This window comes from Capra hircus, chromosome 23, assembly GCF_001704415.2.
Source record: "Capra hircus breed San Clemente chromosome 23, ASM170441v1, whole genome shotgun sequence".
Taxonomy (NCBI): Eukaryota; Metazoa; Chordata; class Mammalia; order Artiodactyla; family Bovidae; genus Capra; species Capra hircus.
Window position 1 is genome coordinate 34,410,574 of NC_030830.1, and position 143,560 is coordinate 34,554,133.

The 143,560-nt window shown below is 49.3% G+C and overlaps 1 protein-coding gene across 1 annotated transcript; it reads left to right on the top strand.

The window, feature by feature from the left end:
• On the top strand, positions 36,310-101,774 carry LRFN2 (leucine rich repeat and fibronectin type III domain containing 2). Its single transcript, XM_018039321.1, has 3 exons — positions 36,310-36,389; positions 57,547-58,971; positions 98,399-101,774. The coding sequence occupies exons 2-3, from the start codon at positions 57,572-57,574 to the stop codon at positions 99,360-99,362; spliced, it is 2,364 nt and encodes a 787-aa protein (XP_017894810.1). The 5' UTR covers positions 36,310-36,389; positions 57,547-57,571; the 3' UTR covers positions 99,363-101,774.

Consider the following 143,560-nt stretch of genomic DNA (forward strand, 5'->3'; position numbering starts at 1 on the left):
TTGGGGAGTGGTTCACTGTGCCCCTCAGATCCTCATTTGGGGGATTTTCTACTAGCCAAGACTACATCCCTGGTGGCTCAGATAGTAAAGAATCTGCCTGCAATGCGGGAGATCTGCGTCCAATCCCTGGGAAGAAACCTTGAAGAAGGAAGTGGCAACCCACTTCAGTATTCTTGCCTGGAGAATTCCATGGACAGAGGAACCTGGCTGCAGTCCATGGGGTCACAAAGAGTTGGACATGGCTGAGCTACTGACATACAAGCTGACATCTGGACTCTCGCTGTGTCTTCCTGGAGCTTTCTCATCTCTCCTGAACTCTGCCAGCATCTGTGGGAACAGACTGTGGGTGAGTGCGGACCACAGAGCCCTTCGGCGCAGCTCTCACCCGGCCGTGCTTGTTGGTGTGTGAGGTCTGGAGGCATCTAAGGACTGCATTCCTCCGTGGAAGGGACTAGGTGCTAAGTTTCGTGGCTTAGAGGTATTGCACTCCGTGGCTCAGAACTCACGGTCTTAGTCTGAAGATGCTCGTGGGCAGGCCTGTATGACTGGTAGGCAACAGCTGAGAGCAATTGTGTGATGTCTAGTTCCAAAGGAGGCATCCCAGAAGAAGGCCTTAGCGGGGGCTATATGAGGCTTTGGGGACCCCTAGACCCTTGGCTCTCAAAGGCCTTGTTCTTAGGATGCCATCCCAAGTCATCTCAGTTCCAGTTCAGTCGTGTCTGAGTCTTTGTGACCCCATGGACTGCAGCACACCAGGCTTCCCTGTCCTTTGTCAACTCCCAGAGTTTACTCAAACTCATGTCCATTGAGTCGGTGATGATCTCATCCTCTGAAGTCCCCTTCTCCTCCCACCTTCAATCTTTCCCAGCATCAGGGTCTTTTCAGATGAGTCAGTTCTTCACATCAGGTGGCCAAAGTATTGGAGTTTCAGCTTCAGCATCAGTCCTTCCAATGAATATTCAGGACTGATTTCCTTTAGGATGGACTGGTTGGATCTCCTTGAGTCATCTAGGCTGTCACTAACCCTGACTCCCAAATAATGTCCAGACAGCTAGAAATCTAGCATCTCAGGTCCCACCTGGATCTTCCAAATCAGGATCTGCTCTTTCCCGGAGTCCCAGGTGGTTACTGTGTGCGTTTGAGTGTGTGCAGCTCTGGCTCACTCTAGAGAGGCGGCTGGGAGAAACCGCTCTGGGACTCAGAAGGTGGGGGCAGGGTCCAGAGAGGGGGAACCCTCCCTCCCCAGTTTGAACCTGCAGTGGAGCAGGTGAGATTAAAAATGGCAAATAGCCAGGGGGCTGAGAAAACAAAAAACTGCTGAGCAGGAAGTGGGCAGAGGCCTCTGGAAATGAGAGCTCTCAGCCAGCCCTGCCCCTCGACCTCACCACACTGCGCCCCGACAGGGCCCGCTGTTCCTGTCTGCCTGCTACTAAACCCTTGCTCCTGGAATGAGATGGTTTCCTTGACAGTGGGGTGGCAGCTGGCGCAGCGTCACTGCTGAGGAAAGGTGGTGAGAGGTGAGTAACGGGACCTAGCCCTATGGAGCGGGCATGGGCCGGCAGGATGATGAAGGTTTTGCCAAAGGAGAATGAGAATTCTGCTGCCTGCAGGGACGGGCCTGTTCCTAGCAGGAAAGTTGCCAGAGATGGCCACGTACTCTGCGTTTGGCATGTGGACAGACTCTGGAGGCTGGTGGGTGAACTTGAACTTAAATCAAGGTTGCTTTCAGCGATTCAGAGTAGCTGAGATGTGATGGCAGGACCTGTGTCAAAGCCAACTGCGACCTGGCAAATGGAAGGGCAAGAAGACGCTGCTTGTCCCCTGAGGTGCCAGGTCCCCTCTTCCTCCTCCCCTCTTGTGTCCCACGCTGTAGAATCGCAGCTCCTTCCCTGCTTCCTGCCACTGCTTGTCTTCTCCAGGCATGAAGTGGGGATGGCGGTAGTTAAGTGCCACGGAGGGGCGGTGGGATGATTCCACGAGCTGCTTCGTGGAAAACTCCTCACATAGAATCTGGCACGTTGTAAGTGCTTGACAGAGGGTAACCATCACTGTCATTCTTGCGCTCTCGCTGGCTTCCCATCAGAGGTCAATGCTGTCCCTTCTGGACACCAAGCACCCCCTACCCCCACCTTCCCCAAGAAGTCCTATGACCTATGACCTCAGTGAAGAATCAATGACTCCAGGCTGGAAGCAATAAAGCCTGGGGAGGAAGGGGTGGAGAGCAGACAGAGCAAGGAGGACGCTGGCGAAGAGGGGAAAGCAAAGTGGCTTCATGGAGACAGAAGTCGACAGGGCAGTGCGGGTGGGGAGGAGGGATGGGAACAGTGGGGAGCACAGGGCAGTGCGGGCGGGGAGGAGGGGGGGAGAGTGTTGCTCTGGCGTCCGTTGTGTCTCTGATATTTGCACACACTTCCCATTTATGCCCCACAGCAACGCTTAAGGTCCGTCTCAGTCTCCCTTTGTGGGTGGAAAAGGTGAGGCTCTGAACGGTAAAATTCCTCAGCCAGGATCAAGCCAATCCATTTTCATAGAGTCTTTCTTCTCGACTACATGGGTCTTCTGGGCTATGGTGGAAGAATAGAGAGCCCACAGGACAGAGGAGAGGCCAGGGGGACAGATGGGACGGAGGCTGCTGCAGGGCCAGTGAGCTGGTGACGCAGCGGGCCTGGCCCCTTGGACAGCTCAGTCATGTCCGGGCGTCCCTGGCAGAGGTCCCTGCCACCTGGGAGCTCATTACTGTCGCTTACCCGCTTGTGTGCCTGGTTCTTCTGAAGTCCTCTCCACCCCAGCCTGAGCCGTCTCCCCCCTCCGCCCATGGCATCTGAACCAGGCTGGCCAGGAGGAACAGGAGGCTGGCACTGGGGACCTGCGAGGGCAGAGACGGCCGGGGGTGGGAGGGCAGGGTGCAGAAAGAGGGTGCAGGGCTGGGGGGGAAAGCTGCCAAGGCCACGGGAGCGAGCTGACGCCTGACTTCAGAGGAGCTGGCAGGTGTTGCCATGGCAACCACAGATGGGCGACATCTTTGAAAAAGAAGAAAGACCACAAGTTTGGAGATTTTATTGGCTGTCCTTGCATCCTTTGCAGGAGGAGGAGTGGGGAGCTTGGGGAATGCTGAGCAGGTGGGTGGGTGGGTGTCAGAGGTAAGATTCCTTCCGAAGAGAGGATGTGAGTCGCCCCCTATGGAAGCCTTCTCCTCCATGTGTGCCTTAGGACCCCAGGCCTTGGCATCCTCTCCTCTTGGCATGCTGGTCCAGTATACTCTGCCTCCCAGATTCTGTTTCAAGAACTGGAGACTCTGTGGGGCTTGTCACCCAGGTCTGGTGAAGGGACCCACAGAGAAAGCCTTTTCAGACTTGGGCCCACAGGAAGAGGGGATTCCAGAAACTAACATTTTCCCTGTCTTGCTCTCCCCACTCCTGCCTAAAAGTACCTCCTCCATCTGCACAGTGCTTGACATGCATCCAAGAGGCCCAGGGGACAAAAATTCAGACCCCAGAGTCACACTGCCTGGCTCCACAGCCCCAGTGTCCCTTCTAGCTGCTTGGGCTGGTTAGCTACGGTGCCTCAGTTTCCCCCCTGCGAAGCAGAGACAATAATCACATCTATCTCACTGGGTTGTTGGAAGGACTGCATGTGTAAGCTTAAGTAAAACACTTAGAGCAGTGTCATGGGTCTGGACTGGCGCTGCAGGGTTTCTGTAATCTTCAGCCTTGGGAGCTGAGGCTTTGATGGCTAGGCTGTGGCACTGAGCTCCTGGAGACCCCATCTCCTGTCCCCGGGCATAGAGACCTCTCAGACCTGGGCCCAGGGAGCCCCCAGCCATGTGGAAGCAGAGGAGGAGAGCCCCCTCCCCTCAGGCCAGCCTCTGCAGGCACCCTTGGGCCTGGCTGTGCACCCAGATTCCCTGGACCTCAGTTTCTCCAAGCTGCTTTCCATTTCTGCCGTTTCTCGAATTCTGAGCAAGAAAAATAAACAAACCTCAAACAAGCTGATTTCGATCCTCAGGGAGGACCTGTCGGCATTGATGACAGTCTGAATCAGACACTGCTTTTCAATAAGTAGTTTCTTTCCTTCCAGGCCCAAGCCCAAACAGACCCAGACGCTTGTCAGGGGCCTGCCAGCCATTGGTGACTCACTGAAATTAGCATGGCGTTTGCAAATAACATGTAAGTGCTCTAGAAAGGTTCTTGTGGATGTTTTCCCGTGAACATTTATTTAAACCTGCTCTCCACATGTATAGCTGATAGTATTTTAGGCTCCATCTCAGTTACTATGAAGTTCAGCATAATTAGGTTTTGCATTAAGCACCTTCAGCCATCTGATATTTTTATAAACCACAAATAATAGCACCTGCTAAGTGTTTATGTTCCACTAAGTCTCTTCTGAGACTTGATGATAGATTAATACATTATTGATAATTCCCCATCATAACTCTGCAGTCTTATCCTCATTTCAGAGGTGGTGGACTCATTCAAGGCCACACAGTGACCTGGTCAATGAGTCAGGCTTCAGACATAAGAACACTCAGCTCTAAGATGTTCAGGCCCTAAGACATGACCCCTGCTGGTGATTCGAGTCTGAACTCCCCACCAGGCAAGAGGGACTGAATTCCAGTTTTCCCAGTATCCAGCTATGTGGAGCCAGTTTTCAGGCCTCCATTTCCTCATCTGAAAAACAGAGATCATACTGCTAATCTGGTGCTGTTAAAAAATAAAAAAGTAACTTAATATATGCAGAGTCTTAGAACAAAGCTTGGAGCACAGTAAGTGCTAAATTTGTGTTTACTTTTATCATTTCTACTAGCCCTTGAGGCTTCCATATATGAACCTGGAAAATGGAAGTAAGTGTGAGTCTTTACCCAAACACTGATATTCAAGAGTCCTTGAGGTTTTCCTAGAAGCAAGCCTTAAAATCTCAGGTTTTATGCTCAAACTATTTTGCCAAACTAATGGACATAACTGAACACACACACACACACACACACACACACACACATACAGAGTTTCATAGCAGCACAGATTCCTCGGGTTGGCGGGGCCTCACCTAGAGGAGGAAGAAAGGAATATGGAGCCAGATGGACTTGATTTAGAGTTCAAGTTCTGCCCTTCATAAAAGGGAGACCCTGGCACATTCTTCACCCTCCCTGGTGCCCTAGAACTTTCTAGGGAGAGCCTGTGGTGAGGACAGTCCTTCCACTTGGCTGGGTTCCTGCTCTGGGTCTCAGCTTCCTCACCTGTGGATTGAGGACCTTGCTCCTGTGTTTTAGCAACACAGACTCAGATTGATGTCCCCCCAACTCAGAGTGCCCCTCAGAACCCCGGGTGACAGTACCAGATGTTCATAGCAGGAAGAAGAGAGGAGAGAGATCCTAGAAATTCCAGAAAGTGAGAGCTGGAAGGGATCTTTAAAAGTTACTTAGTACACTTCCCATTTTACAGATGAGAAAAGTGAGGCCCCATGGCAGGGGAAGTGCCTTGTGTGATGTCAGAGCTGGGACGAGGAAACACACATGTTCTGTCTCACAGGCCCAGGGACCTTGACACTGTAGCAGCTGTCAGCTCAGGAGTGTGAAACCTGACCCCCCCACCCCCCGCCCTCCCCGCAACCTCTGCGTTTTTATTCCTTGTTAGCTTAAGGAAAGTGAATCTTCTCAAGTGCTGAGGCACCAAGATGGAGCTAGACACGTGTGCTATTAATTGTAATGATGGTGATGATAGCCGTAATTTACTGAGTGCCGATGCCCGGCGTGGTTCTAAGTGCATCATATTCTTCTAATCTTGAGAGGTGGGAACCATCTTCATCTTCCTTTACAAGGAGAAGTTGAGGCACAGAGAAGATAAGCAGTTTGCCTGAGCTTTCCCATCCGGTACTTGTAGGAACTTGGTCTTTTTTAAAAATAATTCTATTTATTTTTTATTCTGGCTGTGCTGGGTCTTTGTTGCTGCTTGGGCTCGTCTCTATTGTGGCAAGTGGGGCTACTTTAGCTGCAGTGTGGGAGCTTCTCATTGCGGTGGCTTCTCTTGTTGCAGAGCAGAGCTCTAGGGCTTTTGCGCTGCAGTAGTTGGGGTACACAGGCTCACTAGCTGTGGTTCCTAGACTCTAGAGCACAGGCTCGATAGTTGTGGTGCATGTGGGATCTTCCTGGATCAGGGATTGAACCCGTTCGTGTCTCCTGTGTTGACAGGTTGATTCTTTATCACTGAACCACCAGGGAAGCCCCAGGAACTTGGTCTCGAGCTAAACAAAATTCTAAAGCCTGCCTTTCAACTGTTTGTCTATACTGACTCCTTGGAAGGTAATGTTTCTGCATCTCCAGTCTATAGATGTGCAGGGAACAGAATGGTGCTGGATTTGATGCAGTTCAATGTCATCAGTATGTTTGTTGAGACCTACTATATAATTGGGGCTTCCCAGGTGGTTCAGTGGTAAAGAATCCACCTGCCAACGCGGGAGATGCAAGAGACGCGGATTTGAACCCTCGGTTGAGAAGATCCCCTGGAGTAGGAAATGGAAACCCACTCCAGTATTCATGCTTGGAAGATTCCATGGACAGAGGAGCTGCTCGCAAGCTACAGTCCATGGGGTCACAAAATGTCAGACACAACTGAGTGACTAAATACACACACACACACACACACACACACACTCGTACACACACACAAAATACAATCAGCAGGATAGCCCCAAATAGTGACTGGTCCTTAAGTGTATCAGTATAAGATGAATTTCAGATCTAACCTTTCATATACTTCACAGGTGGATATGCACATGCACACACACACACAAATACACACACTTATCACACCTATACATACCCACTCATTAGAAAAGGCTGAGAGCTTGGTCAAGCAGAAAGTATGCTGAACTCAGAGACCCAGAGCTCCTAATCAAGTAACCCCACTGCTATCCAGCGGAGGGAAGCTTGGTGACTTAATTTGCCTGCCCTGTGAGAGGTGTAGCTGTGTCTATTTCATTTGCCCCTGAATTTCCAGTTGTTCTCATTCAACAAATGACTAGATTATTTCCTCACTTTTGCTTTCTAGCTGTGTGACCATTGTTAAGTTACTTAACCCCTCTGTTCCCCATTTCTACCTTCAGTAAAACAAGAATAATAATCATACTACTCATAGGACTGTTGTAAGAATTAAATAAATTGATATGTGGAAAAGACTCAGAGCTTAGCAGATAGTAAATATGCACAGATATTAACCATGATTGTGGGGATAATGGTGATAATATCATTTACTGCTTTTTGCCTATAAAACGAGCTAGTAATAGCATTTACCTCTTAGGGTTATTCTGAGGACCAAGCAAAAGTGTGAAGACCCAGAGTATGGATTCAGCCCCCTACTCATGTCTTGGATCAGGGACAGAAGTGGGTGCAGGATTCCAAACACCTTGTTCCCCTGCCCAGGAGGTAGGAGAGGGTAGCAGGGTAGGCCCTGGCCTGGAGCCTGGCCTGGCAGCAGACAGGATACCTGCTCCCCTTGTGCCAGCATGCATCCGCCTGTGGCTTCCCGCCCCGGCACTGCCACTTTGCATGTGTGACCCACGCTGTCTAATTATCACGCGAGGGAGAAGCTGCAAACAGGTTTTCGATATTCACGGTTTGCTGTGTCTGTAGTACATCCTGTGTGCGTGTAAACAGCTTCTTGTGGCATTGTCTGGAAATGAAACATCTCTTGGCTTGGAGAGGAGTGTTGGGTCCCCAAAGAGAGTGCAGGCGACTCATTGCCTGGGCCACTGCAGAGCTTCGCGTGGAGCTCATAGAGCGAGTGCTCAGGAGGGGATAGGAGGTGGAGTGTGCAGCTACAGCTTGGGGGTCTGTTTACTGACAGAGGACATGTGGGAGGACACGGCAGGATGTGGCCAGAGCTGTCCACGGAGAGGCCGAGGAGGTGTTACCCAGGGAGACAGAGGGGGAATGCCTTTACAGCCCCGGGTGCTGGGAAAAGACACGCTGCTCACCATCCCCAAGACTTGTCCATCTCACTTGTCCCCTAGTGAGAGTCCCTCTGCCCTGCCCGCCACTGAGTCATTGGTTGAAAAACCTATTATCCACTCAGTTCTGCCATCTGCCTAGCTGGGTGATCTTGTGAAAGACACTCAACGTCTCTGGGCCCAGAGACAACGGAGAAAACCATGTTAAAGGCAGGCAGCCGAATCACACCATCCAGGGGAAACTCTTCCCAGCCAGCCTTCCCCTTGGCTTAGGAAATGAGCCTAGAAATAGAACATCGTGAGAACAGAAGGGGACCCTCTTGACGAGAAAACTCGTTCAACCCCAGGCTGAATGCTCCTCACCCTCTGATAATTAGAATCACCTGAAGAGTCTTTTAAAAACACCAAAAATACTAATATGGGGGCGGGTGGGGTCCCCCTTCCCAGAGTTTCTGATGTAATTGATCTGCTCGGAGCCCAGGCGTGGGAATTTTATAAAAGCTTCACACATGTCTGACATGCAGCCAGGGCTGAGAGCCATAGATATGACCTAGATAATCCACTCCCTAGCGATCAAGAGTTGAAGGTGATTTTAATTAATGAAGAAGATGGGAAGAGATTTGGCGGAACCAGACGTCTAGGTCTTTTGGCATCTAGACCTGAGACATTCCTTGGGGTCCAGCCCAAAAGGCTGGAAATAGGATACTGCTCCTGACTCTGCTTCCCACTGAGCGTGGGCTGAGGCTGGGGCAGAAAACATCCATCAGGTCACTACTGACTCCTGAGGCCTGGGCTGAGCCCTGTTATTAAGGGAGCCCCAGTGCGCTGGGAAAACAGGCCTGTAAAGCATGGTGAGGGGACTGTATGATCTGTTCTCCAGTGGGGTGTGTGCTGGGAACTGTGGAGAGTAGGAAAGAGGAGAGATGGCTTCTCTCTGGGAAGGTAAAGGAGGGCTTCTGGAAGCTGGAGACTTGAGCTGGAGCTTTGAAGGGTGTATATAAGTTTGCCTGGTGGAAAGCAGGAGAGGTAGCAGCATTCCTAAGCAGGATACAGGAAACAGTGAGTACTTCTGCGTGTCTGGCCCAGGGGCCGTTCCTGCTCAGGGGGCCCCCTGTGTGCCCAGCACTGTACCAGGCTTTGCTGGTGTACCTGGGAAGTGGTGCCACAGGAGAGTCAGGGCTCACCCTTATACTTACAGTATAAGACACACAGTTCAAAGGGGATTTCAAGATGGTTCCATACAAAGGGAATTCCAAGTAGGGTCTCCTAATAGGCTTGTTAGTTATCTGGGAAGGCTGCTTGGAGGTGGTGAGTCTGCAGAAATGTACAGCACGCAGGAAGCGGGTGACATTTCAGGGGACTGCAGTAGCTATGGGCAGGGGAGAGCAGGAAGTCTGCATATTTGATGACCCAGGCCCTGACATGGTCTGGGGTATGGGTCGGGCAGGGAGGCCCCTGTGACTGAGGTCCAGGGAGGTGCCTGGGCAGAGCTGCACCAGATCAGGCTGGGGCAGGACGGTAAGTGTCCCTAGAAGACACACTGGGCTGAGTAGACCCATTCTCAAGTCTTTAAAGTTGAATAAAATATTTTAATGTTTAATCAGGCCTGGATTATATTCCTCTTTATACCAATGCAATCATAAAATACAATTTTTAACATTTTTTTTTTTTTGTGGCAGAAGGAGCCCAGCAAGGCAAACATGTCTAGAGCCCAGGAGAGTCACGATGTCACCCTGGGGTAGACAGCTCAGCTGGAGATTCTACATCCCTAGATCCTCTTCTGAGACTACCTTTGATTAACTGTGTGTTTGGGGGCAAATCACCAATCTTCTCTGAACCTCAGTTTTCCCTTCTGTGCATGCCCAGTTGCTTCAGTTGTGTCCAGCTCTTTGCAGCCCTATGGACTGTAGCCCACCAGGCTCCTCTGTCCACGGGCTTCTCCAGGCAAGAATACTGGAGTGGATTGCTATGCCCTCCTATATGGGATCTTCCCAACCCAGGGATCGAACGTCTCTTGGGTCTCCTGCATTGACAGGTGGGTTCTTTACAACTAGTGCCACCTGGGAAGCCCTTCCCTTATGAAACCAGAGGCAGGTGACCTAGCTCATAAGCAGTGCCCTCTGGGGGGGCGGTGCCACCAACCTGGGGTCCGTAGAGAAAGGTGCTCTGGAATGTGCAAAAGGATGGAAGGGGCCACGAGAGTGAGGACTCTGCAAAATAGGAGGCATGAAACCACTTTAAAAAAAAAAGGCAGCTCTGATGAGAGCCTTAGTCTTAGCGCTTGGTTAAGGCATCGAGGGCCTGTCTCTCAGCTTCAGTATCCCCATTCCCTACACATCCCATCAAGTCTTCTCACTGAAACAAAAAGACCCACTCAGTTTGAAGTGCTGATATTACCCTTTCTCTGCATAACCTACAGAGCTCTGTTTGCACGCTCCTTGACACCCCCCAGCCCCAAGGCCCAGGATCCGACTCTGTCTATTCCCACCCTGCACGCCCTGCACTCAGCTCTGTCTAATGCTGCAGCCAGCACTGGTGGGAGGCCAGCTGGGGCTTGTCTGTGATACTGAGCGGAATCCCAAATCCTTCTCTACTTTCCCTTCAGAGCCACTGCTGGGCTTATCCTGGTCTCTTCCCTGTGATGCTCCTTTGTCCCAGCTGCCTTCTCGAGCAGTACAGCTACAGTCAAATGCAGTCTCACAGTCTCAGCGGGGGCCCTGTCCACTGGCATACTCTGCAGACTCTGCCCCTCCTCCATGTGTGGGTACACATGGCAACCCCAGATTCCAGCAGTCATGAGAGTGGGTGCAGCCAGGGCCATCCCCACCAGCGGCCATCCAGCCCCGTTGGCTGATGTGGTGCAATCCTCCTCTTCCTTCAGAACCCAGAAGAGCACATGGTCTTCTAGCACCATCTTCTCTGTGTAAAGAGCATGAAGAATGTGTCATGGGATGAATCATGGCTCCAAAAGATAAGTGCACTCAGGACCTCAGAGATAATAAGGACCTTGAGATGAGATCATCCTGGATTAAGCTGGGCCCTAATCCCCAGGTGTATGTCCTCATAAGCAACAAAGAAAAGGCATCATCTCCCCACACCTCCTAAGATGCAGAGGGGCACTGGGAAGACCTCTGCATGAAAACGGAGGCAGATATTGGAGCAATGTGGCCATGAGCTAAGGAAGGCTGGGGATTTCAAGGAGTGCCTAGAAGCTGGCAGAGCCAAGGTGGAATTCCTCCCAAGAGCCTTCAGAGGTTGCACGGCATTGCCGATACCTTGATTTCAGACTTCTGGCTTCCAGAGCTGTGAGAGAAGCAATTTCTGTTTAAAGCCACAGAGTTTGTGGCAAGTTGTTAAGGTCAGGAAGCAACAGTTAGAACTGGACATGGAACAACAGACTGGTTCCAAATAGGAAAAGGAGTACCTCAAGGCTGTATATTGTCACCCTGCTTATTTAACTTCTATGCAGAGTACATCATGAGAAATGCTGGACTGGAAGAAACACAAGCTGGAATCAAGATTGCCAGGAGAAATATCAATAACCTCAGATATGCAGGTGACACCACCCTTATGGCAGAAAGTGAAGAGGAGCTAAAAAGCCTCTTGATGAAAATGAAAGAGGAGAGCGAAAAAGTTGGCTTAAAGCTCAACATTCAGAAAACGAAGATCATGGCATCTGGTCCCATCACTTCATGGGAAATAGATGGGGCAACAGTGGAAACAGTGTCAGAGTTTATTATTTTGGGCTCCAAAATCACTGCAGATGGTGACTGCAGCCATGAAATTAAAAGACGCTTACTCCTTGGAAGAAATTTATGACCAACCTAGATAGTATATTCAAAAGCAGAGACATTACTTTGCCAACTAAGTTCCGTCTAGTCAAGGCTATGGTTTTTCCAGTGGTCATGTATGGATGTGAAAGTTGAACTGTGAAGAAGGCTGAGCACCGAAGAATTGATGCTTTTGAACTGTGGTGTTGGAGAAGACTCTTGAGAGTCCCTTGGACTGCAAGGAGATCCAACCAGTCCATTCTGAAGGAGATCAACCCTGGGATTTCTTTGGAAGGATTGATGCTAAAGCTGAAACTCCAGTACTTTGGCCACCTCATGCGAAGAGTTGACTCATTGGAAAAGACTCTGATTCTGGGAGGGATTGGGGGCAGGAGGAGAAGGGGACAACCGAGGATGAGATGGCTGGATGGCATCACAGACTCGATGGACGTGAGTCTGAGTGAACTCCGGGACATGGTGATGGACAGGGAGGCCTGGCGTGCTGCGATTCATGGGGTCGCAAAGAGCCGGACACGACTGAGCGACTGGACTGAGCTGAGCTGAGCTGCTAAGGTCACCCCAGGAAACTGCTGCAGAAGAGTCACGAGGTGCCTGTCTGTGTCCTGTGCTCCCTGTTTCTTTTCTCTCTCCTTATTTTTTAAAAAATCTTTTGGCTGCTCCACCTGGCACATGGGATCTTAGTTCCTCAACCAGGGATGGAACCCATGGCCCCTTTGGTGGAAGCAAGAGTCTTAACCACTGGACGACCAGGGAAGTCCCTGCTCTCGCTTTTCCAGTCTCCCTTACTACACCAATCCCACCCCACTGGCCTGCCTGAAGACGCCATGTCTAGATTCAGTCAGTTCAGTTCAGTCACTCAGTCATGTCTGACTCTTTGCAACCCCATGGACTGCAGCAGGCCAGACTTCCCTGCCCATCACCAACTCCTGGAGCTTGCTCAAACTCATGTCCATTGAGTCAGTGATACCATCCAACCTCTCATCCTCTGTCATCCCCTTCTCCTGCCTTCAATCTTTTCCAGCATCAGGGTCTTTTTCAATGAGTCAGTTCTTCGCATCTGGTGGCCAAAGTATTGGAGTTTCAGTTTCAGCATCAGTCCTTCCAATGAATATTCAGGACTGATTTCCTTTAGGATTGACTGGTTGGATCTCTTGTAGTCCAAGGGACTCTCAAGAGTCTTCTCCAACACAACAGCTCAAAAGCATAAATTCTTTGGCGCTTAGCTTTCTTTATGGTCCAACACTCACATCCATACATGACTACTGGAAAAACCATAGCTTTGACTAGACAGAACTTTGTCAGTAAAGTAATATCTCTGCTTTTTAATATGCTGTCTAGGTTGGTCATAATTTTTCTTCCAAGGAGTAAGCATCTTTTAATTTCATGGCTGTAGTCACCATCTTGATTTTGGAGCCCTCCAAAATAAAGTCCATCACTATTTCCATTGTTTTCCCATCTATCTGCCATGAAGTGATGGGACCAGATGCCATGATTTTAGTTTTTTTGAATACTGAGTTTTAAGCCAGCTTTTTCACTCTCCTCTTTCACTTTAATCAAGAGGCTGTTTAGTTCCTTTTCACTTTCTGCCATGACGGTGGTGTCATCTGCATATCTGAGGTTATTGATATTTCTCCCGGCAATCTTGATTCCAGCTTGTGCTTCATCCAGTCCAGCATTTTGCATAATGTACTCTGCACATAAGTTGAATAAGCAGAGTAACAATATACAGCCTTGACGTACTCTTTTCCCAATTTGGAACCAGTCCATTTTTCCATGTCCAGTTCTTACTGTTGCTTCTTGACCTGCATACAGATTTCTCAGGAAAAGGTAAGGTGGTCTGGTATTTCCATCTCTTGAAGAATTTTCCAGTTTGTTGTGATCCATATAGTCAAAGGCTTTAGTATAGTCAATGAAGCAGAGGTAGATGTTTTTCTGGAATTTTCTTGCTTTTTCTATGATCCAATGGATGTTGGCAATTTGATTTCTGGTTCCTCTGCCTTACCTAAATCCAGCTTCAACATTGGGAGGTTTTCCATTCATGTACTATTGAAGCCTGGCTTGGAGAATTAGAAGCCTAGCATTACTTTGCTAGTGTGCGAGATGAGTGCAGTTGTGCAGTAGTTTGAACATTCTTTGGCGTTGCCTTTATTTGGGATTGGAATGAAAACAGACCTTTTCTAGTCCTGTAGCTACTGCTGAGTTTTCCAAATCTGCTGGTATATTGAGTGCCTAGATTACCAACAACCATAAGACCATCTTGCCTTTACCAAGTGCCTGCTGTGAGCCGGGGAACATCTGGATGTCTGCATCCTAACGGTGAGAAAGACATGTGTGAGAAGCTGTGTGTGATCCTGATTAAGGCCACAGTAGAGCTGAGGCCCACTTTCTAGTCATGTGTCCCTGGGAGGGTGATTTAACCACTTGGTGCCTCAGTTTCCTCATCAATGAAATGGAGGTGGGAACAGCAATGCCCACCTTCAGGGCTGTTGGGAGGATTACCTGAATCAGCTGCAAATGACACCTGGGGCATCTTGCTGGGACTCAGCGAGTCTCAGTCATTATCTATCACTTCCTCACAGCTGAGGAGAGGAAGGGGAGGCCCAGGCGGGTTATGTCACTCTCCTAACCCCAGCTAGCAGATGGCCTGGCTGGAGTTTACTCTAGGTTTTTCTGACTTTGAAGCAGAGGTGCTTTCTAGTCTGACACACTGTCTCCTTTTCAGGAGCTTCCTGGAGACTTGACATTTAAGCTGAGGGGAGGCGTGACGTTACCTGAGCTGTTTAACAGGGCTTCTTGTCAAGGGGTGGCAGCTGGGTGCTTGTCAGTTTAGAACCATCATTCCTGGCCACCACCTGGCAGAGAGCAGGGCCTCGGAGCTGGGCTGGAGCCCAGGAGGTCTCAAATTATGAGGAAAAAGAAGGTAGAGGCGGGGCCTGGATGCAGGGAAATGGGAAGATGAGGTGTGAGTGGTCATGGAGGATGGGGGGAGCCAGACGCAGAGGAGCAGGAATGGGCCAGGTGTGCGCTGCGTTCCTCTGATGGCACAAGGTGGCCCAGCATCTCAGCCAGTGAAACCCGTTCCCATAGCAACCTGAGAATCAGGTGTTTAAGGAGCTCCTGGAGGATGCAGCCCATAGTGAATGAAGGGTGTGAACACCAGGATGGAAAGACACAGGAAGTTCCAGGCCAAGGAGAATCACAGTCATGCAAAGTGGAGAGCCAAGGAAAATGAGATTTGGGGAATCAATGATGTGGTTCCTGCCTGTTGGCCCGCCAGGTTAGCCGAAGGTGGGGATGACAGCCCCGGGCAGAGCAGAGGCCGAGGGGGAGAATATGACATCGTTGTCTCCATTGATGCTCAGAGTCATGAGATGTATAGGGCTCCCCACAGGGCCTCCTTGGAACCACAGGATGCAGTTTCTTGAATGATTCGTACCAACATCAGCATCAGGAGGAGGGACGTGCCCTGGGCCTCTGGACTTCCCAAGGACCAAGGCTGTGGATTCATAGCAGGGTGATCTGGAGCTCTGTGGGGCCCGAGGGGGTACTCAGCAGACTGTTCCCCAAGGTCATTGGGCTGGACCCCTGGGAGTCCTTATTGGACTAAAAATGACCACAGTGGCCCCGCTGCTCCTCGTGCCCTCAAATTCTCCCCCTAACAGGTCGGGTCTTCAGATGCCAGCTCAGCTGGTGAACAAGTGAGTTCAGGCAGGCGGTGGCGGTTATTGTGAGAATAAGTCCTTGGATTTCAAGCTTTCACAAAGCCCTTCCCACTAGGTCCCTGAACTGGTGGAATCGACCAGTTGTTTTGACCTGGAAATACCTATTCCAGCTCTGGGAGAAGAGGAAACAAGAGAAACTGAAGGGGAAGCAGGGAACAGGGAGGAAGATGGGAAGCGTCGATGGGGAGGGGAGGGTAAGGGGGAGGTGGGGGAGAGTCCAGGTTTTGTAGAACCACCTTGTCTCTAACCTCTGCGCGCACATAAGGGAGGCTTATCAAGTCCCCTGTGTGGGGTGGAGCATGCATTCAGACGGGTTATTGTGTCCCTGAAACTGTACCCCAGCATGTGGGATGCTTGGGGACATAAAGTTTACTAAATAAGTGTGAGTGGTGGGCCTCACTGATTCTGGGCACTTGCACCCTCTCGCCAGCCTTGCCTGCAGACATGGCGTCCCCTGTTCACCTTCTTCCTATGGGCAAATCTGCTCTGGCTATGGGTGTAGACAAGTCACCTCACAGAGGGCATCTCTTGACATGATAGATACACAACGAAACAGTGGTCTTTCGAAGGGCATGCTGTCATTCTTACCCCCACTGTACAGCAGGGAGCTTCAGCCAGCTGCCCTTGTCCACGCTACTGTTAATAACATCGAGGGGATTTGAATTCAGGCCAGCTGCCTCCAGTCTATGCTCTGGACTCCATGGCATGCCACCTCTACAGGGCAGCTTCAGGGTATCAGGAAGAGATTTTATCCATCAGAGTAACACCCTTTACAGAGATCCACATGGCAACATCCCTGGATCCCACAGCCCAGTTGGAACACATCCAATGATGGGCTGCTTGTTACTTTTCTAGGAGGCTGAGCCCATCTTCCCGGAGTTCGGAGTTTCGGAAAAAAAATGTTTGGATGCTGAGCCCCAGACTTGCCTCCCTGTCACCTCCTGCCCTGGCTGAAATTCTAGAAGCACTGAGAAGTCTGTCCCTTCGGCCTGAGATCCCTCAGATATTTGCAGGCCAGCTTCCTACCTGCACCTGCAGACTCGGATAGGACAAGTAGGGTTCCCTGGCCCTTCAACCCTTCCTCTTTCTTGGCCATCAGCTCCCATGCTCCTCACTTGTCAGGCCTGGGCCTGCTGGACACGCTCAGTTTGGCCAGCATTCTTCTCGTCTGCTGTCCGCTGGCTTAGGGACTCTCTGGGTGTGAGCTGCCACTCCTGGTCCTTGGCCTCATCTGTAGGGACAGAGTTGGCTCAGGTGGCTCTGATGTCTTGTCCACCTCTGACACTGGAGCCCATACCCGCGTGCATCCTCCACCTCGTCCTGTCTCCTGCCTGTCATGTTCCACCCCCATCCAGGTGCTCCCTGAATTGGGCCCGGGCCTGGCGGTTGCATATGTCAGAGCTGAACAGTCAGAGCAACAGGAGGTGATGTGGGGGCCAGAGCAGGAGGAGGGTGCAGGTGCTGAGATCAGGGGAGATGGGGGCTGGGGGTCATCACAAGCTGCTCGACCTTCCAAATGTCTCTCTCTCCTCTCAGGGAGTTCTGATGAGAGCAGGCAGAAAGCAGCCGCTTCAATCATTGGCTAAGTTGGCATAAACAGTTGGCATAATTCCACTGTTGGTTTCTGTTGCATGAGAAGGGGCGCTGTGTTTCTTAGAGGCGGCCCCACCCTGCCTGTGGGCCCCAAGCCAGCATGCCCCAGGGGACCGAGCTGGCTGGGGCAGGGAAGTCCTGGGTGGGGTTCCACAGGGAAGCTGGGAATGTGTGGCAGGTGAAGACATGGAGGCCCGGGCACCTGCTTCAGGTGACAAGGGGCCCATTGTCACCGCACGTGATAGTTTCGAGAGAAAACTTCGAGTTTTGAGTGAGAATTCAAATGGAAGGGGCTGGCTCTGAGGTGAGAAGTCTGTCCCTCTGCCCCAGGCCAGTGGGCACTGCCTAGCAGGAACCCGGCTACAAGGATGACTGACTCCCAGCATTACCAGAGGGATGAGTGAGCAGATGGTTTGCAGAGGTGTGGGCAGGGCAGCAGGACCGGCCAGGGCGGGTGCACTCCCAGCACAAGGCAGGGGACAGTTACCATCCCTGGGGAGTACGGAGCAAGGAGAGGGGGCAGAGGTACCACTGAGAGCTGCGGCCGGGGAGAGGGGCTGTCCCGCAGGAGCTGCGGCCTCTGGACACAGCCATGGCCAGATGGCCCCGAAGCTGACGCCATGGCGGGGCGTGGGGAAGATGCCCTGCCTCACTCTCCAGGCTCCTGCCGGTGCCCCTGGAGACCAAACCCAAACTGAGTGTGTCCAGCAGGCCCAGGCCTGACAAGTGAGGAGCATGGGAGCTGATGGCCAAGAAAGAGGAAGGGTCGAAGGGCCAGGGAACCCTACTTGTCCTATCCGAGTCTGCAGGTGCAGGTAGGAAGCTGGCCTGCAAATATCTGAGGGATCTCAGGCCAAAGGGACAGACCAAACCCAAGAAAGCCAGAGCACAGGGGAGTCTGTGAAGTGCAGTTGGTGGGGACCAGATTGCAGGCATCTGAGTGGGAAAGCAAATGGATTGGAGAAGGGGTGGATCCATGGAGAATAGACAGTGTGAGCCAGTGATGAGAATTGTTTTCGTTTCCTCCACAAATTGGATGGCTTAAAACAACAGGAAGGTGTCCTGCGTTCTGGAGGCCACGAGTTTGAAATGAAGTCTCTGGTGCGGTGTCCCCTCCAGTGCTCCAGGGGATAATCCTTCCTCCCCCTTTTGACTTCCGGGGGCTCCAGGTTGTCCCTTGGTGGTGGCAGGAACATTCCGATTTCTGCCTCTGTCCTCAATGACCTTCTCCATTATGTCTTTGTATCGCCTCTTCTGTCCTTTAGAAGGACACTTGTCCTTGGAGTTTGGGTCCAGGATGACCTCATCACCTTCACTGAATTACATCTTCAAAGACCCCCTCTCCCAAATCAGGCAGTGTTCACAGGTTCCGGAAGTTAGGAGGTGGACCTATCTTTTCGGGGAGTGGACCATCCAACCCACTTTAATGGTCATCTCGGGCGAGCGCTATCCCGTCTCCATGTCCCCTACGTGCGTCACCTTGGTGCATTTCAGAACTGTCCAGAAAGGAAGGCAGGGCTGACTCTAGTTCCAGTTTACAGATGAAGCCAAAGAGGAGACGAGGTGTGCCCGAGAGGGTGGGAGTAAGAAGTAGAGGCGGGAGGGGGCCTGGGGGCGTTGCTTTTCCGTGTCACGTACCCCTCATCCCCACCCCAATCCAGCAGACATAGATCAGCCCACTCTCAGCTCCTCAGCGCTCTGTCCACTCGCCTCTTCACATCGTTCCCGCTCTGTGGTTTTTTCCTCTTTGGGTTTCAGGTACCCAGACGTGGTGGAGTCGCATGCCTCGCTGGTTTTCTATGAGCTGCTTTTATGTGGCTGTCTCTTTACTGTCTTTAGTAATGCAGGGCATGCAGTAACCCCCAGGAAACAGCTTGAACATAACCTACGTCGGCACTCACTCCCCCCATGCCACACCCCTGGTCCCCCCAGATGTGAATCCCTCCACTGCTCTGAATCCTGGCCATTGCCCTTAGCTTTTCTTTCTGTGCGGCTCTACTGCATGTCTTTCTCAGCACGTTTCTTCTTCTCTTAAATTATGAAAATTTCAAGCATCCAGAGAAGTGTAGAAAGTAGGGTATCGATAGCTGCCTCGCTGTGTATTAAATGCAGCCTGTCATTGTTGAGCACCAGCTTTGGGACTGAACCCCATGCTGGGAACAGGTCAGGGAGGCGGCAATCCCGACAGCCAGCGAGGTTAGAACATGTCAACAGGGCATTACGGGACCTCTCAATACGGCCCTGAGGTGACGCACGGCAGGGATATCGAGAAGGGACAAGAGCTTGCCTGAGATGGCCGTTAAAGTGGGTTGAATGGTCCACTCCCCAAAAGATAGGTCCACCACCTAACTTTCGGCACCTGTAAACGCTGCCTGACTTGGGAGAGGGGGTCTTTAAAGATGTAATTCAGTTAAGGTGACGAGGTCGTCCTCGACCCAAACTCCAAGTGCTTGGGGTAGGGAAGAAGGACAGTGCGGGGAGGACTTTGTTCATTTCCCTTTTTCTGACACTGGGTGGGAATTTCTGGAAGGTAGAGGCCAGATTCAAAGAGGTTCGTCTCTGAAGCCCCACTGCCTGGCTGAGAGCAGGGGCTCAGTGAGCAGAATTGACAGAATTAATGACGGAAGTGTTTCTGGAGTGGATGTTAAACCTCCTGTTGTAGGTCAGCAGAGCCCGCGGTCCACTCAGGAAAGTCATGAGCAAGGTTTGGGGTTGGGTGGGTGGAGGTGTTCGCAAGACAGCCCATTCCATATCTGATTCAGGGGAATCATTCCCAGATGAACCCATTCTATCCCTTTCCACATGGTCATGTTTGCACTGGCCTGCGACAGACGCTCTCTATGTATGCTCTAAATCCTCTCACTAGGAGATCCTTCAGGCCAGGGTTTGGGGATCTGAGGTCAGGTACTGCATCAGATTTGGACATTTCTGAAGCAAAGGCCGTCCATCTCTTTTAGATTGCGGCCACCTGCCACAGCCATGGGGTCTCTTCCTCCATGAGGGGAGATATCATAATTCAGGTCTGTCTCCCCTATCAGCTTGGGGCATCCTAAGGTGTCTTTCACCTGAGAGATTTTCCTGAAATTGGAGGTGGGAAGTTGACTGGGAGTCACCTGAAGACAGGGGCTGTATCTTTCCTTCAGACTGGACCATCTGTAAAGCTGGGGTGGCTTTCTTCTTTCCATCAGAGCTCCTGCAGTGAGCACTGTCTTCTTGCCGTTGTGTAAGAGAGAAGGTGCAGTTTTCCTTCATGCTTCCAGATAGCAGAGCTGGCCCTCTGCCTCCTGCCCCTGAGATGTCCTTGAGCAGTGCAGACCTCTCTGAGGCATCCTTGTTTTTCCTTCTTACCTACCAGCCTGGAGATAACTTACTTGAAAAAAAAAAAAATCCCTGTTGCATCTCACTGGACTTTGCCAAGAGTCACTTACCATCTTCCTCAGACACTGTGTCTCCAGCTCTGAGCTTCTGAGACGTGAGCCCGGCTGGATTGCAGGGGGATGCAGGCATAGGAGGGGATGCCATGTCCTGTAATCCAGGCCTTGGCTCCAGCCCAGAGCTTGCTGCAGTGTCTGCAGGCTGAGTGCAGAGTCTGTGAACATGGGCAGCTGGGCCTGCCCCCAAGATGGGATCTGACGGAAGCTCTTCCTCTCTGGCCACCAACTGATGTCAAAGAAAGGACACCAGGGACCTGGGAGGTGGGCAGAGGGGAAGGGGGAGGGCCTCATGTTTGGACCATACACACTATCATCATTGCCATCATCATCACCGTTGGCATCTCATTCAAATTTCCAGCTACTGAGATAAGTGAAACATATGTTGCCTTCATTTTACCAATGAGAAAGTTAAGGTGGAGACAGGAGTAGCTTGTCTGGGGTGATCTGAGTGGCAGAGGGCTTCCCAGGTGGTGCTAGAGCTCAAGAACCCACCTGCCAACGCAGGAGATCCCTGGGTTGAGACGACCCCCTGGAGGAGGGACTGGCAACTCACTCCAGTGTTCTTGCCTGGAGAATCCCACGGACAGAGGAGCCTGGCGGGCTACAGTCCATGGGGTTGAATACGACAGCACAGCGCACAGAGAAGCAGTAGGCGAGAGCATGCTCTCCCTGTAAATCTCATGCTGTGCCCAGCCCAAGACCCTGCGGCTTACCCTCTAGAAGGAGTGATCCTGGCAGGTGCTTGAGTGGGGTCCTCTCCTTTCTATTCACATCACGTCATAGTGAAGACACCCACTCTTCCAAGGCTTTGTTGGGTGTGTGGCCAATGGATGTCTTCCAGGTGGGTGTCCTGATCCCCCACCCCTGATTATATCAGGGATTCCTTAAAGATGGGGCTGGGTCTCTGTCCTCAACTGGGGGCTCTCCAGGCCACAGCTCTGCTTCTGCCTTCTGGCCCTTCCCCTAGAGCAGGGGTCCCCAACTTCTGGGATCTAATCCCTGATGATCTCAAGTGGAGCTGATGTAATAATAATAAAAATAGAGTGAACAATAAATGTACTGTGCTTGAATTGTCTGGAAACCATCCCCCACCCCACCACCATTGTCCATGGAAAAATTGTCTTCCATGAATCCAGTCCCTGGTGTCAAAAATGTTGGGGACTGCTGCCTCAGAGGAGATGGTGCTTGTACCAGGAAGACCTTTGCTTAGTGCATTTATAGGTTCTCCTGGTTTTCCCTCTCTTTGGCCATGCTGTCTGTTCCCTGGGGTGGTTTTAAGGTCATAAAAGCTCCAAACTCAGATTTGAATGGGTCTGCAAAGGTCATCCCATTTATTCTAGTCCCTGGATCCTTTGCAGAGAAATTCCACGCTCAAAAGTTGTGCTTTGTAGCTAGAGAGACAGTGTCCCGCTTACAGCTGGAATCTGACTTCTTCTGTGGCACCACTCTCTCCTGTCCATAAACTGGGCTTTTTAGGGCACTGCATGTCACCACCAACACCCTATTCTCCAGCTACTGTCCCTCCCCAACCTCTTCTTCTCCAGGCTCAAGCCTCTTATTTCCTACAGGCACCATTCTGAAGGAAGCAGGGGGTGACTGGGAAGTCACTGCCTTCCTTCTCTGGGTGGCCCTTCTGAGCCCCCTGCTGCTCCACCTGCCCTTCCTCCCCTCTGTTTCACCCCCTCCAGTCCACCTCTCCCTTTGAGCCCCTACTGGGCTTCCCCTCGCCCCTGGTCACTGCGGTATATCTCTTAGGTCTCCAAGTTCCCATAAATTTGATCATCCTGGGAACTTAATCCCCCCCAAATTTCCTGAAGTTATTGGGTATCAGACCTGGTTCAAATTCTGTGTCAGGAGAGCCCAGGCCTTATTGTTCAAGTAATACTCTAGTTATTCCAATTAACTTATGCCTTAAATAGATTATGTGGGGATGAACTCAGGAAGCATTAGTAGAGAAATGGGGACATGAGATCAGGAAAGGCAGGGAGCCAATGTGAGGTGTGTTAATGAGCAAATTACTGGTTTGAACAACTGGAACTCAGTCCCACTGAGGAGCTCTAGCAGCTCCTGTAGCTGCTGTAACAAATACCATAGACTTAGTGGCTTAAAAGGACAAATGTATTACCTTATAGTTCTATAGTGCAGAACTCCACACTTGTTCACACGGGGCTGAAATCAAGGTTTTGGCAATGCTGCCTTTCTGAAGGCTCATGGGCAGAATCCTCTTCTTGGCCCTTTCCAGATTCTAGAGGCTGCCCACATTCATTGGCTCATGGCCTCATCCTTCAGAGGTGGCCACAGAGTTTTTCACACTGCACCACTCTGACCTCCTCTTCTGCCTCCCTCTTCCACATTTAAGGACCCTTTTGATTGCATTGGACCTACCAAGATATTCCATGATTACCTCTATTTTAAGGTCAGCTGATTAGCAACCTTAATTACATCTGCAATCTTAATTCCCCTTTGCCACATAGCCTAACATATACACAGGGTTAGGATGTGGACCTCTTTCAGGAGCCCACCAAAGGAATTTTTATAGATCACACCTCAGAGTTGTTCCACACAAGGAGTGAGAAAGTGAGAGTATTTATCCACCCCCATCCAAGATTGGTTACAGGGGAAAGTAATTTCTCAGCATTTCTGGCCTGTCTGTCCTAGCTGAGGGAACTCCTGTGGCCAGAGAAAGCTTTTAGACAGAGTCCCAGATGCTTGGAGTATGAAGCCATCCACAAGCATGGGAATGGTCCTGAGGTGATATGGTCCACTCATCAACAGGGTCTGCTACAGTTAATTCATGTATTTATTCATCAAAAATATGAATGTCTGATTTGGCCAGGTCATTACCAAGTTCCAGTGAGAGAATGATGAAATTGATGCCAGTCCCTACTCTGTGAAGGGGAGACACGTAGAAGACAGTTATAACATAGTGTGGTCTGTTTAGTATAGGCCTGAGCCAGAGTTACGTGGTCTGGATGGGGGATAAGGGGTAGATCAGAGACGGTATCCTGCAGTGCTAAAGCCTGAGTTCACACTGACGGGCATTCAGGAGTTGGCCAGATCACAGGGGCAGGAGACTGTTGCTGATGGAGGAGATGGCATGAACGAACAAGCCTGGGAAAGCAATGGTATGGTGCATGCAGAGAAGATGGAGAGGAGTAAGCAGCCTGGCTCACAACACTGGGCGGGGGACTGTGGGAACTCCTCTGTAGAGCTAGGCAGGGGTGTGGTCACGGAGCATGATCTCCCACCACAAGAGGTTTGAGCACTATCTTGTAGCAAAGGGGAAACCATTGAAGGCTTTGAGACAGTAAGAGATATAGCCAGGGGGGCATATTGCTAGGTGCCTCTGTCCCTCCCTGGTGTATGAAATAGCAAGCCTAGAAGTAGGGAGCTATTGCAGTGGTCCAGGGGAGAGAAGAAGAGCCTCCAGATCAGGATTCTGGTTGCAGAAGTAGAAAGACTATGTCTGTGTTGCAAAGCCAGCTGTGTTTATAGATGAAACATTGTTTAGGATGAAGTGTGACTTTGACTTACAGAAAATCCAAATTGGACAATAGAAATTTATTCCATTTTACATAAAAGCCCAGCTAGGAAGCTGGGCCTCCTTCTACCTTGTTGCCTTGATAACTATGGCCTCCATTTCCAACTCACCTCTTGGCCCAAAATGGCCAATGCAGCTCCAGCCATCACGTCTACATCCCAAGTACCAGGAAGGAGAAGAAGGACCCACCCAAACTTTCTATGATTCTGACACTAATTCCAATGTGTGTTCGTTTTCCACCCCAAAATTCTCCAGAGTCAGCTGTGTGTCCTACAACTCAATTCTGACACAATCTACTTGGAGATATTAATAGTATCAGATCCCACAGCTTAAGGGTTCAGTCCTGCAAGACTGTCCCCCACTTCAGACACCAGTTGTAAGTCCGGTTTTGTCTCCTATGCTTCTGAACAACTGGCTATTGATTAGAAGTTCCCCACAGTCCTCTCTTTGGGTTTCATTAATTTGCTGGAGCAGCTCATAGAACTCAGAGAGACGTTTTACTTACTAGCTCATCAGTTTCTTATAGAAATATATACATTACTCGGGAACAGCCATTTGTAAGAGATGCACAGGGCAAGATGTGCGGGAAGGGGCAGGAAACACTTCCATGTCCTGTACGAGGTGTTCACCAACCTGGAAGTTCTCCAGAGCCTTCTCACTGGGGATTCGTCATACAGGCATGGTTGATTCACCTTTGGCTACTAGCGACTGATTCAGCATCACTCCCCTCCCAAGAGGTCAGGAGGGTATGACTGAAAGTTCAAACTCGAACCAAATGGTTGACTCCCCTAGCAACCAGCCCCCATCCTTAGGTGTTTTCCAAAAGTACCATTAACATAGCAAAAGATACCTTTATGACTCTCATCACAGGAAATAATAAAGGATTTTAGGAGCTCTGGGCCAGGACCAGGATGAAGACCAAACTGTATTCTAATGAGAACGTATCACACCTTCCTGTAAGGACCCTTCTTCTTTTTTTTTTTTTTAACTTTTTATTTTATACTGGAGTATAGCTGATTAACCATGTGGTGAGAGTATCAGGTGGACAGCAAAGGGACTCAGCCATACACGCGTATGTATCTATTCTCCCCAAACTCCCCTCCCATTCAGGCTGCCACATAAGATTGAGCAGAGTTCCCTGTGCTATATACAGTGGACCTCATTGGTTATCCATTTTAAATACAGAAGTGTCAGTCCCAAGTTCCCTAATTGTCCCTTTTCTGCATCCTTCCCCACTGGCAACCATAAATTCGTTGTCTAAGTCTGTGAGTCTGTATCTGCTTTGTAAATAAGTTCATCTGCGTCATTAGGATACTTCTTATAAGTTGCATTTACCCTACCACTTACACCTCTGTGGCCAGAACTCAGTCACGTGGCCACACCTAGTTGCAGGAAGGGCTGGGAAATGCCTTCTTTCTAGAAGCCATATGCCCAGCCACAAAGAAGGGTACCGTGGACTCTGGAAGCAGCTGGTCGTGATGAGGTACTAGTGGCCGTGTGCATTGTGACCAGACAGGCCTGGCTTCCATTCCTTGTTACCTTAGCTAGACTCTTCCTCTGGACCTGGGTGCCCTTCTCCTTAAACAGTGATGTAGGATTTTTGTGAGGACTCGATGAAATAACGGACACCGAAAACTTTATAAACTGTCAAGTGCTGTCACTTGTGAGATATCTCTGAGCTTGTATGCACTGTGGCCCATTGATGAGTTGGAAGTGCTTTACCAGGATGTCAGCCAAAAATGTTTGGGATGGAAGAGGGAAGCGAGGAATGTGGTGGTGGGGCTTTTTCCAGACTGAGAGGGCTTAGGGCAGGGAGGCTGTAAATCAGGTACTGAGGGCACCTGGGGGGTGTCCACGTATCTTTGGAGGAGACATCTTCAAGCAGAGCCCCGTGGTTGTACCTGGAATTGGGCAAGAGAGTATGAAAGCAGTTAAATAGCTTCCCTCACAAGCCAGTCATCTTTGGAGCCTCCTCCATCATCTGACTCCACAAAGCTTCTGTCCTTGGACCCAACCAAGGTGAATATTACTTGCTGAGGTCCTGCTTTCCTCTTCATGGACAAATAAAATCATTGCTTGGTGTAGCTGAGGTGCCCTTAGTTCCTTGCAGTAATTATTGCTCCATCAGTGAACGGAAAGGGTTTAATTTCACAAGGGTGCGTGCAAATTGTGCGTTTTGCATTTATTATGCCTTTAATCAATACTATAAGAGAATTAAGAGGTCCCAGCAAGCCTTGTGATGTTACCTAAGCTAGTAAAAAATGAGCGTACATAACTACACACAAGACCTTAGCTAATGTACCTGTCGATAACTGGGACCACATTTTTCTGTCTTGTACCACATTTTCTCTAGTTTATTCAATTATTGACTAAAAGCATGTGTGTTTTCAGTGGCAGGGCCAGTCTGTCATTTCTGCTACAGTTTCAGGTTTTATGTCATCTTCTTTCATGTCAACCTGATTGCATTGCATTCCAACCTCAAGTCCGGTCATCAGTAATCTCCATCCTCTCCATGGCTGGTTTTTTCTCAACACTTACTGACTTCTAGTATTCTCTTTATTTTGTTTAACTCATTTATTCTCTGTCTCTCCTCAATTTTGTCTCATTTATTCACTGCTGTGTCTGTCCTCGGTGCCTAGAAGAGTGCCTGGCACATGATAGAAACTCGAGAAATTATTTGCTACTGGAAGGGATGAAATCACCTGGTATGATGGTTGTGTACAGAGTGGGCACAGTTTCTAATGTCACTTTTGGCTCTAAAATTTTGTGTTTCCAGATGCTGGGTATATAATGTATGCTTGCCCCAGCTGGTTGATTAAATAAATGGACGAATCAAATGTTACATTACAATGATGGAAAATAATGTCATGTTCCATCCGATAGCCTCCCTTCCCCCCTAGCTGTTCCGCAGACCCAGCTGGCCAGAAGGAAGGAGGCATGGAAAACAAGCATATATTCTCTGCCCTTATCTCTCCAGCACACGGCCAATTTTTAAAATAGCATTTAATGACCATTGCATAAAGATGTCACTGCATTGGTGCTGTCCCCAAGCAGCTGGGAGACTGTGAAGCCCCCCTGTCTTTCTGCGACATCCCTCCCAGGGACCGCAGAGGGGGCTTCCTGGCCCAGCACACCTACTTCATTTGTAACCCAAGTCCCAGGATAGGGTATTCTGCTAAATACACCGGCTCCCTTATCGGTCTCTCCTATGGTAATGCTCTTGCTACACAAGCCAGACAATTAGAGGTAATTGGGATAATCGGCATTTATTATGGCAATTTGCATTTCTACAGCAGGCAGTACAGAATTTACCACCCGGCTTGGGAATGTGCTTTTTGGATCTGCGGTGAATGCGGCTCTCCATTCTGAAGCGCTTTTTTAGAGCCCACAGGATTTGTCCCTCCTTTGCTCTCCTGATGTCCTTAGGGCCGCAGGAGGTGTGAATCTCCCCAGCCAATCAAAGGGGAGCACGAGAATTAGGGTCTGGGAACTAGGGAAGCCTCGCTTCCGTCACCTGGGACCTGGGGAAGAATCTACTGCCTGGAAGGAGCCCTGGGTCTGTGGCCAGACCCCTCGTGACTGATTTTTCACTACATTGACCAGATGTTTGGCTTAATTGGCAGAATTGTTTTGCTGTTTCTGCTGAGTAGCTCGAAACTCAAGCCTGCTGTTATGTGGTAGCTCTCCATGAGCCAAGGGGCTTCTGAACACAGGGTGCCTGTTCCGTCTGCAGCACCTCCTCTGCCACGAACACTTTCCTTGCGCCCAGCTTCTCGGGTATCCGCTCGTCCCTCTCATGAATGAGGGCAGCGGTACGCAGTGACCATAACAGTCAGCTCTCTACTGCAGCTTCCTGGGTTGGAATCTCTTCTCCACCGGTTGTTAGTTGGGTGACCGTGGGATCCTTAACCTCTTGGTGCTACAGTTTCCTTATCCTTAAAGTACCTGACTCTAGGATTGACATAAAAATCAAGTGAGAAGGGCTTCCCTGGTGGTCCAGTGGTTAAGACGCCACACCTTCAATGCAGGGGGCATGGGTTTGATCCCTGGTCAGGGAATTAAGATCCTACACGCTGCACGGTGCAGCCAAAAAAATTAAACAGTTAATTTTAAAAAATCAAGTGAGCATATATGCGAGCATATATTTGAGTCCTTTAGCAGAAAGCCAGAGACAGATGTTAGATGCTCTCATTAAAAGGTCCTCTCTCCAGCCACTCTGCAAGCCTTCATTATGTCTTTTCACCAACTCATCTAACAAGGCACAAAGTTCCAAGGGTCCCCAAGGAAGCACAGATAAAAGTGCTTTACCAGTTTGGAGAAGGGAGAAGTTGATCCGGGTGTGGACAGCGTGAAGGTTTTTCAAGGGAAAGAGGTAGCGTTTGTTCCGGGCCCTTATAGACTGATAAGATAAGACTGAAAGAGAGGAGATGGAGGCCGTTAGGAAGCAAGTAACGGTGGGCTGTGCACCAAGATGAAGGGCACATGTTTGTATCTGTACCTAAAATATCTCTATTTACATGGAAAATGTTTTCAATTTCACTGCAATTTACAAACAAGTTATACATGACTCACATCCTCCCCAAGTCTCTTACCCAATCCCATCTATCAGCCCTGGGCAGGGATACCAGGGGGCCTGTGTCGTTCTTTTCCGTGGCAGCTCCTCTGGTCTAAGACTTTACTCCTTTGACAGTCCCATCATAGACTCTGTCCACTTTGTTGAGAATGTGGCAGCCAAGCTGGAGATACAGTTTCCTTGGCTTAATAGGGAAAGAGGAGTGTTAGATGATGGGGGCAACAGATCACTAGACTCTTCAGAACCCCCAGCCTGCCTGCCTAGGAGAAGAACCTGGCTTTCTTTCTTAGGGAAGAAGCAATGTTTAGCCAGTTTCCAGAAACAGGAAAGATTGCTTCTGTTGCAATTGGCCCTTATGGGTTCTTAGAAAGTATGTGTGAAATAAACTAAAGCATTCACTGCAGCCTCTTTTCATCCAGCATTTCAGTTAGGATGAAGGTGAAGGTGCTGTTGCAGAGTCCTGAGAGAGTGGCTTAAATAAGAGGAAAGTGTGTTTTACTCTCATAAAACAGTCTAGTTGGCTCAGGCTGGTGGGACCACTGTGACTGACAGAATGTTCAGACCCAGGTTCCTTCCATCCTGTGGCTCAGCTCTCCCCTGGGCATTGTTCTCATTTGCATGGCTGGAGCTGTGAGACTGGCCCATTTGCTTTCTAACATGTGGAGACTGGAAAGAGAAGCTGAGCTTAAAGGCTCTTCCTTAGAGCAACCGACACAGAAGTTGCACTCATCACTTCTGCACGCTTTCCTTTGAAAATACAAGATCACATCGTCACACCTAACCCTACAAGGGGCTGGGAAATAGCCTCTGACTAGTACTTTGTACCCAGTGGAGCCCTGGGGAAGGGATGGGTTCTGTTAGCATAAGGAATCAGTGTCAATGTTTCTGCTCTGACCGTTGAGGAAATAGAGGCAGCTGAGATTTATTTCCCATTGCTCTGGACCATCACCTCCCAATGAAACCGGAACTTAGAGCTCAATTACGCGAAATAACAGTGGACAGCTGTGGTGTGTGCTCAGTCGTATCTGACTCTTTGTGCCCTCGTGGACTATAGCCTGCCAGACTCTTCTGACCGTGGAATTTTCCAGGCAAGAATACTGGAGTGGGCTGCCTTTTCCGAGGGGATCTTCCCAACCTGGGGATAGAAACTGCATCCTTGCACCTCCTGCATTGGCAGGTGGGTTCTTTACCACTGCACCACCTGGAAAACCCAGCAGCTGTGGAGCTGAGCACAGAAAGGAACGCGTGTTGCTGTTTTCTGAGACTGCTGGGCTTCTGCTGCTCTTAAGCAGGACCTCATTTCATGAGAATGCCCACCGTCCAGCTCTTCTGCCTCCTGCACCAGGGCCACCCCTGCTTACATGGAGGAACAGAACCAAGGGTCAACAAAACCTCCCTTCCAGTGAACTGCCCCTTCTCTGATCTAACCTGGCACTGGTTCATATTTGCAAAGCAGTTTCTATGGTTTCTGTTCCTTGTGGCTACCCTAGGGTGAAGGCTGGCAGATTTTCTCCATATCATCAAACAGAAGGCAGGCTCAGTGAAGTTAGATGTATTAATTAGGATAAGCTAGTTATGCTATAAGAACAAGCAGCCCCCAATCTCGGTACCCGAACACAACCAAAGTTTACTTCTTACCCACACAAAGTAAAAGGGGCCTGAGAGACTCTTTAGGGCAACTGTCTTCTGTGTGGTCCTCAAAGATCCAGGATGATGATGGCTCCATCTTCTTGCACATTCATCATCTGGAACATGAAGCCAGCTCTTTGGTCCTCAAAGCAGGGCAAGAGAGAGACTAGGTAATCATGTCTGATGATGATACGCAGTCTGCTCACATTCCACTGTGACATAGTCACAGAGCTCACAGACCTGCAAGGGAGCTGAGGAGTGCTGTCTGGAAGTGGGAAAAGATGGGTATAGGTGAATGTTAGACATGAATTTTTTGCTCAAGATCTCATGGAAAATCATGGTACAAAGCCTTTTGTTTATGATTTCAAATTGTGGTGCTGGAGAAGACTCTTGAGAATCCCTTGGACTGCAAGGAGTATAAATCAGTCAAGCCTAAAGGAAATCAACCCTGAATATTCATTGGAAGGACTGATGCTGAAGCTGAAACTCCAATACATTGGCCACATGACGAGAAGAGCTGATTCATTGGGGAAAACCCTGATGCTGGGAAAGATGGAAGGCAGCAGGAGAAAGGGGCAGCAGAGGATGAGATGGTTGGATGGCATCACCAGCTCAACGGACATAAGTTTGAGCAAACTCCAGGTGATAATGAGGGACAGGGAAGAGTGCTGCAATCCATGGGGCTGCAAAGAGTCGGACACAACTTCAAGACTGAACAGCAACAGCAAGCTTTTTTAAGAGTTTTCTCATTTCTGATGTAACCGCAGTCTGATAATAAGGCTATTTTTTCCCCTAGGAATAACAACAAATAATTACCTTTGTGACTGATAAGATAGTCATTTGGGGGAGAAAAAGGCTAATCCCATAACCAGAACCTTCTTGTGAGATGCTAGGCATTCTTGCAGAGTAGGCAGCTTACTTATATTTCAAGGCCCCAAATCCACATAATTACAATCCCTTTTTTTGGATTCGAGCCGTGGGAAAGCCCTCTTAAAATGCACACTTTCTCTTGGCTTGAAGACAGGCATGTACAACCATCATTATTCATTCACACCTCCATATGGCGATGGTATTCTTAGCAGGCAGAGACTGGGAATCAGAACAGGTATGTTTCAATAGGGGAAGAGGGGGAGGAAGAAGAGGAAAGGGAGGAGAGGTGGGATGGGAGAAGGGAGAGTGTGGGATGCCCAGAGGGGAGAGACACTGACCAGTCTAATCCTTCATTGAGTAAAAAACTGAAGGGCTGTGTGGTTGACCTGTTACTGGCTAGAGAAAAGCATGCATGGGGTGAGGGGAACTCTGGAATGCTGTTTCCCCCCGGTGCCAAAATCCCTCTATGTAAGCATTAAGTAGGGCTGCCTTTCAGACTTGTTCTCATGGCCTTGACCCAAGGAACAGAGCTGCTCCTTCTTCATTCTTCTCTTTTCTGTTCCTCCTTGGAGTCACCCATGAGCCTTGAGCTCTGGACAACCATTTAATAACGATGTAACCACAGAGAGGCTTTAACTCTCTGTTTTCATTTTCTTCACTTGTAAAATGAAGATGAAAATATTCTCTCTGGAGTTCTTGGAGAATCAAACGTGCAAACAAATGTACCAGGTTTTTTTTTTTTTTGACTATAAAGAGCTGTGCAAACTAAGGGGTTACCATTGTACTATCATTGTCGTCGTCATCATCATCCTCACCATTATTTTACTCCTGTATATGAGAGCGGAAACACAAAGACAGCAGCAATTACTAGTGTCCAGAGTTGTTATCAAGTCTGGCTGTTTCTGGCTTAGGAAACAAATTTGTCAGCACACCTGAGTCTGGTTTCCCTCAGCCTCTCTTTCCTCGATCCAGTTCCCCCTAGTATGATTTCACTTCCCTCTGACTCTCTGTGCCTCCTCTTTTTAGTCTGAAAAGAATCCACACTTCTGGATATCTGGGTTAGATTTAATCACTGTACAACAGATACCCGGGGCTTCCCAGGTGGCGCTAGCGGTACAGAACCCACCTGCCAATGCAGGAGATGAGGGTTCGATCCCTGGGTCGGGAAGATCCTCTGGAGGAGAAAACAGCAACCCATTCCAGTATTTTTGCCTGGAAAATCCCATGGACAGAGGAGCCTGGCAGGCTACACTCTATGAGGCCACAAAGAGTAGGACATGACTGAGTGACTGAGTGTACGCACACACACACACACACGCACACACACACACACACACACAACAAATGCTGCGGCTTAAATAACACAGATGTATTGCCTCACTGTGTCTTGCAGATCCTCTGCTCAGAATCTCACATGGCTGAGATCAAGGAATTCTTACCCAGAGGCTCAGCTAGGGAGATAACCACTCCCAAGCTCTCAGATTGTTGGCAGAATTCAGTTACCTGTGGCTGTAAGACTGAGGCCCCTACCCCCTTGTTGGCTGAATCCCTTAGCTCCTAGAGCCTGCCTGCTGTCCCCTGCCACATGGCCCTTCCACAGCATTGCAGTTTGCACCTTCAAGGCCAGCAGGAGAAATCTCTCTGATCTTAGAAAGGGCTGAGTCCCTTTTAAGGGCTCACCTGATTAAATCAGGCCCATGCCGTATAATCTCCCCTTTGATTAACTCAAAGTCAGTTGATTAGGGACCTTCTTCAGTAACATCCACAAAACTCTCTGTCATATAATGTAACATAATCATGGGAGTAATATGCCAGCATATCCACAAGTCCCCATATTCCACTTCCTCACCCCGAGGGGGGAAGGAATTCTACAAGAGCTGGGCCTCTTGGAGGCCATCTGAGCATTCTTCCTACCACAGTACCCAAGAGGTTTCAGCTCAAGCTGAACTCTGTTCAGCAAAGATTGGGTCTTCTCTGTACCCTAAATATGAAAGATGCAAAGAGGCCTAGAAACAAGTAATTCGTTCCTAGAAATGAGAGCCTGGGGCAGGGATGAAGTGCTGATGCTTACTTAGGAGGTACAGTCCCAGGGCAATGAGAGTGAGGGCAAAGGGGAGAAAGGCAGGGAAGGATGGGAGGCACGCATGGTGGCGGGTCACTATCATAGCGATGGACATGGCTTCACAACAGCCCACAAGGAGGCATCAGATAAATCTGCTCAGCCAGGCAAAACTTCTCTGGACAGGTTGTGTGGGAAATCCGTCCTTTGAAGGGAAGAGGCAATAGAGAAAGCTGGCTGTCTGGCTTTCTCCTATCTCCTGCTTTCCATTGGCCCCTTTATAGAGCTGTCCTAGAAGCCAGATCCCATGCCCTGGGGTGTGGGCTGTGGTTCTAGGCCACCCTCGTCTGCATGGAAGTGTTCTGCCAGGGTGATGACTGAGATGCAGCTAATGATCCGGGAGGCAGGTGAGGCCAGGAGATCGCGGTGTGTTTGGTAGAGTGAGACACACTAATCCCGCGGTGATGCAAAGGCAGCTGCTCACAGAGGAGGGAGAGCAAGGGCAACGGAGAGCACCTGCTGTGGTCCACGTGGAGGAAATGGCTCAACCGCAGGAGCAATGACAATATGGTGTATGAGGGGAATCAAGATATTTATAACTACTTTTTTATTATAGAGGTAGTACCTTTAAATAAAGAATGGACACAGTAAAAAAAAGGTATGAATGATAAAATGAAAGTCTTTTTTATGTCCTAGATTTCCAAGTATAGTTCCCAGAGAAACCACAATTTTTTTGTGACCTTCCAAAAACTGTCTGGCTTGTATATCAAAGGTAGATAGATAGACAGACAAATAGATAAAGTGTGTGTCCTTTTCTGGGTACATATAGGATCTCATGATACTTTAGGTTTTGGCAACTCAGCATTTCAAATATAGATGTACTATAGGTGAACAGTTAAATCATATAAAGACTTTGTTGCAAAAATGCTGTAATGAAATCATTGTATCTACTTTGTGCAGATGTACAGGTATCTATGTAAAATTAACTTCTTAGATGTGGACTGGTGGACATCATTAGAATTTCTGTAGGTATTGCCTAAGTGTCTTCCAGGAAATCTATCCTAATTTGTACCCTCTCTCCCCACCACCCCAACAGTGTTTGGTTGTGCTTATTTGCCTATAGCCTCACAGCACTGGATATTAACGGTCTTTATCACCCTCTCCATGGAAGATGATATTCAGATGTTTTCATTTGCATTTTCTTAATTATGGATAAGGTTGAGAACGTTAGACATTGAGGGAGTTTTAAAGTAATGAAGTTCTGACTTTTTACCTGCCCACTGGATCCGGCAGTCCGTCCTCTTGGTCTGGAGCATGCCAGCTGAACAGGGTCACTCCTAACAGGATGAGATGGAGCAGAGAGTTAGTCAAGCACAAAAGCTCATGGGAACTAAGGGTTAACTCGAATCAGGGAGAGGCTGGTAGATGTTTGAACCCGATGAATGATGGATGGGGCTTACATGCCTATTGACTTTGAGCTCTGGCATGTCTGTGACAACCTTGACATTAGTTTGCTGTAGTGGATAGTCAGTATGAGTGACTTTCTGACCCTGGACATGAAACTTGCCCCCAGAACATCAGAGACCCTGTAAAGGATCAGTGGGTATAACTTCAAGCCCTCCTGCAAAACACCCAGTCCTGACCACACTTCCCTTGGGGAAATGCCTTTGGGGGAAAAAAAAGAGGGATTTTTGAACCTAAAGGAAAGAAGCATCTGGACAGCACAGCCAGGCTCAAAGAGAGCTGTGTGTGTCTGTGTCTGGGTAGGGGAATGAGGGGGGACTTCCACTACTGGGAAGTTACGGTGGGGGAGTGGCTTTGCTACGGTGGCTGTGGGTACGATGGGGCAGTGCTGTTTATAAGGATGCGTCCCTCTTAGATTCCTAAAGCTAGAGGGAGCTGAGACTTCATCCATCCTCCATAGTGGGATATCACTGAGACTATCGGGGCTGGCTAGTCACATCGCCCTTTCTCCACACCAGCGTTGCCACAGCCTCACTCTCCACCTCCCCTTTTCCCCTCTTCCTTCTCCTTCCAAGCTCCAGACACAACCAGCGACTTTCCAGGGTGACCGCAGCTTTCAGGACGCACATAGGGAAGCACGGCTGATTGTCCACTGGGTCCACCTGCAGTGGTGAATCACGGTGAAGCAGGGCCATGGGACCTCCCCCACGGGAAAGAAATCACCTATGGCTTCACCGCCTGTACTCGACAACAGGACATTCTGTTTCTGCATTGGTAGCTTAAGCTACAACCAGCCTCCTGCCCTTGGGAGCCAGTGTGTCTGTTTCCAAAGCTCCATGTATTCATTTATGATTCTCTCCCTCTCTCTTCCTCTCTCTCCTTCCTTCCCCCTCAACTTCCTTCCCCCCTTTGTTCTCTTTCTCACTCTATCCTTCTCTCTAACTCCCTCCCTCCCTCTCTCCATATCGGTTCTTCTTCCCACACTATAGGGAGGTGTGGGGAAGAAGGGAGTTTCCCCAGTGGCTCAGTGGTAAAGAATATGCCTCCAGTTCAAGAGATGTGCATTCAATCTCTGGGTCAGGAAGATTCCCTGGAGTAGGAAATGGCAGCCCACTCCAGTATTTTTGCCTAGAGAGTCTCAGGGACGGGGGAGCCTGGTGGGCTACAGTTCATGGGGTCGCAAAGAGTCGGGCATGACTGAGTGACTAAAGCAGCAGCAGCAGCCAAGGAGGAAGGATCACTCCATTTGTTCACGGTTGACTGCAGGGAACCTTGCTAATGTCCTCAGTCATTTCTCCCCTGTTGGTGCCTGTCGGCTCCATTCGGAGCCCCTGTCCCTCATCTGTAAGTTCTTCTGGACCTCATGGAACGATCAGGTGTGTCTAATCCCTCAGTTTTCACTTCTGATGTAGAGGATTTGGGGCAGGTTCCCTTTATACACTACAGACCCAAAGACTAAAGAGCACCTCTCCCTACCATACCCAGGATGCCCTGAGGTGAGAGTTCAGCTGGGCCCAGAGCTCACCAGTGTGGACAGGGCCGTTATAATCCTGACTGGTGTCACCGCTGGCTGCTGTGGCTTTGACAGCTCATGTGGTTCCTTATGGATCATGCTACTGGGTCTTGCAGGAGCAGACTGATGGCATGGCGGACTCAGGATTAGGTGGCCTTGGATTTATGATGTTGAACAGCCACAACTCTGGCCTTGAGGCCAGCTGATACCATGGATGGTAAGCGGGCTGACCTAGAAGAACTCCCAACTGCGCTGTCAGGTAAGTGCGTGCATGCTGTCAGTTCAGTCGTTTCTGACTCTTTGTAAACCTCTGGACTGTAGCCCACCAGGCTCCTCTGTCCATGGGATTCTCCAGGCAAGAATACTGGAGTGGGTTGCCATGCCTTCCTCCGGGGGATCTTCCTGACCCAGGGGTAGAACCTGCATTTCCTGTGTCTCCTGCTTTGGCAGGTGGGTTCTTTACCACTAGCGCCACCTTGGAAACCCGTGCACTGTTGCATTACACAGCAAATCTGGTGTGTCTCACCCTTTGTTTCCAGAAGACCTTCACAGAGGAGGTAACATTGACCCTTTCAACATCCTTCCAGGGTTTTCCGTCAATGCCCCTGGCCTCTTTCCTGGGCCTCTGCTTCTCCTTGTGTAGCAAGGAAGATAATGGTGAACCCAATAGTGACCTGGAATGTCCATAAGGTCATTTTCATTGGGAGAGGTACCCTTGGAACTGACAAGATGAAGGAGGAATGGTTCCTGGAAGACTGTCCACCAGCCACCTGTGGAGTTCTTGCTCATTCCTAGTCTGGAAGGGAGAAGTGACATGTTTCCTCATCATCTCTCAGCAGCCAGAGTGGTCCAGGCCCAAGGGCACAGCCCCGCTAGGCCTTCATGTACTTTGAAGTCCCCTACAAGGGCCTTCTCGCCTCCCCTGGTCACACAGAGCAACACGTGAGACTAGGGGATGGATGAGAGCTTGCATGGTTTGGACGAGGCAAGGCTCACAAAAGGATTGTGCTTAGGACTCTGGCTCCTTCTCTTACTTGTCAGGAAACCAGGATCAACGCAGCACCACTGAATTCTGCTAATGAAATGTCTGCTCTCCTGAACACAGGTCTCATGGCCAGTCCAGAGAGATGCTCATTAAGTGAAAGGGCGGATAATTCAATCACTGCAGGGCTGGACCTAAGCAGAGGATGCTGCTTCCTTGGAGAAGAGCTGGCCCTGCCTGGACTCCCCCCTCACCCTGTCCTTTGCCTCCTGCCCCCCTCCCCGAGCTGTGGCTGGGGCTGGAACTGGTTTACTCGCTGCAAATAAAATCTCAGGAATAGTCTGTGAAGGAAGGGCAACCTGCTCTTCATGGAGTCAGGCATTCATGCATTTAGACAAGTCATAGTTTGAGATCCAGCAAGGTCTTACTTCTTGCCAGCTTCTAGAATAGGGGTTCAGCTTAGGGGGAGATCACCTCTACTTTGCAGAATTTGGTGGAGGCTATGCATAGTCCTCCCAGAAAAGTGCTTGACTACGCAAAATTCAGCACACAATTCCAGTAAGCTCATGGACCCCAGAAACCCTTCCTTACTGGGTTACGTCATGTGCGTTCAGCTCTATGAGTGTATTTCCATCCAGTTTGGGGGCAACAATGATAGTAAAGCTGATTAGCATTGTGGGTAGATGTGGCTTGTGCTGTCTTTGAGCTGATTGTCCCCTTAAACCCTCCTCTGTGCACATCTGAAGGTAGATCTTTCAAGCCTCACGACAAAGCCTTTGAAATACATCCCTGATTTCTCCTTCCCTCTTTGTCTAAGGACCCAAAGAGCATTCCACCCCTGGCTAGGGTGACTATTTTCTTCTTTCATCGTATGTTTAGATGCCTTCTGTCCTCTCTAAGGGAGGCCTGTTCCCAGGGGGCAGGGACCGGCCGTATTTGTCTCATCATCAGTCGCCCCTCAGCCCCTCTTGTAGAGCCTTTTGCACGTAGCAAGTGCTCAGTAAATGTGCTCTGGATGAAGCGATGGATGAGGAATGCATGTCCTCCCTTGGGGACTGCGCATGTCTAACCAGACTGCCCACGGTGGGATGAAGGTGGACTTTGACAAACACAGCCCACTCGGCCTTCCTGGTAGACTTCCAACACAGCTGCATCGCCCACACCCACCCCCTCAGGGACCCAGAGAAGGCTGTCCCCCCGTGGAGATGGTCCTCCCTCCCTCCCAGGCAGCACGTTCAGGAGCCTTTGACATTTAACTCCGGTGCAATTTGTTTGTTTTCACCAGAGTTGAAAATACCAACAAATGTCACCCGCCTTCGCTTCCCTGTCCTGACATGTGACTCTGATGGGCCAGGAACCAGCAACACTAATGAGCATCTCAGGTCTCCCTGAAGTAGCAGGAGATGCAGAGCTCTGCATAGGTAAGAGCTGGGGGTGGAGGTGGATCCAGCAAGAGAAAGACGAGCAAAGATTTAAGCGTGGGGACAGGGCTGCCTGCCAAGGGCAGTGGCGGAGCAAGGAGGTGGGAGAGGACAGTTTGTTCACCAGCACCATCAAAGGGAAGATGGCGCGATAGTCCTATGCTTCCCACTGTTTGAAAGGACTTCTCCACACTGCCCTGAAGGTTGCCTAGTTGTTCCCTGTATCTGAACCAGCTCCTTCTGCCTACCGTGTGCCTTTCTCAGGAGTGGAGTGTGGTTGCCCTCTTGCACCTTTTGGAAATTATATCAGTTAGAAATTGATTTCATTGTGAGTGATAAAAAAAAAAAAACCAAGTAGCCTAAATAAAAAAGATGTTTATTTCTCTCTCTTGTAGAAAGTGCAAGGAATAAGGTCTATATTCAAGTGAATGGCACTGTAATAAGGTCAAGTTTCTGCTTTAAAAATGTATTGATACTGCGGATATGTGAGATATTATCATGGGAAGAAGTGAGGTGAAGTGTCTATGGGAACTCCTACTATTTTTGAAACTTCTTATGTCTTTAACATTTTTTAAAGTTATAATTAAAACAAAAGCCAAACCTTCAGAGATTCCAGAACTGAATAGTGGTGCCATGATCACCAGGTGCCCAGGTTCCTTCTGTTTCATAATTTTGTATCCTCAACAGTTGGCTGCCAGTTCATGGAGCAAGATAGATGCTCAAGTTCTGTACATACATCAGATTCCAGTCTTAGGAAAGAGGGAGGGGCAAAGAAAGGTGTATCCTTTTTTAAAGTACACCACTAGGGTATCACATAGGGCTTCCCTGATAGCTCAGTTGGTAAAGAATCCACCTGCAATGCAGGAGACCCCAGTTTCATTCCTGGGTCAGGAAGATCCACTGGAGAAGGGATAGGCTACCCACTCCAGTATTCTTGGGCTTCCCTTTGTGGCTCAGCCGGTAAAGAATCCACCTGCAATGTGGGAGACCTGGGTTCGATCCCTGGGTCAGGAAGATCCCCGGGAGGAGGGAAAAGCTACCCACTCCAGTATCCTGGCCTGGAGAATTCCATGGACTGTACAGTCTGTGGGGTCACAAAGAGTTGGACACGACTTTCGCTTTCAGGATATCACATACTAGTGTTTTACCTATAGATCTTTGGATAAAACTTGATCATATGACCACACCTAGGTACAAGGGAGGCTGGGAAATGTCTTTATTCTGCATGGCCTTGTGGCCAAATAACACTTGGAAATTCTTACGAGAGAGGAGCAGAGAATGGATATTAGAGGACAACAAATAATAACTATAGAGCCTAGAGGCTCCATACTGTCACTGCATGGAGGAAGGGCACAATGCTTGGTGTCAAGGAAGAGCTGACTGATCTGATCACCCTCTCAGCTCTCCAACCTGACTTCCTCACTACTCCTCCACTCAACTACAGAAGGAAGTTGCCCTGTTTCCTTCCTTCAGCAAAGTAGGCTGAGTCCTCCTTTACTCATCTAAGCAGCCTTCATCCACTCTCCTTAGCTCTTCACAAGACCTCAAGCCACAGGCATTTGTCCTTTCTGGTCCTGCTTTCTGTCAAAAGATGGGAGGCACTTATGTGATGTGAATTAGGGTCAATGATTAGACTCTCCCCAGCCTTGCAGTCTCATCAAATACCACTCCCACAAGTCAGGGGATAATGCCTAAAATTTCGTTAGGGACTCAGTCCCTTGGTTAAGGCAGTGCAGAATTCTCAGTTAACCTAATCAGCCATTAATAGTTTAACCACTGATTTATTTGCTCTTTTAAAGTGTTGCAGCAGAATAGGATTAGGAAATGTTAGGTCTGGAAGAGGACTCAGAGATCGCCTTGCTCCCAAACTCCCCTCCCATGTACGCTGGAGGCAACTGAGGTTGGTAGGCTAGCTGTGGTTGACTATGATCACACGGCACCAAGGATGACTCGCCCTTGGCTTCGAGTCCACTCTGATCCCCTAATTTATCAGAATAAGGATTTTTTTTATCTTACCTGGATTGGGATCTCAAAAGAAGCACTGGCTTGCTGAGCACTAAATCCCTGAGGTTTACAGGAGAAACATAAAACTTATTGCCTCAACCGAGCACTGATCCACTTCTCCCATTCACAGCAGGAAGGTATGAATCCTTTCCTTGTGTTGGCAGCCCCCTGAAGCCTGAGGCCAAGTGATGGTGTGATTCAAACTCCCCCACGAAGGCCAGTAAGAAGGAGACCACTCCAGAACAACCAGCCCCTTGACCTCTCGTGTACTTGTGCTCAAATTCTGGGAGCACTCTGACCTTTGACATGTCAGGGCAGGGAACCTCCACCCTGAAATTCTGAGATGAGCTCCCCATTCTCCTTCAGTTAAGTGATAATAAAGTGATTGTGCTGACTGTTGGGCTAGAGCCTCGGTGCATTTGGTTGGTTGCCTCTCCAGGAGAATGAGTGAGTCCTAGGGTCCCAAGACTGACAATATTGGCAAACCCAGAGGCACCAGCGGCCACTGACTAAGAAGAGGACTTGGCAAGTCACCTAGACACCTCCCTGAGCCTCACTTGCTTCATCTGTAAAAGAGTAAAGATTACTCTAAAGCATTCACCATTAGATCATGATAGATGATGATGGTGTCATGTACATTTCAAGTGCTGAAGAGTAAGAATTACTGAAGCCACATTCAAGTCTTTGGCCTTCTGAGAAATATACCAATTTAAGGACAAACTTTTTCAAGATTCTCTAAGCACAGGTCCCCAGTTAGTTCAGGTGGGAGAAGGCATCACCAGACAGTGACGGCTGTGCCTGTGGGGATGCTAAAGGGAGCCAAGCTTGGGGAAAGAAGAGACACTGAAGCTGAGGCTCACTTCTGAATCTGTAGTTAACATCATAACGTCACAGCAACTTTAAAGCCAACTAATGCCCACATTTACATGGGGGAAACTGAGGATGCTGAGCTTGAGGTTAATGTAAAGGTCAGTGGGGTGTTCAGTTCTTTTTCTTTTATTATTTGGCTGTATCGGGTCTTAGTGGTGGCACTTGGGGTCTCTGACGCTTCCCGTGGAGCCTCTCGCTGTGTCTCACAGACTCGCTAGTCGTGGCATCAGGGCTCGGTAGTTGTGGCTCGTGGACCTGGTTACTTCACAGCAAGTGGGATCTTAGGTCTCCCACCAGGGACAAAACCTGCATTCCCTGCATTGCAAGGCAGACTCTTAACCACTGGACCACCAGGGAAGCCCCAGGTGTTCATTTATTGCACGAAAGAAGCATAAACAGAGCGTTTATGAAGAATTATTATTATGATAGTGAAATACAGGATTTTGGTACAAGGGAGCCCCAGTTGCTAAGAGGAGACACAGCCCACCCTCAGAGAACCCCAGTCTGAGGGGAGACACAGCCCCTCCTCAGGGAGCCCCAGTCTGAGGGGACACAGCCCTGCCTCAAGAAGCCCCAGTCTGAGGGGAGACACAGCCCTGCCTCAGGGAGCCCCAGTCTGAAGGGAGACACAGCCCTGCCTCAGGGAGCCCCAGTCTGAGGGGAGACACAGCCCCTCCTCAGGGAGCCCCAGTCTGAGGGGACACAGCCCTGCCTCAAGAAGCCCCAGTCTGAGGGGAGACACAGCCCTGCCTCAGGGAGCCCCAGTCTGAGGGAGACACAGCCCCGCCTCAGGGAGCCCCAGTCTGAGGGAGACACGGCCCCGCCTCAGGGAGCCCCAGTCTGAGGGGAGACACAGCCCCGCCTCAGGGAGCCCCAGTCTGAGGGGAGACACATCCCTGCCTCAGGGAGCCCCAGTCTGAGGGAGACACAGCCCCGCCTCAGGGAGCCCCAGTCTGAGGGAGACACAGCCCTGCCTCAGGGAGCCCCAGTCTGAAGGGAGACACAGCCCCGCCTCAGGGAGCCCCAGTCTGAGGGAGACACAGCCCTGCCTCAGGGAGCCCCAGTCTGAAGGGAGACACAGCCCCGCCTCAGGGAGCCCCAGTCTGAGGGAGACACAGCCCTGCCTCAAGAAGCCCCAGTCTGAAGGGAGACACAGCCCCGCCTCAGGGAGCCCCAGTCTGAGGGAGACACAGCCCTGCCTCAGGGAGCCCCAGTCTGAGGGGGAGACACAGCCCTGCCTCAGGGAGCCCCAGTCTGAGGGAGACACAGCCCCTGTTTCTCAGTGAGTTGCAGGGTGAGGAGGAGGCAGGGCAGATCTTGCTTCTGTCATTTGTCCACTGCCAGGTCCATCTCTCTCCCTTCTCTCAGGACTGGCTCTTCTTGTCTTGCCTTTAATAGATTGCAGTCTCCCAGAGGACAGGAAGGAACTGTTTATTGAGAAATCTGTATGGTGCCTAGCACGGCAGGTGCTCAATAAATATTTATAGCTGCTTAATGATTTAGCACAATGAATATGTACACACCTAAAGACAGAAGCCTAATGAACAGAGCACGGAGCTGCTGTTCTGGTGGGGTCACTGGTGACAAGAAACAGGCTGGGGATGGAATTACTAAGAAGCCTGGAGTGAGAAGAGAGGAGAGGCGGGGGCGCTTTCTCTATGGCCCCGTAGTGAGTGGCCATAAAATACCCTGAGCAGAGCTTCATTATGACTTTCATAGGTTCTAATCACTTTTGCCTTTGAAGACTCTTTCCTTCACTTAAAAAAAAAAAAAAGTACTCTCTCTTCATTTCTGGCTACATTTTCCCTGGGCTGGAGGCATCCTACATCCAAAGCAACCCTCAAGCCTAATCCTGGAATCCGAGCAGCTAGGTTGGAGGAAGATTCAGTTGTTGCTCTTGGACCCCAGCTTTCCTGGTCTTAACTCCTCCCATGGAGCCTAGAATGACAAGATTTTTTAAACTAGTGGCTGAGGTCTCCTGAGGGTGCTGAGTTCTGTTTTACCTTTTAGCTTTTGATTTTAGTAGCAATCTAAGAAATCATCCAGTTGTGACTTAAAGACCATCCCCAGAAGAATTATAGGGGGTGATACAGGTTTGAGATTTCTCTCTGTGTGGCCCTGCTGAGGTGTTTGACATGGAGGGACCCAGTCAGCTTTCACAACCCTGTGAGATCATCCAGTTTTACAGATGAGCACACTGAGGTAGTGGGAAGGGAAGCAACTTGCCCAAGGTGACGAGGCTTGTGATTGGTAACCCTTTGCCCATGAAGGGGGCTGGACTCTGGAATCCACGTGCCTCCAAGTCAGGCTTCTAACCACAGTGCTTCTCAAACTGGGGTCTTCAGAAGCGCTTTCCTTTAAAAGGTTTCTGTGATTACCCAGCTTCGTTAGATCCTCCTCAGTCTACTGAGTACTGTGAATCTTTGTTCTTCTAGGATAGTCTCCATAAGAGAATCAACCTTAGTTGTTGATATCCTATCACCCATCCTTCAAGACCACAGTTCACGCCCCTTCCTCCAAGGGGGATTCCATCACTCTAGTTAGGAGGGATGTCTTCTGAAGAATTCTGTGAGGACAGTGCCATCTGTGGTAGGGTTGGGCATATCTGGACTGGAATTACAGTTCTGCCTTTTGTCTTTTGTCTTCAGTCATTTGAACAAGTTATAGAAGCTTCCCGAGCCTCAGTTTCTCCACCTGTAAAATGGGTAAATAGTATTGCGGCAGCAAATGGTTTAACTGAGATGCCATGTGTAAAGTGCCAGATGTGCTCAATACACTCCCCTCCTCTGGTGGCTCCCAGTATTCAAGTATGTGTGTGTGTAAATCCTCTTGAGGAGAGGGGAGATGTCCCAGCTGACTCTGTCCACCTTCATGCCCACGCCCCGCTTGCCACGTAGAGCAGCTGCTCCATGGAAGCCTGATGGAACGACTGAGCCCTTGCTGCGGGATCAGGCTCATCCCCAAGTCTGTAGGGGTGGGTGGAAGGCCACAGTGGGGAGGGATTGACCGTACCATTCCAGATCTCGATTCCGATATCTCCAGAGAGGAGGCCGAGGGAGAAAGGAAGGAGAGGATGAAGCATACAGGCAGAGGGGACTTGGGGAGGATTATCAGAGGAAGAGGAGCAGGAAGAAATGGAAGGAGGTAAAGGGGAGGGAGAGATGAGTCTGCAAACAGAAAACATAAAGGAAAAAGAGAAGCTGTTTGAGATTTTCAGACATTAGGATGGAGAGAGAGGCAGCCAAGGTCTCTCATTTCCCATATGTGAGGAAGGGACCAGGTTAGGAGTGGGCTAGGGTGCTCAGCTGGTCTGAGTCTCCTTTGCTCCCCACCCAGATCTCACCAGGCTGGGGCAGGAAATGGATTTGAGCAGATGACCCCTCACACTCCCTACCCCCCACACCATCCAGCCAAATTGCCCAGATGAGGAAACCGAGGCCTGCAGAGGAGAGGCGGCTTGCTGAAGTCCGGGGCAGAGCCAGGATTGGACCCAGGTCTCCGAACTCCTGCACCAAACTCTTTCTGCCGAATTAGTCTGCCCCTGGGAGCCAGAGTGCTCCTATTCCGACATGAAGAAAGACAACATTAGGAATGCAGAGAGCAAATCCCAGGGTAATGGAGCCTGGTGTTTGCAATAAAAATTTAAATGTGCCGTCCTGGTGGCAATAGTGACTTTTATCTGATCAGCCTGTCAGCGCTTAAGAAGGCTGGGCTGTGTAAATGGCAAAAGCAAATTGAATTCATATTTACTGCCCTTGAGTCTGTGGGGTTTATTGTTTCCAATGGATTCATGTCTCTCTTCTCTCTCCCCTTCCTTCTTTTCCTCCCTGTTCTTACACTTACAAGTACTTTTATTATCTGACATCTCACTGGGAAAGTTGACAAGAGAGAAGGCTGTTCTATGTGTGCAGATTTTTTTTCCATCTGCTGCTCCAAGCGAACTTTCCTCCTTCATCTGCCCTGCCCTGTGCCCTGGGAAGCTGGCCTGTATGAACTGCCTCCTACAGTATCCTTTGTCCTCTGGCTTCCTGCATTTGGTTGCTGGGAGGCGCAGCCGGAGGTGAGAAAGAGGATGAGAGAGAGGGGGCCTGTTTCCTTGGCTGGCTCCCTCCCAGGCCGTAGTAGGTCAGTGGGTTGTATCCATCCCTGTCTCTCCCGTGGCTGTAACTATGCATGGGTTCTGGGAACTGCCCTCTGCCTTCACCCCTTCAGGCCTGTGGTGAAAGCGTTTGAAAAGCCCTCCTCTGTTGCCAGCCCCTGGGGGCCTCGTCACCCCTCTTGGGTTTCCTTAACCCTGACCATACGTGCATGCTTCAGTCGTGTCCAACGCTTTGCAACCTCATGGACTATAGCCTGCCAGGCTCCTCTGTCCATGGGATTTTCCAGGCAAGAGTGCTGGAGGGGGTTGCCATTCTCTTCTCCAGGGGATCTTCCCAACCCAGGGATCCCACTCGCATCTAACCCTGCCCACACCTCTGTAAACAGTCCCTTCATGACACATCCCTCAGGTACACCTGCGATTCTGTTCCCCCCTGACTGATGTCTCCCTGTCCCTTCTGTTCAGAAATGGGCAGGCACAGAGGACACTGTTCACAAAGTGGGAGGAGCCTCAGGGGCTAGCGCTAGACCTGGACAGTGAGGAGGAGTTCACGCAGAGGTGGAGAGGACACACAGGCCTGGCATCCCAGACCACCCCCCGCGGCCGAAGGGCTGGACAGCCCTGCCTCACCGCCCTCCTACCCCTTTAGTGCTGCTCGGCTGGGGCATGTGGCACGGGACAGTCTCGCAGGCCTTTTCTCTAGTGAGACTTTTTCTCAAGACTTATGTCTGCTGAGGGAATTTGCGGGGTTAGGGTTAGCAAAGGTAGCCCCGACTGTAAAGTCCTGGAAAGTCCTCTTGCTTTCGTGTGTCACCTTGTGAGTCTAGGTTGGCCAACAGGTAATGAGGATTCTGTCCCAGGGCCAATTAAAGACCTGACATTGGAGGTGGCAACGTGGGAATCCTTGCCTGTAACTGTGTCCCCCATCGCAGCAGCCCCCTCCCTACTACCCACAAATAACCAAATAAACTCCCATCAAGCCAATTTGATTGCCTAAATTCTTTTTATTTTAATAATCAGAGGTGTTATTAGGAGTCCAAGATTAAACATGCTATGCTCGATGTTGTACCAAAGGCACAATAACAAGGAAGGGTAATAACCACAGGCCTGGGCAATGAGACAGAGTCCTTCTCAGAGCAGCCTGTGAGCTCTCGTGATGTAATGCCAGCGAGCAGCCCCTGATGAGGCCCAGCTGTGGACTTGCGGGAAGGGCTGCTTCAGGGAGGTCAGGCCCTCGCCTCGGCTTCCCAGGGTGGGGAGAGGAGAGGGGGCTGTGAGGAGCAGGAGGACACTGCCAATAATCCTCATCCTGAAGGAAGAACTGTAGGCAGATGCTAGACACAGCCCTGCCTCAGGGAGCCCCAGTCTGAGGGGAGACACAGCCCTGCCTCAGGGAGCCCCAGTCTGCTTAGTGAAATCCAACCCCTACTTCTATTGACCTTCAAGGCTGATATGCTAGTCAGATGTTAGCCTGTAATTAAGTTCCCTAGCTGGACTAAACTTCAGGGCTGCTCCACCATTGCCTACACTATAGCCTGGGTGGCTTGAAGAAGAAAAGCCAATTTTAATTTTAGCCAGAGCCAAACATAATGAGGAGAGTAAATCATAGAGTGAACATTCCCCAGCCAAATGGAAATGAGTTTTGGATTATCTGCCGCTTTGAATTATCCACCCCACTGCTCCCTTCATCACCAAGAGCCTAGAGGGGACCACACACTCAGGTTGCTCCCCTGAGTGTGGGGACTAGGGAGAGGCTAGGGGTACTTGAGGGTGGTGCTGGTGAGTCAGTGAACCTGGGGATGCTCTGTGATTTAGAGCAGAGAAGAATGAAAGGGCTAAAATGACAGACTGGGTCACTGGATGTGAATCTGCTGGAGAAGTCCTTGGGAGAGAGAGCTGGGACTGAAAGGCTGGACTGACTAGAAGTGCAGCCCTGGGTATCCACATTCTCCACGCTCCACCTCTGAGCTAAGAAGGAAGCAGGCCACCCAGGTTCCGAGAGCTGAAGCCTTGCTTGAGGCTTCAGGTGACAGAATCCAAAAGATGCTTGAAATGGGGCCGGGGGTATCGCAGAGAGAGAAAGGGAGTCTTGAAAGTCATGACTGAATAAAAGCACAAAATCTCTGGGGGGAACCAGAGCCCCCACACCCTCACACCTGAGGGCCGGAGTGGACGCTGACGGGAGGATACGGGGAGGAAGGCCGGCGCCTGAACTGCTGCTGCGAGCTGCCAGCCCTGTGGGCCGTCTGTGTCCCCCAAGCAGGCCCAGATCACAGGCAACCATGGAGATTAATGCGTTCGTAGTTGACAACACGCCCACAAAACAGTATTTGTCCCTGTCAAAGCCGAGCGAATGAGCTTGCCTCCCGTCCCTCACACACCCTCTGCTCGCAGACAGCCTCATTCACATCCCGGCCTTCATTCGTAGAACCAGGCCCTCTTTCACCCACACAGCCCTCCATTCACCAAGCACACAAGTTCCCTCAGTCATCACCTCCATTCATGCGACGCCCCCTCTCTCACACACAAAGGCACATTCAGTCAGACACGCCCGCTTCTTCACACACACACACACACACACCTCTCCACTCATACTCCACACCCCTCCGTTCACAGGTCTTCTTCATTCACACATAAACACTCACCACGCACAAACACTCATCTGCATAGTGGCTCACAGAGGTCTCAAGACAAAGCAGGACTCGTGTTCCACAGCCCCGGTTGTGACTACATTGGGTAGAAGACATTTTTCCATTCAACTCTCAATACCAACCATTTGCATGGCAACTAAAGGTCCCTGTCCTTCAGTGAGTGGCCTGTTTGTGTTAGTCCTTGACAAGAATGTACATGGCTTTTCGGTCAATTTTTTTTTTTTTTTTTTATTCCCAATGGTCCAGGCTCAGTGGGTACCTTAAATCCTGAGAGTTATAATTAAGAAGTGTCCCTTGGGCTGGATTCCCCAGAAATGGACTTGAAACAAGGATTTGAGCTTAAGTGGTTTATTCCGCCCGTGATGGCAGGGCACTCGGAAAAAAGAAAGAAGATGAGATGAGGAGGGGGACACAGCCAGGACAGGCTGTGCAGGAAGCAGGTCACTGCGAAGGGCCGCCAGGGGTCACTCTCACTGGGGACCTGAAGGAGACTGCGCACAGCATGCTTTGGAGTCATCCCACCCAACCAGTGAGGAAGCTGAGGGGTTTATCCTTCATCCCCGCTGCTGGCCTTGCTTGGGGCTCTGCTCTCCAGGGCATGAATTTGCCCCAGCCTGCCTGGCCTGCCCCAGATGGGAGTGAGCACACTCCTGCAGTAAGAGGGCATGAACAGAGTGTCAGAGGTGCCAAGGGGTACGCTGGAGCACTCATCCACCCATTCATTTGGTCACTCATCCCTTCTCTCTTCAAACGTCCCTGGTACTTGCTCTGTGCTAGGTACTGGCCTTGCTACTGGGGATTCAGAACTAAACAAAATACAGTCCCTGCCAAGAAGAGGTTCCCAGGTGAATGAGGTAGAAGGCAGGGAAACACATAATTACATGGCAATACATAAAAGCTACCGGGGAAGCTTGAACACGGAGGCAGAGCGCTGTCACCCAGAACAGAGAGGAAGCAGTTCTGAGCTTAATAACTTACTTACCGTAACAACTGCTTACCTTGCACAATGGAAGTTTCCACAGACTCTAAACGGGCTCAATCTGCCCTCGGATGTTTTAGATTCCGTTTCCCCTTCTCTTTCCTGTTACCTCTGCTATCTAAGACCACTCTTTCCAGCTAGGTTATGAAGCAGTCCCGGGATTCAGGATGTGGTTTCTGTCTCTGTGGCTTTGCCTGGGGACAGCACAGGGAATGTTTTTGCCCATCCTGTGTGAGTGTCTTTCTGCAGCCATGGAACTTGGACCTTCCAAGGGCAGAGGGATCCCTTGGGGATTTGGCATTTTCTGCCTCTCTCTCTCTGTGTCTCTTTCTCCTTCTCTCTCTTCAAACTAGAAGCTGTAACTCCAATATCAAAATTGAAGCTGCCTGATGTCAAAGACTGGGCTTCCCAGGTGGCGCCAGTGGTAAAGAACCTGCTTGCCATTGCAAGAGACATAAGAGACGCAGGTTCAATCCCTGGGTCAGGAAGATCCCCTGGAGGAGGGCAGGGGAACCCACTCCAGTATTCTTGCCTGGAGAATCCCAAGGACAGAGGAGCTTGTTAGGCTATAGTCCATGGGGTTGCAGAGTCAGACATAACTGAAGCAACTTAGCATGAGGTCAAAGACTATGCCTCCTCCATCAGACTGAGAGATCTCTGAAGTCAGGAGCTATCTCTCTCTCCAACACATTCATTGAGCTTGCACCCTCCCTTCTTTCTCAAGGTTCTAGAAGGATTCCTATACAAGGCAGCAACAGAGAGGGGAATGGGGAATACCAGTTCTCTGATACTAACTCATTTTTCTTACCCTTAGAAGAAGCCCCAAACTGTTACTTCTGGAGGGCCTGGAAGGTAGTGGGCCTGGAAGATGGGGCAAGGGCAGGGCTGGAAGTGTCCAACTGGAACCACACCCCAGGCTGGGGGCAGGGTCACCACCTGGCAACTCCTAGACCAGAGAAGCAGCGTCTTCTGGAAGCCCATGTCTAGAAATCAAGTTTCCTCTTCTCGTCCCCTGGCTCCAGAGTTGGTCCCTTCAGAGCTTGTCTTGAGTGGTGTGATTTATGGGGAGCAACCAGCTCTCTGTGAGGGCAAAACACAGGCGGCTGACTCTCCTAGCAGATTCAAACCCCTCCCACTCTTATTAATTCACACTTTCCATCAGCCTGGAGCACCCTGGAGGGGCCATTTCTTTTTACCTGAAGCAGAGACAGTCATCTTACTTGATTTACAGGCTTCAGGGGCGGGTGGCTCCTCGGCTAGTTGCTAAGGTATCTTTTAAATGGAAATCAGGGTGGAGAGATATCACATATATCGTGCCAGCCATCTGCTAAATGTTGCCTCTTCTGTCTGGAACAGCTTGAGGTGGTTCTGACGGGGAAGCAAGGCCCAGGGGCTGGGGGAAGTGGGGAAGGGAAGTCTGTGGTCTCCACATCAAGTGAAGAAAGGGGAACTTTCATTTTACGCCACCTTGCCTGCCATGTCCCTTAGCTTTCCCCTTTCTGTCCTCATCTTTCTTTTTTCCCTTTTGTTTTAAATGTAAAATCCCATCTGGAGATTCTGTGCAAACCTCCAGCCTCGTTCCACAACTCTAAATTCATTGCCAGTACATTTAATTGTGTGCATGTGCTGTGTATGTGTGCGCGTGAGTGACTCACTACCGTTGGGCCTGGCAGGTGGGTCCTCCTGAGCCAATGAAGCCTCAGCTTCTGAGAACACCAGCATTCCTTCTAGGCCCCTCCCCAAGCAGGAAACACAAGTGCCCAAATTTAGCTGAACAGCTGGGCCGTCCCAGGTTACTAAACAATCTCGTAGTAGAGGCAGCCAGTTTCTATGTACACCAGGCACGTGGAAGCCTCTGGAGTGTCTCTTCTCTATCAGGTTCTTCTCTCTCTTCTTCTACTATTAGGGCGGCCCGGAGCTAGACTCTCCTGAGTTCAAATGGTGGTTCTTCTCGGGGGAGCTGGGAGAGTTTGGGCAGGTCCAAATCTCTTTGAACCTTCCTGGTGGTTAAAATAGGGGTAGCGATACTCAGGTCGTCAGGTATGGTAGGGCAGGTTACTCACTGGACAAACCTGTTCGGCTAAGGGGCTCTCCACATGCCCAGTGGGGGCTGCTGCTGCTGCTGCTAAGTCGCTTCCGTCGTGTGCGACCCCATAGACGGCAGCCCACCAGGCTCCCCCGTCCCTGGGATTCTCCAGGCAAGAACACTGGAGTGGGTTGCCATTTCCTTCTCCAATGCGTGAAAGTGAAAAGTGAAAGTGACGTTGCTCAGTTGCATCCAACTCTTAGCGACCCCATGGACTACAGCCCACCAGGCTCCTCCGTCCATGGGATTTTCCAGGCAAGAGTACTGGAGTGGGTCGCCATTGCCTTCTCCGCCAGTGGGGACACCTCTTTCTAATTACACAAGAGCACCGTTGGACCAGCCTTAGCACTCACCTTGCAGAGTTGTGAAAACCAAGTGCAAACCTAGGGAAGCAGAGAGGAGACGCCGTTCCTACCCTGGGTAAACTCCTAGAGGCGTGCTGATTTTCTCAGGCACTGCAGGTCCAGAGGAGACTGTTTCTCTTCCTCTTCAGCTCATCGCCTCTGTTTCTCTGGCAACTTTCCCGACTCACCGCTCCCCTCCCCCAGTCCTGGCTCATAGACATTCCGAGCAGACAAGGTCTGGCTCCCTTGCAGATGGATTCTTCCCATGAAGGCTGATTCTGACATTTGATACCAGCATCCATTTCACAGCCTCCTTCAGATCTCCATGCACCTCTCTCAGTTTTGCCCACAAATAATCCTATGGCCCCTCCTGCCTGCTTTCATCGGCTTCTTTGTTCCTGATACCAGCCTTCTACTCCTAATCTCCACCCCTCCGTGGTCCCCTCCACCACCTACATCATTCCGAGATGCTAAGAGGGACCTGGGTTGCTCCTTCTAGCATTTGCTAAAATCCCTTCTCAAAGGAGAGAGCCCTCTGCCCCCTAGGGTGTGCACTAATTGTCTGTTATTCACCCTGTTCCTCTCACCTCCCTCCCAACTTGGGGTTTAAGCTGCTTTTTGTTGGCTATGAGAGTAATATATTAAGTGACAGTTCTCAGAATACAATTTTAATTAAGATTCAATAGTCACTTCTCTGTCAGTAATCTTCCATGCTGATTACTTAAAATATATTTACCCAGCTCTATTATGTCATTGATTTGAATTCATTAGACGTTTGTTAATCCTCAACAAACTTTTTTTTTAAAAAACTGTGGTTTGTTTAGCATAATTTGCAAGGACAAAACTGTTTGAACCCACGGGCTCCATGCATCCCAAAGCGTCCATATCTTTCCTGTTTGCTGATGCTTTGTCACGCTCCCCCAGAGGGCAGCCGATGGAGGCAGGACTGAAAGGCACAGGACGCCGAGGGACAGGGCAGTCAGTCCACGTGACACGGATGTTGCCATACTGGTCAGCCTTCCAGGACACAGGGCAGGGTTGGAGAGGGTAGAGAGAGGATTTGGAGGGGCAGTGGAAGATACCCCCCACAGGCCACCAGCAGCCTCGGCCCTGCACTCACATGTATCCGACAGTGCTTATTACCATTTGCTGTGTGTGCTATGAGGGGGAGACACTGGGAAGTGCTGCTGAGCCTCCAAAAATGCAGGGTTGATGGTTGCCGGAGGGGAAGGGTGGGAGGAAGGGATAGTTAGGGAGTTTGGGATGGACATGTACACACTGCTGTATTGCAAATGGATAACCAACAGGGTCCTACTGTACGGCACAGGGAATTCTGCTCAATGTTATGTGGTAGCCTGGATGGGAGGGGTGTTTGGGGGAGAACGGATACATGTATATGTATGACTGAGTCCCTTTGCCATCCCCCTGAAACTGTCACAACACTGTTAATCAGCTACACTCCCAATACAAAATAAACAATTTAAAAGAAAAAGAAAACGCAGTGTGACAAGAGCTCATGAGGAGGATGCCTTTCTCAAAGCCTGCCCCCTTCCTCCATAGACATACACAGGCACATAGATACATGCACGCAGGCACGCAGCCCCTCCCGTTTAACTAGCACGGGAATCCTGGGTGTGGCTGTTGCTGTCCCTGTGTCCCCCGTGAGTATAGGGGATACCTCTCACCTCTCCTTGAGCACATGCAGTGGCCAGAGGCATATTCCATGACCACAGTGAGCCAACCTGGAGAGCATAGCAGATGACTGGCAGAAGATGCTTCTGAAGCTTCTGTGTGACCAGGCCACCCCACAAAGATGGTCTTCTCAGCTGATTAGCCAAGTGAGTGTCGGCTCTGGCCAGTGTTGATACAGAACTCAGAACACAGTGACAATGCCAGAAATTCACTGGGCTCAGCACCATGGTTCATTCACTCACTCATTCATTCCTGGGTGTGGCTGTCGCTGTCCCTGTGTCCCCCATGAGTATAGGGGGTACCTCTCGCCTCTCCTTGAGCAGACGCAGTGGCCAGAGGCATATTCCATGACTGCAGTGAGCAGTCATGATTGGGCAACTTACTATGAGGTGGGTGTGGTGTTGGTGCTAAGATACAGTGACAGGTGGACACGATAGGTACATTCCCTGCTTCGTGGAGTTTCCGGTCTAGGAAGGCAGACATGTAAGTGATGAAGGAACTATGTAAGGGTGGTGAGTGATACACAGGACAAGTAGAGGGTTGTTCTTGTCGTTCAGTCGCTTAGCCATGTCCGACTCTTTGTGACTGCAGCATGCCAGGCTTCCTTGTCCTTTACCATCTCCCGGAGCTTGCTCAAACTCAAGTCCATCGAGTTGGTGATGCCCTCCAACCATCTCATCCTCTGTCGTCCCCTTCTCCTCCTGCCTTCATTCGTTCTCAGCATCAGGGTCTGTTCTAATGAGTCGGATCTTCGCATCAGGTGGCCAAAGTGTTGGAGCTTCAGCTTCAGTATCAGTCCTTCCAATGAATACTCAGGACTGATCTCCTTTAGGATGGACGGGTGGATCTCCTTGCAGTCCAAGGGACTCTCAAGAGTCTTCTCCAACACCACAGTTCAAAAGCATCAATTCTTAGCACTCAGCCTTCCTTATGGTCCAACTCTCACATCCATACATGACCACTGGAAAAACCATAGCTTTAACTAGACGGACCTTTGTTGGCAAAGTAATGTCTCCGCTTTTTAATATGCTGTCTAGGTTTTTTGAGTATAGGGTACTAAGGGGCAAACAGCAGAAGGGTCCGTTTTGGTCTAGGTTTTGGAGAGGCTTCCTGGAGCAGTAGCCTAGAGGTGGACTAGGAGTTTGGTTAGCCAGGAGTGGAGGTGGGAGAGAAGCCAGGGAGAGACCAGAGCAAGGAGGAAGTCCCAGAGGAAGAGCAGCCTGGCATTTATAAGTGAAAGAGGTTGAATGTAGTTGGAGCAAGAAGAACAAAGGGAGAGAGAGTTGGGAGAAGTAAAGTGAAAAAATGGGCAGAACCAGCTCTTGCAAAGACTTGTTCTTATGCCAAAAAGATAAGAAGAAGGTCAATGTAGATGGAGAAGATTCCTGTTTGTGTTATTAGGACAAAGTTAAGTGTGAATCTAGAAGGTCAGACATATTTGCATGTTGAGAAAGTGGCAGGCAGACACCTCTGAGGTGGATGTGCCTGGTGGTACCAGGGTCAGGGCAGGCTGGTACCTTTCCTGGAAGAGGTCAGTGAGAGCAGGGACTGGCAAGGTGGGCAGTTGCTCACGGGACTTCAGAGCAGAGTGGCATGGAATTAGGCATGTTGACAAAGACTTTCAATGAGGGTGACCATAATGAAGATGAAAAGGAGAGATATCCTGTGGAACAGAGGTAAATGGCAAGACAATAAATATTTTAGGCTCTGCTGGCCCTATTCTATCTGTTGCAACTACTTACTCCCACCACTGTAGCATGAAAAAAAGAGCCATAGACAATATGCAGATGTGTGCAAGGCCGTGTTCTAATAAAACTTTATTTACAACTACAGGTGGCAGGCTATATTTGGCCCTTGGAATACAGTTAGCTAACCCCTGCTCTAATGGTGCTGTCTGGTGTGGAAGCCCATAGCCACATAAGGCTACTGAGCACTTGAAATGTTCTCTAAGTATTAAATACTCATAGATTTTGAAGACTTAGTACAAATAAAAAAGATTTCTACACACCTCATTCATAATTGTTTGTATTGATTACACACTGAAATAATATTTTAGATATAGTAGGCTAAATTAAATACCTGATCAAAATTGATTTCACTTGTTTCTTTTCACTTTTTAAATATGGCTGTATAATTTAAATGTAATTTAATATGTATGTAATTTAAAATTACATTTATGGCTCATGGTACATTTCTATTAGACAGTGTTATTCAGGACTAATCCTACAGATGAAATGTAGAGTAAGTTTCTAGCCCTAAAGGATCTCAGGCGGTAGATTTACCTTTAAAGAGATACAATGATGGAATTCAAATCTTCACAGTAAAGTAATATTCAACTGGAATAGGTTTTTTTATTTACAAAGCATTTTTTTTTAGAAAACCATAAATATTTACTGAGATGTAAAAAAAAGTCTTGCTATATAAAGAGATGTCTCATATTTCATAGAAGATAGACTGACAAATATGTTAATTATTCTAAATTAATTTAGAATGGGTTTTTAAATTTACTATATATCTTGGGTTTTTTTTTTTTTTTTTTTTTTGGTACCAGCTAGTTGTCTGCATCTGTGCTCCTCAAACGGAGCAATGGAGCTCTGCTTTCTCAAGATATTAATAGTTGTTATGCAAAAAAGGAGTATATTTAACTAAAAAAAGAAGCCACACAGAATTAAACATTAATCCAAATTTCTTTACTGCCACAGAATTTCTCAACCCTTCTGAACTTGCTAGTGCGTAGGGAGCTTTCACAAGAGTAAGAGAGGGCTGTGCTTCCCAATTCACTGGCCTTAGGAGTCTTTCTGAGAACCCAATTCACACTCCTAGAAGGCAAATTGAGAGGTGCTGGTCTGCGTGATGCAACAAAACCAGTGTGGATAATTTTCCAAAAGTCCAGCTCTGTGGAAGTTTTAGCACCACGTAAATAGAGCCACACTGCGTGCAACATGGAATAGTGAGAAAACTATAAGATTTGAAGGTTCAAAGACCTGAACCAAAGCCCCATCCCTTCCTTCCCTGGATAGCCATTCTTGCAAAAGCACGTTCTATGTGCCAGGCGGTGCTTTAAGCCTTTTATTCAGTGGTAAATTAAAAACAAGTCCCAACTGTTTGGAGCTGTGTTGTCATTTAAGAAGACAAACAATAACAAGACACATAGATGAAATGTACAGTAAGGTAGATAGCGATCAATTCCAAGGTGAAAGCAGAGCAAGGAAGAGGGATGTGCACAGAGGGTAAGGCCTCGGAGAGAAAGTGACTTTTTCATAAGGACCTGAAGGAGGTTCTTAGGCTGCGGACAAGTCCTCATCTATATACACTGATAAGTCCTTCCCTGTGAAGGGTGCTCCCAAAGCCCAGATGAGGTGATGTATACGAAGATCTGGGCAGGGGACCAGTACATACTGAGTGCTCAGAAATCTGTGCCTTGGTTTCCCATCCCACCCCCTTCTTCTCTCCCCTAAGCTCCCAGAGACTTACCCACTCTGTGGATTCTCCATGATAAAGAATTTATCCAAAGGCAGCTCCCCACTTACCCTGACTCCCAGGGACAGCTCTCTCCTTGTCCACCTTCTCGTTCTTAGGGAATGCTGGTCTGATCTGATTTCACAGTGAGCCTAATCCAGTTAAGAAGGCAAAACCGCTTCAAAAGGCTGCTATAATGTATGTTTCAAATCCAAAGATTACTAGACAAACCACTGGTATGGAATTATCCAGCCATCCATGCATCCAACAAGTATTGAGCACCTACTGTGTTCCAAGCACTGTGCTAGACGCACTGTTGTTTAGTCATCAAGTCATGTCTGACTCTTTGTGACCCCCAAGGACTGCAGCCCGCCAGGCTCCCTTGTCCACGGGATTTCCCCAGGCAAGAATATTGGAGCGGGCTGTCATTTCCATCTCAAGGGGATCTTCCCAACCCAGGGATTGAACTTGTGTCTCCGGCATTGGCAGGCAGATTCTTTACCGCTGAGCCACCTGGGAAGCGATTAGAGCAATGAACAGAACAGACAAAAGCGCCTGCCCTCCTGGAACTGACATTCCAGTTGGGGAGATAGAAAATATTCCATAGACATAATTAATAAGTAAATCAAGTAGGCTGTTCCAAGGCGATTAGAGCTAAGGAAACATTAGAACCGTGATCGGCAGGATTGCTAGAAGAGATCAGTCCTGCATGAGCTGATGCCATTCTCCACTGCTCCCTAGGGCAGCTGGTGGGTGTGGGAGAGGGTGCTGCGGGAGAGGGCATTAAGAAGTCGCCTCCCGACCCTGACCTTGTGTCCCTCTCTTCCAGGCACCACGGCCTGAGTGACCAGACCATGGAGACCCTGCTTGGCGGCCTGCTGGCGTTTGGCATGGCGTTTGCTGTGGTTGACGCCTGTCCCAAGTACTGTGTCTGTCAGAACCTGTCTGAGTCACTGGGGACCCTGTGCCCCTCCAAGGGGCTACTCTTCGTGCCTCCAGACATCGATCGGCGGACAGTGGAGCTGCGTCTGGGCGGCAATTTCATCATCCACATCGGCCGCCAGGACTTCGCCAACATGACGGGGCTGGTGGACCTGACCCTGTCCAGGAACACCATCAGTCACATCCAGCCCTTCTCCTTCCTGGACCTGGAGAGCCTGCGCTCCCTGCACCTCGACAGCAACCGGCTGCCCAGCCTGGGGGAGGACACGCTGCGGGGCCTGGTCAACCTGCAGCATCTCATCGTGAACAACAACCAGCTGGGCGGCATCGCGGATGAGGCCTTCGAGGACTTCCTGCTGACGCTGGAGGACTTGGACCTCTCCTACAACAACCTCCACGGGCTGCCCTGGGGCTCTGTGCGGCGCATGATCAACCTGCACCAGCTGAGCCTCGACCACAACCTGCTGGACCACATCGCCGAGGGCACCTTCGCCGACCTGCAGAAGCTGGCCCGCCTGGACCTCACCTCCAACCGGCTGCAGAAGCTGCCCCCAGACCCCATCTTCGCCCGCTCCCAGGCCTCGGCTCTCACCGCCACGCCCTTCGCCCCACCCCTGTCCTTTAGTTTCGGGGGCAACCCGCTGCACTGTAACTGCGAGCTTCTCTGGCTCCGCAGGCTGGAGCGGGACGACGACCTGGAGACTTGCGGCTCACCGGGGAGCCTCAAAGGCCGCTACTTCTGGCACGTGCGTGAGGAGGAGTTTGTGTGCGAGCCGCCGCTCATCACCCAGCACACGCACAAGCTGCTTGTCCTGGAGGGCCAGGCAGCCACGCTCAAGTGCAAGGCCATCGGGGACCCCAGCCCCCTCATCCACTGGGTGGCCCCCGATGACCGCCTGGTGGGGAACTCCTCCAGGACCGCCGTGTATGACAATGGCACCCTGGACATCCTCATCACCACGTCTCAGGACAGCGGCGCCTTCACCTGCATCGCCGCCAACGCCGCCGGGGAGGCCACGGCCACCGTGGAGGTCTCCATCGTCCAGCTGCCGCACCTCAGCAACAGCACCAGCCGGGCGGCGCCCCCCAAGTCCCGCCTCTCCGACATCACCGGCTCCAGCAAGACCAGCCGCGGAGGTGGAGGAAGTGGGGGCGGGGAGCCTCCCAAAAGCCCCCCGGAACGGGCTGTGCTGGTGTCCGACGTGACCACCACCTCGGCCCTGGTCAAGTGGTCGGTCAGCAAGTCTGCCCCGCGGGTGAAAATGTACCAGCTGCAGTACAACTGCTCCGACGATGAGGTACTGATTTACAGGTGAGCCGGGGCTGCTGCAATGCAGGGAAGTGTCCAGATGGGCCTGGAGGAAGTGATGGGAGGGTTGAGAGCTGTTCCTACCTATGCCGCCCTCTACCCCCACCCCCTAGAGGTGTTTGTGCGATTCCAGGGACAAACTGTGCCATTTGTGCAGGTGAGAGGAAATAGAATGAACGTTATGTACAAGTTTAAGGAGAGGGTGCCCTACAGGTGCAGCCTGAAGAGATATGTATGCGGGGGACGGTGCCTCCCAGAGGTCTGGCGGTGCCAGGTGGTCTCAACGACTATGAGCTCCGAGTTTTCTTCTTCTTCTTTTTAAAAATTAATTATTTTACAATATTGTGATGGTTTTGTCATACATCAACCAACATGAATCAGCCACATTTGAGCCTTAGATGGAGGACACACAATAACAATAAGCAGATCTCTTGGCCAGAGGATCTGACTCCTCCAACGAAGGAGGAATCTGGCCTTCACCTAGATTCATAGGCAGTCATGGGTAAGGTCAGGAAGTGTAGAATTCAGATCATCACTCTGCCATTTGCTAATCATTTAATTCTTTTGCCCTGCCTCCATTTTCCTCATCTGTAAAATGGGGATAATCCACGCCTGAGTTAGTCTGCTGGTGAAAGTGAAACTGTTTGTTGCTCAGTTGTGTCCAGGTCTTTGCAACCCCATGGACTGTAGCCACCAGACTCGTCTGTCCTTGGAATTCTCCAAGAATACTGGAGTGGATAGCCATTCCCTTCACCAGGGGATCTTTCCAACCAAGGGATCAAACCTGAGTCTTCTGCGTTGCAGGCAGATTGTTTACTGTGTGACCCACCAGGGAAGCCCACACTGGCTGAAGAAGAAAAAGGAAGAGGTAACATGTTGGTTCCCGTAACTGAAACTCAGCATCCTGCCCCAGACCCAGCTGGATCAAAGGGCCCACAGGCATCCTGCACTCAGTTTCTTTGCTTCCCTAACTTTTGTTTTCTTCTGGGTTTGCCTTCGCCGTCACACACCTCTTTCCTCTGGGCAGCCCTAGAAGAAGAGCCTCCCTGTCCCAGTTGTTCCGCCAAAGTCCTGGATGAGCTCTGATTAACCAGAGCAGGTCATGTGAGCCAGTGGATATTAGGTCATCCTGCCCAGCTGTCCTGACCTCTCCAGGTGTCAGTCTTTTCATCTGTAAAATGGAGACAATAGTGTTGACTTTGTTGATCTGCTGTGAGGATCAAAGGGTCATTTCTTAGGCTGGTAGAAGGGAGGTGAAGACTCAAAAGCTGCAACAGAACTGCTTAAGTTGTTCAGAAGGAAGGCTCCATCAGCTGATGAATCCAAGCTAAAGGGTCAGGGTCTGACCACAGGTGTGTTTCCTTTGCAGCCAGATTCTGGCTTATGTTAAACATGACAGATGTGCCTTAGAGTCTTACAGCTCAAGGAATGTATGGTTTCTTTTGAAATCCTGTGTGTTTTATCTTATGCATTCAAAATGATTATTCTGAAAAGGGATCCCATAGACTTTACCAGACAGCTGAAAGGTCCATGGTGCAAGAGAGCTCAAGAACCTTGATCCATTGGTGAGGTTTCTTCCAGCTCTGACTTTCTCACCTGATGAATAGGTCTCTGGATGGGAAGGTGTGGATGAAGAAAGGCATTTATTCACCAAATGAAGTTCATGAGATGGAGGGTGGGAACACCGTGGACCCTGGTGGAGCCAGGGAACTTCTCTTACCTCGCGTCACATATGTGGCTTGTCTGGGGGGCAGTTTCCTTCTCAGGATATAACGAAAACAGCAGTAGAACTTAACTGAAGTATATGCATTCATATATATATATATGAAATTAAGTAATACCTATTGTTATATATGTGACATACATGTGAAATTAAACAATATACATATGTATTTTTCTGCTTACAAAAGTAAGTCTTTGTAGAAAATTTGGAACATTGACAAAATGATAAAGAGATAGAGAAAAGTTGCCTGTAATCCCACCACTCACAGTTAACCAGAGCATTTGGTCTCTAAGTTTTATTTCACTTTAAAACAATACTCATGATCAATCTAATATGTCCTTTTGTTTCTTAATTCTTTCACTCAACATTGTACCTTGCTTAGATCTCACGATATTAAAATATTTTTCATTTGGCTATAACATAATTTATTTAATCAATCTTTTATTTTTGGGCATTTAGGCTGTTTCTATTTTTCAGTATTAAAAGGAAAAAAAGCAGTAAAGCAGCAATGGATATATCTTTTTACATAAATATAGTTATGCAAAACTTCAGTGATTTCCTTAGCCTATTTTCCTAGGGGTTGAGTCACTGGTTTCATAGGTAAATAATGATCTTTATACATTGCATATAAACACTTAGTTATCCTCTCACCAGTGAGAGGTACCCATTTTGACCACACCCTTGCCAATTATAGATATATAATTACTTTCATTTTTGCCAATCTCATGGGTGAAAAATGGAACTTGTTTTAATTTGCATTTCTTTGATAGCGTGTGAGGTTGACCTTTTGAAAATAAGTATATTGCTTCACTTGTGAATTTATTATATGGTTTTGACTTTGATATAAAGTGTAAAGGCGAAAAGCTACCAGCTCTGAGGCCTACACAGGCAGAGAATGAAAGGAAATGCAGTTTGCAAGGGGAGAGATGCTGGCATCAAGGTGGCAAAAAGCCAAGACTGCCAAGATGGAGCCCCTCCCTGCGGCATCTCAGAAATCCTGGGAGGACCCCAAGAGGGGTCAGAGTTATGCTTCTGAAGTCACTCAAAGCTGAATTCAAACCACTTTTATTGGGTGATTGAGATCTTGGAGACACTAGCTTTATAAATAGAAATATAGGCAGACTTTGGAGATAATTTCGGATTGGGTTCCAGACCATGGCAATAAAGCGAATATTGCAGTAAAGCCAGCCGCATCAATTGTTTGGTTTCCCAGTGCATATGAAAGTTATGCTGCCACTGTACTGTAGTCTATTAAATGTGCACTAACATTATGTCTCAAAAAGCAATGTACATACTTTAATTAAAAAATACCGTAATGCTAAAAAATGCCAACCATCATCTGAGCCTTCAGAGAATCATAGTAGTAACACCAAAGATCACTGGTCACGGACACCATAACAAATATAATAATAATGAAAAAATTTTGAAATTGTGAGAGAATTACCAAAGTGTGACACAGAGACATGAAGAGAGAAAATGCTGTTAGAAAAACATCAGCTATAGACTTCTTCAAGGCAATAGGGCCTTGAATCTTCAATTTGTAAAAAATACAGCATTCGCCAAGTGTAATAAGCAAAGTGCAATAAAGAAAAGTAAATGGATTCAGATGACAGTGCTGACTTCCCCTTATTGAGGTCTTGAAGATTAGAAGAGAAACATCATGGAAAGCTTTCTGAATCGTGCAGGCACGTAGTAAGTGTTCAGGCAATACAAGTGATTATTGTTGTTGTTATTAGCAATAGGGGTAGGAGTAACAGTAATGGAGAGAGTGAGACCATTATCTTGTCTGCCATCCTGGGGGGCAAAGGGAAGAGGAAGGTTAGATACACAGCTCAATCTTTAAGAGGCCAGATTTCCAAAATTTAAAGGAAAAGGCCAGTGTGCGTCTGTAGCCAGTTAATAGTAATGGCAATCACTAGACAGCATTTTTGCCAGCTTACTGTGGGTTTTACACATAGCTTTCCAAGAAGTAAGTATCTCATTTCATTCTCCTGGACATACCAGGAAATATAAAAGACCAAGAGAATTAAACTCTCCCAAGGTCGCGCCCCTGACTTCAGTTCCGAAATTCAGCCACCGTGGCCATTCTGCCTTCATCCTTACAGTACAACTGGCTGTTAGGACAAATAGGAGACTCCAGGGAAGAGCAGTAGGTTTTTAGAAAGCAAACTGTCCCCGCAGGAAAGAAGAGACACCAACCGGGCTGCACAGTGGCTCTGTGATATGCTCAGCCTTCAACAGCGACGTGTTCACAAGAGGGGCAGAAAGGTTTCTACCCGAAGATGAATATGACAGCGCTCAAAAAACTATGATCATGGCATCCAGTCCCATCACTTCATGGCATATAGATGGGGAAAAAGTGGAAACAGTGACAGATTTTGTTTTCTTAGACTCCAGAATCACTGTGGATGGTGACTGCAGCCATGAATTTAAAAGACACTTGCTCCTTGGAAGAAAAGCTATGACAAACCTAGACAGCATGTTAAAAAGCAGAGACATCACTTTGCTGACAAAGGTCCGTGTAGTCAAAGCTATGGTTTTTCCAGTAATCATGTATGGATGTGAGAGTTGGACCATAAAGAAGACTGAGCACCAAAGAATTTCAGCTTTCAAACTGTGGTGCTAAAGAAGACTCCTGAGAGTCTCTTGGACAACAAGGAGGTCAAACTAGTAATCCTAAAGGAAATCAACCCTGAATGTTCATTGGAAGGACTGATGGTAAAGCTGAAATGCCAATACTCTGGCTGCCTAATGGGAAGAGCCGAATCATTGGAAAAGACCCTGATGCTGGGTGAGGTTGAAAGCAGGAGGAGAAGGGGACGACAGAGGAGGAGATGGTTCAAAGGAATCACTGACTCAATGGGCATGAGTTTGAGCAAACTTTGGGAGATGGTGAAGGACGGGAAAACCTGGCATTCTGCAGTCCATGGGGTTGCAAAGAGTCAGACAGGACTGAGTGACTAGACAACAACAATATCCGATACAGAGATGCTCACGGCAGGGCTTTTAATCCATGTTTATCGCAGGAAGGACAAACCTGCTGGCTGAGAAGGAGGCTGCAGGAAGACTGGACAAGAGCAGCAGGCAAAGCCACAGTTTCCAAATCGCCTCCCTTTCCCCGGCAAGAACAGCCACAACAGTAATGGTACAAATTTGCATCAAGAGCTTGTTTGAACCAGGCACTATTCTGAGGACTTTATACATAGGAACTCAACAGTTTTTCCAAAACCCCAGGGGTTGAGAACTACCGTTATTCCACTTCCCATATAAGAAACTGTCTCAAGGTTTCAGAATCAGAACTTGAATCCAGGCCATGTGGAAAGGGCAAGACTAATACTCAGGGAGGGACCCAAGGCCAACAGAGACACCTCATACAGCCCTGCGTTTGGTCTGGTCCCCAGGACCCAAGGGTCACACCCCAGGACTAGAGGATACAAGCCAAGGTTCCAAGCCCGTGGGAGTGAGCTTGAGACAGCAGGGACAGAAAGAGGAGTGCCCAAGATGGGAAAAGCGCAGATATTCTGCTTTTGAAGACTAGACTCATATAAAGCATAGGATGCTAGGCTGGGCGTGGACATTCCAAATTCCAGAAGGGATTGCTCAACAGATGGCTGTAAGCCCTTGGCAAAGAATGCCAATTGCCAGAACCCCACAAGGACTCCCAAGGGGCCAAATCATGCCTAGGTATCGAGTTGTCTTCAGGGGACACTATGACCCAGTTCTTTTTCTTTTTCATGTTTTAATTGAAGTATAGTTGATGTACATAATTTACAGATGTACAACATAGTGATTCACAGTTTTTAAAGGTTATATTCCATTTATAGCTCCTGCAAAATACTGGCTATATTCCCTGTGTTGTACAATGCATCGTTGTAGCTTATTTATTTTAAACGTAATAGTTTAAATTATTCTTCATCTTTAAATCTTTAATCTTCTTAATCCCCCATCCCAATCTTGCCCCTCCGCCCGACTGGTATAACCGCTAGTTTGTTCTCTATATCTGTGAGTCTTTCTTATGTTATATTCACTATTTTCTGACCCAGTAGTTCTTTTCATCTGCCTCCCTCATCATTCACAAGGACAGCCCTTCCCAGTGACATCCCTCTTGACACGAGATTCTCTCCACGAGACGCATTCATCCCCATGCGTCTCCATGGGGGAAGGTGGGCCAGAACCTCTGGGGTGATAGATGCTGTTGGAAAGCATCCTAGCGGGTTTCCAGTGGCTGAGACTCACTGCCATAAACAGAGTGCCTCACAACTGTAAAGGACAGGTGACAAAAACCCCGCCCTGAGTTTGGGCGAAAACGGAGATGCATAAACTGTGAAGTGAACTTGTCAACCAGATTATTTTTTAGTTCCTTTTTTTCCAAAAATTTAGTTTTAATTGGAGAATAATGGCTTTACAATGTTGTGTCAGTTTCTGCCATGCGACAGGGTGAGTCGCCTGTAAGTATACATATGTTCCCTCCCCCGTGAGCCTCCCTCCCACCCCACCCTCACTGACACAATATACACTAACGTAGATAGACAGCTAGTGGGAAGCTGCTGCGCAGCACAGAGAGCTCAGCCCAGCGCTCTGGGACCAGATTGCTTACCAAATTGCTGTGCACATGCGAGAAAGCCTCTGGCTTGTACCTCCACACCTGCCCCATTCTGCGCTGCTCAGAATATTTTCTTATTGACATGGATAATGACACAGAAAATATGTATTCTTTTTGGTTCAAATACTCAGCTGCCATAGTTCAAGATGAAGAAAATCTGGCTTGATGGGAGTTTTGTGTGGCATCGGCTCAGAGTTTTAGCTGCTCTCAAGGATGTTGTGGCTGAAAAGTGATGGAGCTGCCAAAAGACTCCTGTAATTGGGGGCTGTGTTAACAGAAGTCAAGTGCTGAGATCATGGGAGGTTGCAGTTTTAACCACTGAGTCATTTTGAGCTGGTCAAAGCAGAGCTGTAACACATTTACTACAGGAAGACACAGTCTTCAGAGATTATCTTCACCAGTGGCAATATATCCAGAGATCCACTGATGAGAATGGGATTCCAGAATCTTGTGAGATGGGCAGAGGTTGATGATGACAGGATTTGGGAAATAAGTCATATATCCTTTAATTTATTCACAGAACGTACCAGTAGAAGAGAACACACACACACACACACACACACACACACTCTAAAGCAGGCATCGGCCCATTGCAACAAAAAAATTCCAAGAGCAGCACCTGTGCCTACCTCTCTCGTTGCTCTCCATCTGGCTGCAGAATGACTTGGCTTGTATCTTTCCTCCTCTCTAATGTGTGCCATGCATGCATCCTCATCTCCGTATCCCCCGCTCCTAGCGAGACCTGGCCTGTGACACCTAGTGGGTCAATATCTGGTGAACTGAACAGAATGGAAGTGAACATCAGGGCTGCCCAATAGCACACAAAACAAGAGCTGCCGCAGGGTAGCGAGCTGCCCATACCAGGACGACTCAAGCTGATTCCACACCAGGGATGCCCAGTGGGCAGCCTGACTGTAACATTTGGCTTAAACGATCCCACCCTGATGGTCTGTGACTCTGTTTAAGGCTTATTATCCCATGATCAAGACAATATGGTTACCACAGTTGCTAAATCCACCTGCTTTTGCCAATTGGGGCCACATGGCATCTTGCCTCCCAAGGTTAGGGTGCCCTGTCTCATAGGGGTCTGAGCCCAGGGCCTGAGGTTGCAGATAGGGACCTTGGTGGACGCTTAATTGTCCAGCCAGATTGGACATGTCATTGACAGGTGACCACTGACTGACACCATGGGCCTGCAGAAACCCTGGGAGCTGGGAGCTGTGTGTGAACCATCAGGTTCTAGTCTGTATACCTAGGCTTCCCTGGTGGCTCAGCAGTAAAGAATCTGCTTGCAATTCAGGGCTCAGCAGTAAGGATCTGCTTGCAGTTCAGGAGGTGTGGGTTTGATCCCTGGGTCAGGAAGATCTCCTGGGAAAGGAAATGGCAACCTACTCCAGTTGATTTGCCTGGGAAATCCAATGGACAATCCTGGTGGGCTGTCATCCATGGGGTTGCAAAAGAGATACGATCAGTGACTGAACTACGACAAACAACAACAATCTACACACCAGGAAGGGGAAGCAGAGGCCTGGCTAATCCCAAACCATGGATAACTCAGGATTTGAATTTGGCTGTGAAATAGTGTCTTGCTTTTTTTTAATTATCAGATGATTAGCTCTCTAATTATCTAAGGGTTTTTGCTGACCTCCCAAGGCATTTGCCTTCCCTGAGTACCCACAACGGAGCCCTGCAGGCAGCTCTGGGTCATACTAGACACAGACAGTCCACAAGTGGGACCATGTGACCGGGGAAGACTGACTCCTGCATCTGTCGGCCCCAGGGCCTGCCCTTTCAGGAAGTGACTGGTATTCATGGGGACAGTGTCAGAGGTGGGGGAGTCAATGAGGGGAAGAAGGCTGGGAGAGGGGAGTCAGAAAGAAGGGGGCCTCCCCTCCCCAAGGAGAGAGCCACAGTCCATCCCAGCTGTGCCCCATCCCTGGTATGACCTGGTAGGGTAAGTGTCCCGCATGTTATTATCAGCCCGAGTGACATTTGCAAACACTTGTCTCTAAGAGTCATCAAGAACGTCTGCCACCAGGCGTGGTGTTGGAACAGTCCCTGGGAGGGCCAGGGGAACAGCCAGCGTACTTCTAAAGCACAGCACGGGGTCAGCCAGGATGCAGCCTTGTCTTCGTGAGGCTTATTCTGCTGTCATCATCTCCACATAGCAAAAGTGAGGGCTTATGAGGCAAGAGACCCTGAAGGTGGTGGGAGATAGTAGCTATTCTATGACCTGCTGCAACCTTATCTTTAACCGATGGATGTGAGAGTTGGACTGTGAAGAAGGCTGAGCACCGAAGAATTGATGCTTTTGAACTGTGGTGTTGGAGAAGACTCTTGAGAGTCCCTTGGACTGCAAGGAGATCCAACCAGTCCATTCTGAAGGAGATCAGCCTTGGGATTTCTTTGGAAGGAATGATGCTGAAGCTGAAACTCCAGTACTTTGGCCACCTCATGGGAAGAGGTGACTCATTGGAAAAGACTTTGATGCTGGGAGGGATTGGGGAGGCGAAAGGGATGACTGAGGATGAGATGGCTGGATGGCATCACTGACTCGATAGACGTGAGTCTGAGTGAACTCCGGGAGTTGGTGATGGACAGGGGGGCCTGGCGCGCTGCGATTCATGGGGTCGCAAAGAGTCGGGCACGACTGAGCGACTGAACTGAACTGAAATTCCCGTACCATATTCCTCCGTGACATAATCCCCACCTTGAACTCACCTTATTGAGTTTTGCAGGGCTAGAGTGGGGCATTTTATTATTACTATTATTATTACTGTTGGTCTGTCTCCCATCTAGGGAAAAAATAAGGCAGATGCAATCTGCCTACTCCATCATTTTGAATCAATACCCCAGTGGAGATTGCCTCTGCCCCCTACCCCATGAAAATGCAGCAAATTGGAACTCCACAAAAGGGTAGAGGGAAATTTACTAATGAACCTACGATCCTGTGGATGTGGGGAGAAACTTCTGAGGAGGATGCTCTCGATAGTGCTAGTCACTCAGTCGTGTCCAACTTTTTGTGACCCCATGGTCTATAGCCCACCAGGTGTCTCTGTCCGTGGAATTCTCTAGGTAAGAATACATAGTACATAGTCATTCCCCTCTCCAGGGAATCTTCCCAACCCAGGGACTGAACCCGGTCTCCTGCATTGCAGGCAGATTCTTTACCATCTGAGCCACCAAGGAAGCCAGGGAGCGCCATACCAGATATAAGAGCTCCCATCTATGCAGGGGGAGGGTTCTTTGATTCAGCTGCCTCCACAGACATCTCAGCTTCTACTGAAAGGTTGGATTGGACCACTGTCAGGGAAAAAATGTATAAAGGAGAAAGTTGGGGTGACTGGGGCAGAAAGATTCCCAGGAACTCCCTGGTTAGAGCCAAAATCAGCCTGCCTTGGATTTTATATTTTTTTACACTGTTTGACTATTGAAATCTGACATCAACAAGCAGGGATGGCCACGACAAATATTATACCCATTTTATAGCTCAGGAAACTGAGTCTTTAATGAATTGAGGAGATTTCCCAATGTTCCACAAAGCAAAGACTAGAAATATCATGCCCACATCCAATGCCAGGTACATGCTGTGTGAAACTTCTCACTAATATCCCAAGGAGTTTTCCTTAAGGCTGGAGACTTGGGCTGAGGGACACCAATTGTGACTTCTTTTTCTCAGAAGGATGGGGTAATTCACTGGGAGGCTGCTGAGATTTTCTCTTCCAGTTTTAGTTGCTTTCCTCACATTTCTAAGGCCTAGCCATAGCAATTAGGATGAACAGAAAACTCAACCAAAAGAGATTTAAATTCATAAGGGTTTATGTCTCTTGTGTAAAAGAAGTCAGTGGAAGGGAGTTTAGTCTGGGTTTCTGGGCAGCCTGGCCACCAAGGACCCAGCTCCCACCTTTCTGCTCAGCCATCCTCAGCACACAGGTTCTGTCTTTAAGGTTTCCTCATGGTGAGAAATGGCTGCTGGTGTGCCAGCTATCACATCTCCTTCCTATACAGTGGGAAAGATGAAAAGCAGAAGGATAAGAGGGCAACGGAGGGGAGGTTCTCCCTCCAGTAACTTCTGCTTCTATCTCTTTTGGCCATATCTGTCTGCAAGGGAGGCTGGGAAATGTAGTTTTTTAAAGCTAGGCCAAATGCACTGCCAGTAAAATAGCACTTCTAGAACCTGAGTTTGCACCCCAACTTTACCATTTACTAGTGCTGGGATCATGGGCAAATCACTAAGCCACTCTCATATTTATACCACTAGTGGCATGAACTGAATGAGATCACATATTTGGAAGCGCATTTACATGGTCAACTATGAAGTATCAGAAACATGTCAGTACTTACTGTTATTAGGAGCCTGACAACTTTCCCTACTTAGCCCCCTCTTCCTGTCCTTGTTCTCCAGGCTTCTTCTTGTGGCTCCATTCTTCAAAACTTACTCTAAGAGAGCTGTAAACTGGGAAAACAATCTGATAATGTTTTAAGAGATCAAGATATAAGACATAATCCCTTTCAGAAATCTTTGTAGTTTAACTGGAAGCTCTGAAAGACCCAAAACAGTGAATCTCTAAGGGTGTAATTTCAAAGCCCAGAGCAGGTTTCAGCATAGGAGAGATATCTTTCAGGGGTGCCTTCCAGGAGCATCTCAAATCACATCACTGCTTTCTCATCCTGCCCCTCTTGCTCCACACAAGATGAACACCACTCAGATGCAAAACCTTCAGGGCATCAGTTCAGAGGTGACTAAATTCTCTACGTGTCATTCCCTCTAGTCTCAAAAAGTTCTGTCTGAAGACATATCTGAAGAGAGAAAATTAACAGGAGTAAAATTATTACAGTGTGTATCCAGCCTGCTTTTCTTCTGGAATGTGGCTTTTCCCCCTTACAAGGGAGAACCAGAGAGTCAGCTCCTTTTAGCCTCTTAACAGCTCCAGGAGAGCCGGGAGTCAGGCAGGTGTGAAACCTAGGCATTCTGACACCGAACCTGAGGTTTCCCATCACCCTGGTGTTCCCCAAGCCTGGTTTGCGCTGGAATCCATGGGGAGCTGCATCCTGTCTCCAGGAGATCCCAATCCAGCTTCAGGTGTGACCCAAGCATCCGTGTTTTTAAAACTCCTCCAGCGACTCTGATGTGTGTTCCACATGGGGCCCTTGTGCCTGGGGAGAGGACATTGCTGGGAGGTGAGCTGCTATAAATCCCACAGCTGGGGCTTTGGTATCTGAACTTCTGGTGGGAGAAGTAAAAAGACTGGGGTTCCCATCCCGGCTCTCCCATGGCTTTATCATCTCACCTCTCTTAGACTTTGTTTCATCTATAACACTGAAATATAAACTCTTTCAAACAGGGTCATCTCCAAAGAGATGGAGTATGTGAAACATTTAGGAAACAAAAGCACTTTGTGCATTTTAGGTGCTGGAGTCATTTTTCTTGCCCTTTGGCTGAGGCTGAGTGATAAATACCAGGAGGCTAGAATCAGGGACTCCAGATGTGGGCTCTCATCTCCCCTCCCTTTCCTTCTCTGAGCCTCAGGCTTCTTGTCTGCAGAATGGGGATGCTAGTGACTCCCAAAGGTGTTGTGAAATGGGAAGAGATGTAAGGTGTGAAGAAGGGCAGTTTCAGATAGTGCGAAGTGCTTCTTATCGCAAAGATCTGACTATAGCAGTTTGACCAAACTGGGGATTTGTTTCTGTCATGTAATGGAATTCCAGAGGGTTGGTGCTCAGGGCTGGCATGGGAGTTCCATGGACCTCAGGGACTGAGGCTCCTTCTCAAGTTGCACAACCTTTAACATGTGGCTCTCTGCCTCTGTGCTCACTGACCCTTTCCCCCAGGACTTCCTCCTGCGTGCCCAGCCCACAGAGAGGGCTGCTGAAGTGGAGGAGAGCTGATGTCCCCAGAAGCAGCCCCAGTCTATGCCAGGGAGGATTAACACCCCAGCTTCCTCCCCTAGGTGGGGAAGAAAGACAGCTGAAGCGTAATCTATGCAGTCCCCCAGAGGGTCCCGATACGACTGAACCCAGATTGCTCATGATGGTAACTTGCTTAGCGACATACCTACCCTGTATGGACCTTCTTCCCCAAAAGAAGAGAGTCCTGGTCCCAGATCAACTATTGGCACTCAAATCTTTGCCTTAGAGTCTGCTCCCAGGAAAGCCAGATGAAGGAAGACAGGCACCAACCTTTCAGATGAGTCAGCCCCTTTATTTATTTAGTTTTTGAAAGTCTTTATTGAATTTGTTACAATACTGCTTCTGTTTTATGTTATTTTTTTTTTTTTTTGGCTGGGAGGCATGTGGGATCTTAGCTCTGCAACCAGGGATTGAACCCACAAGCCCTGCATTGAAAGGTGAAGTCTTAACCATCGGACTGCCAGAGAAGTCCCTGAGTCAGCCCACTGAAAGAGTCCCCCAGGAATCCCACCCCACGACTCCCACTTCTGTCTGTTGTATTTCCTCAGTCTGCATCAGAGGCTGAGACAGTTGGCTGTTTGTTCAGGCATGTTGCTTTCCCAAATAAAGTCAGGGATCTGCTGGGGAGTCAGGGGAGGAGGACGGATACCCGGCCGGTGTGCAGCCCCAGAGAGCTCTATGGGTGGAAGCATCAGTGTCATACACATCTCTTGGCGTCTACCTGCCCACACCATCCCGGGAGCCAGCAGCCTGCACATGTAGCTGAATCCAGCCTGGGGAAGGGAGATGATCTCGGCTGCTTTTCTCCTCTGTGTGAGCAAGCGCTCTTTTCTCATCTCTAGAGACGCTGAGACAGAGAAAGAAGCCGAGGGGGATGTCTGAGTCTTTGCCAATTAGACCTATGATCTGGCAAGTGTGTGTGTGAGGAGAGCGGGCACCCTGTGGGTGACAGAAGGGCTCCAGACATGAAGTCAAATTAACGCCCATCATCTTCAGAGCCTCAGAGGTGGTGGGGGATGGAGAGTGAACAGGATCACACAGAACCACAGACTGTGATGTGCCAGCCCAGGGTGAGAGCGGGGCCACGGAGACGTGCAACGCGGATGAATAAGCTCATTAACTATTTACAAAGGAGAGCTATTTCTAGCTGGGGTGGGCTCCAGAGAGGGCCTCCCACTAGAGCTGTGGCTGCAGTGCTGATGCTGTGAGGGGATGGGTATGGGTCCAGATGTGGGAACTCAACTTCTACTGCCTTATCAAGAAGGTACCTGTTCAGAAATTAAATGTCACTCGGAACTATTAAACACTCAACCTTCTAACCAGGTAATTCATTAGTGATGATACTAAGTTAGGGGGCTGTTCAGTTTAGTAACTGACCACCTAAAAGATGAAAATGTAAATGAATTGCTTGGTGAAGTTGATCTACTTGAGCTTTTTCATGAGCTAATGGAAGTGCATTCACAAGCCTCAGTCCACCACACCTGGCTTGTTTGGTGGAAACGCTGTCTCTAGTGCTGCTGCTGCTGCTGCTAAGGTGCTTCAGTCGTGTCCGACTCTGTGCGACCCTATAGACGGCAGCCCACTAGGCTCCTCTGTCCCTGGGATTCTCCAGGCAAGAACACTGGAGTGGGTTGCCATTTCCTTCTCCAGTCCATGAAAGTGAAAAGTGAAAGTGAAGTCGCTCAGTCGTGCCTGACTCTTAGCGACCCCGTGGACTGGAGCCTACCAGGCTCCTCCGTCCATGGGATTTTCCAGGCAAGAGTACTGGAGTGGGGTGCCATTGCCTTCTCCGATCTCTAGTGCAGTGGGTCTCAAACTTGAGCACACATCAGAATCACCCACCAAACTTAGCACTGTTAGCACAGCAATGCAGGGCCCTACCTCCCTGGGTTTCTGACCCATTCGGTCTGGAGTGGGGTCTGAGAATCTACAATTCTAATGTATTCTCCCAGTAGTGCTGATGCTGTCCATCCGGGGCCACGTTTTGATACCCTCTGGTCTATGGAAACAATAGGAGGTTTGTTCAGAGAGAATGGAAGAGAGTGGACTGCGGGTGGCCTGGAGTGTCCCACACAGTAGCTGTATTTACTGAGCCCTAACTACATTCCGTGCTGTGATAAATGGGGTCGCAAAGAGTCAGACACGACTGAGCAACTGAACTGAGCTGAACTACATTCCAGGTATTGTTTTAAAGATGGGCTGTGTCTTTCACTCTCTTACGTGGTACTTTAAGCCTGTGGCGTTGCCATTGGACGGGTGAAGACTCTGAAGGATAGGAAGGCATCGTAACTTACGAGATTTCCCAGCTTGGAGGTGGTGAAGCTAGATTTTGTAGCTGTCCTGACTTCAGGCTTTCTCCTTCTGGCCGTGGGGAGCCAGTGTCAAGCTCTGAGGGGAGAAACGACCTGTGACGGAAAAACTGATTTGGAACCGGATGGTCTAGGCACAAACTGCACTTTGACTCTCGGTATCTAGGTTTTTTATTTATTCAACCAGTTAATACTTGTTGAGTGCCGGCTTTGGGGTAGAATCCACTCAAGACCGTAGGGTTAGAACAAAATAGGCAAAGCCTTGGTCTACAAGGAGCTTACGTTCTTATGGAGGAGAGGGATGAAAAATTTTAAATGTGCACGAGGAAAAGAAATAAGTAGTGTAAGGATGCACTGGGGAGCGCTGTTTTATATGGGTGGCCAGAGATGGCCTTTCTAGAGAGTGATATTGGAGCGGAGACCGGAATGCAGTGAGACAAAGAGCAACGACAAAGGCCCTGGGGTAGGATGTCCTTGTCCTGTTGGGAGACGCAGCCAGACTCCCCTGCGTCTGGAGGGAGAGTGGCAGTGAGTGAGGTCAGAGAATTGGATGTGGCTGGATCGGGTAGGGCCTCACAGGCCACGGTGAGGCCTTGGGCTTTATGTAGGATGAGATGAGAGTCTGCAGGGATGAGCACAGGAGAGTGGCATGATGTGATTAAGAAAGACAATTCTGGCTGACTACAGAATCTGGAGACCACAGCGGGCAGGGGCGGAAGCAGGGAGACCAGGTACACCGTGGTTGTTGGGCCCTCCTGCTCCTTAATGCCTATATCCATAAAATGCGAGAAGGACCCCTTCCTCTGAAATTTCCCCTCCTGGGCTTGTTATGATAGTGGGAGGGAGGTCAGGGTGTGGGGATGTGAGTGAGCAGGAAATACTCAGGAAGGAAACAAAATGGCATCTTGTGATGAGTTTTCTGGCAGAATCCTTGGAGCTGCGTCTGCCTGGCCCGGGAACCTCCCCGAGGCCCAGCCCACAGGAACGGCGGAGAGAGGAGTTTCCCATCTCCCCCTCCAGAGCATCGCAGCTCACCCATCTCTCTCGCAACTCCTCCAGTCAGCATCCCGCCCTCTCCCCCCAAGTCCTCTCACTCTGATAGGGGAGTAATTATTTATGTTCCTGTTTAATTAGCTCGTTAGGCATGTGCTGCAGTATTTCTGAGACTAAATCTCCCTCTCTAGTGGCTTTTAAGAGCGTTTTTGCTGGTGCCTGGCCGCAGCGACGGGGGCGGCCCTTGTGGGTTTGAGGGTGGCCGGTGGTCAGGGGCTGGGTGACCTGTGTTCTGGCTCCTGGGGTGTGTGTGTGTGTGTGGACAGGTGGGGAGGCTGCTGAGGCCCTGGGCATGGAGACAGGATCTTGGAAACTGCGACGGTGGGAACAGCCGGCACTGAACACCAGAGAGATATTTTTACCACCCGTCAGAATGCCACTGCGTGTGAGCCATTGCCAAGGGCTGCTTCCAAAGGCTGCTTTTCCCTCAAGCTTTGATTGTCGATCAAAGAAAGGTCTGTGTGGAACAGGGAGGCTTTGAAAATTCCCAGGTTGGCTAGGCCGGTGCTCCGCAGTCCTTTCCCTCTGGCAGGGAGGCTGGAAAGAAGCTTCGGTCCTGCGGCAAAAGTGAGTGGGTGGAGCCCGCCCTCCTGAGGTCAGGAAAGGAGTCCCTCCATTGTCCCGCATCTTTCCTAGAGGGGGCCTAGGAATAGAATCCCACCCAGAAATACTGCCTTCATGTAAGATCAGGAGGTCTGACATTGCACCGTTAGAGGTGTGTTTCTTTCCATCTGTCATGGGAGACACTCACTCAGGCGGTTTCCTCTGGGACTGACAGAGAGGATACAGACATAACAGGCCACAGTGGAGGGTCTAGCAGGAGGCGGCAGGGAGAGTCAGGAAGGGGTCGTTAGGAAACCTCGAGGCCCAGTTGCCTTGTGTGGACATATTGCTAAGGGCTTGAGAGAGTTCAGGGAGAGGGAGGGAAGTCAAGGTCTTGGGACTAATTTGGTTATTCATTCTTTAAAACTCTTTTGTGACTCTGTTCTTCTGTCTTTAAAATGGGCATAGTTCTTGCTACTCCCATAGACTGACAAAAGTCCAGAGTGAAAAGGGGACAGTTCAAGGTCATCCAGGCCCGCCTTCTCATTTCTTCACCAATCCTTACAATGCCCACCACCCTTCCTACCCATCACCCCCACCCCTACCACCTTCTTGGAATGCTGACTGGCCCCAGATGGGGGATAACTTCCAGACACAGGAACCCGCCCTCCTTTTTATTCAAGAGCCCAGACCACCACTGGGTGCCTTTAAGTTGAGAGGTTTTGTTTTTTTTTTTTTTTTCCCCTTACAGGCCCCAAACTTCACCTTTCTCTGCCACCTAGCCTTAGATTCTGTCTTCATCCTCATCAGGCATAACACTCATTCTTCTTCCACAATATTTAATTTTTGCAGATAATTCTCCTGGTTCACCTAGTACTATTTGTTTTTTCAGATTCAAGATCCTCCCTCCCTGCTGCCTTCTACTTTTAGTCATTCTAGAGGTTTTCATCTGCTGCTTATGATGCCAGGTCTGAGCCACTCGTGGGGAAGACAGCTGGGCACAGGACACCTTCACCCTTCTGCAGCTTATATTTCCCAGGGAGGGAGGCATTAAAGGACTGTGTACTTGTGTAGTCACTGATTCAGATACCATAGCTGTGATAAGCTGTGTGAGGCTTGGCAAGAGCAGATCCTGGGGAGGTCAGAGAAGGCTTCCTGGAGGAGGTGACCCAGGTCAAGTAGGAGCTCAATCAGTGAAGAAATGTGGGCGGGACTGCAGGTAAAGGACTGCCATGTTTGTCCCTGGAGCAAGGACGGACGTGGGGTGTGTCCCCTGCTTCAGATGCGTGTCAGGTCATGCCCTCCTGCATGTGTGGGATCCAGCAACTGGATGCGGCCTGACCAGAGCAGAGTGGACTGGGGCAGTTCCTCATGGGCCAGGGCCCCCCGCATCTGAAGGCAGCCTCAGGGCCCCTGGTCTCCTCTGACCCAACTCCCACACAGACAAGGTGACCTAAAAAGCCACTCCCGTCACATGTTCTGAAGCCCCCACACCCCCTCCTCCCTGGGTTCTTCCCAGGATGAAGTGGCCCCAGGGATGTGTGGCCACCTGGTTGGTATGTGGGCATTATAAGTGAGGTCAGTGTTTGGACATCACAACAAACATCCTGGGGTCCTCGAGTTCAAGCCTTCTTAATGACTTTTGATCACCATAAAACTTTTAAAAATTTACTCCTCGTGTTTTACATACGTTTTTATGTTGCAAGTCCTTGTATGGGCTTGGTTGAGGGTCATATGTGTGTGTGTGCTTGGTTACTTAGACATGTCCAACTCTGCAACCCCATGGACCGTAGCCCGCCAGGCTCCCTCTGTCCATGGGATTCTCCAGGCAAGAATACTGGAGTGGGGAGCCATGCCCTTCTGCAGGGGATCTTCCTGACCCGGGATGGAACCCTTGTCTCCTGTATTGCAGGCGGATTCTTTACCATCTGAGCCGCCAGGATAGCCCTGGTTGCTCCGGTCAGTGGTGAGTGGGATTATAAGGCACAAAGTCAGTTGGTGGGGGTTAGGTCAAAAGTACCAAGTGGTTGTGGACGGTCTCTTCTCCAGCCATGACTGTGAGAGTGAGAACCTACCTTTCTGAGAATTGGTTACGTGCCAGGTACTTGTCTAAGTTTATTTATTAACTCATTTAATTCTTGCAACGTCCCAATGAAGAAGGTGCTATTATTATCCTGATGAGAAAACTGAGGCCCGAAGAGGTCAAGGTGTCCCACCTGGGATTTGACTCCGGAGCCTACACCTCAAGGCCTTGATAATACATACTTAGCATCTGAGTGCTTGCTGTGTGCTTCTCAGGATACCGAGCATGTGCACCACCCCTGGGAGGCAGCTGTTACACCTAAGACAGCTTAACAGGGTAGGAATCTCTGGGATCAGAGAGGGTAAGTAAGCCGCCTAAGGTCTCCCAGCTTGAAAGTGGCAGAGCCAGAATTCAAGTCTAGGTTGGCTGTGCTCCAGAGAGCTCCTGACCCTTCCTTTCCTTCCCAGGACATGAGTTAGGATGGAGAGGAGCAAGGCAAGTGTCTCAGGGTCACAGGTGGTGTGTTCACAATAGAGGTTGGTGACCACATTTCCTTTCCAGTCTAGCTTCTCCTTCCCAGCCACCTGGTCTATTAGCAAACCCAGGTCACTCAGAAGCACCAGGAGGAAACAGGGGGAGTCTGAACCAGACCAGACCACCGCCCCCCCCACCCATGCACACATAAGGAGGAACCTAGAGGAGAGGCAGGAGAGGGGGCTGCTTCAGGGAGGGGTCTCAGTTAAGACATGGGGAAGAACTTCCAGGCAGTCCTGGTGGTGTCTGGCGAGCAAAGCCAGGCTTCTTTGAGAGCAAGAGGCCTTGGCTGCCTGAAGGGCCTGGAGGGTTCCATCTGAGGCAGGCAGGCTTTTTACTCCTTTATGCTAAAAAAAAAACAAAACAAAACTGATGACCGTACCCTGGGTGTTCTAATGTGTGACTTGCCCTTTGAACCAGGGGCTGCCTCCTCCCAGGGCTGAAATGAAACCCAAGTCGTGAGTCCAGCCCTGGTGACTGGGGTGCTCCAGGGAGAGGAGGGAGACTTATGGCTTGGTCTCTGCCCTCTGTGAGCCGTCATCCCCTGGAGCCACCGTGGCTGCTGCCTCCTCGGCCAAGCAAGGCCCAGGCCTAGCGCCGAGGGCCAGGGGGTTGTGGGGCGGGGAGGGGGCGCCGTGAGTCTCTGACAGCCCTGGGGCTCCCTGGCTCACAGAAGGCAGTGGAGGGAGCAGCCAATAGATCACAGCTGGGCTGTTGACCTTGAGTCTTAAGCAAAGTGAAGAATAAAAGGTCATATTTATTCCGGCAGAGCCACGGGAGCCGTGAAATATCAGAGTGTGAATAAAGACGGTGTTAAATCACTCACCGCCGCCGGGGACCTGGCTGATCTGTCTTCTGGCCCCATCATCACCCACTGGGTGAGCTGGGGCTCAGTATACTCAGAGAAGGACGGGAAAGAAGAGATGGGGACTCCAGGGGACCCTAACGGAATAGAGTGGTGCCAAGACCCCTGCGATTCATAGGCTTGTGGAGTGTAAGATGTCCCTTGCCTCAAGTGCCACCTCTAAATACCCCTGACCAGCCCACATGGAGCTGAGTCTACCCTCCCTACCAGCCCCCAGCCCTTTCACCTTCTTTTAACCTGCTATGCTTTTTCTTTTTCCCATAGCACACGCCCCTTTGTAACATATTATGTGATTTACCAGTGGTGTTCATCACTTCCTGTCCGCCTTCTCCCTGCCCGGAGGGTCAGCTCCATGGGGTGGGGACTTGTGTCTCATGCCCATGGCTGGACCCCTGGCAGCGGCACTGCCACACGACAGATAGATGCCCCGTGAAAGTCAGATGAACAGATGAGTCTGGGAAGACTTCACCGAAAGTCTAATCGCAACCTCTCACCAGGGAATAGTGGCGACTCAGATCGGGGATGGGGCTTGCCCCAGGCCATCCAGCCTAGTGGGGGCTGCAGAGCTGGGAGGTGAACCTGGACACCTGCCTCCGGGGGGCTCAGGTGCTGTGTGGTCCAGGCTGCCCTCACGCCCATCAGAGGACGTGCTTGCTGGTCACATGCTATTAAATACTGGTAGGACCCCAGAGCCGTGCAGCCTGGGGTGGGGTGGGCTGGGGTCTGGCTCGCTTCCTCCCTTGATTAAAACAAACAAACAAAGAAACAATGACAACCAAAAAAAAACCCCAAACAGATAGTAAATTTACTGATAATTAGGTTCCTAACCCAAAAGGGGTCCAAAACTATGGGTTCCATGACTGGAGGGTGTCAGGGAATTTTCCTTCCTGGGAATTTTCCAGGGGTGGAGGGGGAGTGAGGCGATAAGTATGCATCAAGCACCTTCACCCTCGCGCGGATCATTCACTCGATTCCATCTCCCAGGCTGTGACGGAGTGTAGTGGTCACAGCCAGCCTGAGCTCTGTGCCAAGCACTGTTATCGGTGCTTTTAGGTAGTTCATTCATTTCCCTTGCCCAACAGCTCTTCAGAGTGCATAGCTTCTGTTACAGTCCTCATGTTACAGATGAGGAACGGAGGCAAATACGCCATAAAATAAATGTTACTGTTCTGGGTGCTCTGGATACAGCCAGCGAACAGAACACCCGGAGATCCTCAGCCTCATGGGGAAACCGGCAACAAGCAGGATGAATGGGCAGGTTATAGACGTGCGGGGAGCAGTCAGTGCTCTGCCCAGAAGAATCCATCCACAGAGCCAGGTAAGGGGCTAGAAAGGGGTGTGGGCAGATGGCAATATTAAATAGGGGGGCTGGGCGGGCCTCCCTGAGAAGGTGACATGTGTCAACGACTTGAAGGAGGTGAGTCAAGCAGGGGTCTGCAGGAAGGGCATTTCAGGCAGAGGGCACAGCCAGCGTGAGGCCTCAAGGGTGGAGCAGGCCTGGGGAGCCAGGGTGGCTGCCATAGAGGGAGCTAGGGAGGGGCAGGGTCGGGGAGACGGGGCAGGGAGGTCATGGGCCCAGACCACGTGGAGCCTTGCAGGCGCTTGGAGCATGTTTTCCCCATGCTGTGGCTTGTTCAAATGCTCGTCTCATTGAAATGTTCACGTTCCCTGACAGCCTCAAGCCAGCACTCTCATCTCCTCACGCACTAATGAGGCTTCAACCCTAGTCAGTAGACACGCACACCCAACACACCCATGCACCTGTGCACCAGTCAGTGGACACACACGCAGCTGCCCCGCCGGGCTTCACCCTCCATCCCGCCTGTGTGGCTGGGAGAGTGGCAGGCGGCTCACCAGCCTTGCCCCTGCTGCAGCTGCAGCAGGGCCCCTCCCTGGCCCGACCAGGAGAGGGAGAAAGTGAGCCTGGGGCCTCGGACCTGTGCACCCCCAATAAACAGCGCTGGAGAGACTCCCAGGAAGCTCCAGACCTGTCTGTGCTGTGCCCACAGGATTACTTCCCTGCTGAGATCAGAGACCCAGGCTGGGGGAGGGGGTGAGGGAGGGGAAGATACGAATACTGCTTTTAGTTGTTCCCAGTTAAAACCATGAGGATGCATGGCTAGGCCCAGGCCAGCCTCACCTGAAAACTCCCAGCTCGTGAGGAAGTCCCACAGCGAAGTTGATCTTCCCACTTAGTGCAGGGGCACCAACCCCCAGACACCCCACCAGTGACCCCAGGCAGTTCACCTTCACCACTGCAAGAGGTCCTACTGGGAGGTGGGTGGGTTGGATGGTGTTCATGCTCTCTATAGAAACTATGGTGATAGTTAGTTGGGTGATAGGTAGAAGACAGATGATAAATGGATAGATAGATGATAAAGTACGCATTCACTAGAGATGTACATGATCTATTGAGTATATATCACATGTCAGCGCCTTCCTTTATTTCTAATTCTCATACAACTCTGCAGATTAGCTTTGCAGACTGCTTTTACAATCAAGACGACTAAGCTCTGGGAAGTTAAACACTGGGTAAAGATTATGCAGCCAGTAGGATGTGAGTCAGGACTGAAGCCCAGAGCCCGGGTCCCTCTGATGTCAAATCCCGTTCAGAATTGGGGACCCAGTGCCCGAACTCCCACAGCCCTTTGGTGACTGTGCCTGGCCTTCCCTCCTCCTGCCTCTCCCTCACTCCCATCACCCCTCTCCCAGTGATATTCTTGTGGAGTTCCAGATGTCAGAATTGGACACTGGGACACAGAGAAGGAAGGTGACTTGCCCAAGGTCACACAGCAAGTCCATGAGAGAGCCAGGGTTGGAGCCTGTCCCTCCAGCTGGACTGGAGACTATTTGGTGGGTGTGGACAGTTCTGCTTCTCCATCCACTGGACAGAGTGGCCTCCCCATTGCCCACAGAGGTTTTCTCCCTACCCTGAGTCATCCCTTCCCGGTCAGCCTGCTTGTTAGAGGCAGAGATGTCCAGGGCAGGATCAGCAGGCCGGAGAAGTGCTGAGCGGGCTCCCTGAGACCACCAGCTGAAAGGACCTCTCTCTGTGGGGTAAGGCGGCGAGCATGATGGTCCTGCAGCTCAGTAAGCCAGAAGTCGAGCAGTCCCCTCGGTTGCAGGGTCCAGCCTCAGGCCTGTAACTTGGAGAACCTGTCAGTTTCTCAGTTCCTCATCCATGCAGAGCTGTTGAGGGTCCTCATTAAAAAAAAAAAAAAAAATGACACCTCACCTTTGCAAGCACTTTACCACGTGCAGATAGGAGCTTGGTAGGTTTTCCCAACAATCTCCTAGTCTCACTCAGCTAGTAGCTGTCAGGGCCAGGGTTTGAACTCGATCTTCAGGCACCAAATCCAAGTATCATCATGACTGCTTTTTCTTCCCCAGTAAACTCTGAGATCTCTAAGAAACAGCACAGAGAAAGACTTATTGCTAAGTTACTAAAGATACTACTGATTACTGCTATTTTAAAAAAATTTTGTTGAAGCGTTAATTTAAAATGTGTTAATTCCTACTGATGGCTGCTTTTTATTGCACAAACATATCTTGAGCACTGTACTCAGTACTTAACAAATACTATTGTGTTTAAGTTTCACAAAGATACTGTAGGATCCATGCTATTAACCCATTTTGTAGGCAAGAAAACTGAGGGAGACTTAGAGATGTGAAGTGACTTACCTACCTTGCATGGTCAATAAGCTTTTTTCACCCTAGCACAGACTTAGCCTGGGGAGTGATACAGTTCCCTTTTTCAGGAAGCTTCTGATCTGATAGAGGGAGGGGATTACAATGGCAATGGCACCCTACTCAGCACTCTTGCCTGGAAAATCCCACTGACAGAGGAGCCTGGTGGGCTGCAGTCCATGGGGTCACTAAGAGTCGGACACGACTTCACTTTTCACTTTCATGCATTGGAGAAGGAAATGGCAACCCACTCCAGTGTTCTTGCCTGGAGAATCCCAGGGACGGGGGAGCCTGGTGGGCTGCCATCTATGGGGTCACACAGAGTCGGACACAACTGAAGCAACTTAGCAAGTAAGCAAGCAAAAGGCAACAAGCATCTTTTTGGCCACTTTGTTACTATGCTAAAATATACATAACATAAAAATGTACCATTGGAACCATTTTTAAGTCTGTAGTGCAAGAACCTTAAGTATATTTGCATTGTTGTAGAACCATCACCATCATCCATCTTCACTTTTCCATCATCCTAAACTGAAACTTTGTACCCATCTGATGCTAACTCCCCATTCCCTCCTCCCCCAGCCCCTAGCAAACATTCTTCTACTGTCAGTCTATGAATTTGACCATTCTAGGTACCTCCTGTAAGGGGAGACACGCAATATTTGTCTTCTGTGTCTGGCTTATTTCACTCAGCATTATGTCCTCAAGATTCGCCCGAGCTGTGACATGTGTCAGCGTTTCATAGAAATGCGGAATGTGTCATGAATTTGCGTGTCATCCTTGTGCAAGGATCATCCTAATCTCTTCTGCATCGTTCCAATTCAAGTATATGTGTAGCTGAAGCAAGCAGCGTCATGACATTTTTAAGGAGTTGGTGCCACAGGTGACTTTACCTCTGCGCAGTGCCCCTGGGAAATCACAGATCTGCTGGCTGGGCAGGGTTGTCTGATCAGGTACATCCCTGGGTGGCACTGGCTTGGCATCTGCTGGCTGTTCTAGTGCGTTTGGAGGCGGCTGGTGGGGAATCTTCGTTTTGTTCACTCCTGTGTTTACAGCGAGGTATAATTGGTCTGACACCTTCTGTGTTTCTTCTGTAAGTGATGAATTGTTACTGAGCAAGTTTTTCTCAGCTCCTTGAGGAGATAAATGGCAATGATCATCGCCGTCGTCATCGTCATTGGGGTACCAAGTGGCCCTGGGAAGGAGAGGAGGGGCAGTAGTGTTTTCCCCAGCACACATCATGTCTCACACTCACTGCAGGAGGTTGATACTGCTGTCCCCATTTCTCATTGAGCAAACTGAGGTTCAGAAAGAGGGAAAAAGTGACTCTGAGTTACACTGTTGGTCTGGGGCAGAACTAGCCTTCAAAGAGAGATTTCTGCCAGGTTCCAAAGCCCACAGTTTTTTTTTTCCCTGCAATGTGCTGACCTGGTGACTCAGACGATAAGGAATCTACCTGCGAGCAGGTGACCCGGATTCAATTCCTGGGTTGGGAAGATCCCCTGAAGAAGGGAATGGCTACCCACTCCAGTATTCTTGCCTGGAGAATCCCATGGACAGAGGAGCCTGGTGGGCTGCAGTCCATGAGGTCGCAAAGGGTCAGACACGACAGAGTGACTAGCGCTTTGCATTTTGTATTGTGCTGACCCAATCCTTGGGGGCTGGAAGCTAAGGACAGTTAAATGCAGAGAAAAGTTCCACATCCCCAGAAACTCGGATGAGGAGAGACAGAGAGAGAGAAGGATAGAGAGAGAGAGGCCTGGTGTGGGCAGGGGGCCTTGCCTGGGTGGGCTCAGCCAACAGTGGTAGAGACGTGACTTCAGGGAGCAGGATGGGAGCAGTATGGCTTAAATGTGGGGAATCTCAGGGCATTTCCATTAGCCGCCTGCTCCGGGTGAGCTGTGGGTGCGATGCCGCTTTCCGAACAGAGTGTTGTCTTGGGGTGGGGGGTGGGGCCTCAGGAAAAGTAGGGTCTACTTGGGGGAAAGTGATGCTTTTCTCAGAGTTCAAACCCACCCCCGACACTCATACATGCAGAGAGAAGGGCCAAAGATAGATGGGTGTGTGATCAGAGGGGCGCAGCTGGGGTGCAAGCTGGAGAGCGAGTCCCGAGGAGATGGTGGGGAGGGATGGAAATGTTCATTCCGGAGAAGTGGAAACACAAGGCGGGGTGAGAGAGCGGCTGCACAACTTGGGAAGTGCCGACATATGTTCAAGAAAGAAACGCCTTGTCCCGTGGGTGTCCCCATGGGGTTGAGCTGGGGCCGGTGGGACCAAGCAGCAACTGTCAGACCTCAGCAGCGAGAGCAGGAATTCTGAGCTGCTCAGAGTTGTGTGAAGCTGGAGGCGGGGCTGCCTGGTGTGTCCGTGGACGTGTGTGAGTGGAGGGCCAACAGCCAGAGGGGTCGACGGCCCCCTCGGCCCACCCTTCCTGTGATCTCTGAGTGGAGGTGGCAGAGGGAGGACCAGAAGGAGCTGCAGCATCGTGGCGGGTCAACCGGAGACGGGCTGGGCTGGAGGGCTGGGCCGGAGGGCTGGATGGGCCAGTGCAGAGTCCGGCTGCCAGAGCTCGGCCAGCGGGCCTAGAGCGGGGCTGTGCGCCTGCCTCCCCAGCTAGTATGTAATCTAACCTCAGGCTGTGGATTCATCCCTGGCCTCATTGGGACCAGATGACCCCCCTCAGTCAGAACTGTTAGCATCCTCTAAGCTCATGATGGACCAGGGACACAGTTTCAGTTGTAGGCACTGGCTCATTTCATCCTGATAGCAATCCAGTGAGGGAGGCTCTATTCTCTGTCCCCCTTTACAAAGAGGTTAAGTGGCTTGCCCAAGGTCACCGAGCAGGTGAGTGGTGACACTGGGCTTGGAACTCTGCGGGTCCAGCCCCAGGCTCACACGCTGACCTCTCGGCTTTACCCTCTCGATGGAGGGATGCCATGGAACAGGGAGGGATTCCTGCCCTGACACTGTGGTCTCAGCCGAATGCGGAGGCTGGTGGTTTCCCAAACCCTTGGCAGGTAGCTGGGTCTGTCACAAGTGCCGGGTCAGGGAGCAAAGGCAGGGCCTCCCCAGGTCAGATCCTCACCTGCCATCAGGTAAGTCCTGACTCTGGGGAGGTGGGTGAAGAGGCAGTGTGCTGGGACTTGGCTCCCTTTGCTTTACTTTCCAGTAATCTCTGCAATCACTCAGCCAGGGCTGAGCGAACGCTGTCACCACGTGTCATCTGAAAAAGACTTTTGGAGTCACATGCGGCCAGAGCAGGGGGGACGGGGTGGGGGGAGACATGCTGCTGAAGCCACGAGGCCTCCTGTCGGCCCAGCCAGGATCCAGGCACCTCCCACATCTCCCATGAGATGCTTGCAAGAGATTTGCCAGCCACGAATCCTTGAGGCCTGGATTTCCACTGTCAGAGATAAACGTTACTTTTAGCTCAGCATCACCCAGTCTTTTATATAACAAACCCTCCAGTGGCTCTTACTTTGTGCCAGACACTGATCCAGGTTCCTCATGAATCATGACTCACTTAAACTTTATAACATCCCCGTAGAGCGGAGATTATAAATGCCTCATTTTACAGAAATAGGATATTTCTAGGAAAATAGGCCCAGAAAGGTAAAGAACCAGTAGGTGATTTCAGCTACGAAGGGGCAGAAGCAGTGTGTGCACCCAGCATCTGTCTATCTCCAGGGTCACCATGGCCCTCGACCACCTCTCTTTCTAAAGGTGTCTACTCCTGAGAAGGGTGACAGTCATAATAGTGATTGGATTCATCAGGAACTTTTCTTAACAGAGACACAGCAGAAGTCTAAGGATAGCTAGTAGATGAAAAGTGGGGACGCAGGCATGCGCTATAGCAATGGGGACCAGAGGGCCCAAAGCCTCTCTGGTTTGGCCTGGGGCTGGCCCAGCCTGTGGACTGTGGGTAAAGGGAGGCTGCTTGGAAAGGGGCTGGACCACAGGCTGAGCGACAGGCAAAGAGTCGGAGCACTGTGGGGGAGGGGCGACAAGCTTGAGTCAGGCCTGGGGGAGCCCCAGGGAGACCCCAGGGAACCTAGAAGTCCCAGGATCCAAGGGAAGCTGGAAGAGCTGAAAAGAAGGGCTGAAACTCTCCAGAGTCACGGAGAGAAGGCCTCAGTTCAGTTCAGTTCAGTCGCTCACTCGTGTCCGACTCTGCAACCCCATGAATCGCAGCACGCCAGGCCTCCCTGTCCATCACCAACTCCCGGAGTTCACTCAGACTCACGACCATCGAGTCCGTGATGCCATCCAGCCATCTCATCCTCTGTCGTCCCCTTCTCCTCCTGCCCACAATCCCTCCCAGCATCAGAGTTTTTTCCAGTGAGTCAACTCTTCTTATGAGGTGGCCAAAGTACTGGAGTTTCAGCTTTAGCATCATTCCTTCCAAAGAAATCCCAGGGTTGATCTCCTTCAGAATGGACTGGTTGGATCTCCTTGCAGTCCAAGGGACTCTCAAGAGTCTTCTCCAACACCGCAGTTCAAAAGCATCAATTCTTTGGTGCTCAGCCTTCTTCACAGTCCAACTCTCACATCCATACATGACCACAGGAAAAACCACAGCCTTGACTAGACGGACCTTAGTCGGCAAAGTAATGTCTCTGCTTTTCAATATGCTATCTAGGTTGGTCATAACTTTTCTTCCAAGGAAGACAGAAAGCTTGGATGCCTGGATTGAAGCCTACAGGATCAACTGTCCTAGTTTGGAGGGTGTCTGTGTGCTGGGCCCACGTTTTGGGGAGTGCCAGGGCTCACATGGGAGATGGCAGGATTCCTACCACCTGCTGGAGAGGGGCATAGTAAGAGCCTCGCTGAGCTGAGCTCTGAGATGGTGGGCTGCTTCCCAGCTGCACTGTCCAGCGTGGCAGCCACTGGCTGCTGGCGACTGTTGAGCCCTTGAAATATGCCTAGTGTGATGGAGGAACTGAATTTTTAACTTCACTTAAATTAGTTTGAAGTTAAATTTAAAAATTCACGTATAGCTACTGCATTGTATTTATTTTATTTGTTAGTCACCCAGTCGTGTCTGACTCTTTGTGACTCCGTGGACTGTTAGCTCTCCAGGCTCCTCTGTCCATGGGATTTTCCAGGCAAGAATTCTGGCGTGGGTTGCCGTTTCCTTCTTCAGGGGATCTTCCCCACCCTCCTACATTACAGGTGGATTCTTTACCAACTGAGCCACCTGGGAAGCCCAGCTACTGTATTGGGAAGTGCCAATACAGAACATCCCCTTCATTCAAAATGTTTCTGAGGGCCTACTATGTGCCAAGTATTGTGTGAGAGGCTGAGGAAATATCAGGGAGCAAAGGAGACAAAAAACCCTGATCTTAACCCTGAGCTGAGATTCTAGTGGAAGGAGAGAGAGGGAGATACTTAACAGGAAGCCTAGTAAATGGGCAAATGATAGTGTCTGTCAGGCCATAAAAATGCAGTGGGAAAAGACAGAGCAGAGCAAGGGGCTTGCAGGGGGCAAGGTAGAGATGGGGAAGCTGGCAATGTTAAATAGGGCAGTTAGAGGAGGTGACATCGGAGCAGAGTTGAAGGAGACGGGGCAGGGAGTGTGTGATGTCTGGAGGAGGAGCATCCAGGTAAGGGCAACAGGCAGTGCAAAGGCCCTGTGGCAAGAGCACCCTTGGCAAGTCTGAGGGGTAGCAGGGAGGCCAGGTGACTGGTGCAGAGTGGGTGGGTTGAGTAGGATGAGGCGAACTGGGAGGGGTGAGAGGAGATCACAAAGGGCCTGTGGGGCACGTGAGACTCTGACTAGGTGAGACAGGCCTCACCAGGGGCATTGGGCAGAGGAAGGACTTGACCTGACCTGGGCTTTAACAGGATGCACTGGCTGTTTGTAGAGGAGAGGTGGGGGTGGGGAGCCAGGGAGGTCATCTGAGGCCGCTGCAACCAGGAGTTTTGATCCCCAGCCCCGCCTGCTGTCCTCAGGGCTGCGGGAATGGATATTGGGGTTCTCTGCCTCAGAATCTCACTCCTGTTGAATGTGGCTGCTTTACTTCCTGATGGGCAAAATCATCGCCAATAAGACAGAGTGCCTCAGGCACCCAGGTGAGCCCCTGTGTTCTCAGGAGGGGCAGGGGCTGTGGGGCAGTGACCGAGCCTGGCCCCTGGCCTTTCTCAGAAGCTAATGAGAGGCTCTTGATTCTCGGAGCCCTCACTGAGTCGAGCCGGCTCTACGGGAATCCTGTTCTGAGGAGGAGCCACAGGCCTGCCCCTGTTATCACTCAGGGAAGGCGAGCACCAGAAGAGGGGACTCTGTGATACATACTGGTAATTACAGTCCTTCTCTCTAATTGCTCTCTGATCCCGAGACCAGAAACGACAAATACAAAAGACAGGTCCTTCCAGACCCACAGCAGTCTGTCCTGCTGAGTTTGAACACAGCCTCAGGATTCTTCTCAACACCAGTGCTTGTCTGATCGTTGGAGCTAGCACACGAGACAAGGCCTCCAGAACCCAGCTCCTGGCTGCTAACTTGGTGACTTCATTTCCCACCACTCTCCCTTTCCTTCACTCTGTTTTGGCCAAATCGGTCTTCTCACTGTCCCTGCCTCGGGGCCTTTGCCCTGGCGGCGGCTCCCTCTATGGGAAAACTGCCCACAGAGAACCAGGCAGCCCCCTCATTTCCTTCAGGCCTCCCAGAAGCTTTCAGAAGCAGTAGGACAACACTTACCACTCATGGAACGCTCGTCTCTAATTAGCTCTGTGGCTTCAGGTCGATTCAGTTAATTCTCATCTCTAAAATGGGGAGCATTATTATGAAAGGTACTTCAGAGTTATCAAGAACATTGATTGAGAGTGCTGGGTTCAAATCTCAGCCAGGCACAAATGTTTTCTCTGTTGAGCGGATCATTTAACTCCTCTGAGCCTTGATTTCTTCTTCTGTAAAATGAGGGTAATAATAGTACCTCCCTCATAGAGTTGCTGTGGGGATTAAATCAGTTAATATAGGTAGAGTGCTCAGAACACTGGTTGGCATATAGTAAGTGTTCCATAAATGTCAGCCACCATTGTAGTAATATACGTTTGTGTTTTTGTGTTTTACTTGCTGTCAAACAGTTAGCTAGACACTGAGATTTGCTTCTGCTATGAGCTGATTCTGCCCAGTTCAATTCAAGGTAATAATGCGGTACCGGGAAGATCATGCTGGGTGGCCTTGGCAGCCCTGGCTTACAAAGCTGGCTCAGCAGCCTTCCGGCTGTGTGAACTTGAGCAGGTGACTGATCTGCCTGAGCCTCAGTTTCTTCATCTGTAGTGTGGGGATAATTATTCCTACTCACAGAGTCAGTGTGCAGAAACAGAGAGACCTTGCCTATCACGTGCTGGGTGCAGTATGTACTCAATAAATCATATGCCAGATAGACCCAGCCGCAGGGGTTCTGCTCCCTTGCAGCTGTGCAGGGAAGCCAACCAGCCCCTTTGGGACTGGCAGCTAGAGGGAGAGGCTGGGGAGCCAGGCTGCTTGCCTTGGTTTAATGAGGCCCTTTCATGTGCCCTGAGATGTCATGGCCGGCCAGGGAGCTTGGCAGGCTGGTGATTCTGTGAAGGGCCAGTAATGAGGGTGCAGAGCCAGCGAAGTGGAGTGGGGGCAGCTTGATGTGGTCTCCAAATTAGTGCCGGGGCTCAGCGGGAGGCCGGTGCTTTGCTGATGGGGGAGGGGAGGAGGAGGAGAGAGAAGGGGGAGCACCTCAACGCGCTGGGAGCTGAGGGGATGGAGGCTGGGGTGAAAGACGTGGTGTCTGCTCCCAACTCCAGGAAGGCAAGAATTGCATTTCTTGTGTAGACACCAGCACCAACTGCTTCCTCTTACACAAACACACACATACCCCTTCAGTCACCCGTCCCCCCATACACACTCACCCCCTCTCTTTTTCTCTGTCACACGCCTACACATAATGAACTCCTCAGGGTCACCTCGTCATATCTGCAGGGGGCTGGATTAGTCAGGAGAGGCCAGCTCCTGGGGCGAATGAAGGCAAACGCAAAAGGCTCAAGCACGGGGGAGTTTGTTGTTTCAGGGTGGTCTCCCAAGTTTGTCAGGAGGCCTTCCTCACATGCAGATTTGGGCACCAGGTTTCCAGCGCCCCTCGGGTGGGCCGAGGCTGGTCACTGCACCCAGGTCCAGGGAGAATGGAGCAGAGACTCCCCTTCTTTCCCGGCCTGGCCCAGAGGTACGCACACTGCTGCTGCCATGTCCCCTTCGCCAGAACTCACCACCTGGACAGCGCCCAGGGCACAGGTGTCTGGGGAGTGTGGCCTGGAGTGAGCCCACGAAAGGGGGGCAGTCGTCGTCGGTGGTCCGCTCACAGGCTTTGCCCCCAGGCTCAGGTGGCCTCTAAGAGCCTCTCTCACCCCCATTCCCAGATGCTCCAGGAATGGCATAGCTTTAATGGTAGTAGAGCTGCTAGCAGCTTTAAAGGCAGCAGCTGGGGGAGAGTGGACTTGGCCTGCAGCGTCTCTGGGACAGGCCATGTCGGGGGGCCCCCTCAGAAGTACTGGGGGACATGTGGAGTCTCTGGGGCACTGAGGAAGCTGGGTAGAAGAGGGACATAGCAGGGACCAACACTGTATGGAACCAGAACCTTTGTGTACCATTTGTATGTGAACACCTACACACACACACACACACAAATACTCAGGCAGTCAACTCTCAAATGATAGACACATAGTCATGTCCCCTACACATCTTTTCACACACACACACACACACACACACACACACACATTCACTTGCACTCACACAGTCCAACACGTATCTACATGCAAGTTCATAAAGATTGTCAGGGGTGTCCTTCAAAGATGTAGAAAAATGCCTTTCCAGGAAGATTTCCTTAGGACCAGCCAGTGTCTGAGAGTCACCAGCCATCGTATTATATTTAACTAAGAATCCCTCAAATTTGTACAGGCCTTAACATTTAGCAAAGCACTCTTTCATTCACTGCTCAACCACAGGGTAAATATTTACTCAGCAGGGACTCAAGGCCAGATACTATGATTGGCAGCAGAGATACAAAGATGAAGACACAGCCCATGTCCTCCAGGGATTCACAGGCCTCCGTGGAGAAGGGCTCTATTGGAGGAAGGCAGGAGGGGCTGTAGGAGCAGAGAGCAGAGATGGGGTCGGAGGTGACGCTGAGTCGGGCCTCGAAAGACGAGGTCACCAGGTGGGAAAACACAAGTGATTTCCAGGATGGTGGTCCACTCTATGCAAAAGTGCCAGGTGGTAGATTTGGGGAGTGATGAGTGATTCCGAGAAGGTGGCAAAACGCTTCCTTCAGCTGGAGTTCTACTAGATAGATGTGATGCCGCTGACATGAAGTAATGACAGTTTTCTCCAGAAATGCGAGGAAAAAACAGTCTTTTCCTTCTTGTCCTGTAAAGTGTACGTTCTTGTCTCACCTAGGATTCAGTCGGGACAAAATGAACACTCTAGATCTAAGACGGAATCTGGTACTGGGGTTGGGTTCCAGGCGATGGAATTGCTGAGGGGTCAGCATCACAGAGATTAGCTACAGCCGGAAGCCACTGCCAACACCCACCCCACCCCCAGGACTTCAGGTACACGGAGGAGATGGTTTGATCAGAGCCTAAGATCCAGGTCTATCTGGCAGGAGCTAGAACCCCTGAAGGTGGGATCACAGAGGAGGCTCAGGAGCTGACAAGCAGATACCACTTGAAGCAGAAAAAGAGGAAGAAATACCTGGCTCTCCCCTCCTCTTACCTGCTAGGGCCTCCATTGGCCAACTCTACCTGGCAGGCAAAGGAGCTTGGGAACTGGCAAGGGAGTCTGGAAAATGTAGTTCCTCGTCATTCAGGAGAGGGCAGGTGAAGTGAAGACAGAGAATAACCAGTATGAGAATGATAACCACTATGAGAGAGTAACCAATATGCTCCTGTGTGATTTCTTCTGAAACCTCTGCTATCAACTGTAGAAATCAGCTGTAGATTTATTTGCTACTGTTAAACTGAATAAAAAAATACCAAAAGAATATTAATAGGGGAAAAAAAAAAAAAGGAGGAAAAACAGCTCAGAAGCAGCCACTCAACGCTTGTTTTGTTTTTCCTGGGTAAGCGCTTGGGGTGGCAGTTTTAAATTGCGCTTTAGAGCGTATGAGCTTAATTAAATTTAACACTTTGGAGCAACTTAAAATAGCAATTCGTGTTTTCTACTAAAAGAGATGTCGCCAGTTTATGTGACGGAAAGAAATCTATCAGGATTTCAGGATGAGTCTTTCATAAAGAGGGCTGTGACCCAATCGTTGCGCCAGACATCTTTTTTTTCCCCTTTTCTTGCCTCTCCAGATCCATTTGCCCATCCTGCCCACTGCTGTGTGCCCTGAAGGGCTGACCAGTGTGCGCCCGTGAACTCTGGCTTTCAGCTGGGTTCGGTCCTGGGGAGCAGAAGCAGAAGCCTGGGAAGAGGGAAGAGACCTGAGGCTGGGGCCCCTGTTTGCCTGGTCCTCACCCTGTACAGTTCCCACTGGTTGTCTCTGCCCCTCAACCGAGTTTTCTAGACTGATGTGTCTCAGCAGGCGGTGATTTTGTCCCCACATGGTGATGTCTGGAGACATCGTTGGTTGTCATAACTGGGGCCGGGGGCTACTGGCATCCAGCGGGTAGAGCCCAGGGATGCTGCTAGTAAATGCATACAGTACACAGGACAAACCCACCACCAGGGCTCATCGCCCACGTGTCAGCAGCGCCAAGGCGGAGGCACCTGCTCTGCCCAGGTCAGTGCTTCTCAAGGTATTTGTGATGAACGACCAGCTTTCTTTTTTTGCAGACCAGTGCTTTTGTAAGAATATCATATAAACACTTTATCAGAAAAAAAAGGTCACTCATTTAGGAGTCACAACCAGTGCTAAATGGCTGTAAAACGTTCTTAAAGCTTACTCTCAACGTCTGTGCTGTCTGATCATGGACCAGGAGCAAACAGCTCATGAATGACCACCCACCTGTGGACCGCCCTCTGAGTAGCACCGACCTGTGAGAGTCTGCTTCCTGAATCTGCAAACAGCTTGGCTGCGACTAGCCCTGGGTCACTGCCTGTGCACTGTGGGCCCCCATCCTATGTCCACGTCTTTGTAATGAGCCCCTTTACAAGTGGTCCTTTATCATCCCATTGCTCTGTGAGTGCGCCCTCTGCACCGCAAGGCCTGACTGATTCTGGGTTGTTTTAAGAACGTGGGCTAGGATGAGGGTGTGTGAGTGGAAGGACAAGGATGGGATGGGAAGTCTGGATTGGGAGCCCAGCTCAGGACCCTGGACATCCCTTGTAGGTCATGATTAGCCCTTGAAGACTGTTTCAGCGGCCAGGGGACACGTCCAGAGTTGTGCTTTAGCTGGAGCACTCTGGAGATGATGGTGCTGAGCACAGACTTCAAGGAAGCACAACCAGAGGCGGAGAGGCCAGTTTGGAGAACACTCTGCATCCATCCAGACCAGAAATGGTGAGGCCCAAGCAAAAGCATGAGTGTGGTGATGGAACGAGGGAGAGGTTCAGAAGGTACAGCCTCCCAGCCAGAGTGCTAGTAGGGTGTGGGTAGGAGTGAAGTTGTTAACAACCTGGGTTCTTGGACTCTTTAATCAGTGGAAATTGCTAAGGGCCAGATGAGAAATTCAGGCAAGGCTTTACTGGGGCTCCTGCTGCAGCATGAGAAAGCAGAAACAAGTACCGGTGCCCTTATTCACCCCCTGTGGGGGGAGGGGGGTTGAGTTGGTCCCTTAAATGGCACGAGCGTGGGACAGATTGGTGGGTCAGGCTCAAGGGGTGGCTTGGGTGGTCTGCCCACCCCTGTGTTGGTGCTGCGTGCAGAGATCATGCGCAGGACCCTGTTTTGATTCCAGCACCTCAGAAGTGGCAGTTGGGTTTTGGCCTTTTTGTAGCTTGTTGTTCATCATTTGCCCCAACTGCGCATGCATGCAGTTACTTTCAGTCCCTTGTAGCTTCTTTGTTGGAGAAGGCAATGGCACCCCACTCCAGTACTCTTGCCTGGAAAATCCCACGGGCAGAGGAGCCTGGTGGGCTTCAGTCCATGGGGTCACTAGGAGTCAGACATGATTGAGTGACGTCACTTTCACTTTTCACTTTCATGCATTGGAGAAGGAAATGGCAACCCACTCCAGTGTTCTTGCCTGGAGACTCTCAGGGATGGGGGAGCCTGGTGGGCTGCCATCTATGGGGTCGCACAGAGTCACACATGACTGAAGCAACTTAGCAGCAGCAGCAGCAGCAGCTTCTTTGTAGGGCTTCCCTGGTGGCTCAGATGATAAAGAATCTGCCTGCAATGTGGGAGACCCCAGTTCGATCCCTGGGTCAGGAAGATCCCCTGGAGAAGGGAATCTTCTTTGTATTCCGTTGCTCTAGGAGACGTTTGTCCAGGTACAAGCACTGCAGTGAAGGGCACCAGGTCCCAGTCTGTCTCAAAGAGGGATCCAGGCTCCCCAGATCTAGCCTGGGGGCAGTCAGTAGTCAGGAACAAAATGGGGCGAACATGACCACATGGGCAGGAGATGAGGTTGGTTTTGTCACTAGAGTTTGAATAGTGCCTGATTCACACGACTTTCTCATGCAGGCCGTCTTTTTGCTGCCTGGAGTGGGGAGCAGTCTTGCTTGTGATTAAGAACTGGGCTCTGAATCCCGGATCCAAATCGGGTCTCAGCTCCATTCCCCCAAGGAAAAGTGAAAACTGTTTAGCTTCCTCCTTTCCTAAGTGGGAATGAGGGCTTCTCATTGTCAGGAGGCTGAATGAGATACTGCAATGTAAACTGCCCAGCACAAGGCTAGCACTTGGTGAACGCTGGTTATTACTGTCAGCAAAGGAAAGCTTGACTTCCAAGGCGGCTGGAGCCAGCTGGTTCTAGTTCTCCTGTTAAGTCCACACACACACACGCACACACCACCCCCACCCCACAACCCCCCAGAGAAAACAAGAGCTGCTTTTCTGCTCTTAATCCTGGGAAGCAGGCTTTTCTGTCTGGCCTTGCTTCTGATGGACCATTTACAGTGCAAGGATTTCCCCAGCCTGACCCTTCATCCCCAGTGCCAGCTGCTTGCTAAGGATCAGCCTCACCCTATAACACCTCCCTTAACAGCAGCCCAGTTGCAGCTTCACCTCATCATGATCTTCCCTGACTCGGGAAGCAAGGGGGATGGGGAGAGGCCAGGCAGGGTCCACACAATGTCACCCCAGGGAGGGCAGGAAGACAAGGGCTGTGAGGCAGCAAGGTATAGCGATTAGGGGCGGAGGCTCTGGGGCCAGACTGTCTGGTTTGGATCCCAGCTCTGCCACTTACTAGCTGGGCACTCTCAGGCAGGCAGCTTAACCTTTCTGTGCCTCAGGTTCTTACATGTAAAACAGTAATAATAATGACCTCCCAACAATTGTTGGTTAAATGAGTTAATCCTCTTAGTGATTCTGGCACAGAGGAAGCCCTCAATGTTGGCTACTCTTCGTCGTCATAGTAGTAGTAGTAGTAATAGCCAGGTCTGCTTCCAGGATGAGATGCCTAAATACTGAGATGATTTCTAGGCTATGAGTCCCTCTCCTGTGTCCTGGGATTGTGGTGAGGTTTAAACACAATACTGAGTGTGAAAACCCTTGTCACATACCAGAGGTTCAATAAACCAGCCAACCCATCCCCTCCCTGAATGAATATGTTCATTTATTGCTCATGACCCAGAGAGGTGGCCGAATGAGGTGGGTCAGAGTGGACAGGAGCTGGACTGCCTGGGTTTGAATGCCGACCCTGCCATCTTACGTTTGCCTAACACCTCTGCAGAAAAAAAGACCACGACAGCAGCTGCTTCAGAGAGTCGCCGTAGGGCTAAGCGAGTTGACAGACATGGGGTTGCTAAAGCAGAGCCTGAACACACTTGCCTTGGAGCATTTGCTCCACCTTTGTCGGGTTTCCCGGGGCGCTAGTGGTAAATCACCTGCCTGCCAGTGCGTGAGACTGAGAGACACGGGTTCAGCCCCTGCGTGAGGAAGACCCCTGGAGGAGGGCATGGCAACCCACTCCAGTCTTCTTGCCTGGAGAAACCCCAAGGACAGAGGAGCCTGGCAAGCTACAGTCCATAGGATTGCAAAGAGCTGGACACAGCTGAAGCGACTGAGCACACACCCTACTATTGCACCATTCTGGGTCTGCGTAGCTCCTGCCTCTCCAACTCACGATGCTCACATCGCTACCCTGAGGTGGAAGGAAGTGGACTCTGCACAGCAGTGGGCCCAGCAGAACCGAGGTTCTGTTTGTGGAGGAGCGTGAGCCTCAGTGAGCTGAGCTGCTCCATGGAAGGGGCTGGCTGATCTGCAACAGGCCAGGGCAGGGTTTTCACTCAGATGAAGAAAATCATCCTCATTTGTGGAAAGGAATAAGGCCAGGCTGTGGATCTAGAAGCTAGTGTCAAAGCCCCAACTACCTCATCCTGGCAGTCCCAGCTGTGTGACCTCAGGCAAATCACTTAACCTCTCTGAGCCTTGGCCAGTCCTCTGTGATCTGAGGGCCCAGGATTGCCGTGATGCGCAGGTGGAACAGACAGACCTAAGGGGCCGGGTGCAGTGCCTTTGCTGGATCCAGGCCCCCAACTCCTCCACTCACCTCTTCTGCCCCACGCACTGTAGCTATAGGATGGAAGTGGGCATGGGGCAGAGGACTCAATTTCCTCGTGTGGCTTCCCTAGCAGCCTAGAGGGGCCGAGAGTGAGGCGGGAAGCAGGAGCCTCCAGGGCTGCCCACTGACGGGACGTCAATACCTGCCTGTCAGTCCCAGCCTCCGTGCGTGGTTCCCAGGTGGAAGTCTTCAGGCTCCAGTATTTCATGTTTGAGGTCTCAATTATGCTGTCGGGCCCTGGGTGTGAGCCGTTGATGGGCACAGATGGCACTGGAGTAGCAGGGGACAGAAGCACACTGGGCTCTTGGGAGTTGAGGGGCTGGGGGGCGTTGGGGGAGGCTGCAGGGAAATGTGGCTCCTTTCGGCCGAGGTGAGTATTTCTGCAAGAGTGTATGTGGGATGAGACAGGCGTCGTTTCTAGGAACTCCCACCAGAAGGCATGCAGGAAGGGCCGAGGCTAGGGTGGTCTGGCCCCAGTGTGGGGAGATTGCTGCCCGCTCTGACCCTACCTTAAGGTGGAGGGAGCCGTCGAGGCCTCCCCAACCAGTGATACTACCCGGGGTGTCTTTGGATGCTCCTGGCCTGCTATGGCAGTGACGGAGGACCGCTCCCTTCCCTCTGGGAAGCAGAGTTCCTCCCAGTCTTCAACATTGCACCCTGCCCTTCCCCTCCAAGCAACACCCCTCTTCACACCTCCAGTTTCCTTCTGCCTAGACCCCCCACCCACCCCAACCAGTCTGCAGCAGTGAAGTTGTACCTCCTGAGACGTGAGAAAGCCATCTGGAGAGGAGAATGGCCTTGGCCCCTGAGGACAGGACCTTGTCCGGGACTAAGCTCAGCTCAGGCTCGGAACGGGGCTCAGTCAGTGCTGGGGAATCTCCCAGGACAGACAGCGGGTGGAGGCAGCCCTCGGGCTGGGCGGCCATGGCTGACCTGACTCACCCCCACGGCCCAGAGACTGAGGGGCTGTTGGAAGCTCTCAAGGCAGAAGCGGGGAGGTGGGGAGTCCCTTTTCTTTAACTGCTGCTTCTTCACATCTTTAATCTCTCTGCCTCCCCCTCCGCCCTTCCCCCACGCCTCCTCTCTCTTGTCTCCCTTGAATCTCTCCCCTCTGGTCTCCGAACCTCTGACTCTAACCGCTTTCCACCGTCAACTACCTGCTGTTCCATCCCCTTCTCGGTCACACTCATCATCGATTTATTTCCACATCTTCCGGGGTGTTTTCCACGCCCGGTTGCCGACGACTCTTTCTCTGTGTACCTGGCTCTGACACTTCCACCCCCTGGCCCGGAATCTTCCTCTCTCTCCCCCCACCTCTGTTCTCTTGCCTGGGCCCCCTCCTCTCTGACTCGCCCTCTCTCCCTTTCCCTGCCTCTCCGCCTATCACCTCTCCTCCCTGCCTCGTTCTCTGCGCCTGTGGCTCTCTCCCTCTCCATGGCTCCTCTCTGTCACCCTCTCTCTTCTGCTTCTGCCCCTGTCCCCTCATCACCCTACTGTTCCTCACCATCCCTCCCACTCTGGACCTATCCCCTCCACCTCCCAGGATGATCCCAGCCTCCAACAAGGCCTTTGTGGTCAACAACCTTGTGTCCGGGACTGGCTACGACCTGTGCGTGCTGGCCATGTGGGACGACACGGCCACCACGCTCACGGCCACCAACATCGTGGGCTGTGCCCAGTTCTTCACCAAGGCCGACTACCCGCAGTGCCAGTCCATGCACAGCCAGATCCTGGGTGGCACCATGATCCTGGTCATCGGCGGCATCATCGTGGCCACGCTGCTGGTCTTCATCGTCATCCTCATGGTGCGCTACAGGGTCTGCAACCAGGAGGGCGCAGGGAAGCCCACAGCTGCCGTCACCAACATGCACTCTCAGACCAACGGGGCCCAGCCGCCCGCTCTGGGCAGTGTGCCCAGTGGGGCCCCCGTGCCCGGACCGCCCAAGGTGGTGGTGCGCAACGAGCTCATGGACTTCAGTGCCAGCTTGGCCCGAGGCAGCGACTCCTCTTCCTCCAGCTCCCTGGGCATCGGGGAGGGGCTGGGACGGGGCCCCTGGAGGCTCCCACCCCCCGCCCCCCGCCCCAAGCCCAACCTTGACCGCCTCATGGGGGCCTTCGCCTCCTTGGACCTCAAAAGTCAGAGAAAGGAGGAGCTGCTGGACTCCAGGACTCCAGGCGGGAGGGGGTCTGGGACGTCGGCCAAGGGCCACCCCTCAGACCGAGAGCCACTGCTGGGGCCACCCGCGGCCAGGGCCAGGAGCCTGCTCCCCTTGCCCCTGGAGGGCAAGGCCAAACGCAGCCACTCCTTCGACATGGGGGACTTTGCAGCTGCGGCTGCGGGCGGGGTCGCCCCCAGTGGCTACAGCCCCCCACGGAGGGTCTCGAACATCTGGACAAAGCGCAGCCTCTCTGTAAACGGCATGCTCTTGCCCTTTGAGGAGAGTGGCCTGGTGGGGGCCCGAGGAACTTTTGGCAGCTCTGAGTGGGTGATGGAGAGCACGGTGTAGGCCTGGGGGTGGGCCTCCTCCCTCCCACCCGGCCAGGGTAGGAGAAGGGGAAGCATCTTTACCCACAAGTCTTTGTGGAGTTTCCATGGTGATGTTTACATCCAGGGACCGTTTTGTCTCCCTGTCAACGGCCTCCCCCCACCCCACTACGCCACCCACACACACCTACCCAGGCCCGTCCCCCACCACCCGTCGGGGTGTGCTCAGGGAAAGCGGACTTGATCGCTCACATGTCAGACTGAGCCCTGAGTGTTTGGAAAGGCAGGGCTCCTGCCCTTCTATTCACAAATGTAGCCTATAAGCAAGCGGCTTCGGATTGCGGATGGTTCCAGTGTTGTTTTTGTTTCTTAATTTATTTCTTCCATGTCCCAGACTCCTCCTCTTCAGTGACACAGATAATGGAGAATTTATGCCACACACAAAAGCAGGTCCCAGCAGGTGGTGGGCAATCGCTGCCAGCTGAGCAAAGCAGGGAATGATTTGGGCGGCACGTTTGTTTGGGGGAAGACTGAAGTCCTCCGCCTAGACCCCCTCATTACTCCCAAGTCCCCACACTCGGGGAGGGTGCGTGAACCCCTCATCACTGGCCCAACTTCCTTTGCTTCTCAAACACAACGCCCCACACCCAGCACATCAGCTTAAACCAGAAAGGTAATTTCCAGGACTCTGCATGAGGGAGAGGGAGAAGGGTTTTATGAGACCCATGGGTATAAGGTATGTTAACTTATGGAGGTGCTTTGGGATTTTTGCTTCTTTTAAGGGAAGCTAAGATGTGGGGCGGGTCATGGTTGGGAGGGGCTTGCCAAGAGGTTTTCTCTTAAGGGGAGTGGACTCAAAGGAGCAGAAGGAGCACTGGACACAGAGTCCAAAGCTGCGAGTCTGGGTTTCAGAGCCACCACCCAATACCCAGTTGAATACAGCAGGCAAGACCCTTTCTCTGTGGAACCTCAGGCTTCTAATTCATAAAATACTGAGAGCGTACCAAATCTCCAACTCCCTTCCAGCTCAAAGGACTAAGGACTCTTCATGACTAAATGAGTTGTAGGATTTTGAAGCTCGAAGAGGTGTTTGCGATCATTTCACCCTTAACCTTCTCTCTCCTTTCCTCCAGAGTCCAAGAGACCTGCCCAAGGTCACATAGCGAGTTAGTGACCAAGTCAGGGCAGGGCCTAAGGCCACGTGCCTCTTGGGGGTGGTGTCTGAAGTCCGTTACCAAGTGTTCACCGTGGCTAGGGCATTTCTGTGTCTAGAGCCTGTCCTTTGTTTGTTCTTGAAGGAGGTGGCTCAGGGTGGGACACAGGGACACGGGGGCTGCCTTCCACGATGCCAGTCAGGAGGCAGATGTGTCTGGAAACGACAGGACGAGGAGGGGCACACGGGCTCCTGTCCATCTGGGGACTGAACCCCGCACGCACAGACTCCGGCGAGAGGAGGCCGAGGACGTGTGGCCGGTGCGGGGGAAGGCATCTGGAAGCATCTGGAGGGTCTTCCCCCGCACCTCTGTCTCTCTTGGTCCCTGTCTGTCCCAGGTTTCGCCTCACTGTCAACACACTACCTCTCCCCACCTCATTCCTCCTTCTCCCAAACCTCCACCACAGAGCTCTGGCCTCCGTCTCTCATTCTCCCTCCTTCTGCCACTTGCCGACCACACAGCCTACAAAGCATACAGGTGAGTCCATCTGGGGCTGAAACGTTCCGATGGGCTCAGCCCTGGAGCTGAGCTGGTGGCCCCCCAGCCCCGCCCAGAACACACAGGCAGAGGGCGGGGAACCGTCTATGCAGGACTGCCTTCTGGCTCCTGCCCAGGAGCCTCCAGACCCCATGCCTTCCTCCTTGCCTGCCCGCCTCCTCTCTCTCCTCACCTTCCCTCCTCTCTCCTGTCTTCATTCCTTTTCTGCTGGTGCCTCTCTGCCTCCCCCGAGTCCCTTTCTGGTCCAGACCAGGTCATCCACAGACCGGGCCGGGCTCTCCCTGAGACCACAAGCTCACGTCCAGCCCCAGTGCTGGAGCAGAAGCTTTCCGCAGCCATGGGAGACCTCCAGCCTCGGTGACATGAAAGAAAACCTCCCTCACCCTCCCTCTCTCTCTGCCCCACTTGCCTCCTCTCCTTCTTCCCTCTGCACTTTCTCACTCAGCCTTTTCTAAATGTAGCCATTGAGGAGGTGACCCCAAATGCCACTCTCTTTTTGCCTTTGGGTTCAGACGCCTCGAGGAAAAGTGGTAGGCTTGGGAAGCGAGGGGAACCAACTGTCCTCGTCAGCGGCTCCAAGCTCTGTCGTGACATGATATGTACTAGCACTTGTGTTTGTCAGGTTTGGAAAGCGACATCCCTGTGGGCAGACTACAAATGCCAACCTTCTCCTTTGCTAAAAAAAAAAATAAAATAGTGCACAGTAAAATGTACAGTTTTAAAACAACTAACCACACTTCTTCGGAGAGACAAAAAAAAAAAAAAAAAAAAAGAATATTCCTGTGTCTGTGAAGTCTGCTGTTTATTCCTCTGGAAACTCTGTGGTTTTCTGACGGTGGCCTTGAGATGGCATCTTTCTCTCACAGCTGTGTTTGGTTCTGCCTGGTGAGAGCCTGCTTCCTGCCAAGTTCACATGTAAGACGGGAGCCTTCCGAACTAAGAGAGAATGGGCCCGCCCTCTTGGAGTAAAGGTCAGTAGAGGGTCTGGAACGAAGCTCCAGGCTAAGAAGGACTAGTTCCGTCTGTCCAGGCTGCCTACCACCTTATGGTTCTGTCCTCTCCCCCTCCGCCCTGCTTCCTTTTTCAGGGACAGTGGCCACCACCACACGTAGCCACTAGGGGCGCCAGAGTACCTTCCACCCACTTTGGGTGAGCCCAAGATGGCATTTTTTTTCAAAAGGGTCTTTTACTGGCGAAGCAGGACAACAAGGAGAGGCTAGGGGTAAAGAACCCGCCGGTCAGTGCAGGAGACACGAGAGACTCAGGTGCGATCCCTGGGTTGGGAAGATCTGCTGGAAGAGGGCATGGCAACCCACTCTAGTATTCTTGGCAGGAGAATCCCCATGGACAGAGGAGCCTGGCGGGCTACAGTCCACAGGGCCACAAAGAGCCTGACACAACTAAAGTGACCGGGCACGCGTGTGCGCATGACAGCAAACCAAAGCACAGACCGCGGTAGAGAAACAAACGAGCTTCTGGAACACAGCTCCCCACCCCTGTCTTCCTCTAGTGCCTAGGTCCGCACTGTCTAAGAGGTATAAAGTCTGTGCTGCACTGCAATTTTAAATTTTCTAGAAGCCCGTTAAATCAAGTATAGAGAGCCAGGTGAAGCTAATATATAGTTTATTTAACCCAATATATCAAAAATATTTTCATTTCAACATGTAATCACTACAGAGTTATTAGTAAGATATTGCACCCTTTTTTTGTACAATAGTGTTGGGAATCTGACGTGTGTCACACGGCACCTCTCAGTTCAGACTAACTGGCTTTAACGTGCTTGAGAACCGCACGGAGTTTGTACAGCCAGCTCTACACGTGCAGCCACTGACGTGCAAGCACAGCTTCTGGAAGGGGAAGGAGGCTAACAGTTCCTGAGCTCCTACCGTTCTAGGTCCCGTGCTGCTGCTGCAGCTGCACGTATCACTGAACCCTCACGGCAGCCTCTCAAGGTAAATTATGCCAGTGTTTCAGATGAAGGGCCGAGGCTCAGCAAGGCTAAGTAACTTGCACAAGGTCACACAGTAAGTCTGGCTGCAAACCCTTAGCTCTTCCCATGACATCACACTACCTCCCCCACCCCTTCTTCCTCCCTTCAACTCATTTGTTTCAGACAGTTATTTTGTCCTGGCTGAAGTAGTCAAATTTATAGTCTGATCAGAAAGCCCTTGGTTTGGCCTCAAGGACTAAAATTCTCAGAATGTTGACTCAGGTCCTCTTGGTTAAGTGGCTTCTTCTGACCCCGCGTTAGTCTTTTTGGCTTTTTTGGCTTGTATACAGTCCTACTCTGGCCAGGAAAACCCACCCAGGCTTCAGATGGTCCTGCCCAGACCTTACCATTCCTCCTCCTGGCCTGGTGACTTCTAGAGGTCCCTTGTTTAATAATTTTCCACCTCCAGCCTCGTCTGGTCCTCTCTGCCCTGAAAGCCTGTAACTTTGTCCCCTAAAGACAGAAAACCCCACAACAGCTCACTCCAAAGACCAAACCATCTTCCTGTCTCTTCCTAATTCAAAAACCTCTAACTGAAGAGGTGTTTGCCTACCAGATCCTCTTTCCTGATAGACAGAAGGCTTTAGCTCTCTGATCTCTTGCAGAAGAGAGGTAGCTGATACACTCTGAGCCTGGCTGAATTATTAATCTTTCTGGCAAGACTTCAACCCTCTCTCCCCAAGTTCAGTCCACAAATTGATACAGTCCAAAGATTCTCCTCAAAGGAGATTTTTTTCATTTTGCCATGATTAAAGCACTAAAAAATTCCAAAAGAACTTAGACTTGCTTTTTTCTTCTTTAAGTGATATCACTTCTAACCAGGTAAGAGGAAGATCACTGTCTCAGATGTCTGCCTTCCCACATGGGTAGTAGCTTTTCTCCCAGAGTCTGTGGGTATCAATTTTTCGTAAGTACAGGCTGAGTACTTCTGTGTCTTCTGTTGTCTGTTCTCAGTGTGTTTGCAGTAAAGGTCTCAGGGCTTCAGTAAACTGGGTGGGGCTTCCTCTGTTTTTGCAGCCATGGGGATTTCTGCAAACTGCTGCTGGTGAAATAGACACACTTATCCAAAAGAAAGGGCTTCCCTGGTGGCTCAGACGGTAAAGAATTTGCCTGCAATGCAGGAGACCCAGGTTCGATTCCTGGGTAGGGGAAATCCCTTGGGAAGGGAACGGCTACCCAGTCAAGTATGCTTGTCTGGAGAATTCCATGGGCAGAGGAGCCTGGTGGGCTATAGTCCATGGGGTTGTCAAGAGTCGTACATGACTGAGCGACTAAGCATGCATGCATCCGAAGGAAAAGACTGTTGGCAAGGAGCAGGCAAAATCTGAGCACATAGTTTTGCACATCACGCTCAGATCCCCAGACCCGTGTGATGCAGTTGGCAGCAGGAAAAGTTTGCTGTGAAAAGAAGGCTTCTCACAGGCAAACAGCTGAGGTTTCTACCTTTGAATAATAAAATCAGACCCCTACACGGGTTGCTCTGCAAACATCTCAAAGGAACACTACCCTCTTCTCAGTCTAAAAATATCTGTTTGTGTTTTCAGCCTTTCAACCAAAGATCTTAGATTCTCAGCTTTCATTTTCTTATTTCAGGCTCCCCAGCTCACAGCAGTGAATGTTTACAAGGCTCATAGGTTTCCCTTCCCTGCAGCCTCTAGCAGAGGGAAATTGATATGTTTCCCAACAGACCAAAGAGGGAAGCTGACCTTTCCCTCTCCGGCTACCTGTGATCCCCAGAAGGGCCATTCAGCGTCTTCGGAGAAGTGCAGCGGTCTTGTCCCATGATCTTATTTGGGACAATGTTTGGCGTCTTTCTTCTGCTCACTGGCTCTGGGGAAACAGAACCAGATTGCAGACTCTAGTCTGGTTATTGTCCTGCTTTGTTGGGATAAGGATCTTCTGTCCATTTAGCCAACAGTTGAGCGTACTCCTGGTGAATCACAGCCAGCATTCTCTCCACCACTGAGTGCTGGAGTCTCTCTGGGGCTGCGCTGAGGAAGATCTCACTATCCAGGCCCTTCCTGGGATGTCAGCGCAGCCTGCAGTTACTTGGTTTCCTGTTGATGAGAGGGTGAATCTGGAATTTCACCCATCTCCATGGGACCCCCAAGCCCAGCTGGTCCACAGCCAGTCAGCCTACTGACCAGCCTCCCGCAGCCCTGGGCCCCTCCGTCCAGGCTGCCCCTCTGGTTGGTGATGATGAGCACACCCCCTCTTTTGTCACCTCCTCTGTAACGTGTGTTCATTGGTGCTTTCTGGCACATCCAGCAGCGATATAAATCCAGCATTTATATGTCTTGCCAGGGTGAATGTCTTTCCTTTGAATCCTCAGTGTTGTATCTGAGGTGTCCTCGGTTCCCAAAACCATGGTTACATCTATCAGCTGACCTTTCTGTGACCAATCCCACTTTCTCATGAGACGAAACCTCAGAGCCCCACACCTGTCCTCTCCATCTCTGACTTGGCATGTCCTGGTAACAAGCAAGTATCTTGTTCACCATTCGAGAAGGAATATTGCCAAGAAGAAGAGAATTAAGCCTTCAGTTACATCCAGTCATCTTGAATGTTACCCTCCTGGGTTTCCTCTCATACCCTTTCCACACATTCCTTGGGTGTCTCTCAAGGATAATATTCTGCCTGTCTACCAGGGATTGGCTGGTTGCCTTAACTACCCTGACTAATTATGGGAAAGTTCTCATCCCTTCGTAGGTTGACACAACCTTGGTATTTTCCAAGCTGATGTTGAGCTGCAAGATTACATTGATAATAGCTGATATTCATTGAGTTTCCTATGTGCCGTGCACTGTTCTAAGAGCTTGCTATAGATTATCTCAATTTATCATCAAAACAATCCAATCAAGTGGGTTACTATTATCATCCCCACTGGGGAAACTAAGGTGGAGAAGGGTTAAATAACTTGCCCAAGATCACACAGCTAGTGAGTGGCAGAGCTGGGTAAACATTCAATAAATTGATTTACACTGAAGTTACCTACAGAACTGTAGAGACCATTAGAGATACAGAGCTTGCTCTGTTTTAGGTCAGAGCCTGAATCTTGGTATGTGAACCTTGAATTTGAGAAAATGATCCAGAAAAGAAAGTGAGAGAGTTGGAGCAATCAGCACTAGGTGTTTTCGGCAAGCATTTGCTGACCTACTGCATGCCAAGCACTCCCTAGTATGGAGAGAAATCAAAATAAAAGTGAAGGACACTGGGCATGCACCGGAGGGCCTTACACACTTCCTCAAGGGGCAGGGCTTAAGCTGGTTTCCAGATCTCTGGTTTTGCAGAGATGGCCTATTTTCACTCCTTTAAAGATAACCTATAGATATACTACCCAGGAGGAGATGTATGGGTGGATGGATTGGCCTCAAGCCCACATGGCACCTCTGACTGGAAGAATTCACTAGATTTTAAGTTCCAAAGGGACCAGCATGGTGACGTGACCAGCTTTGGGTCAAAGGGACCCAGGCAGGACTAGAATCCTGTACCGGACAAACAGGGTCAGAAGGATGACAACTGTGGCAATCCCAGGAGCTTCTGAGGTGGCTGGGAGGAGGCCTGGAAGAGGGCAGATGGACAGCTGCGAAGAACTGGAGGGTCCTGAATAGCCTGAGGCAGGAGCACCTGCTCCTGGAGGAGGAGGGGCCTCCAGCACGAGGAGCTGGTTTCAGAGTCTGTTTTTTGGCCCGAGTTTTCTTTCTTATAAAGTAACAGTGGTAAGTATAATCTCTGGTAAGTACGCCTGAGGAGCTACCATTTAGTTATATAGATCGCACATCGGGTTGGGAAAGGCAGAGTGATAACGGTCATTATTATTAATGATATGCATCATTGAAAACAGCATTATAAGTGTCAGCATATTAGCAATAATATTAGCGATCTCAGGCTTACAGAATCTCGGGGCTCACAGAGCTATTAGAGGTCATCCATGCTAGCCTCCCTCAATGGGCATTAGAATCACCTGTTCAATATCCATGAAAACTGTTAATAATCTTACTATGGCAAGCTCGTGCATGATGAATTTCAGCATGCACCCCAGACAAGGAGCGGCTCCCTGTACTCCAGTCAGACCAATGCCTGATGGTTGTGCTTCCTGTTGGGCCCTTGCAGAGCCATCATCCCTTCCTTCACAAGAAATCCAGAGCCCAGAGAAAAAGTAGCTCGCAGAGACTGCTGTGGCCCAGCAGTGGTAGGAAACCAGGTATAGAGCCACAGTCCTGCAGGGAAAATCTCCCCTGGGTGCAGTCAGGGGAGGGGAGGAGCTGTTGTTTCCTTGCTGAATCAACCCTGGTCATGCCATTGAGAGAAGGAAGGAGGCAGGAAAGGAGCAGAAAGTACATGGTGGCCTCTGCAGTCCCTGCTGCTGCTGCTAAGTCGCTTCAGTCGTGTCCGACTCTGTGTGACCCCATAGACGGCAGCCGACCAGGCTCCACCGCCCCTGGGATTCTCCAGGCAAGAACACTGGGGTGGGTTGCCATTTCCTTCTCCAATGCATGAAAGTGAAAAGTGAAAGTGAAGTTGCTCAGTTGTGACCCCATGGACTGCAGCCCACCAGGCTCCTCTGTCCATGGGATTTTCCAGGCAAGAGTACTGGAGTGGGGTGCCATTGCCTTCTCCACTGCAGTCCCTGACGCTCCTTTAATTCCTGAGATCCACACCCCAAGAGCTTGGCTTCCATGTCGAAACACAAATGGAGACAACTGTGGCTCACCCTAGAGCTCCGGGAAGAGGTGGGGAGTACCGCAACAGCAATCGCGGGGCCTCATTCCTCCTTCATCTTCACACTTTCAAGCCTTCTGTTGAGATTCTACCTTCTGAGGTATCCTTCAAACAGCTGTAGATTAATTCAGCCCTGACCTGCTAGGGAAGCAGAGGCTCGGACTTTTCCTGGGACTTTTCTGTTGAGTTCTAGGGCCTTCCGTCCTCCTTGAGATTTATGGGAAAATGGGGGTCTGTGCCAGGCATGATAAAATCCCCTTGCCTGAGCTGCCTCTGGCTTTGGTTTGGAGTAAAATACAAGATGGAGGGGGCCTAGGCAAGCGTATCCAGTTCTACCATGGAGGAGGAAATGGCAAGCTACTCCAGTATCCTTGCCTGAAAAAAATCCCACGGACAGAGGAGCCTCGTGGGTTATAGTCCATGGAGTGGTAAAGAGTTACATGCTACTGAGCACTCACTCACACCGTCTTCTTTGGTGAGCCGTGTTCTTTTTCAGGTGCCTTGGCTAAGATTTTAAAATCACACACATACACTTCTACACATTTGAGATTTTGATTGGCATTGCACTGAATCTGAAGACCAAATTGCAGCAGTGACCTGACATCCTTGCAATATTGACTCATAATTCAAACATGGTGTCTCACTCCACTAATTTAGGTCTCTGTAATTTCTTCCAATATTTCCTCCACTTTCTGCATAGAGGGCTTGTATATCTTCTGTTAGGTTTATTCCAAGGAATTTGATACTTTGATATGGTATAAATGGTAAAATTTCAAAATTCCAACATTTTCATTTCATACTCTTTAAAAGACTGTTTGCTGTTTAAAACAATAATACTTTCAATGTATCATGGGGTTCATAACATGTTGAAGGTACCTATATAACACTGATAATACAATATTGAGGAAAGACAAAATTATAATTAGGGGAAAAATAAATAAAATTCTAATTAAAGAGTATCCAGTTCCAGGGGTGGTTAACCAATGTTCCTTCCCTACATCCAATTTTGTCTGCAGCATGGTGGAGGATGAAATGTAACTGGAGACATTTATGATACATAAAGTCAGCAGCAGAGCTAGAGAGACTGTACGGCATCTCACTATCAAAAATGAGTTCTTTCACGTGGATTATCATTCCTTCCATTCCTTGCCTAAAAACTCCAATTTATACGTTACTGCTTTCCCCCACTTTACAGATTTTCCAAACTGAGGATGAAAGTTGCCCATTTCCTCCCAAGTTCTTATAGAGCTTATGAAGCAGAGTGGGTCTCCAACTAAATTTTCGGACCCCACAATTGGAGTTCCCTTCACATGACACAGTGCTGGCTGCCGCAACAGGAAGGCAGGCAGCCGGAGGTAGGAAAGACAACCACACAGACAGGTCTTGGAGAGGCAGACAAAGGCTACAGGACTCTAGGGAGCTGAGAGATGGGGATGAGAAGGGCAGCTCTGCAGGAATTCTATGTGGATATGAGGCTTGGCCCTCTGGGGACAGCCCAGATGGGAGAGGGGTCATAGACTCTAATCCATCTTGGGATAAGCAAAAAAGAACGGATGTGAGAGGGGTCCAGGCAAGGATGAGCAGGACAAGAATGCAAGGCAGGATCAGAAGAGCAGATGGGAAGACAGCTGTATGGGCCCAGGGTGTGGATCCAGGTCCCCCCACCGTCCTCATCTAGATGGGGGGAAGGAGCAGAAGGCTGAGGTGCCCTCCACAAGGAGTGCCCTTGAGGGCCCTCTACCTAGTGAGGCCAGGAGGCTAGCAGGGCCCACCAAGGAGCTGGTTGTTTTTAGGATTTGAGTGAGTGTGCTGTATGCTTTGAGGCTCTGATTTCTCAAAGGAACCAGTCTGGCAAAGAATCTTGGCCCATGTAGTAAGAGAAGCCCATTGAAAAGTCGTGGCTATGTCTACACCTGCATTTCAAGATCTACTGAAGGAAGAAAGGGCTGGCTTCTCCATGCTGCTGGAGGCTCTGGGTCACAGCTGCACCGTCAAATCCACTTGCCTCTTCCAGGTCTCCACGAGGGGATGGCTGGAGACTGGATGAGTGGAGAATGATGGAAGGTGATGAGCCCCAGGCCTTTCAGATTGTCCCGGAAAGCACTGACCTGCCACAGCCAGTTTCTGGGAAGAGGGCTGCTGCACAGAAAGATGGAAATCTTTCAGAAAGCCTTATGGAATCTGGGTTGGCCTTGAACCAGCTTGGGGAGGGAGGACTTGGGATGCCTTCCTTTTGGTTGTGATACACCCTAAATAGGCTAGTTCTTTTCAGAATACAAAGGATTGTCCAAGCAGGAGAGAGGGAACCAGTGTTATTTACCAAACAGTGTGGTAAGCATCTCATATACTTCATGTATTGTTCCTCATAGTCTTCACCCATCCTGGTGACCTAGGGGTTAGATCATCCGTTTTCTGAGAAAACAGACACAGAGATGTTAATGACTGGCTGCAGGACACACAGTTAGGGAGAGGGCTGGAGATTTAATCACTCAATAACTGCAGTTGCCCCCAAAGTAACCTATGCAACAGCTAATGACATTAGAATTTCCGTGTATTTTCTGGAAGGTGAGCAATGAAGAGGGACTCTGACATTAAAAAGTAGAAGACATGGAGAGATGCACTGAGCAAATATTTAGTGACTTCTCCGTGCCTTTCCCTGTGCTTCCTGAGTCAAACTTTGTCCTGACAAACTAAGCACTAAATAAGCCCCATGTCACTGTTTGGTTTTTTTTTTTTTTTGCTTGTTTTCACTTTCTTAAGTGTAAGTGTTGGAAAGAGGGGAGAAGTAATATAGAACAACAAGGCAAGCACACTGCACACCCCTCCCTTCAAAGGAGTTGGGTCTTTTTCCCATTTCAGAAATGCTCATCTGTAAAATGGCCATAGTATCTCTCTACCTCCAAATCACAGAGCTCTCTACAGCACAAATAACCCATAGGATTTGAGAAGTTACAGATTCATGATGGCGGAGAAGGCAATGGCAACCCACTCCAGTACTCTTGCCTGGAAAATCCCATGGGCGGAGGAGCCTGGTGGGCTGCAGTCCATTGGGTCGCTAAGAGTCAGACACGTTTGAGTGACTTCACTTTCACTTTTCACTTTCATGCATTGGAGAAGGAAATGGCAACCCACCCCAGTGTTCTTGCCTGGAGAATCCCAGGGATGGGGGAGCCTGGTGGGCTGCCGTCCATGGGGTCGCACAGAGTCGGACATGACTGAAGCAACTTAGCAGCAGCAGCAGCAGCAGTAGCAGATTCATGATAATTAATGATATGGATCAATGGTAACACTGTTATAGATTTCAGGCCACTAGTGATTATTATCTTTCCCAACATCAGGGTCTTTTCCAATGAGTCAGTTCTTTGCATCAGGTGGCCAAAGTATTGGAGTCTCACCTTCAACATCAGTCCTTCCAATGAACACTCAGGACTGATTTCCTTTAGGATGGACTGGTTGGATCTCCTTGCAGTCCAAGGAACTCTCAAAGAGTCTTCTCCAACACCACAGTTCAAAAGCATCAATTCTTCCGTGCTCAGCTTTCTTTATAGTCCAACTCCCACATCCATACATGACTACTGGAAAAACCATAGCCTTGATGGAGGAGAAGGGGACAACAGAGGATGAGATAGTTGGATGGCATCACTGATTCAATGAACATGAATGAGTAGACTCTGGGAGTTGGTGATGGACAGGGAGGCCTGGTGCACTGCAGTCCATGGGCTCGCAAAGAGCTGGACATGAGGCCCAGAGTCTCAAGGCTGGAAAGATCAGAGGTTTCCAAAGAAGCCCTCCTCCACTCACCAGTATTCCTGCTGGGCGGCATGATTACTAACAGGCCCATACCTTTCATTCTGAAGTCCACCAAGGAACAGAACAGGTGAAGAACACATACTCTGTGCTTCAAGGAGCTCCAGGTTTATGCAGACTCCACCATTTCTCCTCCTTAAAAGGTGCCCAGAGCCATTACAGAAGACAACTCCAAGAATATTCTGTGATCACCACTGACAGAAAAACACAGTACCAGGGCCCCAGATGGAAAGTCTTAGGGAGGTCTGTTCTCTTGCCACATCAGCTCTGCTCTCCGTGGTACATGGGGAAGATGGCAGGGGAGAGGCAGAGGCACTGGGCAACCTCTGAGGCCCTGGGGAGCAGATGTTTGTGCTCTGGGACTGTCACTCCCAGCTGCGGGATCCAGGGATGTTGCCCACACCTCCCAGGTGCACATCACAGGCCAGTGATGTGATACCTGCGCTCTTCCATCCCTGCTCGAATGAGGACAACGACCCCCCTCCTCCACCCTTCTCCCACCGGCAATTTGTTCCTTTACAATTCTCCCTTTATCCTCAATCAAGGACTAAAAGAACAAAGTTATAAAAATAGCAACTAATAAAATTCTAGGGCCTTAATATGAATCACTGTTTACCTGCTTCCTCTGACCTGACTTTCTGATGGGTAAATTTGTTCCCTTTTAGTTCCTGCCCTGTTACAATGCAAATGCTCAGAAAACTCTGCCAGGTGTCTAGTAAAGCAGGTAATTCCAGGTCCCTAGAGGAGACAGTGATGAGCTTTATTCAAAGGCAGGGGTGGGCAGGCTGGGGTGCCCATTATAACATCCCCTCCACCCACCTCTCATTGCTCATTCCCCTGGGGATGCAAACACCTTCCACCTGGTTTGAGTGGGAAGGATAAAAAGGATCCCTATGAGTCTTCACTTCTGAATCAGCACACTGAACACAAGCTACAACAGTCAAGAAGTAATGACATCTTTATTAAACTTCTCCACATTACCAGTGGTCTGAGAGGCTTTGGGGGAGCCTGGGTGACTGGCCAGCCCCTTGATTCCCACAAGCCTCCTTCACGACAAGGCAGTTTTGGGGAACAAGATGATGTACAAAAGAGGCAAAATGTACCTATATGAAGAGTCAAGTTTCCATGTTGATGGTAAACAGAAAAGCTTTGGGGTTATAGCAGAACTCTGGGACAAACAGGGAAAAGAGTGAGGAAAGGAAGGCAGTGGCCCAGGCCTCTTAACCAAGGATCTTGGGAACCTTGGCCTTGGAGGAAACCAAAGCCCTTGAAGGTTTGGTTTTCTCCTGTGGCCTGAAGTTCAAGTCTCGTCCCTGAAGGCAGAGTACTGGATATCTTGAGGGAAGGCTTGTGAGTGTGAACAAAAGTCCCAGGTCCTGCCAGCAGCTCTTTTTCCAGATGGCTAATGCCACAGCAAAGGCTGGGAGGGAAGAGCCGGGGAAGTCCACTGGAGCAGGGATCCGGGAAGGGCGCTTCCTAGTTCCTAGAAGATGACAGGGTGGACAAGGACTGCCTCCATGCTTTATTATGGCTTGACTGACCCATCCTGTGGGAGGAAGAAGGCAGAAACCTGGTACACAGAAAAGACAGCAGCTGGGAGGAGGGCAGCAGGGAGAACATTTAAAACCCCAATAAGTAATTTGCAGCACATCTGTTTTCCAAAGACACTGACATAATCACTCCCGTTCTCACGATGATTCAATGAGCATTATGATTTTTGTCACTCACTTTCCAGGTGAGAGCACACACGCATGAAAGGGTCAGTAAATCTCCCACGATCACACAGAGCTCGGAGGGGCATCTTTGGACTTGAAACTGATCGCAGACCCCCCACCGCTCAACCCCCAGATCTCCAGTTCATCCACCCCAACCCTTCACCAACCACAGCAGGGAGGGAGGTGATAAACGAGACTAAGAAGTTAGGAAAGATACCCGCAAACCGGGAAAGGGAGCCCGGGGAGAGGCCCGGGGCGCACAGCATGGCCGGCACATACCTGTCCTCGGAGTCCCAGTGTCTTTCAGGACATTTGAGTGGCTCTCTTCCTTGGGATGGAAGAATGGAATCCTTCCACAAGAGAGACAGAGGTAACGGGAGAAAAGGCTCGGATGAGGCCCGAGGTGAGGGTGAGGGGCTTGCGAAGGACTTGGGGCCCATCTCCAACCACCGCCCATCTCCTGGCGGACCCGGAGCACAAAACCCCTGCACCCCTCCCGCCACAACATCTACAACCAACCGGCGGTGAAGGACGGGGCGCCCAGTTCTCCACATCCTGGGCCTCAGGGGTTTTCCTGAATCCTTATAGCAGTTCTCATCTTCCTGGAAGGGGAGATCCCCATAAGCCTGTTCTCCAACGAAGTCAGCTTCATGCCATCTTAGAGAAAAATGAGCGAAGTGCTGCCGGAAAGTAACGGATCCCAACGACTTCTTCAGGAGCCGTTGGACACGCCCATCGCTCCGCCCCCTCACCAAGCGTCCTCCAATCAGAGGCCTTCCTCCCTCTGTGCTCCTTCTGCCCGGCCGTGTGTAGAAGGCAGTGCTGGGGAGGGCTCTGCCCCTGCCTGAACCTTCCACAGCCTCTGAGGAATTTCCCTAGTGGCTCATGCGGTAAAGTCTGCCTGCAGTGCAGGAGACCCAGGTTCGATCCCTGGGTAGGGAAGAGCCCCTGGAGGAGGAAATGGCAACCCACTCCAGTATCCTTGCCTGGAAAATTCCATGGACGGAGGAGCCTGGCAGGCTACAGTCCACGGGGTCGCAAAGAGTCGCACACGACTGGGCAACTTCACTTCAGCCCAGCTGTCCCAAGGCAAGAGTGTAAGGAGAGAAGCCTGCTGGACTCCGTGTAGCTGGGGGCTTCTGGGAAACGTCTGTGTCTTGGATGAGCCAAGCACTGTGGGAAGGAGGTGGAGCTGTGGGGTTGGGGCGGCAGAAGGGGAGGTAGGAGAGGGAATGCGAGTCCCCAGAACCTTCCAGGATATAGATAGGCTACAGTCTGGCCTCTGAGAGCAGTGGCCTGCACTTTATAGTTAGCAGACCAGCAAAGCACACTGATGATGATGTGGTACCTCTGATCCCAGGGTCCTCACCTCTATTTTACCTCAGAGAGAAGCACCATCCAGAAGGCCCTGAGGTTGAGGCCTCGTGAGGGTTAGGGGCAGAAGTGGCGTTCAGATCCTGCTAATGACAACTTTCGACCTCGTCCCACCAACCAAAGCCCTGTCACGATAAAGGAAGCTTTAACCAGTCTCAGCCAGCTTTGGGGACCCAGAGTCTTCTAGGACTAGTTGCCATTATCCCCTGCCTCCTTGTATCCCTGTAGCAGGACCTGGGGGACCCGGGTCCTTATTCAGAGTCGTGGTTTCAAGCCAATCGGAGAGGGTTGCTGAGCAGATGAGGATGCCTCTGACTTCTTAGAGAAAAGGCCCTTGTGTTACTATTTGGGGCTTCCCTGGTGGCTCAGACCATGAAGAATCTTCCTGCAGTGCAGGAGACCATTTTTATTGGGCACTTATTTTGAAAGACTCAGTCCTGAAAAGTTCAAAATACATCATTGTATTTGAGCATCTCATATTACTTATTTAAAAATTGAAATAAGGAGTTCTCTAGTAGTCTGCTGCTGCTGCTAAATCACTTCAGTCCTGTCTGACTCTGTGCGACCCCATAGATGGCAGCCCACCAGGCTCCCCCGTCTCTGGGATTCTCCAGGCAAGAATACTGGAGTGGGTTGCCACTTCCTTCTCCAATGCTTGAAAGTGAAAAGTGAAAGAGAAGTCGCTAAGTCGTGCCCGACTTCGCGACCCCATGGACTGCAGCCTACCAGGCTCCTCCATCCATGGGATTTTCCAGGCAAGAGTACTGGAGTGGGGTGCCATTGCCTTCTCTGCTCTAGTAGTCTAGTGGTTTGGATTCCATACTTTAACTGCAGAGGTCAGGGTTCAGCCCTGGTGGGGGAACTGAGATCCCATTAAAAAATTTGAAATAGAATTCACATAACATAAGGTTTATCATTTTAACCATGTTTAAGTGTATGAGTCAGTGGCTTTTAGTACATTCACAATACTGTCCAGTCATTTCCACTATTTATTAATAATTCCAGGACATTTTTTATACATCTCCACCTCCAAGAATTCCACACACATTAAGCAGTTCATCCCCATTCTCACCTCCTGTTAGCCTCTGGCAACCCCGCATCAGCTTTCTACTTTGATGGATTTGGCTATTCCAGACTTTCTATGTAGGTGAAATCACAAGGTATATAACTCTTTGTGTCTGGATTTTTAAATTAATATTAATATTTCAGTTCAGTTCAGTCGCTCAGTCGTGTCCGACTCTTTGCGACCCCATGAGTTGCAGCACACCGGGCCTCCCTGTCCATCACCAGCTCCCAGAGTTCACCCAAACCCATGTCCAATGAGTCAGTGACGCCATCCAGCCATCTTATCCTCTGTCGTCCCCTTCTCCTCCTGCCCCCAATCCCTCCCAGCATCAGAGTCTTTTCCAATGAGTCAACTCTTCGCATGAGGTGGCCAAAGTACTGGAGTTTCAGCTTTAGCATCATTCCTTCCAAAGAACACCCAGGACTGATCTCCTTTAGAATGGACTGGTTGGATCTTGCAGTCCATGGGACTTCTCCAACACCATAGTTCAAAAGCATCAATTCTTCGGTGCTCAGCTTTCTTCACAGTCCAACTCTCACATCCATACATGACTACTGGAAAAACCATGGCCTTGACTAGATGGACCTTTTTTGGCAAAGTAATGTCTCTGCTTTTTAATATGCCATCTAGTTTGGTCATAACTTTCCTTCCAAGGAGTAAGCGTCTTTCAATTCCATGGCTGCAATCACCATCTGCAATGAATTTGGAGTCCCCTAAAATAAAGTCTGACACTGTTTCCACTGTTTCTCCATCTATTTGCCATGAAGTGATGGGACCAGATGCCATGATCTTCGTTTTCTAAATGTTGAGCTTTAAGCCAACTTTTTCAAGTACTTAGCACAGTATTTTCAAGATTTATCCATGTTGTAGCATGTACCACTACTTCATTCTTTTTAAGGCTAAATAATGTTCCCCTGCACAGATGTACCATATTACATTTATCTGTTTCATGTTGATGGACATTTTGGATTGCTTCCACCTTTTGTTGATGAATAGTTTTGCTATAACATTCGTGTACATGTTTTTTGTTTGAACCTATGTTTTCAGTTCTCTCAGGTGTATACCAAGGAGTGGAACTACTGGGTCCTAATTGTTTAGCTTTTGAGGCTGACATCATGCAATTGATGTACCGTTTTATAGCCTTACCAGCAATATACAAGGGTTCCGGTTTCTCCACAATCTCATTATCACTTTCTATTTTTATTTTAAAAAGGTATAGCCATCTGAGTAGGCATGGAGTGGGCATCTCACTGTGGTTTTGGTTTGTATTTCCCTTGCTTTTGGTTTTGTGGCTTTCCTGCACTAGTTTTGTAAAGTGTGTATCCTTTGTCATATATGGTAATTAAAGTCTGTTCTGTAAGATTCATGGTCAGCTGGGGCTTCCCTGGTGGCTCAGACAGTAAAGAATCTGCCTGCAATGCAGGAGACCTGGGTTCGATCCCTGGGTTGGGAAGATCCCCTGAAGGAGGGCCTGGCAACCCACTCCATAGTCTTGCCTGGAGAATCACCATGGACAGAGGAGCTTGGCAGGCTACAGTCCATGAGATTGCAAAGAGTTGAACATGACTGAGCAACTAAGCACACACACAGAGATTCAAGAGAAATTTCCTTATGCCCTTAGAACTAAAACCAATACAGTATTGTAAAGTAAAATAAAGTTAAAAAAAAATGATAGCTATAAGGTAACGAAAAAGAAAAAGAAAAAAAAAAATCTCCTAGTCTTTGCAGATGGACTGTGTGTGTGCATGTGCGTGTGTGTGTGTGTGTACATGCATTCAACACTCGGACAAGCAGATTACAACTCGGCCTAAGCTTTCACTCCTTGCTCCTGCAGAGCCTGAAGTCAGCCAGAGGTAAGAGCCCAGGGCCTTCTCAGGCCTTTTCCGAGCATGTGCCCAGCCGTGAGTGTGTGCATGGACTTCTAGATTCCCAGAAGGACGTGACAGCTTTTCAAAATCCTTATTCCCCAAAGCATCTCCTTCCCTGGCCTTTCCTTCCAAGCTTTCAGGTTATTGTTTTCCCCAACCGTTATTCCCAGTTTCCAGAAGCAACTATGTAAGGATGCATGGATGTATGTATGCATACATACATTTGCCTTTAAATGTTTTGAGCAAATTTTTCCTAGGTAGCTGCTTCAACCCTGCGAATGTTCTTAGGTGAAAATAAGCAAGCCATTTGAGAGTTCTTCAAGGAACCACCAGATAGGTTAAAACAAAAACCGCATTTGAGAATAAGGTCTGTTCTACTCCCTCTGGTACCAGGTACACACTGGGAATGCCAGCCATTGTCTTCAGGCCACTGCAAGCTGGGAAGCAGGAGATGGTATTGTACCATGGTAAGTTAAAATGTCTCAAAGCTCTCTTATCTAGACTCATCTGGGTTTTTTTTTTCCCCCCTTAATTATTTAATTATTTCCCTGCTTGTGGTAAATTTTGATTTGATTCCAGAGTTCTAAAAAAAGTTGATTCTCAGCAGTTTTTGCCAGTTCATTCACTGCCTTTGTGGAAAACAAACGTTTGGAGTTCTTACTTCTCAGTTTTTGTGGGTGTCATCTTCCCCATATTCCTCTGAAGTAAGTGCTTATTAGGAGCTAAGTTCTGAGGAAGTGCAGTAACCTGTCCGTGTTGCATGAAGGAACACTAAGAGCCAGGATTTGACTTGTCTGACTCTACAGCCTATTTTATCCAATTATACATTTATTCTCTAATTCAAGAGTATCTATCTTCGCTCTACAAAATGCTAGGTACATTGTTGTAGAAATAGGATTTCTTCATTGTACGGAATAGCAAAGATTCCTGTCCCTGAGAACTTGTATTTTTATGGACGGAGATTTATAGTACACAAACTATGCCTTTGATAGTAGAACTTAAAATATTGGGATACTTAAGGTACAGAAGGGAATCATTGCTATAGGAGTGGTGTGAATCTTGTTTTAGTTGCCAATTTATAGAAACATCCCAAGGATAGTACGTGACTGGCTATCTGTGCATACTTAGACCTACTCATGGTTAATGTTTTGCTGTATTTGCTTTATCATTCTGTCTCTTTCTCTCTCATTTAGTAATTTCATCATGCCTGTTTACGCCGTTATAATTATGTTTTTCCTGACAATAAGGAAATTCTGTTGTATGAGCTCAATATTGTTAACAATCAGGAAAGTTACTATCGATACAATACGAGTATTTAATCAACAATTTATATTCTAATTTCCTCTATTATTCAAGCAGGGTCCTTTACACCAATTATGTTTTCCAGCCCAGGATTGAATTCAGCATAACTATTTGCATTTAGTTGTTGCAGTGTCTTCCATTTGAAACAGTTCCCTCTTCTTTTGTGTTTTATTACATGTAGATTGGATTCAGTTAATGTATTCTTGGCAGAAACTCTGCTTAAGTGAATTTTGTCAGTGAAATACATAAGAGGGCCATGATGTTGGCTTCTCCCATTATTGACAGTACTAATGTTCATCACTTCAAAATGTTTTTAAGCCAAATTTAACCACTGTAAACTTGTTACTTTTTTCTTTGGTAACTAATAAGTAATTTGTTGGAAGATACCTAGAGATGATGTAAATATCTATTCCCTCCTGTTGTTTCAATTTTATTCTTTGAATATGTAAAATATTAACATGATTCTAAATTTCAAACCATATACAATGCATAATCAGTGAATTTTTACTCAATTCCTTACTCTTTCCACCCAGTTTATTTGCATATATGTATAGAAAGGGGCACTTTTTTTTCGTGTTCATTTTCTTTCTTTGGCTGCACCAGGTAGGAAATGGCAACCTACTCCAGTATTCTTGCCTGGGGAATCCCATGGACAGAGGAGCCTGGCAAGCTATAGTCCATGGGGTCAAAAAAGGCTCAGACACGACTTAGTGACTTAGCAACAAAAACAAGGTCTTTATTGTGGCAGTCAAGTTTCACTGAACTATCAGGGAAGTCCCAAGAGGCACATTTTAAAAAACTTTCTATATATCAATGGTTATTTCTTCCTTGTCAATTATTATATAAATTTATGCTTTTCTATTTTGTTCTAAATTAGATTAATTACTATTTTGTCTCTATTGTTAATTTCCAAAAACACCCTGGGATTATATTTATTGTTTAGCTTTACTACTGCCCTGTCTGTCTCAGTTATTTATGTATTTAGCTTTATTATTTTCTTTTTCTAGGCTTTTAAGGGGTAATTCACTGTTTTGGTTTTTGAGGTGAAATTTTAATCGTATTACTTTTATTGTTCTCTTTTGAGCAATACATGTGTTCATAACTGAATTTTCCTCTTATCTATGTGTTAAATATGTCTTGATAGGATATTTAGTGTTTTAATTATTCTTTTATTTTTCCAGAATTCTCTATTTCCTGTTGGCATTTTTGTAATCACCTAAGAATTGTTTAATAAAAGATTGTTTTTCAATTGCAGTCAGAACGACATCTTACAAATATTTTTCTATCTGAAAGTCTTTTCTTAGCAGTTTTATTGATGTATAATTAACAGAAGAAATTGCATGTATTTAAGTACAATTTGATACGTTCTGACAATTATAAACACGAGGGAAATCATCACCATTACAATCAAGTTAGTGAGCAGTTAAACGCAAGTTTGTTTGTATCCCTTCGTAATTTCTCTCGCCCCTCATTCCTTCAAGCAACCGCTGACCTGCTTTGTCAGTGTAGATTACTTGGCATTCATAGGGTTTTATATAAATGGAATCATAAAGGTTGCAGTCTTTTATTATCTGGCTTTTTTGATTTAGCATAATTATTTTGATACTCATCCATGCTTTAGTGTTCATTTCTTCCTATTGCAGAACAGAATCAAACTGGAAATATGTACAACAATTTATCTATCAATATTTATCAGCTGATTATGAGTACTTGTGTTGTTTCCAGTTTAGTTCAAACAAATAAAGCTGCTATGAACATTACTGTAAAATTTGTAAGGACATATACTTTCATTCTCTTGGATAAATACCTAGGAATAGAATGACTGGATCATATGATGTGTCTAAGTTGTAAAAATTGCCAAGTTATTTTCCAAATAGACTGTGGTTTTTATGTTCCCTGGAGAGTATATGAGAGTTTCAGTTCCTCCACATTCTCACCAACACTTAGCACAGTTTTTTTTTATTTTTTATTTTAGCCATTATATACTGTGTGTAGTAGTATCTTGTTTTGGTTTTAATTTGCATTTCTTTAATGACTGCCGATGGTGAGTATCTTTTAAGGTGCTTTTTTGCTATCCGTGTATCTTCTTTGGTGGAGTGTCCAAGTTACTTGCCCATTTTCTTATAGATTTGTATGGTTTAAGTTTTGAGAGATTTTATATATTCTGTATATAAGTTCTTTGTCAGGAATAGAACTCACAAGTATTTATTCTCGTGTGCAGCTTGTCTTTTCATTCTCTTAGAAATATAAGAAAGAACAGATGTTTTTAATTCTGATGAAGTACAATTTATAAATTTGTTCTCTTATGGGTCATGGTTTTGACATCATATGTGAAAAATCTTTGCCTCACCAAACCTTGCAAATGCTTTCTCCTATGTTTTCTTTAGAAGCATTTTGCTTTTAGATTTCACATTTGGTTATACAACCTATTTTTAAGTTAACTGTCATCAGTGATGCAAGGTATGGGCAGAAAATTATTATTTTTTGCATATGGATATCCTATTGTCCCAAGACCATTGGTTGAAAAGGCTATTCCTTCTCCATTTAATTGTTATATGCAAACAAAAGTAATTTGTTTGCATATATGTGGGTTTATCTGTAGACTTTCTATTCTGTCCCACTGACTTATTTGCCTATTCTTATACCAATGCTGGGCTTCCCAGGTAGCTCAGTGGGTAAAGAATCCACCTGCAACACAGGAGACCCAGGTTCGATCCCTAGCTTGGGAGGATCCCCTGGAGGAGGGCATGGCAACCCACTCCAGTATTCTTGCCTGGAGCATCCCATGGACAGAGGAGCCTGGCGGGCTAAGTCCACAGCCTCACAAAGAGTGGGACACGACTAAAGCAACTGAGCATACAAGCACGCAAAGCAACGCTACGTTGTCTTCAACTTTATAATAAGTCTTGAAATCAGGTAGCATTAATCTATCAACTCTATCCTTCTTTTTGAAAGTTGTTTTGGCTATTCTGGGTTCTTTAGTTCCCATGTGATATAGGAAGTCAGCCTGTGAATTCTGACCAAAAGAAGCCCCCAAACACTCTTTTGACACTTGGATTGGAATTGCTTTGGGTCTAATGGTAAATCTGAGCATTCACATTTTAACAATATTGAGTCTTCTAAATTGTGAACATATCTCTTTATTTGCTCGCGTCTGTTTTAATTTGCCTCAGCAGGGATTTATAGGCTTCAGCGTGCAGGTCTTGGTCATCTTTTGTCAGACTTATTTCTAAGTATTCCACATTTTGAATACTATTGTAAATGGTATTGATTTAATTTCAATTTTCTATTGTTCGTTACTAATATATAGAAATAAATTGATTTTTTTCTACTTATTTGTGTCATACAAACTTGCTAAACTCACTTATTCTAGTAACTGCTTTTGTGGATTCCATAGAATTTCTACATAGAAAATAATGTAGAAATCTTTTACAAATACAGACAGTTTTATTTCTTCCTTTGTAATCTGGATGCTTTTTTTTTTTTCTTTGCCTTATCGCTCTGGCTAGAACCTTCAAGTACAGAGAAGGCAATGGCAACCCACTCCAGTACTCTTGCCTGGACAACCCCATGGACGGAGGAGCCTGGTGAGCTGCAGTCCATGGGGTCGCTAAGAGTCGGACACGTTTGAGTGACTTCACTTTCACTTTTCACTTTCATGCATTGAAGAAGGAAATGGCAGCCCACTCTAGCGTTCTTGCCTGGAGAATCCCAGGGACGGGGGAGCCTGGTGGGCTGCCGCCTATGGGGTCGCACAGAGTCGGACAGGACTGAAGCGACTTAGTAGCAGCAGCAGCAGAACCTTCAAGAGGAAAAATAACCTGAGTTATTTTAAAATTTTAACTTCTAACGAGAAACCTTCAAATAAAAATCCTTTCATCCCAAGTAGCTTCACTGGTGAATCCTATTGATACTCAGGGAGGAAATAATAACAATTCAACAGCAACTTTTCTAGAACATTAGAAAGAGGGGAGTATTACCCAACTTATTTTATGAGGCCAATATAACCTTGATAAAAATAAGCAAGGACATTATAAGAAAGCAAATCTAAAGACTGCTATCTGTTGGGTTTCCCTGGTCATCCAGTGGTTAAGATTCTGTGCTTCCAATGCAGAGGGCATGGGTTCAAACTCTGGTTAGGAAAGATCACACATGTTGCATGGTGCAGCCAAAAATAAGGGAAAATAAAAGACTAATATCTGTCATAAAAACAGATACAAAAATATTATTAATAAGATTTTAAATCAAATTCATCAAAGTATTAAAAAGATAATGTGTTATGACCAAGTGAGATTTATCCCAGAAATTCAAGTCTGGTTTAAGATTTTAAAAAAACAATATAATTTACCATATTAAGAAACTAAAAGGTAAAAGTTATATATGACCATTGTGAATTCAGAAAATCACTTGAAAAAAGTCAAACATCCATTCCTGATAAAAACTCTAAGCAAAGTAAGAAGAGAAGAAGACTTCCATAACCTGATAAAGAATATCATTGGAAAACTTACAAACGTAATCACACTTAAAAGTGAAAAACTAAATACTTTCCTATGAAAAGAAGGAAAGAAGATAAGGAAGTTGGTCTTGTCATTTTTCATTCCTTTGCCTTCTTTGCGTCTTTGTATTTAAAGTGAGTTTTGTGTAGGCAGCAATACTGGGGATTGCTTTTTTATCCATTTTAACAATCTCTGCCTCTTTATTGTTTAGACATAATGTGGCTATTGATATAGTTAGGTTTAAGTACATCATCTTGCTTGTTCTGTATTTTCCCCATATCCTTTACTTTTACTTTCTTCGTTTCTTGCTTTCTTTTTAAATATTTGAGTTTTTACTCCCATTTTTCTATCCTTCAGTGGCATGTGGTTTATAGTTCTTTGTTTTGCTATTTTAGTGGTTGTTTTAGGATTTATAATATCCATCATTAACTCATCACAACCTATCGTCAAATGATAAGCATATTTCCATTTATCTCCTTGAAGCCTTTATGATATCTCTGTCATAGAGTTCACTTTTACATATATTATAAACTCTACACTACAGTGTTTTCTCTTAAAACTGATTATCTTTCAAAGGGATTTAAATAATAAGAAAAAATCTTATTATTTATCCATATAGCAACCCTTTTCAGTGTTCTTCAATTTTTTGTGTAATTTGTATTTCCATCTGGTATTCTTTTCTTCTGCCTGAAGGACTTCTTTTAGCAAATCTTGCAGTTTGGTCCTGCAGGGCGTGAATTCTTCATTTGCATTAGCTTTTAAAAGATACTTTCACTGGGTATTGAATTCTAGGTTGACATTTAACTTCTTTCAGTATTTTGAAGATGCTGCTTCAAGTCTTGCTTGTCTTGGTTTTGACTTTTATCTGGTTGCTTTTAAACTTTTCTCTTTACCTTTGGTTTTGAATAAATTTATTATGATTTGACTTAGTATTGTTTCTTTGTGTTTCTTGTGCTTGGGGTTTGTTGACCTTCTTGAGTCTGCGGATTAGTATTTTAAATCATATTTTTAACATTTTAAGCCAGTAATTTTTTCAGATTTTTTTTGGTCTCTCTCTATCCTGTTCTCTGGGGACTCCAATCATAGGTATAATAGGCAGCATGAAGGTGTCCTACAGCTCACTGATGCTTTTTTTCATTTTTTTAATTATGATTTTGCTGAGTGTTTTGTTATAGGTTGTTTCTATTGCTGTATCTTAAAAAATTTACTAATCTTCTCTAATGTCTATTCTGTATTAATCCCATCCATTGTATTTGTTAATTCTAACATTTACTGCCAATTCTGGTTGGTTTTCATTGATTTTTTTCTCCTCATTATAGGTTATATTTTCCTGCTTCTTTGTACATCAGGTAATTTTTATTTGACACTAGACATTAGGAATTTTAATTTACTGTGTTTTGGATATTTCTGTATTCCTATAAATATTCCTGAGCTTTGTTCTGGGTTTCAGTTAAGTTACTTGGAAAAAGTTCAGTCCTTTCAGGTCTTAGTTTAAAGATTTGTCAGACAGAGCCATTGCAGTGTTTAATCTAGGGCTAAATATTCCCCACCTTTGGGGCAAGATCCTCCTGTGTACACCATATAATTTACATGAAATTATATTATGGGGTTTTCCAGTTCAGCTCGCTAGACCAGACACTACTCTTTGTTCTTTGAGAATATCTGGCAGTGTTTCTTTTCATCCTTTTAGGAGGCTTTGGGCAGTGCTTTTGGTTTGATTGTTTGGGTCAGCCTCCAACCTCTCCCTGGCAAATTCATATGTTGAAATTCCAGCCCCCGGAGGCGATGGCATTAGTGGGTGGGGCATTTGGGAGGTGCCTAACTCCTGAGGATGGAACTCTCCTGAAGGAAATTACTGTCATATAAGAGAGGTTCTAGAGAGCTTCCTAGCACCTCCCACCATGTGAGGATACGGTGAGAAGTCTGAGACCTGAAGAGGGCTCCCACCAGACCATCCTGGTGCCCAGCTCTCAGACTTCCAGCCTCCAGAACTATAGGAAATAAACTGCTGTTACTTGCAAGCTTCCCAGTCTTTGGTATTTTGCTACAACCGTCTGACTAGACTAAGGCGGTTTCCTCACATGTCCGGGCTGATGAGCATTCTGTTGAATATTTGAGGGGAACTCTCATCAATTGTCCTTTCTCTGGCAGTCTGTCCCATGAACTCTGGCAAGCTTGATCTCCTCAAACTCTAAATTTCCCAAATCAGGAAATCCACTTGGCTCTGCCCGGCTTCAGCGTTCCTGTGCTGTGGCCTGGAAACTCTCTGCAGACACCAGACTGGTGGAATTGCAGAACTCGTCTCATTTGTTTCCCAGCTCTCTGGGATCATTATTCTTCCTGGTTTGATGTCTGGTATCTTGAAGACCATTGTTTCCTGTAGCATTTTGCTCAGATATCTTTGCTGTTGCTTTAGGTGGGAAAGTAAAGTCAGTCCCCATTTCTCCATCTTTGGAAGGGCATTTAATTTTTTATTTTTTCTTTTCATTTCTGCTTTTACTGCATTGTGGTCAGAGATTTCTGTTTGTAACATTCCTACTATGGAACCTGCTCATGTTTCTTTTGTGATATAAAATATGATCAATTTCACTGAGTGTTTCCGGTCTGCTTGAGAAGAAAGGATATTTTTTATTAAAGGGTGCAGTGTTTAATACATATTTATGATATCTAATTTATGATTCATGTTAAAGTCTTCTCCATTCATACTTATTTTTTGTTCATGTGCCCCTCTCATCCTGGTGGTGTGTAAAGCTCTCTTATCAGGATTATTTCTATTTCTCCTTATATTGTTCTAATTTCTATTTGACAAAAAGATGGGGTTTTTGGGGGTTTTTTTTGGGTAATCTTGGGCTTCCCTTGTAGCTCAGCTGATAAAGAATCCACCTGTAATGCAGGAGACCTGAGTTTGATCCCTGGGTTTGGAAGATCCCTTGGAGAAATGAAAGGCTACCCACTCCAGTTTTCTGGCCTAGAGAATTCCATGGACCATGGGGTCGCAAAGAGTTGGACACGACTGAGCGACTTTCACTTCACTTTTGGTAATCTGGTACATAGTCTGTATTTTATTGTATTTCAGATTGTGACTTTTTACTGTATAATGTTTTTATTTGTCTTGATTGATGTTTTTGGCCTAAATTCTGCATTACCTAATATTAGGCTTGCTATCCTTGATTTGGAATTGTTCTATTTAGCTGACATAAGCTTTCCCATCCTCTTTCATTGTTTTAGCCTTTGAATCACTTTGTTTTAAATGTTTCCCCTATATATGGAAGACTCCAAACTTTTCCTTTGTAAGATATTTTGAAAATCTATTTCTTTTACTAAACAAGTTAATTTTCTTTACATTTTTTGATATGGCTAATATATTGGGTGTAAATTCTTTACAACATTTTATATTATAATTAATCTATGATTATGTTATGTTTGCTTTATTTCTTTCTCTGTATGCCTCATTTGTTCTTGAAAAAATTGCTTTGACATTTATAAAAGTGTACATTTTGCTTTGATAGTTACCTTTGCATTGACATCTTTAAAAATATCCTCTATCTCCTTACTTAAGGAGATAAAAATTAAATTAAGATAAACGCTTACTTAACCTTTTACATCTGGATGTTGTTGTTCAGTTGCTAAATTGTGTCTTGACTCTTTGTGACTCCCTGAACTGAAGCATACCAGGTTTCTCTGTCCTTCACTATCTCCCGGAGTTTTCTCAAACTCGTGTTCATTGAGTCAGTGATGCCATCCAACCACCTCATCCTCTGTTGTCCCCTTCTCCCCTTGCCTTCAATCTTTCCCAGCATCAGAGTCTTTTCCAATGAGTCTGCTCTTCGCATCAGGAGGCCAAAGTATTGGAGCTTCAGCTTCAGCATCAGTCCTTTAGGACTGATTAGCTTAATCTCTTTGCTGTCCAAGGGACTCTCAAGAGTCTTCTCCAGCACCACAATTCGAAAGCATCAATTCTTCAGTGCTCAGCCTTCTTTTGGAGAAGGAAATGATAACCCACTCCAGTACTTTTGCCTAGAGAATCCTGAGGATGGAGGAGCCTGGTGGGCTGCTGTCTATGGGGTCGCACAGAGTCGGACATGACTGAGGTGACTTAGCAGCAGCAGCAACCTTCCTTATGGTCCAGCTCTCACATTCATACATGACTACTGGAAAAATCATAGCTTTGACTCTACAGACCTTTGTCAGCAAAATGATGTCTCTGCTTTTTAATATACTGTCTAGGTTTGTCATAGCTTTTCATCCAAGGAGCAAGAGTCTTTTAATTTTGTGGCTGCAATCACTATCCATGGTGATTTTGGAGCCCAAGAAAAGAAACTCTGTCACTGTTTTCAAATTTTCTCTATCTATTTGTCATGAAGCTATGTGACCAGATTCCATGATCTTCGTTTTTTGAATGTTGAGTTTTAAGCCAACTTTTTCACTCTATCCAGATATGGATAGTCAGTATTTTTCACTATTATCTGGATAGTCAATTCGAAATGGTATCATTTGATTTCTAACTATTCGGTATGCAACAATGATTTTACCCTACTTTCCTCTGCCTTCCTTCTTAGCTCAAATTTTAAGTTGCATTTTTCTACTTTATCAGAACATATGACATTTACAAAGTATTTTCCACCTTTGTTCATAATCCTTGTATAAATTTTAGATCGACATGCTTTAAATACACTTTGAATATACTACATCCTCCATCATTCTTTTGCCAGAAATGTTCCCCAGTTATCTCTTGGTTCGATAGATTTCATCCTCTAACGGGTCATCCAAGAAGGACTTATGTCACAGATTCTTTCACTCTTTGCATATATAATTTACTTTTCTATAGCCTTGATAATTGAATGATGGTTTTGTTGCGTATAAAGTCCTTGGCTCACAATTTGTTTCCTTTCTTTGTTACTTCAGAATAATGTTCCATTCTTGCCTTGCTTTGCAAGTAGCTCTTAGATATACTGATGCCAATCTAATGTTTTCATACTCTTGCAGGTATTATGGGTATTGTGCCTGGAGTCCTTGGGTATGGTTTCTTTGTTTTTAAAATCTAATCATTTTTTAGGCTGTGTTTCTGAGTTGATCATTCTCAGTCAATTTTCCCAGGCATATGGTTGACTTAAACAAATATAGGCTTTCTTTTATTTGTATAAAGGATTCTTGAGTTTTGTTTTAAAAACATTGGCTCTTTTCTATTATTCCCTCCAACTTTCAGGGTCAGCAGTGTTCTTAAACATGAGAGAAGGGGTGGATATAGGAGAAAAGTGGAGGGACCGGATTTAGATAGGGACACGAATGGTCCATTTATGTTATGGGAAGGAAAACAGAGGGTGTGGACATGGATGTTGACAGTTGGTACCTAAAGAAGTGCTCTTCTTTTTTGGCCATGTCCCCCAATGTGTGGGATCTTAGTTCTTTCCCCAGGGATGGAATCCAGGCTCTTGGCAGAGAAAGCATGGAGTTCTGACCCCCAGGCCACCAGGAAACTCCAGGAGGTTCTCTTATAATGGCTTTGGCATTCTCAGTGGTGAGAAGCAAGATCTAAGCTAATTTTTTTAACTCCCTCACCTGAAAAAGGGTAGGGGAAGAGTGCATTTGCCAAATTTAAATTTGTGTCCTGAGCAGAAAGTCATTTACCAAAATCTGTGAGTGAATGATGTTATAGAAGGAGCTCAGAGAACAATCAGCCCCCTGGCCCTTCTACCTAGGCAGAACAAGCAAAGCTACTTCCTTCAGGGATTTGTTCTCATCTGGAGGGACCGAAATGGCATTGATGGGGGATTCGAACCAAGGGAGAGGTCAAACAGTCTAGAGGACTGTCCGTGGGAGGTGGGGGAGCCCTGTCCTGTATTGCTTTAGGAGCAGTGAGAGAAAGCACGAACTTCGAGTGAGTGTAAGAAAGAACTTCAAGGACCAGGTGAGGCTGTTGTATAAAGTGGTGAATTCTCTTTCCCCGGGAGGGGGATGTGCATTAAGTGATTGAGTTGGAGTTGGAGATTCCTGGGTCAGCAGAGGGTTGGAGATTCCTGGGTCAGCAGAGGGATGATTAGACGGTCTCCATTGTAACTCCAAGTTGACCATTCATTTTCTCTCTCTATCTGAATGCTCACTGTAAACAGCTCTTGTTCACTCTATCTTTAACATATTTTCAGAACCCAACCATTTTTAACTTCTTCCATCTGAATTGCCTTGGACCAGTCCATGTTTTCTCCCTCCTGAATTATTTTGCAACCTTCTAGATGATTCCTCTGCTTCCCTCTTGGCCCCCCCACTCTCCTACTGCTGCTGCTAAGTCGGTTCAGTTGTGTCCGACTCTGCGCGACTCCATAGATGGCAGCCCACCAGGCTCCACCGTCCCTGGGATTCTCCAGGCAAGAACACTGGAGTGGGTTGCCATTTCCTTCTCCTACCTCAATCTATTCTCAAAATAGAATAGTCAGTTGATCTTCTTAAATTATGTCAGGCAGTGTCACTCCTCTGTGTCAAACTCCCTGCTCCCCAAAGTCCTAACAGTGGCCTACATGATCACATGTGATCTGTTTCCCCTCCCCCCCCCCCGCCCCACCAACCTCTGACCTCATCCTCAACAGCGCCCCCGCCCCCTTGCCTTGTGTTTCCCACTTACCCAGGTCCCTTGGCTGTTCCTCAGACCTGCCAGTCTTGCTCTCTCTGCCTTCAAAAGACCCTGGCAATTTCCTCTTCCTGAAATACTTCTGCCTCAGATATTTAGAGAGCTCACTTTTTTCTTCTTTCTCCTTAGATTTCATTACCTATTCACAGAGGTGCTGCCTGTGCACCCTTTATAAAAAAGTACCTCCATCCTATTACTTTTTTCTTTTAACTTTTCACGGTAGTACTTATCTTCTATGATAAGTATGATACATTTAATTATTTGTTTATTCTCTGACTGCCTTGCCTGACAATGGCTTTGTCTGTTTCTTCACTGCTGAATTCTCGGTGTCTAGAAGGGGCCCTGCACAGAACCGGTGCCCGAGAAATATTTGTGAGAGGGATGAATAAGCGAATGGGTGTGATGGGAAGGCAGGACAATGTGACAGTCAGCCAGGACTTGTCTCCTTCCTCCTGGAGGGAGGAGAAGGACCAGGGGTTTTATAACCTGATGCGGCTTTGAAAGCTTACTATGTTCCGGTTTCAGGAGAGATGCAGTGAACACATGGCAGCCCCTGTCTCTCACCGACTCCAACACCTGAGCAGAGTGTACCATACAGTCTCTGGAAAGTAAGTCTCTGAACATTAAGTACCAGCAAGCGGCTTGGGAGGTGGGCAGAACCGTATTCCAGGAACCACCGAACTAGGAACTAGGGATGAGTTGAGCCTGTTTGTTCCTTGGGCCTCCCCTGAGCAGAGCTCAGCACAGCCTGAAGCCTAGAAGTGAGCGCTTAGTACAAAGAGAGGGATGCAAGAGACCCCCTGCTCCCGGTTAGAGCAGTGCAAGCGGGGACTCCTAAAGCTCAGAACAGGGGGAGGGACTCCTGACTTTTCCTTTCTTTTTCCTGCACCCTCTTGTCCCAGGCTTCAGGGAGTCTGTGGCCGGAGTGGGTGTGGCAGCTAATGTGTGTGTGTCAACAGACAGGCAGGGGCCAGGCCTCTGAGGCAGGGAACCTTCCTTGCTCTGGCCTCAGGGTGCGCTTCCTTCCTGCGTTGGAGGCTGTACCCCCGTGTTGGGCACCTTAGGGCTCCTGACACCTACCACTCTTACCTGTCAGGTTTTAACCTGGATCAGTGGGCATGGGGGTTCACATGCTCTCGGGGACACAGCAGCTGTCACATCTGGGACAAGTTAAGAAGCCAGTAAATAAATATTCTGTAGCTGGGCTCTACCCTTCATCCCATTCAGGTCTCGACCTCCAAAGAGCAGAAACTCCTTATCCCTGGGTCAGCTGTGACTCCTGGGTATGGGGAGTGGGGCTGAGCTGGAGATCAGGGAAAGGGGAGCAGAGAGGAGTTCCAAGATCTGGTCTTCTGGAATATTCCAAAGGACACTTGGATGGGCCAAGCCATGGCATCTGTGATGAAAGATGGAAGCCCAGGAGGTGGGGCCACTGCTAGCCTTCCTTGGTTCTGAGGTTCCATGAAAAGGAAGGTTCTTAGCAATGCAGAAAGGGTTTTCTGAGTAGGGAGGGGGAAAGCTTGTGTTTCTTTACACATGTGCTCTGCCAGTTAGTCTTCACTAAGCCTGTGATGTAGGGTAGGACACCCATGTTCTAGATGAGCAAACTGAGGCACAACATGGTTTAACAAACCACTGTGTCCAAGGTCACAGTCCTGATAAGTGATGGTCAGAGGAAGCCCTCAATAAACACAGTTGGCTGTGTTGGAATTGACAGGGAACCCAGAAAATTCCTTAATTCCTAAAGTCCTAACACCTGGGTGGTGAACTTTAAGAGGGCAGAGGCCAGCAGTGCGCGGAACGCTGAAAGTCAGAACAATTCACGTTCAGCGACTTGTTCAGTGGGCTTCCCAGGTAGTGCTATTGGTAAAGAACCTGCCTGGCAATGCAGGAGACGTAAGAGACATGGGTTTGATCCCTGGGTCAGGAAGATCCCCTAGAGGAGGGCATGGCAACCCACTGCAGTATTCTTGCCTGGAGAATCTCACAGACAGAGGAACCTGGTGGGCTATGGTCCCTAGGGTCTCAAAGAGTCAAGACACAACTGAAGCAACTTAGCACGCATGCATGACTTGCTAAGTACAAGTCGTTCTGCCCCTCACGGTGAGAATGAAAACACAGGCATAGGCCCCCAGGGTCCTCACAGTTTTCCCTGAGGAACCATCTCCAGCTGACAGGACAGGTGCGCTTTTCAGGGATCCCTGCACCCCGTCTCCCCATCCCCTTGTGTCTGAGGAATGGCTGGCCTGGGCAAGGATAGACTGGTCAGAGGACTGCATGGTGCAAGGTGGCACTCAACTGGGATCGTGGCACTGTTTGAGGGCCCCAGACCCGCACGCCTCACTTATCAGAGAAAGTGACTGAGGCCTTTGAAGGGGAAGAGATTTGCTTTGAGTCTAACCCGGTGTCAGTTAAGACTGGCAGTTGTTTCTAGGGAAGAGGAGCCCTGAGGAAGCAATAAGAAAAGGGCAGATGGGCACGGTGGGTGGGGTGGTGGCCCACTCCCCCAGACCCACTGGCCCAATATCATCTGACAGGCCCCAGAGAGCTCCTGATACACTCCAGAGCACACGTCACTGGTGCAGGGCCCCGATTCCCCATTGATCACACCCCCAGGTGACGTCAGCATCACCGCCACATTCATCTGTCACCTGGGAGTCACTCTGCCACCTAGTCATTCTCAGCACAATTGCCAAGCAACCACATGGGTAAAAAACACTGCCCACATCTCACCCCCAGCATTGCCTGGTACCTGGTGCTAGTGGGGAGCCCCTTCTTTTGTGTTAACAGACCTCCTCCACAAAATGTAATGACATTGCTTTGAGTGGTTGAGGTTCTCCGGAGAGAGCTAGGGGGAAGGCTGCCCCCTCCATCCTGTCTGATCTCAGACCTGCCTTCTCAAGACCCCTTGCCTGGCCTGGCTATATTTAGAAGCTCAGCCCAGTAACTAGAGTGACTGGACCACCCCAGCCCCTATCCCTTCCGAGGACTCTGGAGCGGCCGATTCCTCCCCGCTTTTAATCAAGTCTTACATTTCTCCAGGCAACCGACACAAAAGGCCTGGGCCAGGTGGTAGACATGCTTGGGCTTCAAGACGGAGGTTCTCTTTTCTGTTCTGCATCCTTCCAGGCTGGGTGGTTACGGATCTGTCCACAGACGCATTCTGTCTCTTAGCATGGGCTGCCAGAAGCTGGTCCTACCACTTCTGGCTGATGCTACACGGCAGAGCACTGTCTCTCACACACAGCCGTCTGTGGGCTGCTCCTGGTGCAGAGGCCTCCCTGTGCATGCTCTAGTCCACAGCAGTGTGTGCCCACGAGGGCCAGGCCGAGCCCATCTGGGCATAGGGCACACTGCAGTGAAGTAGAGGGCAAGATCGCAGTGCCCGTGGACTTTGCATCTTAGTGGCAGAAACAGTGCCCCAAGAGCTGAGACCATGTCAGGTAGTGGAGCATGCTGAAGGAGATAAAGCAGATGGGTCTGCAGTGAGCGAAGGGTGCACGGAGTGGCCGTGGCGGCTACTTCAGATCGCGCCAGGCTCAGCCTGTCCCAGGAGACATGGAAGTCTGAAGGTCAAGCATTTTGGGGGGAAGACCAGACAGAAGCCCTACGTGAGAACTGACATGGTGTTTGTAGCTAGAGAACAGTAGCAGAGCTGGGTGAGAAGGGATGGTAAGATCTGAGGCCAGAGATGTCGGCAGGGTTCAAGGAGTCAGACCTTGTTCTCTGCAGTCACATCCCCTGGGCCCCGTTCCCCACTGGGCCGCTTACCAGCTGTGTGACTTTGAGCAAGTTACTTAACAACTCTGGGTTTGAAGGAGCAGTAAGGATAGAACAACAAAGGTCCGTCTAGTCAAAGCTATGGTTTTTCCAGTAGTCATGTATGGATGTGAGAGTTGGACTGTAAAGAAAGCTGAGCACCGAAGAATTGATGCTTTTGAGCTGTGGTGTTGGAGTCCCTTGGCCTGCAAGGAAATCCAACCAGTCCATCCTAAAGGAAATCAGTCCTGAATATTCATTGGAAGGACTGATGCTGAAGCTGAAACTCCACTACTTTGGCCACCTGCTGCAAAGAATTGACTCATTTGAAAAGACCCAGATGCTGGGAAAGATTGAAAGGAGAAGGGGAAGACAGAGGATGAGATGGTTGGATGGCATCACCAACTCAATGGACATGAGTTTGAGTAAACTGCAGGAGTTGGTGATGGACAGGGAGGCCTGGCAGTCCATAGGGTAGCAAAGAGTCAGACACGATAGAGTGACTGAATTGAACTGAAGGATAGAACCTCCTTTTGAGTTGTTGCGATAGTAAGTTAGCATATGTAAAGGCCTTGGAACGCCACCTGGCACATAATAGGGGCCACTTGCAAATGCGTCACCTGTTCTTTTTCAGTAAGTGCTTGCTCTTATAATAAGCCTTAATGTTACTACACAAACAAGCTTAGATTTTAAGAAGTGTGCGTGTTTGTCTGCTGGTGCAAGTCCTGGGCTGGAAATTAGGAGAGAATTTCATCTTACTCCTTGTTCTGTCTTCAAGTCAGTGGGCAATATCAGTAACCTCAGATATGCAAATGACACCACCCTTATGGCAGAAAGTGAAGAGGAACTCAAAAGCCTCTTGATGAAAGTGAAAGTGGAGAGTGAAAAAGTTGGCTGAAGCTCAACATTCAGAAAAGAAGATCATGGCATCTGGTCCCATCATTTCATGGGAAATAGATGGGGAAACAGTGGAAACAGTGTCAAGACTTTATTTTTCGTGGCTCCAAAATCACTGCAGATGGTGTTTGCAGCCATGAAGTTAAACGATGCTTACTCCTTGGAAGAAAAGTTATGACCAACCTAGATAGCATATTGAAAAGCAGAGACATTACTTTGCCAACAAAGGTCCATCTAGTCAAGGCTATGGTTTTTCCAGTGGTCATGCATGGATGAGAGTTGGACTGTGAAGAAAGCTGAGCGCCAAAGAATAGATGCTTTTGAACTGTGGTGTTGGAGAAGACTCTTGAGAGTCCCTTGGTCTGCAGGAGATCCAACCAGTCCATTCTGAAGGAGATCAGCCCTGGGATTTCTTTGGAGGGAATGATGCTAAAGCTGAAACTCCAGTACTTTGGCCACCTCATGCGAAGAGTTGACTCACTGGCAAAGACTCTGATGCTGGGAGGGATTGGGGGCAGGAGGAGAAGGGGACAACAGAGGATGAGATGGCTGGATGGCATCACAGACTCGATGGACGTGAGTCTGAGTGAACTCAGGGAGTTGGTGATGGACAGGGAGGCCTGGCATGCTGCAGTTCATGGGGTTGCAGAGCCGGACACGACTGAGTGACTGAACTGAACTGAACTAAGGGTTACCAGGACAGTCTTGTGGGACCCCAGCTAAGGAGTTGACATGGGAGTTGGTTCTGAAGGGTTAGACCTTAACAAGAAGATAAGATTGTTTCCCAGGGAATAAGTTTTAATTCCATCAAAGGACTGTCATTTACTCGTAGTTTAGTTGTGAAGTCATGTCTGACTCTGCGACCCCATGGACTGTAGCCTGCTGGGCTCCTCTGACCATGGAATTCTCCAGGCAAAATTACTGGAGTGGGTAGCCATTTCCTTTTCCAGGGGATCTTCCCGACCTAGGGATCGAACTCAAGTCTCCTACATTGCAGGTGGATTCTTTACCAGCTGAGTCACAGGCTTGCTCACCCTCAAAAGACACATCCATCACCTGGAGAAAAGGGAGGAGGCAAGCAGAGAAGTGAGGGGCAGGCTTGGGCCTCGAGGAAAGCAGATAGCAAGGCTACTTCCCAGCAGCCTTCTTTATCATTCTTGGCCTCACCATGCACGGTGAAGGTGGCTGGGGTAAGGCATGAAAGACCCAAGATCAAGTGGGCTCTGGGCTTGTGACAGGCCACTGCCCCATTTTTTCTTTTTCTTTTTTCTTTCATTTTTGTTTGGCTGCACTGCAGCTATATGCGGAATCTTAGTTCCCAGACCACGGATTGAATCTGTGGCCCTTGCAGAGGAAGCACAGAGTCCTAAACACTGGATGTCCAGGGAAGCCCCTGCCTCATTTTGTTTACCTGTCAAATGAGGGAGTTGGTTGATATGGTTAATAAGCTCTTTTCTAGCTGCTCCCATCAAAACATTCATGGGAGTCTGAACCACTGGGGTGCTCAGGGGTATAAGAAGAACATGCAGAGGTGGGGGACCTCTTTGAAGATGAGCCCTGGGTTGGGGTTTGGTTCCCTCTTTACCAGCTGGAGATGGAGCAGGAACTGGCGTATAGGGCCAGCTAGGAGCCCAGCCTGTGACCAGACCTCTCAGGTGTGCAGCCAGTCGTCAGAAACGCCTCCTCCCACAACCAGAAGACCAGAGGCCCTGACAAGTCCTGCTTATTTACAGACACACATCCACACCCCTTCAGTGCACAGGCTTCTGAAAATGTACAGGTAAGTCACATTTTTTGTAAATCAAATGCTATTCAATGCGGTTTGGTTGCTTACTGTTTAAAGCAACCCTGTTGCAAATCCTCTTGTGAAGTAAATAGCTCTCCCTCCATAAATATCAGTGTTCATATTCAGGCTTTCAAAGTGTGGGAGCCCCATCTGTTCAAGTGAGTGTGTGTGTGTGTGTGTGTGTGTGTGTGTCCCCATGTGTGTCTTCGTGTGTGTGTGCATCAGCATTCACTCTGGGGCATAAAAGAAGCCATGAATACAAATTGTTTCCTTTTCTTCCTGGCTTTGTTGCGATATGTTGCTGGAAAAAGACACACTGTTCTTAGCAAAGGGTAGTCCCCCAGCATCTCAGATCTCTATTTGAGCGTTAGGCCTATCCTCCGTGGTGTCCGACTACAGCTCCCTAGGGGCATATCCAGAGGGAGCCCACCTCCGGGCGAGGCAGAGAGGGAAATTAATCATTTGGGAAAGATGAAAAAGTCGCCTCCGCCTGGCAGGGGACAGGAAAGGAGAGGCAGATGTGGGAGAAGGAGGTGACTGGGAATCCTCCTGGAATTCGTCCACTAGATTGCATTCTACAATCGATTATTCATTCCAGGGCATCCAGGGAGCCCACTACCGTTTGCTTCCTGTTTGCAGGACCAGGACAGTAGCCCTAATGGTTGTGTATTTCTATGCCCAGAAGAGCAGCCTGCCTTCCCCTGGTAAATTCAGGCCCCCTCCCTGGGCACCACCCCTTGTCTCACCACCCCCATGCTGATGAACTCCGTGTGGGGAAGGGTCCCTCTCATCACCCCCCAGCCTTCCACACACTAGGCAGGGGCCAGCTGAGGAGACGCTGGAAAGACTCATCGTTTATTTATGGTCCCTGGCCTCATCCTGAAATAATTAGGGTTGGATATTTTCATATCATGCAGTTAATTGCCATCTGCACTGCTTAACAAGTCAGGGCACTGGGCAGCGATCTGGGGGCCCAGGAGGACATGGATGGACGGAGTCATGGTGTTGGCTGCCCCAGCTTGGGGACAGGGAGGGACAGAGGGAGCAGGCTGTGGCTTGTGGGAGGTGCCAGGGCTCAGGTTCCTAGAAAGGGGTTAAGAACCTGCTTCTCCTCTGGGAGAAGGAGAGGGAGATGACACCCTGGCAGAAAGCTAGGTTCTCATCACAACAGCACCCCAGGATCCCCCAAGAACTGCCTTAAGAGCATGCAGGTTTCAGGTCAGAAGCCCTGTGTTCCAGCCCTTCAGGTTCCCCGGAAGTGGGGTCTTCACTGGCATCCCTGAGTGTGTGTGATTTGCTGAGAGAGTGCCCTCAGGAGAAGCTGTGAGGGAGTGAGGGGAACAGGAGGAGCAGAATCTGGGCCAAGAAGTCACTTCAGGTGAGGCTAAGCCAAAGCCTGACCACGGGGAGCACTGGACCTGAATGACATGCAGAGCTGTCCCACCTTAAGACGAGACGCTGGCTTTCCATCCCTGCCCAGTGTCATCAGCCAAGGGCCGTTCCCAGGGGAGGGGCATGTAGCAGAGGCCTGAACCTCCTGGCTGTCATCTCCCAGGAAAGAGGCTCCTGATGTCTATGGACAATCCTGTGGACAAGGGCACAGTGTGAGTTATTAGCAGCCAACACCGCAGCAGCATGGGGCGGGTGCCTGGCGGGTGGAGATCTGGGTAGGGCACCAGAGACATTGGATCCCTCTTCTATGCTGAGACTTGAACCAGCCACTCTGAGGCCCAGGTCCCTCCCACGTGAAGAGGAGTAAACAGTCTTCCACTGCTGTCTTGTAGAGCAGAAGGGTAGCTAACTGATGGAGTGCATGGAAGGCATCCTTTAGCTGTGATGTGCTCTATAAATGGCTGCTGGTATTACTGCATTAACCCCATGTGGTTTAGGGAAGAGGACTCAAATTTAACTTTGTGTGTGGCTGGAGTGCACAGACCAACACTTGGCTCAATTCATAGGCTTCTCTCATCCCCCTCTCCCCTGGCCTGAGCTCCCTCTGTCAAGCAAACCTCCTTTGGGGAAGGTATTATCCTTGGGGATAATTTACAGAGTGGAGAGGGTTAACTTCTGGTTCTCATTCATAGGTTCACAGATGTGTGTAAGGACCATTTTCAGACTTTCTTAGACCAGAGCAAGACAGCAGCATGAGGGCCAAGCAGACACGCCCAAGGTTCCCCCAAAGTGACTGCAGGGTGACCTCTTCCCACTCCCATTCATTTGGAGGCAGACTGATGTGGAGGCTAGAGAGGGCTGAGCACTCGGGAGATGAGTTCAGGGAAGCGCTCCCCCTGCCCCGCTGAACCCCCTTCTTCCCTTCTCCTTATCCTGGGTCACAGGAAAAAGGGGGCCACCCACCAAAGGAGGCTCCTGTGGGACGAGCGAGTCTGCCTCTGTCAGGACGCAGCCCAGAAGGAGGGGCAGTCACTGGGGGAGGCAGGGAAGGGGGGCTGGGGGGGACAGCCCACCATTGTGACAGGTCTTGGGGGTCAGGGAGCTCCTGGGAGTCCATTCAGGCCTGTGGGGTGAGGGTAGGGGGGAGACTGGTCAGCAGAGCCCTCTGATGAGCCTGGGGCTGAGTGTGGCCTGCAGACAGCAAGCGTGAACAGCATCAGGGTCAGAAAGGCTGACCTGCTGTCTGTCGGGCCTTCAGGGGAGAGAGAACAGTAACATTTTGGCGTCCTTCCCAGCCCAGGAGGGGGACTGTGTGCCTTGGCCCCTCCATCACCTCCCGTCCCCGCGCTGGGCCCTGGTCCCTGGGGTGTCCTGTCTTGGTGCCTCTTTGTGGGGTCAGGTATTACCCGGCCACAGCCCCACCTGGCCTCGTAGGTGTGCCCCATCTCTCAGGGGTGGAGAGGACTGAAAAATCCAGAAAATGCCTGGGCTCGGGGAAAATGCATGTTGGTTACCATTAGCGGGAATGGGGGATTCTTTGGGGGGAAACATCCTGACTCTACCTTAACCAGGGCATAAGCATAGTGTGTGTGTGTGTGTGTGTGTGTGTGTGTGTGTGTGTGTGTGTACATGCTCTCATGTGTGTGAATGCACATGCATGTGCTGGGGCCTAGGACACACTCCCCCGTCCGGGAATAGATGTCTGCATGGAGCAGACAGGTCCAGTCTCGGCAAGGACGAGTGACTAAAGAAGTCTAACCGTGAACTGCTGTGTTCCAGACACCATTCTCAGAGCTTTATATATTAGCTCATTTAATCTTCACAATTATCCTGTGAAGTAGAGAGATTTTTCCCATCTTAGGGGGGAAGAAACTGAGAGGCCAAGTAATGGAGACAAGGACACGTGGGGCTTCCCAGATGGCTCAGTGGTAAAGAGTCCACCTGTCAATGCAGGAGACACGGGTTCAATCCCTGGGTTGGGAAGATCCCCTGGACTAGGAATTGGCAATCCACTCCAATATTCTTGCCTATAAAACCCCATAGACAGAGGAGCCTGGAGGGCTACACAGTCCATTGGGTCACAAAGAGTCGGATACAACTGAGTATGCATGCACGCACGATGACACTCTGCCAGTGAGTGGCAGCATCAGGATTTAAACTCAAGTGGCCTTGGTCTGGAGCCTCTCCTCCTAATTAATAAGTTTTTCTATACAGTCTGGCATACACTTAGTGCTTACAATGTGCCAGGCACCATCTTGAGCCTTCTAGTCATGTTGTTGTTGAGCCCATCTTACAGATGAGAAAACTAAGACTCAGAAAGTTTCATATGCAGTCACTCAGGGTCACAGAGATCAGTGGAGTCTGCACTGAACCCTAGGCTGTCTGAGTCCGTAGTGAGCCCACCATCCCTCTGCAAGGAGCTGGTGGGCAGGTGGTGTGGGTGAAAGCCTTGGACATGGTACTCGAGTGTGTAGGCTTGTCCCCCCACCCCCAGCACACCAGGAGGGTGCACACAGCTGGGGCATTTGTCGAGGGGCCACTTGTTAGGAGTGGGTGGGAGATACAGCCTAATAACCCACACTTATTATGGGCATGGGAAGCCTTTTCTGGAAGCTCCACTCACTTGGTGGGTGGCACAAATTTTCTGGCTGGGCAAGTGAGCCCTTTCTGTCCCCTCACTCAGGTCGCACTCACTGAGAGCCTTCCGAGGCTGGAGAGGGGTCAGGACCTGCCTCCTCCATGGCTCCTGGGGCCTAGTTTGCAGACAGATGCCAGGTAGCGGGGCCCGGCAGGCAGGTTAAAAATATCCCTGAGTGACAGTGAGGCCTTCAGTCTGACACTGATGTGGATTAAGCTGGAGGTGCAGCCTCAAGGTCATGGGCACGGCTATGGCATCCACTGCTCTGGGAGGGTCTCGTTGAGACCGGAGCCAAGGAGGCAATGGCGGGGAAGCAGAGACCTGAGCGCCCAGCTTTGGCCCAGCTCAGGCTCTCCTCCTGTGCGGACCGCATCCTTCACTCCTGCTCTTGCCTGCTTTGAGTTTTTCTCTAAGCCTCCCCCGCACTGCGTGCTTCCTCTGCCCTCCCTCCAGCCTGCCCTCAGCAGGTTCTCTTAACGCAGTCTGGGCCAGGGGCCCTCAAACCACAAGGCCTTGGTTAAGGGATCAGGTTGTCAGGTGAGGGAATGGCCTATCAGGTGAGGGATAGGTTATCAAGTAAGGGGTTGGTGGGGGGATGGGTTGTAATGGGGGATGCGTTGTTGAGGGGATGTATTGTCAGGTGAGGGGGTGGGTTATCAGGTAGGGGATGGGTTGGTGGGGGATGAGTTGGTGGGGCGGTGTATTTTCAGGAGACGGGGATGGGTTATCAGCTAGAGGCAGTTCTGGCTTTCTGCCCACCTTCATCTCCAGCTGCTCTCCTTCCCTAGCACCTTTCGTCCCCCAACCCTTTTTGAGTGTACTTGGCCAGTGACTCTGTGTTGACCCAGCAAAGCTGTGCCCAGCTTCCCGGGGGCCAAGTCCGCTCTGCTCATAAAAACAGTATTTCGAAACCTCGAGGTCTCACCACCAGTCAGGACGTAAAGGATGAATTTATTGAGAATGAGGCTCCTAGCAGCCACCTGATGTGTGCACAGCTGAAGCCCAGGCATTCTGAACTCTGACTCCCAGCCCAGTGCCCTCTGGTACAGCCTGCCTTTGGATTTGGTTCCATATCAAAGGAGCTCCGAGGGACCTAGGTTGGGGTTAAGGGGACCTGGGCATTGGAGGGGGGAGTTGATGGGGCTGGTGTCTGTGATAAGCATGTGATGTCCTGGAGAAGAAGCTGCAGGTGTTAGGAAAACCAGCATCAGAGGCCCTCGGAGTGGCCAGGAGGGACTGCCAGCTGGACTCACCGACCCAGCTGATGCGGATGCCGGAGGAAAGAAAGATGGTGGCAATTCCAGCTAGAGCCTTTCAAAAACAACCCAGTACCGCCCTCATTCAGAGGCCAAGGGCCCTTCCCTCCTCCAGAGGGTTGCAAGGAACAAGAAAGCAAATCCAGACCACAGCTCACCATGAGTCTGAGGACTGAGCCTCATCAGGCTGTGGAGACAGTCCCAGTACATCCCGGGGAGGAAACAGTGCCCAGTGAGCAGCCCCCTTCAAGAGGGGCGGCTGGAGAAATGCGTGCACTGTCAGGAGCGTTTCCTGGGAACTTGCCCAGGCTGTGCTGGCCCTGCAGGACTCGCCTCCACCATCTCGCTGCTCCAGGGAGCTCAGAAGCAGGTCGGCTCAGAAGGAGGAGGCACTGCAGGGCTTTGGGTGGCTCAGAGGTGAGGAGCCAAGCCCCCGCCTGGCGTACCTGTGCCCAGAGGGGGAAGCGCCCGCGAGACTCACACCTGAGCACACCATTTCCCCGCGCCCAGCTGCGGCCTCCCCAGGGCCAGGCAGGCGAGGGATTCACGTGGCCGTGCAGGGCTCTGCTCCACTTCTGGCCTGGCTTGATAGGTGCTGGCGGGGCTTCTCCTTCCTTCCTTCCAGCTGAAGCTGGTTGCTGTCATGCACTCTGTTATCATCGGCTGACATTTAGGCCCCAGAGCTTTCTAAAGGCGGAAAGGACAAGGCAGGCGCCAGCTTGGGCTGTGAGGTGGTGGCCACTGAGGACATGGGCCTTTCCAGCAGCATGTGGGGCATTAGCCACTCTAGGGCTTCCTTCGAGAGAACGAGGAAGAGGCTTTCTTCACCGGTTGTGGAGACTTATAGCTGCCCTGGTTTGGTCTGAAGGCAGAGGGGGGACGTGCTCCTCCCCGATTCATGCTCCATCCTCAACTCAGCCTGAATTCCACCACCGCAGCCGCTTGTATCTCATGGGTGGCAAATCAGAGACTCATAGCCAGGTGCTTGGTTTGGTCAACATAGCATTTCGTGACTGTGAATTTGAATGCTGTGCTCCCTCCTTCCCTCTGGTTCCTATCACTCCCTGTTGTCCTACTTACTGCTCTAACCATGAACTTTACTTGCCCGCTACCTTGTGAATAATGCCATCTCCAAACTTCTTGTAAATGCAGGTGGCCCTGGGAAAGGTAGAACCTATTCATTCCTTGTGAGAATTCATTTTTCACAGTCATCTTCCAATAACCAGTTGACTAGGACCCTTGGGGGTCGGCAGTGAGCTGGGGTCATGTTGGAGCCTGGGACACTGGCCTGGACTAGAGCAGGTGGCAGAAGGGACAGGTGGGAGGTTCTTGAGCAAGTCTTCATGGGATGACTTCCAGCCATTTTTTAAGCACCCACCATGAGCCAGGGAAGGTGCTGAGTGCTTCAGAGACGTCATTTAAGCCAACTGTCCCCACATCACAGATGGGAAAAGTGAGATTCAGAAAGGAGGAGTCACAGTGGGCGGGAGGCCACCAGGGGTCTTGCTAGCTCTACTCGGCACTGTGTGACATGTTATCTTCATGTGGCAGCCTCCCTTTCACTGATTCATCAAAGCTGGGTTCATGGAATGTGTCCCCCTCCCTAGGATCCAGGCCAGATACAGTCCAGGGCCCCGGCCAGTTCCCAGGCTGATGAGAGAGGCAGATGAACAAGTGGGCGTCTTCTAACTCTCAGCGGTGGGTGCCACAGGACTCCTGTACCAGTGCCACCAACAAGACAACCCGCAGCCTTTCCCAGGGGCTCAGGGGCATCTGCCTGTCCCAGGGCTGTGCAGGTGGTAACTCCTCAGTAGCATG

Bases quoted from the DNA above. Each gene is read 5' to 3' on its own strand.
- LRFN2 (XM_018039321.1), top strand. From the start codon at position 57,572: ATGGAGACCCTGCTTGGCGGCCTGCTGGCGTTTGGCATGGCGTTTGCT. The intron at 58,972-98,398 runs GTGAGCCGGGGC...TCCACCTCCCAG, and splicing joins GATGAGGTACTGATTTACAG to GATGATCCCAGCCTCCAACA.